Source organism: Spermophilus citellus (genome assembly GCF_964194105.1).
Source record: "Spermophilus citellus genome assembly, chromosome: 5".
Classification (NCBI taxonomy): Eukaryota; Metazoa; Chordata; class Mammalia; order Rodentia; family Sciuridae; genus Spermophilus; species Spermophilus citellus.
The window spans coordinates 971,356-1,115,534 of NC_138186.1; the positions used below are offsets into that span (position 1 = coordinate 971,356).

At 44.7% G+C, this 144,179-nt stretch overlaps 7 protein-coding genes and 1 pseudogene across 8 annotated transcripts; 5 read left to right on the forward strand and 3 right to left on the reverse strand.

The window, feature by feature from the left end:
- Positions 1-55,234: 55,234 nt before the first annotated feature.
- On the reverse strand, positions 55,235-55,622 carry LOC308650517 (histone H2A type 1-J; the record flags this gene model as incomplete). Its single annotated transcript, XM_081296530.1, has 1 exon — positions 55,235-55,622. Exon 1 carries the CDS (start codon positions 55,619-55,621, stop codon positions 55,235-55,237), a length of 387 nt encoding a protein of 128 aa, XP_081152656.1. The 5' UTR covers position 55,622.
- A 297-nt stretch (positions 55,623-55,919) lies between these two features.
- LOC308649116 (histone H2B type 1-K) lies at positions 55,920-58,931 on the forward strand (the record flags this gene model as incomplete). Its single annotated transcript, XM_081294488.1, has 2 exons — positions 55,920-56,307; positions 57,156-58,931. The coding sequence occupies one exon, from the start codon at positions 55,920-55,922 to the stop codon at positions 56,298-56,300; it is 381 nt and encodes a 126-aa protein (XP_081150614.1). The 3' UTR covers positions 56,301-56,307; positions 57,156-58,931.
- A 1,239-nt stretch (positions 58,932-60,170) lies between these two features.
- Positions 60,171-60,527, reverse strand: LOC308649702 (histone H4). Its single transcript, XM_081295451.1, has one exon. It carries the CDS (start codon positions 60,523-60,525, stop codon positions 60,214-60,216), a length of 312 nt encoding a protein of 103 aa, XP_081151577.1. The 5' UTR covers positions 60,526-60,527; the 3' UTR covers positions 60,171-60,213.
- Positions 60,528-64,825: 4,298 nt separating this feature from the next.
- LOC308650315 (histone H2A type 1) lies at positions 64,826-65,359 on the reverse strand. Its single transcript, XM_081296382.1, has one exon. It carries the CDS (start codon positions 65,309-65,311, stop codon positions 64,919-64,921), a length of 393 nt encoding a protein of 130 aa, XP_081152508.1. The 5' UTR covers positions 65,312-65,359; the 3' UTR covers positions 64,826-64,918.
- Positions 65,360-65,612: 253 nt separating this feature from the next.
- Positions 65,613-68,955, forward strand: LOC308648705 (histone H2B type 1-K). The gene is made up of 2 exons (XM_081293671.1): positions 65,613-66,101; positions 68,670-68,955. The coding sequence occupies exon 1, from the start codon at positions 65,616-65,618 to the stop codon at positions 65,994-65,996; it is 381 nt and encodes a 126-aa protein (XP_081149797.1). The 5' UTR covers positions 65,613-65,615; the 3' UTR covers positions 65,997-66,101; positions 68,670-68,955.
- Positions 68,956-80,837: 11,882 nt separating this feature from the next.
- LOC308650443 (vomeronasal type-1 receptor 3-like) lies at positions 80,838-81,567 on the forward strand (annotated as a pseudogene). The gene has a single exon. The product of its transcript is annotated as a vomeronasal type-1 receptor 3-like (transcript).
- Positions 81,568-109,197: 27,630 nt separating this feature from the next.
- LOC308650444 (putative vomeronasal receptor-like protein 4) lies at positions 109,198-117,612 on the forward strand (the record flags this gene model as incomplete). The annotated part of the gene is made up of 2 exons (XM_081296450.1): positions 109,198-109,652; positions 117,111-117,612. The coding sequence occupies 2 exons, from the start codon at positions 109,198-109,200 to the stop codon at positions 117,610-117,612; spliced, it is 957 nt and encodes a 318-aa protein (XP_081152576.1).
- Positions 117,613-128,851: 11,239 nt separating this feature from the next.
- On the forward strand, positions 128,852-129,763 carry LOC308650445 (vomeronasal type-1 receptor 4-like; the record flags this gene model as incomplete). The annotated part of the gene is made up of 1 exon (XM_081296451.1): positions 128,852-129,763. The coding sequence occupies one exon, from the start codon at positions 128,852-128,854 to the stop codon at positions 129,761-129,763; it is 912 nt and encodes a 303-aa protein (XP_081152577.1).
- Between the last annotated feature and the right edge of the window lie 14,416 nt (positions 129,764-144,179).

The window sequence follows — 144,179 nt, forward strand, 5'->3', positions numbered from 1 at the left end:
ATAATCTCACCCTATCTACTCCCATCTCTCGAACCCCAGTCCCAGCTCCCTGACTTGGAACACACCAGGCTCGCTCCTGCCTTGATTCTCACCTTTGTTCAGCTCTGTGCATTTTGCTGTTTCCATAAACCCATGTGGCTTTTTCCCTTGCCTCAATCAGATCTCAGTGTCATCTGTTCTGAAAGTCTTCCTGCGGCTCTCCTGACCCTAACCCCTTCCCGGCTTTACTCTTCATTCCTTTTCACAGTGCTTATCTCTATGAGAAATATTATATGTATTTTTAAATTTATGTGGCTTAGTTACGCACGATGGTACACACCTGTAATCTCAGCGCCTCAGGAGGCAGTTTGGTAAGACTTGTCTCAAAATAAAAAATAAAAAGGACTGGTGTTGTAGCTCAGTGGTAAAGTGACCCTGGGATCTAGTCCCAATACCAAAACACAAAGCAAAATAAGATAATGTGGCTCATTTTCTGTCTCTCTGACTAGAAAGTAAGCTCTCTAGGGAAGAGGTTTTAGCTCTTGTGTCCGTTGCTAATCACTTTGTTCCTAGAAGTGTGCATGGTGAGCAGTCAATAAATGTTGAGTGAATGAATAATCCATCACACACTACAGCTGATTCTACTTTAAATATATAATTGGATCTGACGTCGACTTTCTATATCCAGGGTCATCAATTCTGAGTTACTGTCCCTCTGACTTAGAACATCACAGAAGCTTCTCAAATGGTCTCCTGTTTCTGCCACGTGATATTCTCCATTCCACAGACAGATTCTAATAAATATGAATCTAATCATTCTCTCTTATCTTACTTGAAGTAAAAACTCAGGCTCCTCCCGCCAGGTACCTTTTCCCCATGTCTTTACCAGCATTCATTAGTATTTGTTTTCTTGATGATTGCCATTCTGATTGGAGTGACATGAATCTCAACGGAGTTTTGATTTGCATTTCCCTGATTGCTAGGGATGTTGAACATTTTATCTGTTGAACATTTGTATTTCCTGTTTTGAGAAATGTCTGTTTATGTTCTTTTTGCTCATAGAAGAATGCAATTATGGCATTTGCTGGTAAATGGATGGAGCTGGAGAACATCATGCTAAGTGAAATAAGTCAGATTCAGAAAGTCCAGGGTCAAGTGTTTTCTCCCATATGCAGAAGCTAGAGCAAAGTAAGAAAGAAAGGGGAGAGGATGCCACAAAAATGGAGGGGAGGTCAGTGAAGTAGAGGAGGGCACTTCAGGGGGAGGGAGGAGGGACAGGAAAAGAAATGAAATTTGGAATGAAATTGACAAATTGTGCTTCATACATATATGAATATGTCATAGTGAATTTCTCCTTTATGCATATCTATAAAACACCAATTAAAAAAGTAACAAATAGAATGAAGACCAGTAAAGTAGAAGAAGGGGACTGGGAGAGACAGTGTGGGGGGGTAAAGAGGAAGCCCTGGGGACTGAAGTGGAGCAGATTGTGTGCCAAGCATGTAGGAATATGTCAAAAGAACCTCACTGTCGTGTATGACCATAATACACTAATAAAAATAAAACATTAAAAACTGTTAAGTTTTAAAAAGTTATAGAATGAGTCTTGGTTTTCAGTTTAAGTTTCATACATTGCCATAGAAGGCCCCTTAAAAGATTAATGCATTAAGTCAAGCCTGGTGGCAAGCCCCTGTAGTCCCAGGACTTGGAGGGTGAGGTGGGAGGATCACTTGAGCCCAGGAGATCATATGAAGACCCTGTCTCTAAACAGATAAATAATTTAACTACTAGATTGGTATATCTATTAATTTGTTTTTTGTGGAGCATCAACTTACTAAATTGTTTTAATTGCTACCCTGGAAAGACAGAGCTCTTCACCCCAACTTAATAAGAAGAAGACAAATAGTCCAATTAAAAAGGGACAAGGGATTTAAACAGACATTTCACCAAAGATGTGCCAATGGCCAATGAGCACATGAAAAAAAAAATATCTTTCATCATTGGTCATTACTAAAATACAGGAAAAATAAACAACAACAACAACAACAACAAAATAAAAAACCCATGAGGTACTTTTTTATTTTCAAGGTCTTTGGTAAGCACTCTATCACTGAGTCACACTCCCAGCCCAAAATACCTCCTTTATACAGGGATGGCTGTAATGAAGACTGACAGTACAAGTACCACAATGTAAAATGAAACAGCTACTTTAGGAAATTCTTGAACTCATTAAAAACAAACAACAAACAGTAAAAACAAAACAAAATCAAAACAAGAACCCACAATGGCTAGCCTGGTGCACACCTGTAATCCCAGCAGCTCAGGAGGCTGAGGCAGAATGATTGCAAGTTCAAAGCCAGCCTCAGCAATTTGGTGAGACCCTGTGTCAAAATTAATAATAAAATGGGCTGGGGATGTGGCTCAGTGGTAAAGCACCCCTGGGTTCAATTCCAGGTTCCAAAAACAAGATAAAACAACAACAAAAACAATGTCTATAATTAGTTATGATTTATATACCATAAAATTCACTTTTTTTTTTTTTTAAGGGACAAGGTTTTCCTATGTTGACTCTTGGGCACCAGAGATACTCCTTGGGAAGGTGAGACTTTCCAAGTATTGGGTTCATCTTTTTTTAAGTGTACAATTCAGTGTTTTTAATAAGTATACAGTTTGGTATAACTGATACCACAATCCAGTTGGGAACATTTCCAGGCACCCTGGAGACTCTGTGTTCCCACCCTCATCTCCAGCCGCAGCCACCTGTTTATTTCTCTGTGGAGTTGCCTGTTTTGGACATTTCACATGAGCAAGATATTACAATATGTGCTCTTTTGTGTTGGGCCTTTTCACTTTGCATTTTTTTGAGGTTCATCCATGTTGTAACTGGTATATTACTTCTTTCTTTTTATGGCTAAATAATATTGTACTGTATGGACATAAGATATTTAATTTATATATTAATCAGTTGATGGACATTTGGGTTATTTCTGCTTTTTTGCTCTTTTGAATGATTTTACTACAAACACTTATATACAGGTTTTTGTGTAGCTATATATTTTCATTCTCTTGTATAGATACCTATATGTGGAGTTGCTGGGTCATGTTTAAAATTACATATAATGTTTTAAACAACTGCTAAACTCTTTTCCAAAATGGCTCTACCACTTGAGTAACATCTGAGTCTTGTGGGAAGGCTCCAACTCCAAACCTGGAGATTCTGGAAAGTGAGAACTGAGAGATGCCCAGACCCCCCCCCCCACCAAAAAAAGAAAAAAAAATTGAGGCAGCGTTGCAGCAGCGAAGATGCCCTTTGAGTGAGAAATCAGATCTTTTCAGCCTGGTGGTGCCTGGACTTGTAGTTCAGTGGATTGGATAGAACACAGGCACCGACAAAATGTGAAGGCTTGAAAGATTATATGACTGCTTTCAAGTCCGTGCATAAGGCTTTTAAAACCAGTTTGTATTGACATTTGTCCTAGATGTTTTTAAGGCAAGGGCGGGAAACCGAAGGAGATGTCTTCTCCAGTCTGAGACCATCCATGAGAAGATGGATGGAGTGATGAGTAGTTCAGTTGGAATTATGGAGAGAGGGACAGTTCAGTTGGGCTGTGGAGACAAGGGTGACTCAGTGGAGCTGAGGAGAGAGGGCTGGTGCAGCAGAGCTGAGGGGAGAGGGGGGCTGGTCCAGCAGAAGCTAGCTCTCCATCTCTGCAGGGAATAAGTTAACATGCTCTCGGTTTGTTAAATGCATTGCCAATGACTCCTGACCTTCCAAGGGTGGTATGCACAGTGGGTTCATTACATTAAGTTCCCAGTGTCTCATCCAGCACTCACTGGACAACTTCAACTAACTTGAAAACAACCAGTAGACAACTTGATCTATTTTCATTTATTTGGGTGCTAAAATACATTTTCTCAGTAGTTATAAATTAGGCATAAAGTTAATGCTGAAACTTATGGCAATGTGCATCTTTACTGATGATTATATGAACTAATTACATTTAGATAAATATGCAATTATTTACCTTTAAATTTATGAATTAGTTTGCAAATTGATAATATTTTGTTGTTATGGTTAATTGTATACAAGTAATAATTTTAATGATAACTCAATGCCTAGGAATTATAATAAAAACTAGAGGTTTATGCCATCTCCAAAGTTAATTGTAGAGTGCATGTATGTTTTTATGGTGGGAAAGTAGGATATAGAAAGCTTCAAATGGTTATTTTATATTTGATACACATCGATGTGTGAGGTTCAAGAAGAAAACAATGACATAAAATTAAAGGCTGTTAAAGAAGTGTTTATGCATTTATTTTTCACAATAATTAAATTATTCAAAATTCATAATCTATTTAGTAAATTTAAAAATGGTGTAAAAGTTTTATTGGTGAAGTCGCTCCCCCTCCCACTGTCTTGACAAGGTCGCAGTGAGGATGAATGCTGGCAAATCCGCACTGGTGGGAAACCAAAACCATGAGACCTCTTTTTATGTAATTGGGACTTTTTATTTTCATGCTCATATTCCTGACAGGAAGCATGAGGATGCTAAACCGAATTAAATTTCAGATGCCTAGAACATAACAGGTAGTCCATGCCTTGAAGGCTGTTCTACTACTTCTCAGCATATGGAGGACAAAATAGAAGGCTGTTCTTCTATCTCAGTACATCGAGGACAAAACTGATAATGAACAAAAATCATTCTCCGAAAAGTCATGAGAACTTTAGGCACCACATTGATTATATCAACTAAGAACCCAAGCCCATATCTCCAGCCTCTTAGAAAGCCTGATTATTATGCTTACTGCACAAAGCCCACCATATGTAGTTTTATTTAATTAAGGGAAAATTATGTTATACACTTAGGAAAGTTAAGGCAAATAAAGATCCATTCCCTCCCCCTTTTCTATAAATCCTCTTTTACCTCATAGGGACTTATGATGAGCATAGTTAATACTGGTGGTAAGTGGACTGATGCTCAGAACTTGCCTTTTTTCGGTGGGAGAGATACAAAGATATAAGAACCTTGTACCTTGACTAAGAAACAAAGAAACTCTTTTAGAAAGCTGCTCAAACCAGTTTTAAGAGAATAAACATTGGAATTAAAGTAGCTTTACAAGACACATTTTTAGAATAATGCTAGAAATATAATTTTATTTAGATTCTTAAGTTTAGAATTCTTAAGTTTCTAGCTGTATGGGTCCTTAAGATGATTTAAGAATAGTTTATAGACTTTAGGACATTTTAAGTATAAGATTTAAGGGGACTTCTTTAGATGGGGAGCTTAGATTAGAAATAAAGTGCAGGTGTACTTTAAACTTAAAGGTTCATAATAGGTTGGGAGACTTAGGGTCTGGTTATGTAGTTTGGCATCTGATAATAAGAAAATAGTTACATCTTGGGAAAATCAGAAAATGCAAATTAGTGACGCATTTTATTAATGATTTTGTATCCATAATGATTGATAAGGAAATGTCACATCCTGGGAAAATGTAAATTGATGACGCATTTTTCTATACCCATAACAATTGTTAAGGAAATGTCACACCTTGGGAAAATCTGGAAATTGTAAAATCAATGACGTATTCTATTAATGATTCTGAATCCATAATGATGAGAAAAATTGTAATGAAAGATGGCCCAGAGAAAGCTGAATTAGCGCCCTCTCTCTGGAGATTGCTCCGAAGAAACACTCCGACTCCCATTCCTGGCACCACTCACCTTTCAGGACCCCCTGGACCCCGCTGGGGCAGAACCCCGCATTTTATTTTTAAAAAATGTCAATAGTTTTAATACAAAGACAAGCTTAATCTAAGTTTGAAACAAATTGGTGTGTGAGGAGGTGCATAGTTTTAAAAAATGGGGAGCGAAGGCGGTGCCTGTCTTGAAGCCTGCGGGCGCAGCTAGGCGAGGGTAGACGGATCAGGCTGGTAGCTCCTCAGCGTCGTTCATTTCTAGTTTCTGCAGGACACAGTCTCCGAGACCAAGGGACCCACTCAGACCAGATGCCCCGACGCGGCTCTTCAAAGTTCTTCGGGGTTTGAGTGGCTGCCAAGAATGCCCCGCAGCAGGGACACCGGATCATCCGCGTGGTCTTTTTGCGGAAGAATGGAAATTTGAGAAACTTGCAAGTGGCCCGAACATCTGCAGGCGCCTTGTCGTTGCTGAAATGGTCGGAGTCCTTTGTATTTGGAATGTTTTTGGCCTGAGTCGCCACCAAGCTGGAACTGAGCCGGACGCCGCTGTCCCAGGACATTGGGCGGAGCTGCGGGCCGGGGCTGGTGTCCCCCCAGATGCTCAGCCGGGTGTGCGTGGTCGTCGCGCGTGCTCCGCGTCCGAAAGGAGGTGGGAGCAGACGTGCCCGAACTTAACAACCGACGTGCCTGAACTTAACAACCGCACCAGGAGCCAGAGGGTGAGCGGCAACTGCAGGGCTGGGAAGGAAGCCCCCGGGTCATCCCCAAGCTGACGCGGCGGGAAAGCGACAGTCGTGACACTTCCAGTTCCGGAGGATAGAGCTCTCGAAACTGTCTTTGACGGCCACCCGTCCGCCCTCCTCCACCACCAACAATCCGATGAGTTCATTTTCGTTGAAAATAGTTTTCTGAAAACAAGAAAAAATCAGAAATCCTGATGACATTTGCAGGACACCGAATGACCTTGGCGCTCCACTTCGGAGACCCGAAGACCAGGTGAGTTGCAGAAATGATTTCCGCACACCTTTCTCCGTTTATTAAGTTGAATTATTTGAGCCACACATCGTGTGTGCGGGCACCTGGGGCACCTGAGAAACGAACTGGACGGTCAGCCCCAGCCCGGGGGCAGAGGAAGAGGAACGCGAGCCTCTGGGCTCGGTGACACCAAGTGGAGCAGCAGACGCTCGTGCAGGGCCAGGGCTTCCCCGTCGCTGGCCGCAGGGAGGGTCAACCGTGAGTCCAGCCCTTCGGGACCGAGAGGTGGCGGTCAGGGTCCGCAGGGACCTGGGTGGGCGTTGGCTCCAGGAACCCGCCTGTCCCAGATCCCTCCCTGGGGTCGCGAGAAGGACGCGGGCCTCGGGAGCGTTTTTTCCGCGTTTCCGGAGGAACGGGCGAGCTGGCGAGGCGCGGTTCTGCTTAGGCGGCGCCCTCCCCTGCTCGGGGAGCGACGGCGAAGCGGAAAGCAGAGGCGGCTCAACAGGGGTTCGACGGGGTCGCGGCTGAGACAGGGAGAACAGCTCTCGCCAGGGAAGTGCAGGGCTGCGAGCAAGCGAGTCGGCCGGCTCCCCCGGAGGCCGGTTAGCTCAGTTGGTTAGAGCGTGGTGCTAATAACGCCAAGGTCGCGGGTTCGATCCCCGTACGGGCCACTCCTTTTCCTGCTGGGGACAACGGGGACCCACTCCTCAATCCTCAGCCGCCACCCTGCTCTTTTCGTCCCTGTCTCCTCCAGAGGCATGAACGCGGCACCAGGGCACCGAACTCGACGGGGAGACGGGAGCGCGTCGCGGGGAGCGGAGGCCCCGCCTCGGGCGGGTCCCCCAGGCCGCCTTCTCCTGTCCCTTCGCTGGGCGAGGCCTCACCCCGTGGCCGCCCTGACCGCGGACACCCGCCTGCGGCCCCGTTCCTTTTCCACTGCGGTCGGCTCCCGCCAGGACCTCGGTCCGCGGGAGAGACCCCCAGCGCCCGTCTCCTGGGGCGGAGCAGCTCCACGCAGGGGACCCTCGGCGACAACCGCGGGTGACCGGGCGGCTTACCTCTCCGCCTTGGCTCCGGGCGCACCTGGACGTAGAAATCACCGGGGCCGCATCGCCGGGGACCGCGCCCAGACGGTCGCCGACCTGCGGCGGAGGGGGGCAGCTGGCCCCGCCCCGTCCGGGTCTCGGCGCGGCTCGGCTCGGCCCCCCGCAGCCATCCGTTCCTCCGGCTCCGACGGGCTTCACCGGGAAGGTCACGTGTAGGTCAGGCTCAGGGCCTGCCAGAGCTGGAGGAGTGTTGCCAAAGCTGGGTCCTTGTCCCCGTGCCACCCAGTAACGAGGCCACGGTTTTAAGAGAGAAAGAAAGAAAAAAAGAAAAAAGAAAAGAAAAAGTAGGGTTATTGCTTTGCTAGCAGAGGAAGACCAGGGGACTCCTGTCCCCGAGGGTGATCTGCCCATGGGGGAACTCAAGGTTTTCAGAGAAGCGGCTCAGAGGCTACATTCCAGGAGTTACCTGAGGGGAATTAGGCTTCGCTTGTTGATTTGGAAATGAGGGAAGGAAAACAAGTCTTTTTAAAATAAGTCTCAGGGGCAGAGCAGCCAGGGCTTCTTTCAAACGTGAAGTGGACCGCAGTTACAGGAGGCGTCGACAAGTCCTGAACAGGCCCCTGGTGGACACTTAGTCAGGCTCTCTTTTGCAAACAACTTGCGTTTGGTGGGAGAGCTGGTTGGAGGAACCGGGGCTCTCCCCGACGTGTCTCCGCGTGAAGACGCACCGTCCGTGTGTTTTCAGACACCTAATGACTTACACAAAGGAAGGAAACCTGCAAAGTCACTATTTAAGGCCACAAACGTAGTCATGTCTGTTCACAGAACACACAGAATCGCGGATATGGAAAATACATGACAAATAGAACCTCAGCGGAGAAGGAAATGTGGATGTGTAGGATTGGACCAAGGGGCATTTTCAAATGATGACGAAACCGCTGCTGCCTACTTGTGAAGCACCACTCGCTGAAGAACCCTAAGCTTTGTGGGAGGAGGGTTTAGGGAAGGGGAATTTTCAGAGGCTCGTTGAGTTGGCAGAACTCGAAAGAGCATTGCTTGGTTGTCACGAAGGGTTTTTAAAAACCGAAGGTTGACCCTGGTCGGTGTGCAAAAGCATGCTCCCCAAGTGATTACCACGCAGACTGAGTGGTTTAAAATGGTGTCTGCGGGCTACCTGGTTCCTTTATGTTTACTTTGCTTTCGGCCTGAGGGATGTAACTCAGTGGTATAGCACTTGCCTGGCAGGTTCAAGTCCCCAACATTTCTTCAGTCTAAAATCAAAATCGTTTCTTCCACTTGTATTATTCTTCCCTTACCCCTCACTTCCTCTTGTATGTAATTTTGTATAACCCTGAGGATCACCTTCCATTTCCATGCAATTTCCCTTCTCTCTCCCTTTCCCTCCCACCTCTCATCCCTGTTTAATGTTAATCTTCTTCTCATGCTCTTCGTCCCTACTCTGTCCTTTTTGAACGACCAACAATAAAAAAAGAAAAGAAAGAAAATAAATAGATAAAATCAAAATCGCATTAAACATGTGTTTTTAATGTCCAAATAATTTTATCTCTGAGTTTCCCAATACACTTTATTTTTTGATATGGAGAATTGACCCCAGGGGCACTTTACCACTGAGCTACATTCCCAGACCTTTTTATTTTTTATTTTGAGACAGGGTACTCTCTAAATTGCTTAGGGCCTCTGTTAAGATACCAAGGCTGGTCTTGAATTTACAAATCTCCTGCAATCACAGGCATGCACCACTTCACCTGGCTTTCCCAATGCATTTTAGACACTTTAATTAACTTTCAGTTCAGTGATGAGCAGAGATAATGTTAAGGAAAGGGTAAGGACACGACTGGCTCAGGGATGTGGCCACAAAGTGGCTTGTGTGATGGACTTGGGGTAAAAACTGAAAAATCTGTTGAACACACAACCAAGTAGAAAAAAATATTCCCATCTTGACCTTTCTGCATCAAATTAACTAGAAATAACCAGCTACATTCTGGTGGTTTTCATGGACCTAATGACTTAATGAAGAGAATCATCCCTTCCCATTTGTGTTGCTTTTGATCTGACTTATGCTGACCTTCTGCTCTTTCTCTTAACTGAGCACTGTGAGTGGCCAACGGGAAATTAGCAAACATGACAAAGTTCTTGAAAAAGATTATTTGCTTTTCCTGCTTGTTTTTAAAAATTTAAATAGATTTAATTTTATAAAGCAATTTTAGGTTCACAGTGAAATTTGGTGTAAGGTACAGTGAGTTCTCCTACATCCCCTGCATCATCCCCTTCCTCCCAACCTCCTCCACCATCAACAAGGTGTACCAGAGTGGTGCATTTGTTATGACTGAGGAACCTATACCAACACATCATTGTGACCAAAGTCCATGCCTCACGTTGGGCTCAGTCTTGGTATTGTGCATCCTCTGGGTTTGAGCAAATGATTCACTATCCACCATTATTGTGTCATACAGAGTAGTTTCACTGCTCCAAAATTCCTCTGTGCTCTGCCTATCTATCCCGCTCTCCTAATGTCTGACAATCCTAACGTCTGACAACCAATAATCTTTGTGTCTCCATGATTCTGTGCTTTTTCAGATATCCTAGTTAGTCAGACAGTATGTAGCCTTTTCAGATGGCTTTCTTTCATTTGGTAATGTGCAGCAAAGTCCCTTTATGTCTTTTCATGGCTTATTAGCTTGTCACATTTCAGCCCTAAGTAATACCCCACTGTCTAGATGCTCCAGAGTTTATGCATCAACACAACTACTGAAGGACAATGTGACTGAGTTGCTTAGCGCCTCACCATTGCTGAGGCTGGCTTTGAACTCAGGATCCTCCTGCCTCAGCCTCCCAAGCCAGGAGGATCCTGAGTTCACAGCCAGCCTCAGCAATGGTGAGGTGCTAAGCAACTTAGTGAGACCCTGTCTCTAAATAAAATACAAAATAGGGCTGGGAATGTGGCTCAGTGGTTGAGTTCAATCCCTGGTATTCCCCCACCAAAATAAATAAAATTAAATAAATAAATAATGCTAGGGATGTGGCTCAGTGATTAAGCATCCCTGGGTTCAGTCCCCAGTACCAAAACAAAACAACAACAAAACAAAACAACAACAACAACAACAAACCCACTAAATTGACTACCATTTTGCATCCCACCAGCAATTAATGACAGTTCCTGTTGTCATACATGCTTGTCAACATTAGGTGGTATTATGGTTTTGGAGTTTGCCATTCTGATAAGTGTGGGTACTACTTCAGTGTCATTCTAATTTGTAACTCCCTGATGACACACGAAATTGAACGCTTCCTGAGCCCATTTGTGTCTGCATTTCTTCTTTGGTGAGGTATTTGGTCAGCTCTCTTGACCAGTTTTAAGTTAGGTCATTCATTTTCTTTTTTGCAATTTATTAGTTATTAATAGACATTTATTTATTTATTTGTTTGTTTGTTTATATGAAGTGCTGAGAATCGAACCCAGTGTCTCACACATGCTAGGCAAGCGCTCTACCACTGAGCTGCAACCCCAGCCCCCGTTTTCTTATTGTTGAGTATTAAGTTTTCTTGGTATATTTTGGATAACAGGCATTTATCAGATATGAGTTTTTAAATGTTTTCTTCTAGTCTGCAACTTCTCAGTGTCTTGATAGCACCTTTTGCAGAGCAGAAGTTTCTGACTTTAATGAAGTCCAGATCATCCATATGAAATATGTATGCTTTTTCACTGATCAGACCTTTAGCATTGTATTTACAAAGTCACCCTTAGACCAAGTTCTATTAAGTCATCCTCTAGGAATTTCAAAGTTTTTGCCTTTTGCATTTAGGTCTATGGCACATTTTGAGTTAATTATTGTGAAGATGTAAAGTCTGTGTCTAGATTTTTTTTTTCATGTGGGCGGTGGTGTTCTAGCATTATTTGTTGAAAAGAGTATCTTTTGTCTGTTACATTGACAATATTTGTGTCCATCTATTTCTGGGTTCTACATTATGTTCCATTGATCTATTTGTCTACTTTTTCATTAATACCACCATAACAAGGTAGCCATCACCCAGGAGTGTGTGAGCAGGGAAGGAAAATGGAGGGCGACTGAAGACCCCAGGGAAACATTTTCTCAGATGATTGTGTGTGTGTGTGTGTGTGTGTGTGACACACAAGTCTGTAAAGACTTATCCGGATTTACTGTCTGCACTTTATCCACTTCTATTTTTCCTTAAAACCTTCTTTTTGGCACCATTACTTCTTGGCAACTTCTCAATGACCCCTACCCACCTAGGATTACTGGTCACTCCCAAGTCCTTCTCTTTCTTGACTTCTCAGAGAGAAGAGAGGAGCTGTGCTTCTTGAAGCGTTCCTTGGTCTAACCCCCAGCAGGTCTCCGGAGTGCCTGTCCACCGCTGGCCCCTCTGGGCAGCCCTGGTCTCCACCCTTCTCAGCGGCCTCCTCAGGAGGGATCTCTGGGCCTTCTTCTTACACTCTCTGCCTGGGGCTTTGTCCACCTCGCGGCTCCAGTAATGTCCAGTGCAGTCCTCAGCCTCCAGGTTTGGGTACTCAACACGATACCTCAGGACGCTTGGGTTTTTAAAGCGACTTCTGGTGTCCGAAGTGGAATTCCCAGTTTGTCCCCAGACAGTCCTGCTGCACCCAGTCTCCCCTAGTTCATTAAATGACAACGCACTCCAGGTTTTCTGGAAAAACCCTCCCAGTCATCGCTGATTTTATTCTTTCTCTCCCTCTTCACATCCATTCCTCTTGGCTTTGTCCTTGAAATGTCCCCCTCCACTGTCACCACCATCAGCTCCGAGGAGGGGACGTGCATCTCCTTGCCTTCCTTCTGTCCGTGCAAAATCTTCTCCCCAGAGGTGGAAGAAAGACCTTCAAATCACTCGGATAGAATCGTTTCGCGGCTTAAAATCCGAAGTCTCCTCATTTTACCAGGGAACCAGGCAAACTCCTTTGAAGTGGCCCGGTTCTCCTCCCCCGGCTCTCCTCTCCAACGCGCTCGCTGCGGACGCCTTGAGAGCGCCCAGGCTGCGCAGCCAAGCTGTGCACTGCGGCGGTGCACCGCGCAGACCTCAAATTCCTGCAGAGACCAAACCAGCTTTCAGGGAGCGCAAGGAAGTAAGTCTCAGCGTTACTATGATATCATTCTTTTGATTGAAAATTCTGAGTTGCAAACGAAGGTGAAGGTTTGGGATTTGGTTTAAATCAGAACAGGGTCAACTTACAAAAGTAATCGCGCTCCTGTTTCCGCCCGGTTTCGAACCGGGGACCTTTCGCGTGTTAGGCGAACGTGATAACCACTACACTACGGAAACGCCGCTGGGCGTCTCCTTTTCATATCTCAATTAGTTAAAACCCAGCTAACCACGTCCTTTCAGGGCTCGAAGGGTCCAGAGCGGCTCCCGGGAGGGCCTGCTCCGGGCCGGGCTGCTGCAAGTTGCTTGGCACGTTCTCCTCTCGGCTTAGGCGCGCCCGCTTTCAAATCTCCACGCCTGGAAACCAGGACCTGATGGGCTCTTTGTGCTTCACGCCACAGCCTGTCCGTCACCTGCGGCGGCGAGGCTCCTTCAAACTCCAGGACCACCTAGATGACACGCTTTGGGGACTGAGACCCAAATCAGGCGACTCAGCAAAGGCAGGGAACAGGAGAGAAACAGCCGGGTGTGTTTGGGAGGTTTAAAACCAAGACAGGACCAAAGAGTCTTTTAAAAAAGTGTGTATACGCATGCACACACACGCATGCACACACACGCACACACACGCATACACACACACGCACACACACGCATGCACACACACGCATGCACACCACGCATGCACACACGCACACACACGCATGCACACACACGCATGCACACCACGCATGCACACACGCACACACGCGCACACACACGCATGCACACACACTTCGTTTTACTCTTTTACGTGTTTATTGGCGGCTTCTTCGTGCTTATCCATAGGGGCAACCCGGGACTCCCGGAACAGAAGACAGCCTCCCAGTGTCTCCCCGGGGAGCTCCTGGGACCGCGCCTCACATTCCAAAAGCTGCCAGGGAAGGAGCTAGCAAGCAGCCTGCAAACGGTTCTGATTACGTCCTGGATGTTATATTTGGTCCTCAGCTTAGCCTCCCATCACAGGTCAGTGGTAAAATAACAGGGAAATTTGACCCCCCCCCAAAAAAAATAATGACGTTCTTTAGTATTTTGACCTCAAATTAATGGTCATTCTTTGTCACTATCAGTATTTTGCTAACCCTTGGGGTTCCATGGAGATGAGAAATCATAGCTGGCACAGACCTAACTGTAATGATGGAAAATTAAGAAAAGCGTTTGCTTTCTTTCCATTCTAAACTACCCTACACAGAACATTAGGGGATTGTAAAGGAGGGAATGCACAGGACCAAGATCAGAAAGTAGAGGGAGGAAGTAGGATTTGGAGGCCAGAGAGCAGCACAGTTAGTGTTAATGGGGTGAGGGGCAGAGGGAACTCCTGGTGTTCAGTTTTTTAAACAAAAAAACTTCCTTTTTAAAGTCCACATGTACTGGTACATTTTAAAGGCCACAGTATTGGTACATGCATACCTACTCTATTGCTTCCCATAATAGTCAATATTTGCATTTACCACTCGGGTGGTGGCATCACTGTTGAATATGATTCTGAAAGACTAATTCTGCAATTACCCTTTATATGTGACACAATCTGTGCCTTTGCACTTTGGGTTTGAGGGTCTCGTACAACTAGGAGAAGGCCCACACAGCCAGGTGTAAATCATCTTAACTCCAGGTGGCTGCATCAAGGTAACAGCCTCCAGCAGGAGCTGATAGCCATTGTATTCTCCTTCCTGCTGTAATGGACACATCCATCTTTCTAGTTCTTCTGGTCCAACAGAGGTAGAGCAGCATCTCAATTTCTCTGCATTTTATAAATTACTAATAATATTCAATGTTTAAAATCTTTTAAGTTTAATCTTTTTAAACCTTTCTTATCTCTCTTGGGGTTGATGAGCTTTCAGTCCCTATTCTTTATCCATTTCCTACTGAGCGTGCTGTTTCTGATCTTGCTGATTGTTATGTCTCACTACTAAATAATATAGATTAAAATCTTGTCATTTTAAGTATTTTAAATATCTTCTCTTTTATCATACCTTTCTGAATAGTTCCCACTATGACCTTCCTTGAACATATCTTTGAGTTAGATGAAGCAGTTCATACCAGCATTTTGCTGTGAGATGTTTGTGCTTTCAAAACTCTTTTTTAAAAAGTTCTCTTTGCCCTAGATTTTTTTTTTCACTAAGGACTGAACCCACGGGTGCTTAGCTACTGAGAAACATCCCCCTTTTTATATTTTATTTAGAGACAGGGTCTTCCTGAGTTGCTCAATGCCTCGCTAATTTGCTGAGGCTAGCTTTGAACTCGCGATTCTCCTGTCTCAGCCTCCTGGGCGCGGGAATCACAGGCCGGCGCTACCGCGCCGGGAATCTTTGCCCTAAATCTTTAAGACATTTTTTTTTTTAATATACATTTTTTTCTGCATATATTTCTACGGAAGGTTGTATATGTCCCTCCGCTAATTGTTGGCTCTCAGCATATTTCTATTAATTTTTGTCATATATAGGTGTTAAACTTTCTAGACAAGTACATTTTATAAACTTCATAGATAATTCTATGATAATAAAGAGAATAAAAGACGTCTTGTGTATATCAATGTAGGGGGACTCCTCTTTTTGATGTCTTTTTCTGAATGCACGACTTGATCCTCCCAACTTGACTCTGACCCCAGCCCGGACAGGCCTGGATTCCCCTCCACAGGCAAAGGCAAGACTCTCCAGACCACATGCTCACTGGGACAGCACATCTAGAAGGTCAGGGGCAGAACCGTGAGCTGAATGGACCCATGGGCTAAGGGTACATTCATATTTTCATGGCTTGATCAGGCACTGGGGGAAGGCACCTTTGTGAGCCTCCAAAGCTCTGTGAATTCCCCAAAACAAGACTCTTTCTGCCTCCTGGTCGTCGGTGGAGAGTTATTCATCTTTGCTTGTGTTCCGCAGATACAAACCTCTTGTATTCCAGTTCTTTCGCCTGGTATCCAAAAATAACAGGGGGTGGGGGGTGTGGAGTGTGCTCATTTCTGTGGCTCTTAATGTTGTTTGTGAATTAATTCTATTCCAAACTGCATGATTCAACAGGATTCAATTTCTAGTTGCAGAGGTCCGCACAGACTTTCATCAGCATCCAGTTACCTAGCTGGACCTGCTTTTGCGCTCATCCACCATTCCTCCCCGGGGTGTCTGCCGGGTCCTGCTGACTTGGTAGGTGGTGTGCACTTGCCTCGGTGCCCTGGGCGCAGGGGCGGGGTCTGGAACGGCGGTACTCCCCTAGAGTCTGTGCCTTTTAAAACCCCGGATGTTCGTCCAGCGATTGGATGCTTCTCCCTTCACTAGCGCCCCGTGCAAGGCGTGGCACGAGCCAGTGGTTAAATAGTATTTGTAGAAGATCAGCTTTCCCCCGTGTCTTTCCGGGAGGCTTTGCACAGGGTGCGTTTATTTTACACACCCCTTAAAGCCTAGTTTCAGATTCATTTCAGGAATATAAAATTCTTAAGCCCTTTAGAAGATGGAAATTCTAGTCCAGTAAAACTTAACAGCTAGACTCCCCGGGTCACCACCGGGATGGCCGAGTGGTTAAGGCGTTGGACTTAAGATCCAATAGACGTGCGTCTGCGTGGGTTCGAGCCCCACTCCCGGTAAGGACTGACGGAGGTGTTGCTTTTCCTTAGCAGGAGCTTGAGAATTTATTATGCAAAAATGTCATTTAGCGTCCCACTCTCACCGGGAATCTAGGTGCTTCTGCAGACGGGGCAGATTTGTGCCCAACTCCACAGCACACGGCCTCAGCCAGAACGAGTGGTGTGCTTTTCAACACGCGGGGGACGGTCGGTGGAGTCCAGAGGGAAACGGGGTGGTCACGGTTTCATAGAAGGAAGAGCCGTGCGACCGGGTACCTCTTTGTTTGGATGATGGCTGCAGCCAGTTAACATTTGACCCTAGCTGTTTTCAGGCCAAATCTGCTCCTGTCCGCGGTGATACTGGTCCCCAAGGCAGTGAGCATCACTTTTGCACAAACTCCAATATTGTTTTGCAAAGCATGTGTGCCATTTTAAACTCCTGCCAGCAATGTATTAGAATTTAGGTTCCACCGTTTACCCTCATCAATACTTGGTGCTATCAATTATCTTTAAAAATTTTAGCTATTCTAGAGGATATGTATTAGTATCTTACTATGGGTTTTAATCTGAATTTCTCTAAAGATTAAAAAATCTTTCTCATGTATTTATAGTCATATATATTCTTTGAGAAAATGTGCTCAAATATGCCCATTTTGTGGCATTGTTTTCTTATAAATGAATTTTGAGAATTGTTTATATTTCTGGGACACATCACAAAGATCAGGTATGCGTTTTACAAATATTTCCCATTCTATAACATGTCTTTTGATTTTCTCAACAATGACTTATGCAGATGCTGAGGGCCATTGCCAAGTAGGAATGACACATCGAAATTTCCTTGCCAGCGTACCCCATGTTATATGGACTTGCCTTAGAATTTCGCTGTTGACATTGCATGTAAGGTGACCTTGCTCAAGGACCAGGGCGGATCCGGGTTTAGAGCTGATCAGGTTTGAGGAAGTATCCCGGTCCTTGGGTTTAGGGCGTTCCCGGTTTAAGACAATAGGGGTTTTAGGGAAGTTGGAGGTTGAAGATTATTGCTGCTGGAAATAGGGCGTTCCTGCTGCCTTAGCTCCCGTTGAGTTCTCTTGAGATTCAGAAAGTATTTTGGAAAAAAGCCTCGTGGAGTAGGTGATTTAGGCTGCGGCAGAACTGGGATTTCCCCAGAACGTGTGTGGAGGCCGGTGTGAGTTTGGGAATAAAGAACTGCTGTTTGAATCTACAAAGCTGTGAGTGGCTCGTGGTCTTGTGCCCAGCCAAGACTGTGGCATGCAGAGAAGAAATCTTCCATTTGTATAAGATCTAACATTAACCAACTTTTATTACAGAGGAGAGTAGAGCAAATCCAATGCCAAAAAAGATTTTTTCTCCTATATTTTCTTTATGAATGTGCAAACTCCTTGTGAGAGTTGGTCTGAGAGGTTCTATTGGATCTTAAGTCCAGTGCCTTAACCACTCGGCCATCCCGGTGGTGACCTAAGGTGTCTAGCTGACCCATGCTTAGATTTTAGCAATTCATTATAAGTACGAATATTGGCTGAATTCCTATCTTTCTGCGTGAAGGACCTGTCTTCATCCCACTGCAGTGGGTGACCAGAATTCATGTCCTGCTTCTGGGTGGATCCACCAGCTATTCCTTAGGTTTCAGATTGCTTTGGTTCCTCTGAAACCCCAGCTCTCTTATGGGTTGAAGGAAAGTTATGCAAGTCTGGACCTTGTCTTAAGCAACAATCTTTCTGGCTTTTTACATCCTAGCTGGAAGGTAGAGTTCTTCTGAGATTATAATCTGAACATGAATAATGGCATCCATTCTGTGGTCTACTGTATATTTTCCTAGTCTTCTGAGTATCCAGCATTTTGATAAATCAGAGCAAATCGGGAGTAGAACAACTTAAAAGAATGTCATACTAAAGACAAGCATCTGATGTCTGTTTTCCCAAAAGTCTGCTAGGAGGGAAGGAAGGGAGGGAAGGGAGAGACAGGGCAAGAGTGTGTGCGGGTGCGGTGGGGGGGAAGGTGTTCAAATACATAAAAGGACAATAATCTAAAGCTAGGAGTAGCAGCAAAATTTTGGGATTCACATAGCAGATGGGAAAGTGTTATATACAGGAAGCTTTTTTTGAGACACACTTGGGAAAAACTGAATATCTTGTGGAAACCCACCAAGTGTAAGGAATTGGTGGTGCAGGTGTATACATATGTAAGTGAGAATGAGGCTGGTTGGAATGTTACTTTGAAGGAATTTCAATTCACATGACCTGTCCCTCAATTTCAGGGTTTGGGGATACTGGTGGAGTATCTGGAGGATGAGGCCCTACTGGAACTAACATACCCCAAAGACACCTGCCATTCTACAAACCAACTGAATCCCACCACATCACTCTAATCTTACACCCCAGGGCTATAATCTCCTGCAGTTGGCTGGAAGGTCCCTTTCTGGGAATCTGCCCAACCCAAATGCTGATCCCTACAGTGGAGATTTTCCTCAGTCAAAATGGCCCTGCGATGGCAACCACAGTCAACTTCTCTCCCAAGTGCTCTGAGCTTCCACTGAGGCCAGGGGTGTGGGGTGAGGCTGGTCTTGACATGCCAAGTAAAGGCCAAGATCTTGGCCTCACGCTGTCCTTCTCTGAGGCCACTCAGCTGCCGATCAAAGTGGGCTAAATCCCCAATGGACCTTCCAAAGGGAATGAAGGACCATCACCAGGCACACAGCATCTTCTGCAGCATGATGGATCAGAGGTTTTTAAAATTTAAAAAAAGATTTTTTTTTTTTACCCTAATGGTGCCTGTCTGGCTAGGCCAGCCTTTCTTGAGGATTTTTGTCCATGTTAGTTGACACTCAGGATTGCTGGTTTCTCTAGCACACTGTTCAGGACATATGAAGCAAAAGGGAAACGCAGATCTTCCTACCACTTCTTTCCTCAGATCCCAAGGCGCCTAGCTGTTGTGTGAACTGATAAATACAATCAAAAAGAGTGTAAGTTATAGGTTATAGATTAGTTTAAATATATAAGATTTTGATAAGTGACACAAGACAATTTATAAAGCAAGAACTGTCACAGGCAGGCCTAAGACTCCATTTTGCTGCCTTCTATGAAAAACTGTTCCAAGACCTGTTTCTGAGAAACTGAAATGAAAGCTGTTTTCTTATAAAAATTGTCTTTCTGTACTTTGTACCCGACAAATTGTACCCTACTCAGGTTGCAGCAGTGGTTGTGGGGAGCTACATCCTGGGTGTCAATGCCCCTGTGGGTATACATGACTTTGAAATAGATTCTCGCCCAGCTGTGACCCCTGCCCAAATTCAGGATAAGACTGTTTAGCTCCTGCTTGAACCCAGGACTGTGGTCAACTGAACTGCAAAGCTAATGCTCTTTTCTTAGCTTCTGTTTACCAATTGCTTGCTGACTGGAAAATTCCAGTCCTTCCTAGAGCCCACAGGCCCAACTTATTAATGTTTTAATCTCTGTGACTGGCTAGCTTATATGATGATAAGCAAGTCACCGAGTTGGGGTTTTGTGTGTATATTCTCCTTGGATGGGCCAGGAAGCTGCTGTCCTCCCAAAGAGCTTGAGTCTCTGCGGTGGGTGACAGTCCCTGGCCAGGTAAAGAAAGCTCTCTTTTGATTTGAAGTTCGGACTTATAGGGCTTTCTGGAGGGGCTCCCCATGACATAGCTGGTGTGCTGCCTCTCTCTGCTTCTCAGAGCTGTCCTATGCCCGTTTAATGAACAGCATCCAGGGGTTTTACCAGTACTAAGTGTGAGGGATAGGAAAACATCTGCTCCATCTTCTCAATCCACACTTTAGTCCCTATTCTCAGATAAGTGTACTAAAGACTAAATTATTGGTCCACCTCATTCATAGGTTGACGTTCTAACCACCCTGGGCTGAGAAAGTGACTGTTTTTGGAGACAGAGCTTTGAAAAGGCAGTTAAGGTAAATGAGGTCATTACAGTGGGTCTTAGATTGGGCCTAATCCAATAGACTGGTGTCCCTGTAAGAAGAGTTGCTTAGGACACAGACACAGAAGAGAGTCCATGGGAAGATTCAGGCAGGAGTGGCTATTGCTCCTGCAGACCCAGGAGGGAAGCTTCAGAAGAAACCAACTCGGGCTGGGCAGGGCAAGCATGATGGTGCCTGTGATCTCAGCACTTTGCAGGTGAAGGCAGGAGGGTGGGCTGGGCCACAGTGAGACTTGTCTAAAAAAAAAAAAGAAAGAAAGAAAAGAAAAGGAAAGAAAGAAAAAAGGAAACCAACCCCCTGTTCCCCTGTTGACACTTTTCTTCCAGACTCTAGTCTCCAGAAATGTGAGAAAATAAATCTTTATTGTCTAAATCACTCAGTCGGTGGTACTTTGTTTTGGCAGTGCTAGCAAATGCACAGCAAGGATCATCAGATAGATGGATAGATACAAAGGAAAAGAGATTTTTTTTTTAAAAGCAATTGTAAGAAACGAAAACTCCAGAAAAAAAAAACTTTGTCATGTCATATGGTATATCATGTATGACTAATATCCTCAGACCTCACAATGAAAAGCAAAAATAATTTATCCAATAGCTTATGTTAGAATTCATTGATGAAAACTTTTCATGAAACAAAAAGAGAGGCTTTGGAAATAAAATCTATGTTAGCAGGAATTAATTTATGAAGCACATAAATGTATTTGATAATAAAATGTAGGAAAACTGAACATGGCAATTTTGAAGGAGTTGCAGGTGGCCGGCCCAGCCTGAAGATAAAGGACTTGGGAGAGACGATGAGCCAGTCACCCTGGAATATCCATCGTGCAACACTCACAATGCACAAAGCCCATCGGCGATGGGGTCTCCTTGGCAGTCTTCAGTGTGTCCTAGGTTGGACATGAAGCTACAGGGAGTGGCTCTGGGCACCTGGTCATTGTGTGGCCACCTGTACCAGTTATTGGTTTATGACTTCTCAGCTTCCAATTCATCTGCTTAGACTGCTCTTTTAAAAGGGATGTGAGCCCTTTATCTTTTTTATTGAGCCCAGTTGATGGTGGAATTTTATAAGCTGAAGGAGCCACAGAAAGTTTTCTTTCAGGTTTTAGCAGCTCTGCAGCCTCTCAGCCTCTCAACTCTCCCACTCCATTGTATAGACCTCCATAAAATTGGAAAAAAGAAATTGGATGTTCCTCCACCCATTCATGACTATTTATTGGCCATCATGCATGATGAATATTGAAAGTCGCAGAAAGAACTAAGACGAGTTCCAAGGATCTTATGAAATAGAAAATAGTGATTTCTGGCAACTGTTGGAGTTATCATTGTGGGTTCTCAAAAGGTAAAGTCATGAATGAAAGACATAATAATGATTGCAAAGGAAATCACTGACGATCTCATTGTGTAGGGGAGGGTTATTTTCATCAGATGGAAAATTCTGAATTTTTTGATGGCTGAGAAATAATTTATGGAGCTATAGTCATGCTACTTGGGAAGTGGTTCTCATGCAAAGTGATTTTCACTTATTCTATTCTTTCCTTTTCTTCCTGAAAGACACCTTTTGAAATCACATCTATAAAGTAGCAAGAGGTTCTTATTTTCTAGGACATATAACAACTTAATAATACAGGTGTCACCTAGAATAAAATTCCTCAAACAATATTCCACAAAACTATGGTCAACACTTTTCAAAATCACAGAGTCTACAGACTGCGCCCCCTAAATTGCAATCCAGGATGTCTGTGTGCTACAGCCTGGTTCCAGCCATCCAACCCAGGGGGTCCTCCTGGATGGAAGAAGAGCAGGGAAAGAAATAAATTAATGGGGCGGGGAGGGGGGGGGGACTGCGGTTGTAGCCCAGCGGTGGAGCAGTCGCCTACCACATGCAAGGCCCTGGGTTCAATCCTCAGCACACATATAAGTAAATAAAATAAAGGTGTTGTGTTCAACTACAACTAAAAAATAAATATTAAAAACAAACAAACAAACAACAAAAAGAAACAAATTATGCGGAATTAACCATTCCGAACACCAAAAATTCATTTTGGAGGAGAACATACACACTGAAGTAAAAAACAAAAATCCATGTTCTTTGGAATACGACAACGCCGTAGAGTTAGCTCCTAGGAGCTGCATCTTTGGCAGATTGATAGGACTTGATGGATGTTACACGTCAGTAATCCCAGGAAGATGTGAGTTAACGCACACTTATCATAGATAATTAAATAATTTCCAGCACCACATCCGGAGAGTAGAAATGGGGGCTTTGGTGCGATGGCTGTCTGCGCCCGGTCTCTCCCTGCGCCTCCCGGGCGTGCGCTCCCTCCTGCCGTCGGACGCCGTCGGAGGGCAGGGTTAGTGGGGGGAGCCCCCTCGGGGAGCCCACGCCCCTTCCGTCCGTCCTTACAGATTCCGTCTGTAGGTTTGGTTTTGTCTGGACCTTTCCTGGGTCCTGGTCCTTGGCCTGGAAGTCCCCACACTGACGGCAGCGGAACCCCGGCTCCAAGACGAGGCCTAACGGGACACGGCCCTGGCCCACAGCTGCGCTTCCCAGATTCAGGATCTGTCCAGGCAGCGCCCTGCGCCTTTTTCCTGGGTGGACGCTCGGGACAGACGCTGTGCAGGAGAGGCGGAGTGGGAGTCCAGCCCCTCGGGAGAAGTTGGTGAAGAAAATCTCGATCCATTTTTATTGCTTTTTCTTTGACGCTTCCTTGATTTTTAAAAATCATACCATGCAATCCATAAACACATACCATAAAATCGACACTGTAATTCATGGATTTTCTTTCGTCCATCCTCTGAGTTGTGCAACCGTCATCATTATCTAATTTCTCAACATTTCATCATGCACTAAGCAAATTCTGTTCCCATTCCCTTCTTTCTCTAGCCATGACCACCTCTAATGCTGTGTCTCTAGATTTGCTTATCCTGGACATTTCGTATAAATAGAGTTATATACAGTGTGAAAATTATTTTATTTAAAATTATTTTATTTTACCTTTTTTAAAACAATTTTTAGTTGTCAACGGACCTTTAGCTTATTTATTTTTTTAATGTGGTGCTAAGAATCGAACGCCAGGGCCTCATACATGCTAGGCAAGTGTTCTACCACTGAGCCACAACCCCAGCCCCATTAACTTATTATTATTATTTTTTAAATGTGGTCTTTTCTGCCTGGCTTCACTTTTTTAGAACGATGCTTTCAGGGTTCATAGATATTGTATGATGCCTCAGAACTTCATTCCTTTTAAAATACTTGCATTTGAGTTTACATCCCAAAGATTCTTTCAGTCAATCCACTTCCTCAGTATCATTAAAAAGAGGAAGACATTGAGGTTGGGGTTGTGGCTCAGTAGCAGATTGCTTGCCTTGCAAATGTGAGGAGGCACTGAGTTTGATCCTCAGCACCACATAAAAATAAATAGACAAAACAAAGATATTGTGTCCATCTATAAGTAAAAAAATTTAAAAAAGAGGAAGATATAAATACAAAATTTCATAGTGATATTTTCTCGGTGAATGGATGGAAATAGAGAACATCATGCTAAATGAAATAAGACTCAGTAAACACACAGAAAGTACCAACCAAAAATAAATAAAGGAAGCCTGTAATCCCAGCAGCTCAGGAGGCTGAGAAGGGAGGATCGCCAGTTTAAAGCCAGCCTCAGTAATTAGCAAGGTGCTAATCAACTGAGTGGGACCCTGTCTCTAAGTAAAATATAGAAAAAGGGTGGGGATGTGGGTCAGTGGTTAAGTGCCCCTGAGTTCAATCCCTGTACCAACCAACCAAACAAATAAAATAAATAAATAAATAAAGGAGTAAAAGAAAGATTAGTAGAGCAGAGGAAGGAGAATAGGAGGGAGGAGTGGATGGAAAAGGGGAATTTCAAATTAAATTCCTTGCATATATGTGATTTTGTAAAAATGAACCCAACTACTATGTATAACCTAATACTGAAATTAAAAGAACTAGGAGGAGGGGGAGGGGGAGGGGGAAGAGGAGGAGGAGGAGGAGGAAGAGATTATGATCCCCTACTTTTACCTCTACTCCAGGAAAAATAATGAAATCGCAGAAAAGAAGTACTTGGAGCATCCATGCAGAGTTACCAGAAAGTCAAGATGGCACTGTTGTGCAGGTCATGCAAAATAAAATCTGCCAAGAACCAGAACAGGTGAATTCCTCTCTGAAGAACTTCAAGAAGTCGTTTCTGTTATCAATTTTAACAATGTAAAAAGATCTGATTTTTTTTAAAGGGGTAAGCACAAAAAAGACAGAGCCAGCAGGACTTAATCTAAAATCTTCTGTTCGGTGGTCGGATGCATTATCCATTGAACCACTGGTCCTCAGCGAGTATGACCGAAAGCAATTATACGTTCTTCCTAAAGAAAGTAAGAACAGTTGCATCCGGATGAAAACAGAAACGAGTTGAAAAAAAAAAAAAATCGTTTCAAGGGCTGGAGTTGTAGCTCAGTGGTAGAGCACTTACCTAGTCCGTGTGAGGCACTGGGTTTGATCCTCAGCACCACCTAGAAATAAATCAAGGTATTGTGAAGATCTGCAATTAAGAATATTTTTAAAAAATCATTTCAATTTGCAGAAGTTACATTCTTTCAACAAAGTTTCAGTTTGCACGTTACATCCCCTTAAAAAATTTATATTTATGAAGGAATTTTCCGCTTTTGAATATCACTTATCTGATTGAGTGGTTGTCCTTTGCATTTTCATTGATTTGGTTTCTTCTGGTTTCTGTCGTTTATACTTGTGAAAATTTCATTAATTTAGAGAGTCAGTTCCTCTGTCCATTCATTAAGCAATTTTATTTTTCTTGTATATTTATGTTGGATTGATACTGGGAATAGATCAAAAATTAGTGATCCATACTTTAAACTTTTAAAGAAAGTGAAATAAAATACAATCAAGGTATCAATCATGTTTTCCATCTCACTCTCGAAAGGATCATAACTTTCGAGAAAATAATTTCAGTCTCTAGGCAGCAGAAAAGGCCTTCCGAAACACCTCCCCACATCCAAATCAGGCAAACGGGCAAGAATTCAAAAAAGGTGAATATCTTAAGAACCGAATTCGGTCAGCAATTTAGAAGCTCGAAATGGAGACAGTCATGCAGTTAAAGAATGCCAGACGTCATCAGAAAACCAGGCTAAGCCTTACTTAAGGGCTCCAGACAGGCAGAGAAATAAAGCAGCGTGGTCCGCGGCGTCCTGGGGCGGGGCGCTGGTCCCGCACCCCGCCCGCACCCCGCCCGCACCCCGCCCGCACCCCGCCCCGCACCCCGCCCGCACCCCGCCCGCACCCCGCCCCGCCAGGTCGCGTGTCCCGCCTTGGCGGCGTTTCCAGCGAGGTTTCCTCGGAGCGCTGGCAACCCGCACCTACACACCGTAACCCTGACGGTTTGGGCTCCCGGCAGCCGGCTTTGTGTTTGTACTCAGGAGCTCCTCGAGGAAGCGTCCAGCTCTTCCATCAGCAGCGCGCGGAGTTTCGTGCTGGATATTTTATTTAAAAATAAATCCGAGGGCTCTGCTGCTGCTCCGCATTTAGCAGTTGCACACACGCCCCCCAAAGCGGGGTCCAGACTGCGAGCCCCACGCCCTTCCTTAGTTACCAGGGGCGCGTCCTCAGGATCCTGTCCACAGTAGGATCCTGTCCACAGTAGGATCCTGTCCACAGTAGGATCCTGTCCACAGTACGGATCCTGTCCACAGTAGGATCCTGTCCACAGTACGGATCCTGTCCACAGTAGGATCCTGTCCACAGTATGGATCCTGTCCACAGTAGGATCCTGTCCACAGTACGGATTCTGGTCCATAGTACGGATCCGGTCCACAGTACGGATCGTGTCCACAGTATGGTCCACAGTACGGATCCTGGTCCACAGTACCGATACTGTCCACAGTACGGATCGTGTCCACAGTATGGATCCTGGTCCACAGTATGGTCCACAGTATGGATCCTGTCCACAGTACAGATCCTGGTCCACAGTACGGATCCTGTCCACAGTACGGATCCTGTCCACAGTGGAGGAAGAGCGACACCGAGGAGTGCGGTGGCAGGATATGGGCCTGCGCGGGAAGCCTTAACCACTCGGCCACCACAGCCTAGGGTTAGGGTTAGCACCTACACATTAAAAACACGGATTGCAGAAGGCCCTGGCTGGACTTTGTCAATCAATGTTTGGCATGTTTAATTTCAGCAATTCACAAAAAGTACTCCTCAAACCCCTTCATCAGACCCGTCCACTCAACCCCTTCCCAGCCTTATGCTTGACCTCCCCCTCTCCAGGCTCTTTGCGGCTAAATCTTACCTTTTTGACAAAGACAGCAATAGTCCGGTATTACAAGAATCTCTGATCCATGTGCTACCCCTGCCCCGCCCATCCACCCACCATGGTTTTCTGAATTGCCTGTATTCATCTCATAGTTGTAGCAGGGAATGAAGCATGGAGTTGTGTGACCAGTGTTCTATTCAATTGTGCTCTTCACAGATAATGCATCGTGCATTGCTGCTATGGAGAACAAGTTTTCAAATGCGCATGCCCTTTGAAGCAGCTTTTCCACCAATGTGCAACGTATACTTGCACACATGAGAGATTTTGTAGTGTTGAAGCTTATTCTCTGTACCATCATTTAAAATTGTGAGATTGGGAGAAACTCAAGTAATTCGGGTTTTATTAAATAAGTGCTTTTAAACTTATGATTTAACTGAATAGATCAGAATGATATGATTAGATAAATTATGGCACAACCACATAGTGAAGTACTGTGCATATTTAAAAGGGAACAAGAAAGAGCATTATGTGTGCAGACGTTTGAAAAAAAAAAGTTTGGAGTAATGTGCACCAATGGGAAACAGATTTGTGTTAGATTGCATATGTATTTTACAAACTATCTCTTCAAGAATATGTGATTGATGAACACAGACACTTAGAAGATGGCTTCTTGGAGGCTTTGGCAATCTTTCAGACTCCAGTGATAACCAAGACTGCACTGTGGGGCTGCACCTCCCAACCCAAATTTCAGTTCAGAACCATTCCTTTTTAAAGCACTTTAATAGTTTGCTTCACTACCACTGACTGCTGTGAAAAGTGTAGGAAGAAAGCTGTTTTTCTGAAGAAAAAAAGGAAGTAAAGATGAAAGAAAAGAGAGAAGGAAAGGAGGGGGGAAAAAGAAAACAAAACCAAATGAGACAGTCAGGTTCACTGTAATATACCACCAAAGATCTCTGAACCAAAGTATTCTGATTAGTGCTTTTGTTTATTTTGTTAAACAGGCTAGCATTAGCCAATGTGCACTGCCTAACAGGATACCCTCTTAATTAGGATGCCTAATGGGCTACTTAACAACAGTTCTGGGGGGGGTTCCATGATGGAGGATGCAGTTAATTTCTGGGGACCTCCTTTTCTGGCTTGTGAACAGCTGCTTTCTCACTTGTGTCTTCCTGTGATCTTACCTCTGTGTATACGGAGAGAATGATCTCTGTATTAGATTCCTCTTCCTATAAGGACACCAGCCCTACTGGACTAGAGCCCCATTGTGTGGCTTCCTTTAACTTTAATTATTGCCCATCTCACATCAGAATTAACCAGGGCTTTAACATCGTGAATTAGGGAAGAGAGGGTTCAGTCCACGATGACATGCAACTAGTCTTTGATGATTTGCTGCTAACACTTGGCTCCTGTTGTCTGGGTTCCAGTCATCACCCTTGTGCTTAGTGATTCCAGTTCAATGGTAATTTGTAGCATATGGGGAGGGTCCACCATTGAGCACTGTAAGGCTGCTGGGAATCTTCTCATGAATTTATTTCTCTTGACTTTGGTAAAAAGGCTTTCTGGAAAAGCCCAGAGTGCATGAGGTCTTAGGTATTGCTCCATAACCCCATTCAGCATTTCAATCTTCCTTAACCTTTAGATAACTGGCTCTAAAGTACACCAAGGAAGTACTGATATTTCAATCTCATTTATTTGGTCTCACCCTGGCTTTGGGTGCATAACATCAAACCACTAGCCAGAAAAACCTAGAGCTGTTTTCAGCTGCATGAGCTATAACCCTGAGTAAGGTAACTCTGCCTAGAAGCCCAATATCAACACATCAAATCTGACGCAATATTTAAAATCCTTTCATCTTGATCCCATACCCTTAAGATCCATTCCTATTAAGATCTCTGTCAGGGTTCTGTCAATATAAACTGGGTACAGTTTGTGTCTGACCCTATGGGGCCTCAGGTTCAAGAAGAGGTGTTAGCTAGAGATGCTGCAGGACACCAGCAGAGCCTCACAAGACCAGAGCCTCAGAGGCCATTGCAGATTAGTCAGACAAGAGGTCTAAATTCTTGGATTATGGAGAAGTGATGATCCCACCAGTTAGCACAAAGGCATGTAAAATAAATTTTGTAAATATGATTGAGGAAGATAACAGTTCTCACCTTCCCTTCTGTTTTCATTCCAGAAAAAAAGAAAAAGTCTTCATGCTCCTATTTCAAGAAAATCTCAACATAGTCTCTTGTCACTAAAGTGTCATGCAGTTTTCCTCCTTTCCTTGATTACTAGACCACTCTTGTCCATCCCCAGCATCGGAAGAAGTATCTTTCCTCATCCATTGCTGGGTTGGTGGCTGAGGCCTCTAAAGCAAGACAGACCAGCAAGAGAAAAAAACGCCAATTTATTAAGATTATGTGCCACGGTGCCTTCCTAAGGACAGGAATACTTGAAGAAACAGGTAACCCTGTGTATTTATGCTAGGTTTGAAGAAGAGGTAAATAAATATGGAGAACAACTATGAAGAAATCTGGATAATATGACCTAGTGGCAATAAATGGGGGCAGGGTGCTTAGCAGGATCTGAGTGTTCACTGTCTCCCCTGTTCCTCACCTTAGGGTGCAGGGAAGGCACCCTTGGAGTAAGGGTCTTGAGACCTGGTTAGGGAGAATGGGTGGGGGAGGTGGGAATGACCTTCCTACTTTTATGGTTTTCCCAAATGTCAAAGTGCCATCCTTTGGGGTGGCATGCCCTAAACCACATCACCCTGCAGTGGGAATTAATACTCTATATAGGTCGTTCACTTTATAGCAGTAAGTTCAGAAAACTCTATTCTGAGTCTAAGCCTCATCAAGAGTGACTGTGGCCAGTTACATCTAAAAAGCAGATATTGTCAATTAGGTTGGCAAATAATAATTATTATTATTACTATTTTATTATTTGCTTTAACGTCATATTTAGTGTACATCTGGGCTCGTGCTAGAAAGTTCTTGAGATCAGGAGTGAAGTTACTTATAATCCTTTTAAAACATTGTTGTCTGCACCAGCCATAAGTTAGGGCAATAACGCAACAGGATGATGTTACCGTGACTTTATAAGGAAGCCTCACTGCTAGACACTGGGTCTTGAGCGCAGAGGCGGCGTCTTTTGTATTTGGCTCTGCTGCGGGATCTGCGCCTTGCGCTTCCCCACGTCTGCGGAAAGCTGGTCTCTCCATGGAGCCAGGTGGCTACTGCTGGCCAATCAACTGTACAGGGAACACCGAGGGCAGCTGCGGCAGTTTTCATGACCTCTGGCCCTCTCCCGGGCTCAGAAGTCTGCTTTATTGTTTTCGGAGTCATTTTCTGCCACCAAGAGGCGAGCATCACAGCGCTGTGCCCACGGTCACCTGTGCAGACAGCACGGGGGATCTGGAAATCAATCCACAGACCGTCACTCTTTCCGCATTTGGGACCCAGGGCGGTGGCTCTGCTCGGTCCGGAGTTATTATTATTGATAAATAGAAAAGAAGGAGGGAAGCCACCAGAGTGACCCTAGGGGCAGACCCCCGCTGAATGCTCTGGAGCCCCAGGGAGAGCTTGTCAATTAGACATGGGAGGAAGGGCCGCCAGCAGCCGTTTCCGTAGTGTAGTGGTTATCACGTTCGCCTCACACGCGAAAGGTCCCCGGTTCGAAACCGGGCGGAAACAGGATGCCTGCGGGTTAGTTTTTAGTTAGAGGGATCTTATCCAAGTGTGCGCTTCTCTCAAACGAGAATGGAACCGGTTAGACGCGTCAAAAGTAATCAATATTAGGACTAACTAAACAATAGTATGTGAACATAGAGGAGAGGTGTTTTATACTGTTTCTGTGCTCCAATATGGAAACCTTGAGACTATGGAATGCGGATACTTGTTTTGTACCTATATTATTTTGTGTTTATTCTTAAGATATTTAACCTAAAGTTTAAAAAAAAAAAAGAATAACAATAGGAAGATTGATCGGATTACCTGTATTTAATAAGCAGTAACAATGGCATGTGTCTTGTCTCATGGTACACTACAATTTTTTCTTTTTTTAAGTTGTTTTCTCTTCCCATCATATTTCTGAATTGCTTGCAGAATTTAGGAACTTCTTTCTTTTTTAAAAATTTCTTTTGTAGAATCACACAACTCCTCCCACCTCCCTCTGGTTAGGGAAGCACCCGCCCTAAGCTACATCCAGCCTTCTCTTCAAGGTACTGCAAGTACTGTCAGGCAAGACTTTCCCTGACATGTAGCTGTGCTTGATCACATTTCACTTGATCCACATTTCACTCCTTTTGGGTGTCCACTTATGTGATGACATCAAACTATATATTTTTTTAATAAAAGATGCACATCTCTGAGTGTTCCAACCTTGTCTAGAAACAAGTTTGGATGGTTAATTTACATGTGAGTTAGACTCAGTCATGGTGCCGAGACACTGTGTGTGGGTGAACATTATTCTGGATGTTTCTGTGAGAGTGCCTTTGGATGAAATTTATATTTACACTGAATGAAGCTGATTACCTGTCATAAAGTGTGAGATTCCTGTAATCAGCTAGGTAGAAGAAAAGGCAGACCTCCTCCAGCAAGAGGGAACTCTGCCAGCAGGTTGTATTTGGATTAGAGCTCAACCCTTTCCTGAGTCTCCAGCCTGCTGGGCTTTCTTGTCAGATTCTGGATTTGCCAAAGCTCACTTAAAAAAAAATAGGATTCAGGGACACCTGCTACACCCTGGCATGGGAGACTATTTGGAACGGTTGCAGCAGCTAAGGCACCCCTGCAATGGAGTATTCCTGTGTGGCAGACACTGGGCTCAACTCTGGACACAACATTGGCAAGTGGGAACTCACAGCCAGTGTGGTGTGGTGACTAGTGAACAGAAGACCACCAAGAGGAGCATCAGGGATGAGATGGTCCAGGTGATGGACACCACCTGGGGTTGGTGCAGCATGCAGAACCTGATGAGCTACTGGGTTATCAGATACTGAGGGTGGAGGCTTTCTGCTCACTAGACTTGGCAGGTTCATTACTAAAACTGGAATTTATGAGTAAGTGCACAGATAGGCCCAGGAGAAGCTGCAGGAGCTTCCCTAGAGTTTGGACAAGCAAACAGTCTTCATCACCCTCCTCAACTGTGTGAGCCAGTTCCTTAAAGTCCTTCTGTATTTGCACACATGCTTGCACACATGGTTGTGTTTCTGGGGAGCCCTGACCAGTGCAACTCTTGTTACTTTACACTGTTTGACTCTGTAAGACATAGCAAACAACACCTACTGAAATTTCAGCAGCACCATTGCAATGCAGGTGGTTTTCAAAGAAATCTTTGTCTTTGGGTCTTTGAGAATGAGGAGCATTGTGGTGTCACAGGACAGTTGACAATGACAGGGCAGTGGTGTCTCTGGGGCTGGTGGGTGGCACCCTGTCCTTCTCTGTCTTCAACTTGGCAGCCTTTGTGGAAAGCAGCTCAGAAAAAGTCCTGCCAGTGGGATCTAGGACCAGACCTGTGGGTCTAAGACCAGACGTGAAGATCACTTTCAGTCCATGAAGTCATACCTAGGAGAGGCTTTCTGTTTTTCCTTCCCTTCAGCTGGCTCGAATTTCCCAGAGTGGTTCAAAATAAAACATCCCAATTATTGGCTTTCCACATGTACTGACAGCTTTCCTTGGCACACTGGTGGTCCCACAGGGGCGAGCTTCAAGGTCATGGCTTTTTTTTTTTTTTGAAGAAAAATTGTTATGAAAGAAGCACTAAAAGGAAAGCACAATGTCCCTGGTGAACAATGAGAGTGATCAACAAGGATCTTGGTTTCTTCTTACCTCAGGAGAAAATCTAGAGCACCTCGATGGTGTTGTGCAGTGTCTGGAAGGGTAACTGAAGGCCTGGACATAATTAAGGAAATAATGAGCCTTTGTTGATGAGGACTTTGACTACATCATGCTATTGGAATAAATCAGAGTGATTTTTAGTGATTTTAGATCAGTTGGTGACCTCACCTGATGGGTCGCCAGAACCTGCAGAGGAGCAACCAGGTAGTTGCTGAAGAGAAGCAGATGGAGAAATCTTTGAATATTTCAAAGGAAGATTATCTGAAGAAATAGAAAAAATAAAGGCACAAAAGAGGCCAAAACCATTGGAAGTGATGAAAGACCTACTTGAGGCAGATAAGAAATGTCTAAAAACCATGCTGCTTAGTGTAAATTGAATCCAGCGATCATAGATGAGGATGGGAGATGAGATTCTCAGCATTTGAACCGATGAGGAGTTGTGAACTCATCTGAGACCCAAGGATGGGAGAAGCCTTCTGCTAGGTCTGCACTGGGAGAAACTCTTTGACATGGACAATGTACTTGGATGATAGAAGAATGCATGTCAGTTTCAGTCATCCCATTGCCAAAGTTATGGGGGAAAGGAACAGGTGGGAAACACAGCAAGATCGATTTCAGTGTGTGAGAAGAAATAGGGTGAACTGGTTCTGGAAGTCAAAGTCCAAACAAAGTTACAGTCATTAAAGTAACAGTCATCTAAAGTTATTAGATGAGCAGACAGAAGATTCAAAATCAAGTCACTCACATGCAAATTAAAACACAAGAAGCAATCCATTGCTGCTGTGAAAACCAAAACAAAACCAAGGATGATGATTTGAAGACTAACTGCCAATCAAAAACACTAACTGGGCTGTCCACCAGGAGAAGGGTTTTGAGCTCTGTGAAGAAAGCTGCTGGAGTGGGGGTGGAGCAGAGGGGGGGGGGTGTGGGAGAGAGAGAGAGAGGGAGAGAACACATGGTTTTCAAAGCCTGAGTGGAAGCTGATTCCTCAAGGGATGACCATCAGAAAGCCAGTCCCCATTGTTAAAAGATAAACTGGGCGTGGTAGTGCATGCCTGTGATCCCAGTGGCTTGGGAGGCTGAGGCAGGAGAATCACATGTTTAAGGCCAGCCTCAGCCACTCAGTGAGGCCCTAAGCACTTTAGGAAGATCTGGTCTCAAAGTAAAAACTTAAAAGGGCTGGAGATGTGGCTCAGTGGTTTAAAAGGTCTTGGGTTCAATCCCTAGTAAAACAGCAAAAATAACAACAAACAACTTAGGCACTCTAAAGATTTAATCTGAGCAGACCACTGTGGCATCTGGCAACACCAGATGAGGGGGCCATAGGAGGAACTATAGGTGTTCAGGAAGCAAGACACAGAAAAGGCATTTGACTGATACTAGTTTAATACCCCTAGTTAGAGGTCAGTTGGTGGTTTCTGATTGGTGAGTCTTAATTTTAGTAAACTTAATTTACTGTTTATAATGAACTTCAGTTTGTGTAGGAACCCAAGGTATGGGAAAGTCTCAGCCTACTAACCACCCAATTAACAAGGCAACGACCAACACTACAAATACCAAGATATTTGCTCTTATGTAAGAATACAAAAACAAAAAAATAGTAGAGGTTTCTGAGTTTTATAGAAATGGTATAATGTTAATGTTAACAAATTGAATCAAAGGCAATTGAATATGTTTATTGCTCTTAGTAATAATAACTGATTTCACTGGTGATACACAAATAAATATAACTAAACATAGGATATGAATAAATATAATATGCTTACAAGTAAACACTAATACATTACCTTGTAATACAAATCATACCTAAGTTTTATAGGTGCAATCAGTCTACTAGTAAAAACATTCAGATAAAATGATAAATATAGGTATGAAAACATGTCAAGGTTTCTGGGAAGATGATATCGATGTCCCTGTCCTTATCCTCCTTATTGGAATAAACCCCCTGGATGTCATATGTAGGATGAAATGCGCCCGGTTGCTTTGGACGTGTAGCACCCCATGGCCCAAGTGGACCGCAGAGCAAACCCGGAAGTGATCAGGCAGCGGAAGGGGCGGGGTTTCCGCTGTTCCTGCGGAGGGCACGTCTGACCTAAAGGCCTGGCTGACTCCTAGTAGCTGCGAGCGTGCTGGGGACCCAGCCTTGAACACAAGGACCTGGGGGACATTTAAAATCCAAACTGGAGCAGCAGGGAAACTAAGAGAAGTCAACCTGGGGCAGTTTGTGTTTGCACTGTCGGGTGGAGAGCCACGAGGAACCCCAGCCAGGATTCCGGACGAGAGATCTAGACAAAAACAGACTGAACCAGGAGCGCAGAGGCCGCCCAGCGCCCAAACAGTGGGCCCCCGGCTGAGAGGCAGAAAGGGTCTGGAGCTGAGAGCTGGAGGAGGGGCAGGCGCACGCAGAGAGAAGAGGAAGGGCTAGGAGCACTACGGAGAGGGAGAACCGGAGGGAAGGAGTAAAATGGTGCTCAAATAAAAAGCAGGAGCTCACCCCTTTTTAAAAAATAACAATTTACAAATTTCTTGGCGGAAAGGATGACCTGGCTTATCAAAAGATACAGGACTCCTTTCTCAAAAAGAAGAAAAAGCGGAGGAGGAGAAGGAGTCTTTCCAGCATTTATGGGATCTCAACTTCAGATGAAACAGGAGAAAGGTGGACACTGCACGGCGGCCGTAGATGCACAGGACCGGGGGGCGCGGAGGGTGCTGCCCGCCGCTCCTGGGTGGGCTCCGCCAGCGGGTGGGTCCGGCTGGCGCGGGGCTCGCCCGGGCGCAGGTTCGCGCCGCTTCCTGCCCGCAAGCTTCCGGACCGGCCGGCGACCCGCGTCTTCCGACCCCTGCGACTGTCCGGGTGCTGGACGCCACGGCCTCCAGCCTCCACCGGCCTCGTCGCTGGCGCGACTCTCGCGTTGTCCTGCGCGGGAAGAGAGCTGCGGCTCTTCAGGGTGCGTCCTCGAGGCCCCCGGCCGCGGCGTTCGGTACTCCCCGGCGTCTCCGTGCGTCGCCACCCGGCGACAGCGCCAGGCTGACCCCGCGCCGAGCTGCCTACGGAAAATGCAGAGCGGAGGGGTCGCCGCGCACCGGGCCCAGCCTCCCAGAGCGAGCAGTTCTCTCTGGTTGGTGCGGAGTCCTTCTCTCTTCCTTTTTAAATAATAAATAATAAGCAGCGGAACTCATTCTTCATAGAAGAAAAACGTCCCGGACATTAGAGATAGTTCAAAACAGGAAAGAAAGCGCGGCACCGCACGGCCGGCCGGTTAGCTCAGTTGGTTAGAGCGTGGTGCTAATAACGCCAAGGTCGCGGGTTCGATCCCCGTACGGGCCAGTTGCTCCTTTTTAATTTTCCCAACTTTAACCGGTTCCCCGAGGTAGAGCCGCTGCCGCCCTCGCATCTCCGGACCGTACCCGGCGACTCCTGGGCGCCGCTGCGCACGTTCTTAGCAGTTAGAAAGGAAATCGCCAGGATTTCGCCCCCGTCAGCAAGCCGTGCGCGGTGGGACGGTGCGTTCAGGGACCGGGAAGCAGGAGGAGTTTAGCAGCTTCCCGCATTGTTTTGGGAACTACCCGCGGCGCTGCCTGCGGAGAAAACGCCGGCCACTCCGGCCGCGCTTCCGAGGCGCCCGCAATCTCCCGCGCGCGGCGGCACCGGGCGCGCCCAGGGGTCCACCTGCTTTCCGTGCGGAGCCCCGGATCGCGGAGCCTGACTGGACCCGGAGGTGGGCGCGCCGGGGCGGAGCGCGGGGTCTTCCTCGCCCTCGCTGGTCCTCCCGCGTCCTCGCCGGTCCTCACCCATCCTCACCCGTCCCCGCTGCTCCTCCCGCGTACCCCGAGTCCTCCGCGTCCTCCCGCGCTGTCGTCGTCCTCCCCTCGGAGGCCAGTCCTGGGTCTCCGCGCCCGCCGGGCGACTCCCTCCGGTCCCGCTTCTCTGCACACTTGGCCTCGCGGCCTAGGGTGGTCTCTCCGGTTTGAAGGGGTGCGGTGGACACGGATTCCCGAGCCTAAGTGGCCGGGTGAGGGACGGCCCCAGAACCGGCCGGGGCGTGGCGGGTGCCGGCTGAGCCCGGACGCCGGGCCTTCCTCTGCCCTGGTCCAGAACTAAGGTCACAGTTCTGTGCTGGGTCTTCTACTTGCAGGGTTAAAGCACAAGGAAGGCTGTCGCTGACCTCGGAGGGGAAGGAGCCGCCAGGGGATGCCCACGTCTAGGAGTGGACCCGCCCAGGACCGACCCAGCGGAGGGGAGCGGAGAGCCCTACTCCTGGGGCGCGTCTGCTCCGCACTCCACACCGCGGGTGCCCCCAGCTGAGCGTGCAACGCGGAGCCCTGCAGGCAGTGGGTGCTGCTCGGAGCCCTACCTCTGTGCGATGGTCACCGCAGCCGCAGTGAAAGGAGCCAGCAAGACCCTCAACCCCGCGCTGCGCACTGCGAGTCCTGCGCCGGGTGTCTCCTTCTCCTCGGGGCAGTGCACGAGGAATAGATCTTAAGACGGAGGAAGCACGACGGTCAACGTCACGGAGGAAGAGTGGACAGAGATAGCGAGCCAACAGCCCCGGAGCGGGAGCGAGCCTTTAAGGATAATTTGAAGACCATTGGAAGTTAAGGAAATACACATTTTTTCCCCTTGGATAAGAAAATGCATTCAAATGATCAGGAACTAAACAGTTACACAGCGAAGAGTTTGCTTTATCCCTCATCCCCCGTCTGCCCACTTCTCAGCACTACTCCAGTATATCACTGTCATTCAGAGTTCATAGCATCCTCCTTGATTTTCTTCGTGCAGATAGATGGATGTAAATATGAATATGCATTTTATTTTTCCCTTCTAGTTTCCTATCTTCTGTCCTACTTCATACATGCTGCAACATACACATGTAACGTCTTCCTTTTTTCACTTCATGTACCTTGGAGATCTCTAATTTAACAACACTCATTCAGTCCTTCAAACAGGACAATAAATAGTATAGCCATACAGAAAGAGAACTTATTTTCAATTGAATTGGTTCAGCCAGCTAGGAGTTGAATCTTGACCTTTTAAATTCCTCCCACAGCTGGGGCAGGAGATATATATATAAGCAAGATTGGAGGGAAGGAGACAAAATAGCCCCTTTTATTTCGTTTTAATTGAATAAGGCCCTTTCTGTGTGAAACTATGTGGCATTTCAGAGACCTGAAGTAGGGGCTCCAGAACACTTTGTTGATCAAAGGAAACTACATAGTCCTTTGGCAAAAGATAATTTAAAAAGATAAAACCATTACTCTCACAGATGTAAAATGAACACATGATAAAAAAATACTGAAAAATGAATTTAATCAACAAGATGTGAGAATTGTACACCAGAAGCTGCAAACCATTGCTGAGAGAAGTTAATGGAGACCTATGAAAAAAGGAAAGACTTCTGTACTAGTGAGGGCTCTCCAGAGAAATAGAACCAATAGTGTGTGTGTGTGTGTGTGTGTGTGTGTGTGTATGTGTGTGTGTGTGTGTGTGAGAGAGAGAGTGTGTGTGTATATATATGTGTGTGTGTGAGTGTGTGTGTGTGTGTGTGAGTGTGTGTGTGTATATATGTGTGTGTGTGTGTGAGAGAGAGAGAGAGTGTGTGTGTATGTGTGTGTGTGCATGAGAGTGTGTGTGTGTGTGAGTGTATATATGTGTGTGTGTGTGAGAGAGAGTCTGTGTGTGTATGTGTGTGTGCGTATGAGAGTGTGTGTGTGTGTGTATGTGTGTGTGTGTGTGTGTGTGTGTGTGTAGAGAGAGGTGTTAGGAAGTGGCTCACATGCTTGTGCAGCCTGTGAGTTGGAGGTCTGCAGGGCTGAACAGCAGGCTGGAGTCTAGGGAAGAGCTGATATTGCAAGCCAGAGCCTGAAAGTATTTTGTTACAGAATTTTCCCTTCTTCAAGGGATGTTAATCTTTACTCTCTTGTGGACTGCAGCTGATGAAGCCCACTCACACTTAGGGAGGACAGTTCTACTTGAAGTGCATAAGAGAGAAAAGACACTAATTCCATCCAAAAAAAGATGTTTCTTCACAGAAACATCTAGAATAGCTAAGTACTGTGGTTTAGTCAAGCTGATACATAAAATTAATAATAACAATATCCCATGTTCATGGATTACAAGAGTTAATATTGTGATGATGGTAGTTCCACCCAATTCTGTCTACATATTGAATGCAATCCCAATGATATTTTTGGAGAAATGAAAAATCTGAATTTTAATTGATATGAAAATGCAAGGCACTCCAAATGAAGAGGAAACCAAAGTTGGAGGATTCCTATTTCCTGATTTCAGAAGTTACTACAAAACTATCATAATAAGTGCACTGTCAGACTGGGGTTGTGGCTCAGCGGTAGAGTGCTCACCTAGCACGTGCGAGGCTCTGGGTTCGATCCTCAGCACCACATAAAAATAAAGATATTGTGTCCATCTACAATTAAAAAAAATAAAATATTAAAAAATGTAGTGCACTGTGGTTTTGGCATAAGGATAAGCATATACATTGACAGAGTTGCACTGAAAGTCCAGAAATACGCCCATTCCCTCATGGCCAGTTGAAGTTTGGCAAGGGCTAAAAAGACCATTCAATAGAAAAAGAACAACTCTTCAACAAATGGCGGTAGTATCCACATGTGAAAGAGTGAAGTGGATTTCCACTTTATACAAAGTCTAACTCAGAATGGGTTAGAAACCTAAAGGTAAGAGCTAAACATAAGACTGTAAGAAGAAAGTGGATGAGTTTTCATTACCTTAAACTTGGCAAAGGCTCCTTAGGTCACGAATAATACATGCAACAAAATAAAAACATATACATTGGATTTCATTGAAGTTAATAAGTTTTGTGCATGAAAAGACAACCTAAAGAATGAGAAAATATTTTAAAATAAGGTGTCTGGTAAGGATTTTGTGTCCAGAATATATATAGAACCCTTAGAATTCAATGAAGAAAAACAAACCTATTAAAAATTGAGCAAAGAATTATACCCCATTTGATTCAAATTTATGAATTGTCAAGATCATTGTACTGTCATGTGTAGCTAATTTAAAAAAAATGAGCAAAGGACTTGAATAGATAGTTCTTGAAAGAAAATATCAAAATGACTAACAAGTACATGAAAAGATGCTCAACATTATTGTTAGGGAAATAAGAACAAAACCCACAATAGGATGTGATTTCCTACCCACTAAGCTCAAAGAAAACACTCAAGGGTCAAGTACTGGTGAGAATGTGGAGAAATTGGAGCCCTTGTAGATGCTAATGATTTGAAACATGCTGCAGCCACCCAGCAAAAGCTTGGTGGCTCCTGGGAAAGTTAAATGTACAGTTATCTGATGATTCCACAGTTTCATCCCTAGGATATACCCAAAGAATTAAAAGCAGGTGTTCAAACAAATACTATCAATGTTTATACCAGCACTATTTACAAGAGCCCAGGGGTGGAGGCAACACCAGTGCCCATCACCTGGTAAGTGGATAAATATGTGGAATATCCACTTGGTGGAACCTGGCTTGAAATAAAAAATTAGGAGATGCTGACTACCACTACAACCTAGAACCTCAAACGTGTAAGGGAAGGAAGTCAGTCGCAAAGATCAAACAATGTATGACTCCATTCAGCAAAGGGTCCAGAACAGGTCAATGCAGAGATACAGAACTAGCTCAGTGGTTACTCAAAGCTGGCGGGACACCCCCAAGGACCACTGCTGAGTGAGTGGTCTCTGGTTGGTGGTGAGGAAAGGTTTTAGAACTAGACAGGAGTGATGGCTGCACAACATTGTAGACATAGTGCCACCGGACTGTTCAATTTCAAATGGTAGACTTTTTGTTGTTTGAATTTTGCCTCAATAAAAAAATGAAGACTGATTAAAGATCTTATTTATTCAATGCTATAACTAGTGTGGAGGGAAAGTCAAAAGGTACCAATTTATATGCAGCAAAGGAATTGAGCTGGAAATGTAGGCATGACTGTCCACAGGACAAGGCAGAAGTTTCATGTCTATTGTTTGTCAGCTTTCTGTTACTGCAACCTGAGATAACCAACTTAAAAAGGAGAGGTATTCTGGGGTCATGGCTTTGGTGTCTGTTGCTTCTGAGCCTGTGCCAGAGGCAGGACACCATGGCAGTAGAGTGGTGGGGCCAAAAGCCAGTCCTCTCCTTGCAGTTAGGGGCAGGGAGACTGGAGACCAGGGCCCTACAACCCCTGTCAAGGGCAGCCCCTAGTTACCTGGAACCTCCCACCAGACCTACCACCTAAGCTCCCACCACCTTGCAGGAGCACATGGTCTGGGAACCAACCCTTCCACATATGGGCCTTTGGGGAACTTACCCAAATAATGGTGCCTATCTATTTACAAAGAATTATAAAATTGCTCAAAGGCAACAATAGGTTAAAATGTGATGAGTTAGAAAGATGTTCTTACAGACTGGGCCTGCCAGGAAGTGTCTTTCCATAGTCGCTTTCAGGCTGGGCAGTAGACTAGCTTCCCAAGATGGCTCTGTAAGTCTCCATGAGGCCAGCTTCAGTCTATTAAACATGTCAGGTCATATCTGATCAGATGAGCATCCTTTTCAAATATGACATTAAAGGCAAAGCTTTGACTCCAATTAGGTTCTATAGAAAAGGAGGACAGGGTCTTATTGATCTACATAATTACTTATGATACTCAATACCAGTTTCCTATTTGGGAGGGGTCAGGAAGGATAACAGACATTCACGAATGTTTCAGTTTACAGAAGAATAGTCTACTAAACTGTTCTAAGTAGATGGCTCCTAATAACTTAGGAGGAAATAAAAAGGAATTCTTTCTATGTCCAGAAAGCAGACCACTAAAACACCACACAATCCTGATTCTTTGTTTTTCTTTTTAGTCCTGAGGATAGCACCCAGGGCCCTGGGCATGCTGGGCAAGTGCTCTACTGCTGAGATACACAGGGCCCTGGATCATGCCGTCCTGTCCAGTTGATTCTTGTTCCGCTACTTTTGAGTTAGCCACTGAAGGGTCAAAGAAAGTGATTTTCTTCATTTATGTGGGGCAGAGTGTCCATCTCCCCAGGCTTCCCACAGTCTTTCCTTGCAGCCTCAGTGAGTCTAAGTTCTGCTCTAACCTTGGAGTAGAGATAAATGGTTTTAGGATTAAACCCAGCCTCCAGGGGCTGGGGTTGTGGCTCAGTGGTAGAGCGCTGGCCTAGCATGCATGAGGCACTGGGTTTGATCCTCAGCACCACATAAATGTAAAATAAAGATATTGTGTCCACCCAAAACTAAAAAATAAATATTAAAAAAAACTTAAAAAAAAAACAGCCTCCAGTTTTTGTAAAGTAGGCTATTTCCAAGATCATGGACCCAATTAATGTTAGATCCGTGAAAATGTGCTCCTGGAATGTGCTCAGGGGCTCTCAGGTGTGTGGGAGACTGACATGAGCTGCACTTCTTGGCTTCTCAAGGGGTTAAGAGAAATTACTACCCTCTTGAGTTTGCAGCATAAAATGAATGAGACATAGTTCTCATTTTGCCGTTACTTTCTTTCGTGCACCTTCATGTGTGTGTAGCTCTGTCAATGCTAAATCAATAAAACATGCTCTGCTTCTTCAGTTGACAGGAAGTGTCTTTCTGTTGGTAGGGCTGTTTGTTTCCCCAGCACAGTCTCAGGAGCCCATTCGAATCTTGAAGTTCTGTACATGCTGACTGAGTAGAACCCTGTGGTCCTGAAGTTGGGGAGGCGATGTCAGCAGGAGTCTGTGCCCAAAGGCACCTGCATAGGCTGTCCCATGAAGCTTGGAGCTGGTCCTTTTTCTGAGTTCTCAGTTCTGTAGCTGGTTGCAGGGGCTTTTGGGAAGCATCAAAATAAAACAAAATAACTACATGCAGGCAAACAAGATTTAAAATGGTTGTAGTTGATTTATTGTTTGTAACTTTTTCAAAAGTGAAAGATCTGATGAGATTTCATAACAAGAATAATGACACAAATAAGGAATTTTGGTTGTTCTGTGGCATTTTGCAAAACAAGATTATAAAACCAATCCAAAATAAGTTTTAGACGTAATGGTCATAAATATGACCATCAACCACATTCTCTTTTTTTAAAATTTTTTTTAAAATTTTTTTTCATCAACCACATTTTCAAAGAAGACAGCATTTAATTTAATAAAACATTCAATCTATAAAAGTAGACAAACATAATCTTTACAGAGAAAAAAAAACTTGAGATGTAAGATAATAATTCTGAGACATAATAAACCACTAACATATAAACCTGATTGAAAAATACATCTGCAATATTGAGAGAAGGATTTGATAAGTCTGCAGTAGGTTCTACTCATTTGTATATTAATGGAACTCCATAGGCAACTCAGGTAAGTTCCCAGTGGTAGACCTCTGGACTAGTTAACAAGGAAAAAAGTGACTAAAATGATGGCTGATTAGACCTGATTACTGTTGCTTCTTTCTGGCCAAAGGACACTATGCCGCTGTGGCCAGGGCCCACACCTAGGGCCTTAACCTTCATCATTCCACAGAGGTCCCTCCAACTTCCACAGTAGGATTAAGTTTCCACCACTTGACTCCCCACAGTGGGAATTAAATATCAAGCTGGCTGGGTGGAGACACTCAAACCATAGTATTGAGAGTTTGCATGGCTAGGCCCTTCATGTTTTCAACAGCAGCAAGACAATTCCTTTAAATATGGGTCTTCTGACCAGCAGATCCAGGGGCCCAGTAGAAGATAAAGCCAGGGAAGAAGGCTCTTGAGATGAATGATTTGTTTGAAGAATGTTCTGCCTGTTTCAGAGTGTACAAAAAAAAAAAAAGATTGAAAGTTATTAATTAAAAAATAATTTTCACCATCCGACTACTAAGCCAATGGCTAGTAAAAATTCGGTTGTTCTATTTTCAAATGTTTTCCTCTTTCTTGAAGTCTTCTTGTTTGTTTGATTTATTGAATTGTCTCAATGTGATCTTTTAAACAACATTTCATGCCACACTTCTGCAAAAAAATTTCACAGAATCTCTTGATGTCTTACAAAGCCTTAAACAATGGTGGCGTGATTATTCTGCTGCAACTTCTTCCCTGAAGTGACTTCTCTGGGCTTTTCTAAGTACAGGAGAGGAGAAGGCCAGGATTCCACTTTCCTGCCTCAGCAGAGCTGTGTGCAGGCTGCACGCCTTAATCGTGGGCAGACTTCGAGGAACTGGCAGGTTTTAACTACCAACCGGAGTTTGCACTTGATATTTCAGTCAGAGACTGTTTGGGGCCACTTAACCAGAGTGTACCTACTTTGGGTAACTGTAGGATAGGAATAACCCTTCCACCTACAAGCCTTTTCGCCTTCACTGAACTTGATTTTTAAGGGGATCACATAAAGCCATGTGACAGTTACCTGGGGCCCTCATTTTGCTCAGTTCCCTGGGAAGTAGACTAGGGAGCACTGAGTTTAAGTTCAGGGGAGGGGTGACCAGCCTTTCAGGCCTAGGGTGGAGTACTTCCCCTGAAGAGGGCTGGGGTTGCTGCCTTCAACCTCTCTGGATGGAACCCAGAGCCTAATGAGCAGGCCCGAGTCCCAAAGGACACGCTCCTAGTTTATGGATGACAGTGCCACTGAAGTTTCAAGAGAATGACTCAATTTGTGACTTATTTTCTCAAAACACCACTGAGCTACATTTTTATCCCCATTCTCAGGAGGATCCTGTGATGCATAAATGTAGCAATTTGCAGGGTCCTTCAAGACCAGAAGGGCCCGAGTCTAAATTTTAGCAGGGCTGTTTTCCTTGGTCTCAAAAAATGAATCTGATTCCAAATCAAATACCATGGCTTATCAATGCTTTGCCTCCTATTGACAAGCAAAATCCATCATTTAGCTGAAGATTTTGGTTATTACAGGCTGAGACTGAAAATGAATTTCCAAGACAGTTTGAAATGGTTGTCTCTATCACCCACTGCAAGATGATTTGTTCACAACCTTTATGTGTCAGTCTCAACAATCAAGAGCAAGCCTTTTGCTTTTCACTAGCTTTAGAAATCTTAGTCATTTTCTCCTTTATCCCAAATTACCCATCATCATGCAAATTGGAACAATTCAATACAGATCTTAGCCACTCATAAATTCTTCAAGGCATTCTTGACACACTCAGTGACCACCCACTGTGGAAAATACAAAAACCTAACCACGTAGGCCCCGCTGGGATTCGAACCCAGGATCTCCTGTTTACTAGACAGGCGCTTTGACCAGCTAAGCCACAGGGCCCCTCTTAGACTTCTGCTCACTTATATCATATATATAACTTTTATATGAAATATAGCAATTTGCCAACTTATTTGTTTAGTGACAGAGAAAATTCATCAATATGTCCAAATTCGTATCAAAACAAAAAACTCCGTTATTTAAGAAATATTTTCTTCAATACAGGGTTTAAAATTGATTAAAAAAAAAAAAAAAAAAGGTGAATTCTCTATTTCATGGTGACTATCGCCCCCTCGAGTAAGTATTGGAAATTGCAGCGTATTTTAAATTTATTTCTCCTTTTATTCATTTTGTACCTGAAAGTAGAGTTCATGCTTTTATTCATTTTGTACCTGAAAGTAGAGTTCATGCTAGGTTTCAGAGACTTTTCTGGGCCCTGGAGATAGAACCGTGAAGAAAACATCCACAGATCAGTATTACATAATTTGTATCTAGAGGGACATGGAAAAGCAAGTGAAAAAAAATTGCCGCCCTCGCCCCAACAAACCTGGAAGCCTAATGACAAACAAAGGGAACAAGAACCCGTCTCCCACGCGGGGTGCTGGGGCTGGTGAAGCCACACTCGCCGTTCCCCGAGCAAACCCAGCCCGGAAAAGCAGGTCCAGGGCAGCAGGAGGGGAGAGAAGGCTTTTCTGTCTCCTGTGGTCCCGGGCATACTCCAGAGCTGGCGGGGACCTCTGGCAGGGTCACCAGGCGCGTGGATGGAGGTTTCTGCAAGGGCCTGGCCTCCCTCTGTTTGTGCCACGACCACTGAAGCCGTTGGTTTCTCAGTCGAGTGCAATTTTGTTCTCAGAAGCAACGAGAAACTCTTGGGCATCGTAGAAGAAGGGTTATGCGGATCACTCCCAGGCTCTGAGGGCCGGTGGCCCTTGCTGCTGACTTTAAAAAGGCCAGAGACTCTTTGCCAAGGCTCTGGAGAGCAGCACCCAGGAGGAGTTTGAAGGAGATTTGTCAGGACAGCACTGGGTCACAAGCAGGAAGAGGGGTGGGGGTGGGAGAAGGGGGAGGGGTAGAAGAGAAGAGAATGAATGGGGGAGAAAAGAATGAATGTACTTGCCTCCAGACTTATGGCAGCTCAGATATCCTAAACTTCATTGGTCAGCTCTGACCAAGACAAAAAGAAGACCTGTGGTCGTTGTAATTTCAGTTATAATTTCCTTGAGATCAAGGCATATTTATTCAGCTCCTATTAGCACTAGGAACCACGATATGAGGTCCATGCACACAGGGGTTTTAACTGTTTAACTTGACCCATTCCTGGAGGGGCATCTGACTCGAAATAAACTTTTTTTTTGTTTGTTTGTGTGTTTTTTTCATGGGTAGATAATTATAGATGAGTCTAGAGGTACTTGAAGGAGGCCAAGTCAAGAATGCAATTGAAATAATGAGACCAATATTGTGAATATAAAAAAAAAAACTTGAATGCAGAGATATATTATGTAACTGAAACCAAAAATATACTAAAGTACAAAGCATTAAATCAATCACTCAATCTATGTATCTACATATATTGCTCACAATTCTAACAGATTCCCAGAATCTTAAAGAACAAAAGAATTTTAGCATTTTCAATCACTTTTTTTTTAAAAAGATGATAATGGAGTTGCTTAGATGTATTATGAAAGTAATTCATATGCATCATGTTTTTCTAGAGATAAAGAAATCATGCAACAGAATTAATAGTGTAATATAGGCCAAACTGAGTGTGACCATCCCTTGAAATATAAAGGAATTGGTTCTAGGACCCCAAGGACACCCAGACCTGGGATGCTGAAGGCCCTGATGCAAAAGGGCCTAGTCCTGCACCTGACCTCAGTCCAGGCTCCCATAGGTCCTATATCACCTCCAGATAACTAATGGCACCTAACACTGTGTGAATCTGGGCAGATATTTGTTGTACTTTGTTCTTTAGGGATAATGACAAGCCTCAGCAAATTGGTGAGACTTTGAGCAACTTAGTGATACCCTGTTTCAAAATAAAAATGACTGGAGGGGCTGGGGTTGTGGCTCAGCAGTAGAATGCTTTCCTAGCATGTGTGAGGCCCTGGGTTCCATCCTTAGCACCACATAAAAATAAAGAGATAACATATAAAAAAATGTTTGGAGTTGTGATTAATTGCCCTTGGGTTCAATACCTGGCACCTCCTCCCCCCCAAAAAAATTAGTTACAGTTGGATTACAGGCTCATTTGTGCAAAACAAATCATTCAGACATTTTAGCTGGAAGCAGTGGAAGACAGTTGCTGAAAGCGGCCTTTGTCTTCTCACTGAGGTCACTTTTACTAGTCAACTCTGACTGGAGTTTGCTATTGCATATGACCATGGAAATCTCTTCTCCCTGATGGGGGAGAAGTACAGCAGAGATCATATGGCAATGACATGCCTTTGGAGGATCTTGAGGTTTTGTTTTTTTTTTTTTTTGTGCTGGGGAGGAAGCCCAGGGCTTTGTGCATGGTAGGCAAGTGCTCTACCATGGAGCTACAACCCTGTGCTGAGGATGAACCTTGAATAGGGTTACTCTGGATCCATCTCATTGTGGGCCTGAGCTTCTACTTCCGGCCTAGCTCATCCCATGGCCAGGAGCTATACATTTCTCAGCTCTCTTAGCTGAGGTTTTTGTGAAGTTTTGTAAGTGCTTTATAAACCTTGCTAAGGCCTAAGGTCTGTGGAAGAGCTCTTTGCTTCTCCTCCTAGAAAGTCTTCCAAGACAGGAACCAACATTTCACATAAAGTAGGTGAGGAGTAGCTGCACACTGGAGGGAAATGAGCCCTCCCACACCTGCCTGGAGGGCTCCGGCTTTGTTTCTGCTACTATTAGAAGAAAGGCTTGTTTTTCTGATTCCTCAACTGAGGGAAAATGCCATTCTTTCTAGGATTCCCCTTTATGCATGACTTCTGTGACTTCCCCAAATTTATGGCCTATTGAAGCCAACATTTTGGCATCATCGATCTTATTAAAAAGCCTAGTTGAAATCTTCAAATAAACCTTAATCCCAAGAACAGATAAAATCCTGCCTGTTGTGGTTGGAATTTAGCTTATTAGTATACAGAACAAAACAAAAGAGGATGCCCTCTATTTAAATAGGCAGTGAGTCTCCTAACAGTGTTCAAAGTATCAATGTTGTACAAAGTCCTTCCTTCAGCTAAGCAGTAATGCTATTCAACAATAACAAAAATGACTTGTTTCACCACATTTTTGTTTGCTTGTTTATCCCCCCCCCCCACCACCATATTTTTGATTTGGAGCTCACTGAGCTATTGCACATAATATCCTTAGGTCTTTACAAAATCATAGGAGGTGGTGGTTTAAAAATCAACTTAAGATTTTGAGTACCACAGGCAAAATTTATTATTCTGCAGATGTAATTGGTAATGTGTGTCAGATGTTCCCAGACCAACATTAGTACATTCATAAAGATAAACTATTTTGCAATTCCTCTGATCAGTTTATACCAGATTTATAGTGGTAATCAATCAAAGCTACAATACATTATTGTAAACAGGGTCATCTGATACATCTCACATAAACAGATAAACAAAAAGATAGTGCATCATGATCAAGTAGGGTTCATCCCAGAAATGCAAAATTGGTTTGACATACAGAAATCAATAAATATAATCCATCACATCAATAGACACAAAGATAAAAATCATATGATCATCTCAATAGATGCTGAGAAAGCATTTGATAAAATACAGGACCCCTTCATGTTCAAAACACTTGAAAAACTAGGGATATCAGGAACATACCTCAACATTGTAAAGGCTATCTGTGCTAAGTCCCAGGCCAACATCATTCTAAATGGAGAAAAATTGAAAGCATTCCCTCTAAAAACTGGAACAAGATAGGTATACCCTCTTTCACCACTTCTATTTAACCTATTTCTTCAAACTCTAGCCAGAGCAATCAGACAGATGAAAGAAATTAAAGGGATACGTATAGGAAAAGAAGAATTCAAATTATCACTATTTGCAGATGTTATGATTCCATACCTAGAAGACCCAAAAAAATTCCACCAGAAATCTCCTAGAACTAATAAATGAATTCAGCAAAGTAGCTAGATATAAAATCAACACCCAAAAATCAAAGGCATTTCTGTACATCAGTGACAAATCCTCTGAAAGAGAAACTAGGAAAACCACCCCATTTACAATAGCCTCAAAAAAAATAAAATACTTGGGAATAAATTTAATGAAAGAGGTGAAAGACCTCTACAATGAAAACTACAACATGCTAAAGAAAGAAATTAAAGAAGACCTTAGAAGATGGAAAGATCTCCCTTGTTCTTGGATAGGCAGAATTAATATTGTCAAAATTACCATACTACCAAAAGCACTATACAGATGTAATGCAATCCCAATCAAAATACCAATGACATTCCTCATAGAAACAGAAAAAGCAGTCATGAAATTCATCTGGAAAAATAAGAGACCCAGAATAGCTAAAGCAATTCTTAGCAGGAAGAGTGAAGCAGGTGGCATTACTATTCCAGACCTAAAACTATAGAGCGATAGTAACAAAAACAGCATGGTATTGGCACCAAAATAGACTTGTAGGCCAATGATACAGAACAGAGGACCCAGAGACAAACCCACATAACTTTAGTTATCTTATATTAGACAAAGGTGCCAAAAACGTACATTGGAGAAAAGATAGCCTCTTCAACAAATGGTGGTGGGAAAACTGGAAATCCACATGTAACAAAATGAAATTCAACCTCTATCTCTCACCATGCAGAAAACTTAACTCAAAATGGATCAAGTTCCTAGAGACCTTGTACCTAGTGGAAGAAAAAGTAGGCCCAAATCTCCATTATGTCAGATTAGGCCCCAACTTTCTTAATAAAACTCCTGTAGTGCAAGAATTAAATCACGAACCAATAAATGGGATGGATTCAAACTAAAGAGCTTCTTCTCAGCAAAAGAAACAATTAGTGAGGTGAGTAGAGAACATACAGAATAGGAGCAAATCTTGACCACATGCACATCAGATAGAGCACTAATCTCTAGGATATATAAAGCACCCCAAAACCTTAACACCAAAAAACCAAACAACCCAATCAATAAATGGACCAAGGAACTGAACAGACACTTCTCAGAAGAGGATATAGAATCAATCAATAAACATATGAAAAAATGTTCAAAACCACTCTTAAGATTTCATCTCACTGCAGTCAGAATGGCAGCCATTATGCATACAGACAACAATAAGTGTTGGAGAGGATGTTGGGGAAAAGGCCACTCATACTTTGCTGGTGGGACTGCAAATTGGAGCAGCCAATATGGAAAGCAGTATGGAGATTCCTTGGAAAACTGGGAATGGAACCACCATTTGATCCAGCTGTCCCTCTCCTCGGTCTATACCCAAAGGACTTAAGAACAGCATACTACAGTAGGGACACAGCCACACCCATGTGTATAGCAGCACAGTTCACAACAGCTAAACTGTGGAGCAACCTAGATGCCCTTCCCAAGATGAATGGAGAGGGAAACTGTGCCATATACACACCATGGAACATCACTCAGCATGAGGAGAATGAAATCATGGCATTTGCAGGTAAATGATGGAGTTGGGGAATATCATGCTGAGTGAAGTTAGCCAATCCCCCCAACCAAAGGCCGAAAGTCTTCCTTGATATGAGGGTTCACACGCATCATGGGATTGAGGGGAGCCGGGAGGAATGGGGGCTGTACACGGGCAGGGGGAGGGAAAGAGGGTGGAATGTACATCCGAGAAGGCAGGAATGGTGGGAAATACTTGTGCACAGGGACTTGGGATGAGCTGCGTTCTGCCCTCGTGCACACAGATGGGGACGAATGACAGCAGAGGGTCCTCGCACCAGTGTCACAGGGCGCCACCGAGCAAACTCTCCTTCCAGCACTCACCGGGCACAGGTCTTTTACCCGCTGCCCACCTGGCACTAGGCATTGCCTCTTGCGCTGGGCGGAGGACGAGCCATCTCCACAGGAGGCCGCCCCTGGGCCGGTCAGTGTGACCCCGGTTCAGCCGGGCAAACCGACCTGCTTCTAACCGGCCTTTCTTCTCCTCCCTGCAGGTGAGAGAGCCTTTTACTCCCTCAATTTCCTGTTACCGCGGTTTCTTTTGCAACACGCCCAGTTGGGCCTGGGTAGGGCGAAAAAGGACGGCCTCGCGCACTGCGGGGCGGGGGCCACTGTGCCCACGAGCTCCTTTTCGGAGGTGCGCGGAGGAAAACAGCGACCCCTGGTGACCTTCACTTACTGCCGTGACTCGGATTCGAACCGAGGTTGCTGCGGCCACAACGCAGAGTACTAACCACTATACGATCACGGCGCGCCACGGGGCCCTCCGTCCCGCCGCCTGAGCTCTGCGCCCTTCACAGGGACCGGCGTCTTCTCCGCCCGAGGGCGGCGCCAGGAGGTGCGGTCCGCGGCAGTCCCCGCCCGCCTCCCGCCGGCTCTCCGCCTTCCCGCGGCTCACTGCTCGGCTCGCAGCCAGCGGGACAGGGACGCTCCGGGTTTCCCGGGCCGAGTGCCCCGCGCTGGCTCCGCCGGCCGCACCTGCCTCCCCGCCGCGCGGGTCGGGTTGGGGCCTGGCAGCGGGTCCCGGGTGGCGGGCGGCCCGCGCCCGCGGCTCTGCCCGAAGCGGGGGGCGGTGCGCGCTCGGGGGCGCGGGCCTGGCAGCTGCCCGTGGTGCAGAACGCCTCCGCTGCGCGCTGCGGCTGCGGGGTTCCTGCCCCCGCGTCGGCCACCGGGGAAGCTTGACCTTGCTCCCCTTGTCTAGGTCACGGATTAGCCCCCCGCCCTTTTAATCTTTCCCGCGTGCTCCGAGGTGGGTTTGCTGGGTTAATGATCTCCCCGTCCTCCAGCGGGCTCTGAGGGGACCGCTCTTTACTCAGCAGTCCGACCCAGGGCTTTAAAGGTCGAAGGTCACTGTCGCACCTGCGGAGCGGGTGGGCGGACCAACGAAGGCGCCCCCGGTGCTTCCAGCTGGCAGCCCCCGTCGGGCACCGGCCAGGAGGTTCACAATCCGCAGCTTAACTTTCTGCGATTTTCTCTGTCTCCTTTCCTTGTGTGAACAAGACCGTCCCGATTACTGCCAGGCTGGCTGGATGGATTACCCGCTCCCCAACAGTTATCATTTTTGATAAGGAAAGATCTGGTGGCATTCTTAGTCTCAAAGAAATCTTCAAACCTCAAAGAAATGAAATGCTGCCAGTAAGCAGGGGGGATACAGGCTTCCCCTGGTCCCAGGCCGATTGGAATTGGACTTCTTTCCTTTGCAGAAGGGCTCGCTCCATCCCCTTTATCGAGCCACGGCAGGCCTGGGCAGTGGCTTCTCCAGCATGTGTCAGGCCCTGGGTCCAGTTCCCAGCCCCTTCAGCTGGTGTAAGGCTGGGAGGTAAGCTGCTGTGGTGGGCTGGGGAGGCGAGGCCAGAAGCTTCTATGGGTGGAGTCGCAGCTGCGGGGTGGGTTTCCTGCTGGGGTTGATCTGTGTGAGCTCCTTTGTGGAAATAGGACACAGGGTGTCACAGGCCCTTTCTAGTGCTGACTTGTGAAGGCCTGAGGATTTTGTCTGTCATTACAAGATTCTGAGGAAGGATGAGAGGTTGCAGGCACATCCTACCAGCTCCACATCGCCAGTGCCCACACTCTTCCACGTTGGAATTCTCTCCCACTCCAGGGCATAGCTTAGCAATTCTTTCCTCTGTCTCCTCTTCACATCTATAGATGTATGTATGGGGAAACTATTTGATCTCTGTAGGATCTTTCCTACTGGCATTCCAAGTTGTTTCTTTTATCAGGAATAATTCTGCCTCCTTTCAGCTACCGATGAAGCCAGAATTAGACAGGCAGTCGGTATAGATAGGTAATTCCAGTCGGTCAGATCAAGGAGGCCAGTTTGAATTAGAGACTGCCCCCCACCCCCCACCCCTCAGGGATTGAAAGGCCTTCAGAGCCCTTCCTCCACCATATCCAGATAACTTGCCCCTGCTCCCCTCTGTTGTCCCAGGAGTTGCCCTTCCCTACAGGGAGCTATCCGCCCTTCCCCCTCACCCACCTGTTTCCCACCTTTTGGCCATTCCACACCCAAAGAGCATTTCCTAGGCCTAGTCAGGGGCCTAGTCGAATACAGAGGAAGGAGAGAGATGGGGGAAGGGAGCAGAACAAAGGAAACCCAGGACACATTAAAAAGGACAGAATATCTTGCTTTTGGGGATACCAGGCTACCGGCTATGGCCCCCTTCTCCCTTCTGGGAGAAGTCTGTGTTTCCCCTTTTAAAATAAACGCTGCTTTATAATGCTTACCTTGGTGTGCTCGCTAATGATCAAACTTCAACATGTGAGGGAGCAGAGCTTGTCATCGACAACCGGAGGTATCACCAGCACTATTGTCAACCAGCTTTCAGCCATATTCTCCCAGTGTCATGGAGCGCCCCTCTTGTTTCATCTCACTCCTTCATTTAATCTCCTTCCACTTGCATTCCCCAAGCCTCCCCTGGAGCTGGTCTTGTTCCACTAATTGAAATGGTGTTTCCAGTACTTGTTGATGGGTTCTCATCTTGTCAGCTTTGGTACCGGGGATCCCCAGACCTATTGTCATTATTTGGCACAGGTTCTCACTAAATTGCTAGTACCTTACCAAGTTGCCCAGGCTGGCCTGGAATGTTCCTGTCTCTGCTTTGGGAGCAACTAGGATTTACAGTCCTGGGCTATTGCAAGTGGGCCCGGCTTCTGGATAGCAGTAGATAGAGCAGCTGGATCCCTGTCTTGGAAACTGACCTGGTCTGAATGTGTCCCTGGAATCCAGATGTTGAAAATTACTCACCAATATTGATACTGCTGGCTATTGGTGATGAGTTCTGCTCCCTCAGCCACTGAAGTATAATATTAGGAAAACACGCTGGGGCCAGCATATAAAGCAGGGTTTATTTAAAAAGGGGTAACAGACTTCTCCTGGGAGGCAGAAAGGGGCCATAGCTGGTGTCCGGGTACCCCATGAAGCGAGGGTGTTTTGCCTTTTTATATGTTCCAGGCTTCCTTTGTTCTGCTCTCTTTACTTTCTCCTTCCTGTGTTTGTGACTAGGCCCAGGAAATGCTTGGTGGGATGGCGAAAAGCTGGGAAACAGGTGGGCTGAAGGGGAAAGGGCAAGATGGAGCAATTAGCTCCCTGTAGGGAGGGGCAATTCCTGGGACAGATGACCTTAGCAACAGGTTGGAGCAGGGGCAGGTTCTTAATAAGGGTGGAGGAAGAACTCTGAAGGAATTAACATCTCAATCCCTCAAGGGGCAGTCTCTAATTTCTTGGAGTCAGTCAACTGGCCTCCTTGATCGACCTGACTGGATTTACCTATCTCTGCTAACTTCCTAATTCTGGCTTCAATATGTTAGTATTAAGAGGTGGGCCTTTAGGAAGTGAGAGCCATCATGGAATAATTACGTCTAGTTTTATAGTTTCACGTGAAGTGAAAGCAAGCCGTATCAAGTTGGGGTAGGAACAGGGGGAGAGGACCCAAAATACAGGGCTGTGTAGAGCATGTAAATGTGGATGAGCAGTCAAGCAACAGCAGTCTGAGGCTTAAAATTTTGATAACACAAAATAGAAAAAGTATGGAATCCAAGCTACATAAGAGACTCCATAAAAATAGTATTTATCATGTGGTTCACAAGCTGAAAGATTTACTAGGACAGTTTATAATTAAATATACAGCCAGATTTATCTGCTATTCCCATCTTTACTTGCAGAAGACTGTTGAATAAAATGACAATTACAAGAAAAAAAAATATGGTAATGGAGTGACACATCTGGGGCTCGATGTAAAAACCTGCTGAGATTCCCACCCAAAAAAACATTGTCTCAAGGCCCTTGCATTCAGTTCCCTCTTCCTGAAATACTCAAGTCCCAATAAGCCTCCTGCCTTTGTGTCAATTCAAGGTCATTTTGGTAACCTTATCTAGAATGGTAGTCCCTGTAGCTTTGTAGCTGGTTATAATTGATGTGCATCACCTGGCATAGTACACCTTGACAAGCTTATCATTCCCACCCAGAAGAAATTCCTAGGGAGGCAGACTTTCCAGGTTGCTTTATCCTTAGCTACTGGGCAACAAGTACACACCTGTTGCAAACAAATGGGATCAATGGGTCAACAGGGTTCTTAGGAAATTTGTTTATTAGCACATCAACTCCTCGTTTCCAGAATCTAAGCGACTAATGAAATGTCAATTCCATCCTCTGCAAAGTTACTTCTTGTCACTTAAGCAGGTGACCCCCATTTACAAGACCGCCTTGCTCAACTTACTTTTTTAGTCAGTACATACTGGAGTTTAATATTGCCACTCGTGTTTTAACCAGTTGTAGATTTGACTACCCCCACTTACTGCTACTGGACTACTACATCCCTGTGCTTCAACTCAACGTAAGAAAATTGCCTCCCACAAATGTTATGCAACAAGAGTGCAAACTGTGCCAACAGCTTCTTCAAGGACAGTTTAGGGTGGCTCTGAAAAGAGCCTTTGTTTTCCAACCTCGCTCCTTATTTGGTCTTGTGGTGGCTTTCCGTCTTCTTGGGCAGCAGCACGGCCTGGATGTTGGGCAGGACACCGCCCTGTGCGATGGTCACTTTGCCCAGCAACTTGTTGAGCTCCTCATCGTTGCGGATGGCCAGCTGCAGGTGGCGCGGGATAATACGTGTCTTCTTGTTGTCGCGGGCCGCGTTGCCAGCCAGCTCCAGGATCTCAGCTGTCAGATACTCAAGCACCGCTGCCAAATAGACCGGCGCACCGGCCCCGACCCGCTCGGCATAGTTGCCCTTGCGCAGAAGGCGGTGGACTCGCCCTACCGGGAACTGCAGGCCGGCGCGGGAGGAGCGCGTCTTAGCCTTGGCGCGGGCTTTACCGCCTTGCTTACCACGTCCAGACATAACTCGCCAAACTTGCAGCAAAAGGTCCTAAGACCAAACGCCAAAGCGGCACCTTTTATAACCACTATTGGGCGCGAAAAAGTAGACTTGTCATTGGTTGAAATTGTAACTTCGTTCCAACCAATAGAAAAGCGACTTTGGAATTTACGCATTCTGATTGGGCAAAACTAACTTCTGACGTTCATCAGAACAACCACCAATGAGAAACAGGCTTTAACTCCACCTTATTTGCGTATAAGGTTCTATATAAAGCCGCACCGTGCCTCTAGCTTTGCTTTGTAGCTTCTTCTCTTCCACGATGCCTGAGCCAGCGAAGTCCGCTCCTGCCCCGAAGAAGGGCTCCAAGAAGGCGGTGACCAAGGCGCAGAAGAAGGATGGCAAGAAGCGCAAGCGCAGCCGCAAGGAGAGTTACTCGGTCTACGTGTACAAGGTGCTCAAGCAGGTGCACCCCGACACCGGCATCTCGTCCAAGGCCATGGGCATCATGAACTCGTTCGTGAACGACATCTTCGAACGCATCGCGGGCGAGGCCTCGCGCCTGGCGCACTACAACAAGCGCTCGACCATCACGTCCCGGGAGATCCAGACGGCGGTGCGCCTGCTGCTGCCCGGGGAGCTGGCCAAGCACGCCGTGTCCGAGGGCACCAAGGCTGTCACCAAGTACACCAGCGCCAAGTAAATGCCATGTAAGCGTCTTTGCACCTAACCCCAAAGGCTCTTTTAAGAGCCACCTACATTTTCAATATCAGAACTGCAAATGCGTTTTCTGATCTTTGTTAGGCCGAGTCTAAAAGTGTCGGAAGTTTTCCATTATGCGGTAGTCAGGAATGGCGTTTGTCTCCTGTCTCTTGGTAACTCAGGACTAGGTTTTTGCAGGGGAGCTTCACAATCATCTTGAGTTAAAATTTGCTTTGGCGTTTTGCTTGACTCTTAATAAAAAGGCGGTGGTTACGTTACCTGGACAGAAATTTTGCTTACTAATTAAAAATTTTCTTCCCAATTTCGGATCCTCATTAGTCCACTTCGGTCGGGAAGACACGAGAGCACCTGGTAGCTGCTGTCTACAGGGGCTTGAATAGAGGCAGGGAACGCCAGGGTCACGAAAGGTCTGGCGACCACTTTAGAACAAATAACATTCACTGCTTGAATCGATAACTTCATTTGAAAAACATGCGGAGGTTTATAGAACTTTGACGGGAAATTCTGGATTTCAGAGTAGCCACTGGCAGGGCAAGAGAGGAAGTTCAGGGGGGTGATGAGCCAGGCCAGGGTCTGAGCAGTTTTAGTGAACAGCCCAGGGCCAAAGGAAAGGAGGCTGTGACCTGGCCAGGTGTGTAGTTCAGAAGCGGGGTGGGTTTTCCCTATTTTTAGTCGGGTATACTGAGTGAACATAATGTAATGAGTTGTCTGCTCTTTTGGAAGTGTGTTAGGGATTAACAGGGTAGATAAGTTCACTGTTTATCCAGGTCTTATTCTGTCAGTGATTTATGGGTTTCATTTAATCTTGATTTTTAAAAAGATATTTATTTTTTAGTTACAGGTGGGCAACACAATCTTTAGTGCTGAGGATTGAACCCAGTACCTCACTCGTGCTAGGTGAGCCCTTTACCTCTGAGCCATAACCCCAGCCCTCAAATAATTTCAACACTGAGTTTTTATCAACATTCCAAGCACTGTTCTGTATATGTGCCTGTGATGTATTATCATCTGATGTAGAGGCTATTACTTACATTTTCAAATGTGGAAAGTCACCTACAAAGACTTGGAAGAAATGTCTTTTTTGAAGAGCAAGGGCATAAGCAACGGAAGGGCAGAGTGCCTCATAGTGAGGAGAGGTGTGAGTGTAATTTGAACTCTCTACAGACTGGTTTCCCTGCCAGGACATCTTTGGATAGCAAGAGCTGTTTGACCCCTAGGCCGATGGGAGAAAACTACCAGGGTAATAGCACTGCCTGGTTAGATTTCAAGGGGAAGAATGGGATACTAAAGGAAATGCTTGCATTACATTACCTTACTTTCTTCAATGAGTATTGCAGGCCCTAGCTATGTAGGATTTTGGTAGTTTGACTAAAATACACCAATGGTGGTGATGAATTCCACCTACAAGGTATATTTTGCTATTTTTTAGATTTTTGGTTTTGGCATGGAACTGTAAAACTGGTGTGCCGCTGTCATTAATAACAGGCTTATAACCATTTTTGCAAAAGCTGTATCTTGGCTTTACAAAGTTTACTTTCAGACTTTTTTGCTCCTGTTCCAGAATTCTGAAAGTGCATTTTATTTTAATAGAAAACATGAATAGAAGTTTAGCCATAACTTTCACCAGTACCTCTTTTCTCATTATTTTCACCTGGATCTCCTTTTGTTTCTCTGGCTAGTTCAGAATAAAACAGCTAGAAAGAATCACAAAGTTAAGGTCAATGTTCTGTCACAATTAACAAAGCTGATGCACAGGGCTTAAATAATTTGCTCAAATTAGAAGAGGTAGAACAAGGATCTGCTATGCCCTTGTTTCCCCCTATTGTACCGTCATGTACGTCAGTCTTTTCCTCTTTGGACAAGTATTAATAACTTGATTTCATTTAGAACAAAAATAAGACTGCTTGTATCTTTATAATCTCTTAAATTATCAAAAAGTTAAGTGTGCTTACTATCTCCTAAAATTATTTTGTCATAAGTAGTTCATGCTTTAGAACAGTTGTGATTGCGCCATAGCAATTCAGTCTGGAAATTGTTATAGTGTCCTGAATTACATCAACAGTTATAGCTCCAGGTTCTGCCAGACTGGGAAACCAGGAGAAGCTTACAATGGAGATATGGAGGTTTATTTAACTCTGGTTCATAACTTGGCAATCACATATTTAGTGTATAGACCAAGAAAATGGCATGGCTTTATTCACTGAATAGCAGGGAAAACCTTAGGCATATTTACTGAGTACATAAGACAGGACAAATTCCACAGCTCTGTGCCCATGAGTAGTGTAATATGTTACCGTGCTTTATTTATCACCTTAGGTCTGAGTAGAACTGGAAGACTTCATTTTCAGGAATAATTAGTGGAGGAAAAAGAAATTCAATCTTCATTTTATTGTTCCAGTTTCTCTCCTGAACTTGGACTTTTTTTTTTTTTTTTTTTTAAGTCTCTGAACTATTCATATATTTGTGTCTGAAAGCTTAAAGCCAATTTGTTACTCTAATAGGCACTGTTATAGAAATGTAATGTAATACACACAATTTTTATTTTTCTAGCACCCATATTTTTAAATAAGTAAAAAAAAATTTTTTTTAATGTTCTGTTTGACCCAGCATGTTATTTCAGCATATACAGAATTTATTAAATGGATCTTTCTTGCACTCATTGCATTGCTTTGTTTTTTTAATTTCAAGATTTCAAAATATGGTGTGAATTTTACACTTTTACAGTACATCAAAATTATAAAATGTTCATGGAATTCTTGGTCTGTATTTAGTTGTATATAAGTTGAATTATTCAGATTTATGAATCTAAGTTCTCAAGTATAAATATTATCCAAAACCAAACCAGCACCCATTTAAATGAAATATAAACATTGATTTTTTTTTTTTTTTTTTTTTTTTTTTTTGTGTCAAGTACCACTCTTCATGGCTGGTGCTATAGACAACTTTCAAACCCATGGGGCCCTCCTGACTGGATGAACGGATCTTCTGAAATCAGAAGGGCACTGGAGGGCTTGGACCATGAGAGCTGTGGGGTAGGGGATAGATACTGACTGCGCTGATGGAAAAATTACTTTCTTCGGCTCACAACCTGAAAAGTATAAAATCACCCATTCCAACTGGGATAGTGATTGACGGGTTTCTCTAGGTCCTCCCTTACAGGACTAGGCCCAAGACTGTTCATGATGGCTTTTCTACATACTGAGCATGGTTAATAAATGATATGGTTATAAGTGGTAATGAATCACAAGAATATTGCCTATAATAACCTATGTGAAGCACTTGACACACATTTTAACATATCCTAAGCATTCTCTCAATTTCACTATTTTCATTTGCCTCAACACCTAGATGTTATCAGGTTTTCCTCAGTTATGTCTAAGTCAAATCACAACGCTAAGCCTTTTACCCCCTAATTGATGCCTGCAGTTTTGTATTCCCAAATGAAGTTCAAAGTGTACACTTGAAAACCAAACAGATGAATGTGCTGGCCACATGCCGACAAAGGCCAAAAGCCAGACTACAATCAAATCCAAAAATTAAGCAGCCTAAGAAATGCAAGGAATTGAATCAAAACCAGTGCCTCACGTGCTGGGCTGTGTTCTGCAAGTGAGCCACAAATCCAGCCCCCCAAACCGTTTAGTGGCCTAGACGCACGTGCCAGCGTTGAGGATGCCCAGCGGCTTCGGAAACCCGCTGCAGTAATTACTTCGCCCACCCGATGCCAGGTACCGGGGATGCCCACACCCGGGAAACCGCCCTCTAGACGGAGCAGCTACTCCTTCCCCAAGACCCCCAAACGCGAGCGTGTCAGCCTGCAACTCTTTCATTGAAGGCGTGCGGCCCTGAAAAGGGCCTTTAGTTGGGGAAAGCAGGTGATGGCGGCACCAGGACGCTCAGCCCCCGAAGCCGTAGAGGGTGCGGCCCTGGCGCTTGAGCGCGTAGACCACGTCCATGGCCGTGACCGTCTTGCGCTTGGCGTGCTCCGTGTAGGTGACGGCGTCGCGGATCACGTTCTCCAGGAACACCTTGAGCACGCCGCGGGTCTCCTCGTAGATGAGCCCGGAGATGCGCTTGACGCCGCCACGGCGGGCCAGGCGGCGGATGGCGGGCTTGGTGATGCCCTGGATGTTGTCGCGCAGCACCTTGCGGTGGCGCTTGGCGCCGCCTTTGCCCAGACCTTTGCCTCCTTTGCCACGACCAGACATCTTGAGCAGAGAGAAGAAGACGGAAGACTGTCCGGTTTGGTCGGAGGCAGTTTTTTATAGGTCAGCTCTGCGGACCGGAGTGAAAACTGAAAGCGCGGTGGCGGGAAGGCCCTCCGGGTAGGGGGAGGGGCCTTGAGGCGCCCCAGCCCACAATGCTGCAATTTACTTTCGGTTCGTTTTGATCTTAAAGATTTAATCTATTAACTTTTTTCAGTTAATGTAATTCTTGTCCTATCCGCAAACAACAAAACTCTAAAGTTGTCGAATATACGTGAAAAGCGAAAATATTCTGTTCTTTCCTCTGCCTGTTGCACAGGTCTTAAGCAGCGTGTGCAAAGACTGGGGTGTTTGTAGTTTTTCTCCTTTCTGTGCCGTGTGAATGGACTCCATAGGCCAACTTTTAGAAACAGAATAGGTGGACTAATAAAAGACTTCTAAGCTCCCTTAGGTTGTATTGCCAAAGTATCTTCCCGCAAAGGTAGACTGTTTTTGAAGGATTCCAACGGTGATTACTAATCCATTATAATTTGGATTTTATTTCTTGTAAAGAAGTTTTTAGACAGTTAACCAACTGGCCAAGCAGTGCAATATTAACTATTTTCCTTCCAGATTTGAAGAATCATTTTACAGTGTGTTGAATATTTCAATTAAAATTATGAAATTTCTGCTTAATTGATTAATCTATGTGTAGTGCTGGAGTAATTATGATTATTTGTACCATTGAAGACTATCCTAGTGTTTGACAGTGTAATTCCCACTTACATAATTATTCAAAAAAATTTTATACTATTGTCACCATTTATACGTTTTGAAATTATAAATAGTTCACTTACAATAATGAAATCTGTTAGGATTTTGTTTGAAGTTGTTAAATCTTTATATTTATTTGGGTAAATTTGCTGCCTTTGAAATATTGTGAACTCCCAACCTGAAAAATACTGAATCTATCAATGAATGTGTTTCACAGTAGGGTTTTTTTTTTTTTTTTTAAATAATATGTATTAAATTTAAAAATATCTTGTATAATTACAAGAGCTATTGTCTTCATTAATGAAAAAGTAAAAAATTCAAATGCAAGGAAGAGTGAGAATGCTTTTATCTTTCTAAGACAGTTTTTATTCAAGTACTTATTATTTAACATGCTTTTGGCTGCATATACTTGATTAAAATAATGTCATTTTACTTTGCTGATGTCTGGCTGTCACAGGGCTGGAACGTTCTGGGAAACAGATAATTCTTGGGATCAAATCAGATTTCAGTTATCTTGCTCTGTAACAGTTTCTTAGAAGGGCTGCGAAAGGTGGAAAGGTGATACTTTCAAGGGAGATAGTGGATTCTCTGAGAGGACCTCTCCTCCTCTCCTGCCCTCCAGTTTTTTGGGGGGTGGGGTGGGTCCTAGGGAAGTTTCCAGAGAGTCCTTCCCAGATCACTTTTTGTTTTTTGACTTCAGGATGACATCAGACTTTTAAGTCCCCACTGCATTGATGACTCTTGGTCACTTTGGCCCTTGCTGACCAGTTCTTACTGATTTTATGGCTAGTTGGAATTATCCTTATTTTCCTGAGTTCTGGGATCTGGATTTTGAAAGGGTCACAAAATCTCCCTCTTTAGAGTGACTCGATGTTATTTCAGGCCTGCATTTTCCCTGCAGATAATAGGCAGTTTGCTGAGGAATGTAACATACCTGTCCACTTAAGACAGGCAGGACTGCAGGTAAATTGCTTTCTAAAAAGAAAGCACATGGGGGTCAGTACAAAAGGCCCAGTTCAAATTATTCCCTTAATCTCATGTTTTCAGCACTTCTAGATTGGGTCTCTCTGTCCCTTACCATTGAGACATTTTAATCACTTCTTCCATCAGTAACTTGTGATTCCTTGTTATCCCGTGACTTTTCTACCTTTTAATGAGAGATCCCATAGAGCAAAGTTGCATTACAGTATTTTCTTTCTTTTTTTTCTTCTCCTTTTTTGGTGCCAGGGATGGGAACTCAGTGGCACTTAGTTATTGAGCCAATCTCCAGCCGCCCCCACCACCCCGCCCTTTTTTTCTTTTGAGACAGGGTTTTGCTAAATTGCTTAGGGCTCACAAATTGCTGAGATGACTTTGAATTTGTAATCCTACTGCCTCAGTCTCCTGAGCCAGTGAGATTATTGGTGTGCACTATATAGTATATCCATAGTATTACACTTAAATTTCATAAAATAAATAAAAATGTAAGTAAATGAAAATAAACTTCTCAATGAAAAATTTGAGATTTTCTGTATCTTATGTTTCAATAAAAAGGAAAATTGCTGAACACTTTTGGAAAAACAAAAACGATTCAACAATAAATGTAGCCAAATTCCACCTAAATTATAGAGAAGGTAGATCACATAGGCAAACTAACAAGTTAGTTTAAGGGCAAAGACATGTTAAAAATAAAAGGCTTAATTTTCTCTTGCAAATTAGAGGCTTTCTTCCACTTAGAGTTTTTCTAGCATTTTCAAATGTATGGAATTTATTCAGCTTCAATAAATTTATTCAGCTTCATAATAAATGCAGGAATATTTTTTCAAGGACTGGAGAGTCATCTCTTTGAAATGTAGTAGTTAACAAGGAATATAATTAGATTTCCTCAGTTTCCAGATGGAGATGGTCTAACTTCAGCTGTCACCTGACCCCTAATTTTGAGATCAATTTAATGTAGCTACATAAAAGACAAATTTCTTTGCCTTTGCAAGCTGTTTATAAGATTGCCTGCGATTAGTGTTTAATGCTGGCTCAATGTTTATTCAAAAATAAAGTTCTTTCTCTTCATTGGGGGAGTTTTTTTTTTTTTTTATTACATTTCTCCAATATTAACTGGAACATATTTTAAAGACATAAAACATCAGTACAATTTCCATCAACAGGAAGCCTCTATCCTTACTTGATTTCATAGGTGTTTTGCACAGCAAGTCATAAGGACAGCAATAGATGGTGAAGGTGGGAGAATCTGCCACAACAAAGTATACCACTTGGCATAGGGATTGTTTTGAGAGGAAGGCAATTAAAGCCACAGGTGCAAGAAGTGCTCTCTGGTGACTCCTTTCTATCCTGGAAGGAGTCAGGCCAGCATGGACAGGAAGTTGAGGCCAGAGAGAACTCTTGAAGATCTTGTTAAGGCAATTCCTAATTATTTTAAAAATGTGATGCTTTAGTCTTCTTCCACAGTTTTGTTGCTTTTCCAAGATTAACCTTGTTACTTTCAATTCCTTATGACTGCGCTCTTGTCACATAAAACTTACATTAAAGAAACTTGTATGCTTTTCTCCTGTTTCTTCTGTGTTTCTCAGACCTAGCTACTAAGCCCTTCCCTGGGTAGAAGCAAAATTTTACCACCCTTGCAATGGATGTTTGATAAGCTTGTTATCTTCTTTATTTCTAAGCTTTATAGCCAGAAGTGTTTGATTTTTCTACAAATACCTAGAATTATTTTAAAAAAGTGATGCTTTTCAGGCTTTTTTCTAACATGGCAATTACCCAAATGAACTTAGTTTAAATCAAGGTATTTCCCTTGAATTCTCACATTCTTCACCCTTCCCTCAACAAATTCTATTTATTTATTATACTTTCCTTTGGCCAAAGTGATTCCAATCACATTCGTTCATGTTACAAATCTGGCAGCAAACTTCTTTACACGTACAGAATACATCTTGCACCTCTCACTACTGCATGTTTACTTATTAATTTAATTAAACTAGTAAAGTGGAAAGCAAAATAAGGCAGAACTGAATACTGAATAAAGTCGATAGTTAACACAGCTTCTAAGAATTCTAACAAAAGCCAAGTATATATTTTAGTTTTGAGGGGCCATTTCAGTGCCTATCATTGCTGGGTATCATTAACACTTCTATTTCATAAATCATATTTATACTAGATTGAAAAGTGGGTTAAACACATGGAATAGAAAAGAATGTGAATATTTATGCAATGTCCAAATGTCTAACATCCAGATTTAGACATTTACGACTGTGCATAAAACTACATTAAATAAACATGTTTTTCTCCTATTAATGCCGTCCCAGATAGTTTTCAGTAAAAAAATTAAAGCTGAACAATGGGGTAGACAAACCAAACTTTAGTTTTAACCGTAGATCCAGATACACTTTAAACTCTTTGCTGACCACTAAGTTGAGCTGAAACGTGTTGTGTGCGATGGTGACCTGCAAAAGGACGGCAGAAGTTGGTGTCCTAGTAAGGGCTAGGTAGCCTGCAGAGGCCTTAGCTGTATAGCTTCAATTGTGCAGCGCAACACCGCGCCAAACCTTAACTTTCTCCTTCAGCCAGTGTTCAGTTCCTTCTGAGAAGCAGTGAGTGGCTCTGAGAAGAGCCTTTGGTTTGGATTCGGTTTGTAGCAAGCCAATACAGGGCGTTACTTGCCCTTGGCCTTGTGGTGACTCTCGGTCTTCTTGGGCAACAGCACCGCCTGGATGTTGGGCAAGACACCGCCCTGCGCGATGGTGACTTTGCCCAGCAGCTTGTTGAGCTCCTCGTCGTTGCGGATGGCCAGCTGCAGGTGGCGCGGGATGATGCGCGTCTTCTTGTTGTCGCGGGCCGCGTTGCCAGCCAGCTCCAGGATCTCGGCCGTCAGGTACTCGAGCACCGCCGCCAGGTAGACGGGCGCGCCGGCCCCGACCCGCTCGGCATAGTTGCCCTTGCGCAGAAGGCGGTGGACTCTGCCCACGGGGAACTGCAGGCCGGCGCGGGAGGAGCGCGTCTTGGCCTTGGCGCGAGCCTTGCCACCCTGCTTGCCGCGTCCAGACATAGCGTTAGTTCGTCGCTCTCACCAGAAACTACCGTAAACGAAAGTGCACTTGCTTCATCTTTTATAGTTATTAACAGGCAAGAAGAACTAGACTTGTCATTGGCCGAAATTGTAACTTCGTTCCAACCAATAGAAAAGCGACTTTGGAATTTACGCATTCTGATTGGATAAAGCTACCTTCTGACAGTCATCTGAACAACCACCAATGAGAAACAGGCTTTAACTCCACCTTATTTGCGTATAAGGTTCTATATAAAGCCGCACCGTGCCTCTAGCTTTGCTTTGCAGCTTCTGCTCTTCCACGATGCCTGAGCCAGCGAAGTCCGCTCCTGCCCCGAAGAAGGGCTCCAAGAAGGCGGTGACCAAGGCGCAGAAGAAGGATGGCAAGAAGCGCAAGCGCAGCCGCAAGGAGAGCTACTCGGTCTACGTGTACAAGGTGCTCAAGCAGGTGCACCCCGACACCGGCATCTCGTCCAAGGCCATGGGCATCATGAACTCGTTCGTGAACGACATCTTCGAGCGCATCGCGGGCGAGGCCTCGCGCCTGGCGCACTACAACAAGCGCTCGACCATCACGTCCCGGGAGATCCAGACGGCCGTGCGCCTGCTGCTGCCCGGGGAGCTGGCCAAGCACGCCGTGTCGGAGGGCACCAAGGCTGTCACCAAGTACACCAGCGCCAAGTAACCTGGGAATTAGTTGAAAGTTCAAACCTAACGGCTCTTTTAAGAGCCACCCACATTTCTTAGAGAGCTGCTGCTTGGTCTACTACCGGGTCTGGCTAATCATGAGGTAAGTTGCGGTTTAGTGTCCACGTTCTAATTGGACGTAAGTGCCATCGCTCTACGGCACAATGGCGCCGCCTAGGTGGGATGGGTCACGGCTGGCTTGCAGATACTGCGCGGGATTTTTAAAACTTCCCGCGCTAGCGGCGCTTTTGCCTTTACATTCTGATTGGTTGCCGAGATATGGGACCCGCGCGCACGCGCGCGCAGCTCGCAGACTGGGTTAGTCTTGCTTTTTAGTTTGCAAGTTCCCTTAGGGCAGTCAGGAAAGCTGCAGAGGGAAAAAGAGGAAAAGGGTTTGCAGGTCTCACTTGACCCAGTCACCCCCCAAATATTTTAAACCACGGTGTATATAAGCCTTGGGGAGCTTTCCTTGTGACTAGTTTTGTTTTAAAAGTAGTAGCCAGTTTCAAGTTACTGTTTTATCTAAGCGAATAAATTTTGAATGATGATGCACAAAATAGTTTTGAAAACTACTCAATGATTAGGATGTCTTATTCTAAGCTGATTTTAGAGGACTTTTCCTGATAATTACTGGATGATAAGCAAACCTATTTAGGTTACATTTCTTTCTGCACATTAGGCTACTCTTTCTGCACGTGAGAGTGGAGTGGAAATTTTGAATTTTAATTTTAAAATGAGGATTCCTGTGGAACTTGTTTCATGTGTTATTGATGGTTTCCTTGGTTGTTGGCAAGAGCCTACTTATTGTGGAAACTACTGTACACGTGCCACTGGGAAACCAGAGGGCATGTCTGTGCATCCCTGTGTTACCTGCACATTATCAGGTCTACGTAACTGATCCCCACCATACACCTTAATCACTGAGGAGAGCCCACAAAGCTGCATTCCTGCCCCACAGTTTCCTATTCTAACAATCTCCCTTTCCATTCTTCTCTTTCCCTGTTTCCTAATTCAGAATAGTGAACTGTCAGGTGCCTTTAGTATTTTGCCTATTAATACAGGAAATAAATTATTTTTTTAAAATTTACAGACATTAAGAATACTTTTAACTTTAATCTGAATAAATGTGAATTTACAGGATTCTATTTTTTTTTCCTTTTTAGAAAACACCTACCCCCCCCACCCACACACCCCAAGCATTTGTCATAGAACAATCTAAAAGCAATGATAGAAACAATCTAAAAGCAATGATCTATGATCAGTGAGAATTCCCACCACCCATATCAATCTTCCATTATGGTTTGGTATGAGGTGTCCTCCGCCCCCCCCTTCCCAAAAACTCATTAGTGCAGGGATGTTCAGAGGTGAGGTGAGTGGGTGGTGAGCTGTAACCCAATCAGACCACCCTAGCTTGCATGGACTGGGTGGTAACTAGGAGGGCAGGTATGGCTGGAAGGAGATGGGTCACTAGGGGCATGTCCTGCCTCTTCCTTGTGACCAGGATATGCTGCCTCCTCTTGGGCCCAGAGCAACGGAGTGAGCCATCCATGGACAGAGACCTCTGAAACCATGAGCCCAAATAAACTTTTCCTTTTCTAAGTTATTCTTGTTGGTTATTTTGGTCACAGTAATGAAAAGCTAATTAATACAAGCTCTCAATTCCTTTTCTAAAGAGCAAAGATGGCTGCTTGGAGGTTTGGGTAGGTGTTATGGATTAGAGATACTTAAGAAGAGGAACTGCTGAGGGCCATTGCCAAGTAGGAATGACGCATCGAAATTTCCTTGCCAGCGTACTCCATGTTAAATGGACTTGCCTTGGAATTTCGCTGTTGACATTGCATGTAAGGTGACCTTGCTCAAGGACCAGGGCCAATCCGGGTTTAGAGCTGATCAGGTTTGAGGAAGTATCCCGGTCCTTAGGTTTAGGGCGTTCCCGGTTTAAGACAATATGGGTTTTAGGGAAGTTGGAGGTTGAAGATTATTGCTGCTGGAAATAGGGCGTTCCTGCTACCTGAGCTCCCGTTGAGTTCTCATGAGATTCAGAAAGAAAGTATTTGGAAAAAAGCCTCCTGGAGTAGGTGAATTGGGCGGCAGAACTGGGATTTCCCCAGAACTTGTTTGTTGAAGGCCGGTGTGAGTTCGGGAATAAAGAATTGCTGTTTGAATCGACAAAGCTGTGTGGTGGCTCGTGATCTTGTGCCCAGCCAAGACTGCGGCAAGGAACCAGATACCATGTGTGGACCTTGGGGGGATCCACATTCAGACAAAATCATTTAAAAAAAATATTTGAGGCAAATAGAGATTTTTTTTTTTTAAGGACTAGGTATTGGGTAATGTTACAAGTAATTTTTAAGTTTTCTTAAGTGAGATCATATTTTTTCTTTACATTCATGTCTATGAGGTTGTTTATGAAAATATTCATGATTGAAATGGCATTTGGGATTTCTTTACCCTGCCTCCCAGCCTGTGTGGGTTGGATAATGAAAGAACAAGGACAACAGGTTGGCAATTGAGGTGTATGTGTTCTGCACTTGGAAGTACAGTATTCTCTCTGCTTTTGCATAACTTGTACTTCAGTTTTTCCATAGCTCCCCCCATGCTGAACCCCCTAAAAGTAATAAAAAAAATGTTGCCCAATCAATGAATATATTTCTGTTTTGGTTTACAATAGAGCCACACTGAAAGGAACCAAGCATGGGTGCAGAGAAATTCCAGCCAATGAACTAAGGGAACCACAGGAAGAGAACTGGAATCAGTTGTCAGCATGGGGAGGAGCTGGCCCACTGACCCTCGTCCATCCTGAAGTCATTAAGGAACATGTCGCCATCTTGTGGCCCTTTAGGGTAATGCAGCTGAATGTTTTTATGGCTTCGATCCGTCGTTTCATTAGCTGCGGGTAATAATGGCATATATGAAGAGCACAGTTAATTCCATTCCCAACCGTCTGCAAATGCTCACTTCCCCATCTACCTGACAAAGATGCCCTCCTTGGTCCCACTCTGGTCAGGCTCTTCTCAGCCCTTCTGACGAGCTCCCCCACCGGCCTTGGCTCCTGAAGACCTGAGCAGACACTCCTGTGATTCCTGCCGGCTAGGGCTGCGTCCGAGGAGCAGCCCCTGTCTGAGAAGTCTCAGCCCAGGCTGCCTTTCCTCTGTCCCCATCAGCTTCTGAATTCAGGGCTCCTGGCCCTGGCTCTGTGGTGGGAGCCTAGGAAGTGCGAGGGCCAGTTAGCAAACAGATGGGCTTCCCTGACTCACTGCCCGTGCTGGCCATTCCTTTCCTCCTGTTAAAGGCCCCCAGGGCCTCTGCACACGCCAGAAGGGCCCGGCTCCTGCCCTGGGGTAGTCAGAGTCACACCAGTTCTGTTTGTCTTTGATATTCTACCTTTACTCGTTTATTATTAGTTATTTATTAGTTTCCTGTGCTCCCATCTGAAACATCCTTGTACAGAGACAAACGCAAATGTGGACTCTGTCCACCCTTTGATTCAGTTGGCCGGTGGCCTCGTGTTCCTCGCACCATTCTGCACGTTGCTTTCCTCACCCCTCGCTTGGAGCCCCTCCTGTGAGCTGGAGCCCCTCCTGTGAGCTGGCGCTTGGCCTGGAGCCCCTCCTGTGAGCTGGCGCTTGGCCTGGAGCCCTCCTGTGAGCTGGAGCCCCTCCTGTGAGCTGGAGCCCCTCCTGTGAGCTGGAGCCCCTCCTGTGAGCTGGCGCTTGGCCTGGAGCCCTCCTGTGAGCTGGCGCTTGGCCTGGAGCCCTCCTGTGAGCTGGCGCTTGGCCTGGAGCCCCTCCTGTGAGCTGGAGCCCCTCCTGTGAGCTGGCGCTTGGCCTGGAGCCCTCCTGTGAGCTGGCGCTTGGCCTGGAGCCCCTCCTGTGAGCTGGCGCGGTGGCCTGGAGCCCTCCTGTGAGCTGGCGCCGTGGCCGAAGGTCTCCTTGGCCTCCACTTGTGACCTGAGGAGGGAACCCCGCCTGACATCCCTGGCGGCTCATATTTGAGGGGAAGGGCCTGGGTGGACTTCCCCTGGACGCTGCCAAGGGACGCAGCAGAGCCACTGTGGGGTTGTTGGGCTGGTCTTTACTTCTTGGGATGAGACCTCTTCTCTTTAAGGAAGGCCGGGTCCTGACACCAGGAGCCCGTGCTGCCAGCTGACCTTCTTTGCCTGCTGTACTGCGCTGCCCTCTCTGTATTTCCTGACCCTACTCATTGCTCTTTTTTTGTCATAAAAATGTGTCAAGATCTGACATTCCGTGTTCCTTACCAATCCGTTGGCTTATCAGCTTCACCTTCCCACCTCCACACCAGCACGGATTCCTGGAGACTCGGGATTGGCGGAGGGTGTGCTGATCCCCTTGTGTGGAACAGAGCCTTGGAACAGACCAATGGAGTAACAGTCCTTCCCTCTGCTGCTGCCAGCTGAGAAAACGGAAAGAACTTCCTTCAGGGGATGAGTCAGAAGATCAAGGAGAATGCTCATTCCTATGGCCCTTCTGTGAGTGTTTCTGGTGGAATTCAGAGTTTTCATTTCTGGAAAACAAACAAAACAAACTTGTTTTGTGGCGGCTCAGATGTCTTCTTCTTTCTAAATGTTTCTGATTAACGATCATTGATAACATAGTATCTACTTTCTTTTATATGCCCAATAAGGCAGTGGCACATCATATCTCTTGAAGGTAGGCCTGCCCTGTCCTCTCTGAAGCCTGAACTTTGGATTAGGAAAGAGTCACAGGTTGGTCAGCTCTGGGCTCTAGGTGGCAGGATGTTGTTTGCGGTTTCCCTTCTCAGCCATCTGGATCTCTGTTTCTCCTGGAAAAGAAACACTTGCTTCTAAGGGCTTCTCCTCATGAGTCAACAAGGCCTCGGCTCAGAAGGATGCCACTCTGGTGGCCATGCTGTGACGCCACTCCCTGCTTTCCCAGGGTGGGAACACTGTGTCTTCTGGGCAAGGACAGCTGTGCTTATCTTTGGCCTAGACTTTATTTTCTCTTCTGATTGGTTTATGATCATTCTTCGCTGTCCAAAGTCTCCCCTCTGGCTATGCACAGCTGGCTGCCTGACTCCTCACTTTAACCCTGCACTTGCAGCCAGGTGGCCTCAGACACTTCTCTTCAGCGTGCTCATTGGGAACCTTGCAGTGCTGACTGCCACTGCCTGGGCAGGGCTTTCAGGGTGCTAACCTGAGTCCCTCATGTTGTTTTGTTAAACCCAATGTACTGTTTTTGCATGAATCTTGTCATCTTCACTTTAGAGATAAAGCTGAGAATCAAAGAACAATAACTTCTGGTTTTTTTATGTTTCTTTTCTCAATTTAAAAGTTTTTGATTGAGTTTTTTATTGGTGCGTTATAATCAGGCATGCTAGTAGGATTCATTGTTACATATCCTTAAACGCACACGACATGAATTGGTCAGTGTCATTCCCCAGTACCTCCCCTTTCCCTCCCCCACCATCTACTTCCTTTTCATACAGTCTCCACCTTTTCCATTCTGAGTTTGACTTATTTTGCTTAACATAATGGTCTCCAATTCCATCCATTTTCCTGCAAATGACAAAATTTATTTCTCTTTATGGCTGAAAAAAACGCCATATTGTGTATATATACACCACTTTTTTTTTTTTTTTTGATCTATTCATCTGTTGATGGACACCTAAGCTGGTTCCATAGTTTGGATATTGTGAATTGTGCTGCTATAAACATGGATATGCATGTATCACTGCAGTATGATGATTTAAAATTTTCAAAATTTTCAGTTTAAGTACTGAGGAGTGGTACAGCTGGGTGGATATCCACACTGATATCCACTCTGATTTCCTTAGTGGTTGTACTGACGGACAGTCCCACCAGCAGTGTCAGGGTACTTCTTCTCCATTTCCTTTCCAGCATTTATTATCACTTTTTTTTTCTTTTCATGGTGCTGGGGATTGAACCCAGGGCTTTGTGCATTCGAGGCAGGGACTCTACCGACTGAGCTATACCTCCAGCTATTATTTGTTTTTCTGATGACTGCCTTTCTGAGTAATGTGAGATGAAGTCCCTGTGTAATTTTAATTTGCATTTTGATTGCTAATGATGTTGAACGTTTTTTTCACGTATTTGTTGTCCACTTATGTTTCTTTTTTGGAGAAGTGTCTGTTTAATTCATTGCCCATTTAGTAATTGAATTATTTGATATTTTGCTGTGAAGTTTTTTGAGTTCTCTATATATTCCAGATATTCATCTGTCAGAGAGTAGCTAGCAAGACTCTCCCACTCTATAGGTTCCCTCTTCACATTCTCAATCATTCCTCGCTGTGCAGAAAGTTTTTAATTTGATGCTGACCCATTTGTTACCTCTTGGCATTCTTTCCTGAGCTTTAGGGTCCTACTGAGAAAGTCCTTGCCTGGGCCTACTTGCTGGAGTGCTGACCCTACATTTTCCTCTCGTAGCTGCATAGTTTCTGGCCTAATTGTCAGGTCTTTGGCTCATCTTGAGTCGCTGTTTGTTCACAGTGAGATGAGGGTGACCGGACGTTTTCTATCCATGCGTGCACTGATGACCCCTGGACTTGGTTCCCTCGTTGGCTATTTCTACTGCAATGAAGGTAGGATTTCAGAGCCTCCTCGGGAAGCTGATTTAAGATCGTTGGGATTCATGCCCACTGGTGGGATGCCTGGATTCAAGGTAGTCCTACGGCCAGTGTTATGGAAACGGCACAGTGTTTTCCTAAGAGCTCTGTTTACTTTCCCTCTCACCTGCAGTCTGTAAGGCCCTTTCTCTCCACCTTGACCAACATTGGTTGTCTCTTGTCTTTTTGAGAACACCCACTCTACCTGGGGTGAGACGAGATCTTATTGCTTACCCTAGTGATTAGTGACCTTGAACAATCGTGTTCTTCTGAGAAATTCATACATAAGTCTGGTGCCCATTTTTAAATCAGGGCATTTGTTTATCTTGGCTTGTTGTTTTGTTTTGTTTTTACAATTGAAGTTTTAGTTTATTTTCCTATTGAATTTTGTCTTACATTTTTCTTTTGTTTGATTGTATATGTTTTTGTTCTTCAGTGTTTGGGATAGAAAACAGAGTTTTGCAAATGCTAGGAAATTACTCCATCAGCAAGGTATACCCATAGCCCTTGCTATTGAATTTTTATGTTTTTTACGTACAATCTGAATATTAAATTTTTGTGAAGCATATCTATTGCAAATGTTTTCAACTATTCTGTAGGTTTTCTCTTTTCCTTGTACAACAATTCATGTCCATTCCAGTGGCCTAGGGCTTTCCTGTTTACATCTACCAGTTTTACCGTTTTGGGTCCTTTACGTCTTTAATCCATTTGGAATTGGTTTTAACTGGTGAGAGGCTCTAACTTCATTGTTCTTCAGTGGGTAAGCAAGTTTTCCAGCACTGCTTTATTGAAAAGGCTGTTTTTCTCGGGCCTCTTCTAGCACCTTTGTTGAAGATCATGTGGCTACAGACATGTGGGTTCTTCCAAGCTCCCTACACTGTCGATCATGTATGAATCTTTCTTATGCTAACACCACGATGTCTTCCTTACCACAGTTTTGTAATATGCTTTGGTTCTATAATACTATAATGCCACCCAATTGTTCTTTTTGCTTAAGATTGTCTTGTTGACATTTTTTAATTCTTTGTAGAATTTCCATATACTTTTTCATAAGGGTCATGGCAAATGACATTCCTATCAACAGCATAAAAAGATAACCAAAATGCCATATTTTTATATCAAAAATCATTTTTTTTTCTCCACACCCACCTGCACTAATACTTTTTATGCATTGTCCATTAGAGAGCAGACAACCTCACAGGCATGAGGAGGCATCTTCTGGTGGTTTTGACTTACATTTCCCAGATGATCAGAGATGTTGGGCACCTGCTCACATACCTGCTGGACATTTTATGTTCTTCTTAGAAAATTGTCTTTTCAGACCCCTCGCCCATTCTTCAGTGGGGTGTTTGTGGTGTGAGTTTACAGGGAGAGAAGATCCACACCCTCGGGGAGAGGCGCCCTCGGAGTCATCTAATCGGCTTTGAGAAGAGCATCGAATGCTTTGGGAAAGCGCTTCCAAATGAGGTTTTGGAGGTGGTGACCTCTGTCTTGCCCCTCTCCTGGCTCTTCTGGCGGGCTTGCTGTGTGGACCAAGCCACTCTGCTGAGACTGTCCTGCAGAGTGTGGAGGAAAGGATGGAGAGTGGCCCCCAAATGGCAGGCGCTCCCACCCAGGGCCTCTCACATCCCGAGGAGGTCAGGGACTACTCTGACCGTGGTGTTGCTGGACCCACGCTTGGTTAAAGTGTCCTGAGGGACACTGAGCAGAAGACCTGGTTAAGTCTCAGAAATGAGAAGATGATAAACGTGTTAAGCTCCAGGGCGGCTTCCTCCATGGAGAGATAATGAAGACAAGTGATGAATCGGTCGCAGAGTATTCACTCTGTAGCATTCCACACAAAATCACAATAGAGGAGTGACATCGACACAGAAAAATGAAAATTATGGAATATTAGCAAAAAGTAGAAAATATATATGATTTCATTTATATAATGCTCAGGTATAAGTAAGGATTAGCATTTAAGAATAAATTGGTGCTAAAATAATAAGAAAATGCAAAGTAGTAATGGAAGCCAAAGTCCATCAGTGGTTGCTGTTGTGGGGAAGGGAAAATGACTGTACTGGAGTCCTCTTAGCCAGGGACAGACACCACTGCATGGCCTTTGCCAGGGCTGCTCAGGTGCTTGCTATGTGATTAAGTTGGCACAACGTTTATGGACTTGTGCATGCAGGGTAAGGGTCCAAGAGAAAAAGTTTAAAGATTTAAAAAATGCTATTTTGTAAATAGAAATTTCAAAACAGAAAAGATGAAGTTCTGAGATAATTTCATGGATATTTTATAGTAATATAAACTTCAGTGTATTTTTAAAGTTTCTATGATTGAATTATTTAAAAAAGTATTTGAGAACAGGAAAAATATTTGCAGTCAGTCTGATAGGCTTATAGCAAACAAAAATACTTAGAAAATGGAATTTGAAAGATTCTACCCATGCTACCCATGAAGTGGGCTTGAGATATATTTGAATATGCTGTGTCTGTTGCCGCAGCCCGGCTGGCTGCAGCAAAATAATGGGGGGGGGGGGGGTGAGGAACAACTTGTGTACATTGATACAGCAGGAGTGGGAGCCGTTTATTGCAGGACAGGAGGGGTATTTATACATTCCACACAGCTTATCTAATTAGCATAAACTAGATACAGCAGTCAACCAATAAGGAATCTCCACACTTAATGGTTTGCTGGCCTTACTTCACAAACCACTCCCTCTGGCATTTTGCCAGGCGCCATCCAGACTTGTTTACAGACCCTAACAGTCTGTTTCACTTTATCTGGGTATGAAGTGTATAAATCACCACTGTTCCAGTCTGGCCAGGGTCTCTGGGGGAACTGGGTCCCTTCTGTCCAGACGGAGGTACTGAGAAGAGGAAGGACAGAACCTGGCTTCTCATCAGCCACAGCCAGAGATGTACAGGGCCTTTGATCTACTTCTACAACAATCCCTTAAACCATCAATCCTCCTAAGAGACTAGACATTTCAAAAACAGGAGTGTGGTAAACTGGATTGTAGCACATCAGCTCCTTTGGCTATAATGCAAATAAAAACAAGAGTTTAAAAGGAAGTGTTTACTTGTACATTGCTGGTGGGACTGCAAATTGGTGCGGCCAATTTGGAAAGCAGTTTGGAGATTCCTGGGAAAGCTGGGAATGGAACCACCATTTGACCCAGCTATTGCCCTTCTCGGACTATTCCCTGAAGACCTTAAAAAAGCATGCTACAGGGATACTGCCACATCGATGTTCATAGCAGCACAATTCACAATAGCTAGACTGTGGAACCAACCCAGATGCCCTTCAATAGATGAATGGATAAAAAAAATGTGGCATCTATACACAATGGAGTACTATGCAGCAATAAAAAATGACAAAATCATAGAATTTTCTGGGAAATGGATGGCACTAGAGCAGATTATGCTTAGTGAAGCTAGCCAATCCCTAAAAAACAAATACCAAATGTCTTCTTTGATATAATGAGAGCAACTATGAACAGAGTAGGGAGGGAGAGCAGGAAGAAAAGATTAACTTTAAACAGAGACATGAGATGGGAGGGAAAGGGAGAGAAAAGGGAAATTGCATGGAAATGGAGGGAGACCCTCATTGCTATACAAAATTACATATAAGAGGTTGTGAGGGGAATGGGAAAATAAACAAGGAGAGAAATGAACTACAGTAGATGGGGTAGAGAGAGAAGTTGGGAGGGAAGGGGAGGGGGGATAGTAGGGGATAGGAAAGGTAGCAGAATACAACAATTACTAATAGGGCATTATGTAAAATTGTGGATGTGTAACCGACGTGATTCTGCAATCTGCATTTGGGGTAAAATTGGGGGTTCATAACCCACTTCAATCTAATGTATGAAATATGATATGTCAAGAGCTTTGTGATGTTGTGAACAACCAATTAAAAAAAAAATAAAAAAAAAATAAAAGGAAGTGTTTAGGACAGACCCTCACTCAAGTGAATTTCTATCTCTGCACAGTTATCAAGGCAGGTGAAGAACCTGGAGGGTTTGTAAGAGTAAATTTTTTGGATTTATGCACGGTCCATGAAAACCCTGGCCATCTCTTCTGGGCCACACTTCAATGTCGATTTATCTTGAGAATCTAATTGGATTTCTGCCTTGGCGTCTGCTGACTTTGTCTTTCTGCTGAATTTTACTGCTCACATTAGCAATTTGTAAAACTAGTGGGAATGAGCTTCTCTCCAGCTGAAGGTGGTGATGTGTTAAACCAGGAGAACTTCGGGAGTCCTGATACATTTGGCCAGAGCTGAGTTCCAATCCCACGTTCTAAAGTTCCGACGAGGGTGGGATTCGAACCCACGCGTGCAGAGCACAATGGATTAGCAGTCCATCGCCTTAACCACTCGGCCACCTCGTCACGGGGCCGTGACGCTGCTTTCTCCCACACAAGCTCAGGCAGGTGCTTGACGGACTGGACGGAGGACCCGGCCAGTGTCCGCACCACCCGCCACAGCCCCGCGGGAAGCGCGACGCCTCCGCGCGGCCAAGGCGCCCGCTGTGCTGGGAGACACCTGTGCGCGCAGGCAGCCAGGCCCAGCCCGGGTCGCCCTCTGCGCCTGGGAGCCCAGGTCTCAGCAGGGCGGTTGGTCACTCAGTGCAGCTGAGGCTGGGCTGCGACAGGGAGGAAGCTCGGGGCACAACCTCCACTCCTGGCTCCGCGTCACCTTCGTTATTTGTGGTCCGTCCCCCTACTTGGGCGGGTTTTCCATTCTGTGCTAAATGTGAGCCTAGTGAGATCCAGAGACAGTGAGTCAGACTGAAAGGGGGACCGGTCGGAGTGCGCAGGTGGACCAGCAGCAGAGGCCACCCTGTGTGAGGTGGGGCTCTGCTCTTGGGTTCAAATCTTGATGCTGCTATCTGTTGTCTGTGTCCTGAGCCAGGATGATCCAAACCCAGTCTCCAGCCAACCCCCCAAACCGCTTCTAAAGGGAGAGAAAGTGATTTTATTCCCGAAGAGATGCAGAACCGAGTGGGACACAGGAACTGCTCTGGAGGCCGCCAGCGCAGGGCCAGCAGGCACAGGCGGCAAGGACAGGCCTAAGACCCATCTCTTCCTCAGTTAGCACAATTGTCACCCCAGGCTCATCTCAGGGTGAGGTGGTGATCGGAGTAACTGGATACATTAACTGTCTTTATTCAAGAGCTACGACCTCTCACATAGATGCTATTCCTGAGCGTAAAGAAGGACTTGAAGGAAGGGAAGAGACTCATCCTGCGTGTCTCAGGGCTGTCCTCTCTCCCACCCCGGGAGCTGCACCTTGTTCAAGGACCGGTGCGGAGCTCAAGGAGAGTGGGCGTGAGTCCTGCTTTCCGCACGGTGCCGGGTGACATTTCCTAAGAAGCACAGGTTTCATTCTATTTCAGTGAATACAAAATAGTTGCTGAGAGGGTCTGAGCCTTAGGACTTCACTCTTCTGGCACCTGTAGGCACCTGGGCCAGCAAGACGCAGGGGCCCTTCACAGCAGATGTCCCTGTAGATGTGCTGGAGCGTTTGCCCTGGGTTCAGGATCTGGATTCATCAGAGAGCTCTGTGGTGTGCTCTGAAGTTCAGAGACAGAGGACTGCCTGCCTCTGGGAGACACTCAGCTCTCCTCAGGCTCCGTGCTGTCCTGCATTATGACTGCCAGCATCTTTAGCTTCCCAAGGTCTCTGCCCCTAAGTTTTGGTGTGTTACTGTGCTGCAAGGGGCAGCCTTTGCACTTGTATTATATTACCAGGGCCCCAAGTGCAGAGTGCTTAATTCAGAGGTATTCTTTCTGCATCCATTCGTCAGCTCTCTGTTCTTACACCTAACATTGTGCCATGCATGTCAGTCAACTTCGTTCTTTGTAGGTCTGCCATTTGGTGGACTTTCTGCAATGATTTTTATTTAAAAACAGTTTCTCTCTTGAGAATTAATCATTACTGGTGCTTTTCAGCCTGATATATTATTTGAGGTAACACTCTTTAAATTTAGTTGGTATTATGCAGCAAGCAACACTAATCTCACATTTGACTGTAGACAACGGGGCCTGGAATGGAGGGGCTTACCTGCTTCAGCTGCAGGGTGTTAGCCCGGAAGGGACACTGCACATCTCTCCGAATGCAAAGCCTGTCTTTTATAATAGTTCACGACACTGTTCCTAATGCAACTTGGGATAATATTCCTCCTCTGTCATTCTTCCTTCTGTCTGAGAGGCGTGTCAGGCTATGAAAGTCTGGGAAAGTGAGAGAATCCTGGGAAAATAAGAGTCACTAAAAAGATGTGAAAGAACAACAGGTTTGGTAAGTGCTCGGGGTACTGAGGCGTATTGACTGTAGTCACCTTTATGGCACCCCGTCTCAGAATAAGCAGTCCATCCACTTATTCCCCAGAGTTATTACAACTGCTATGCCTGTCACTAAAGCCTGTAGCCAAAGGCATCATGCATTTGACATTTAGGACTGTGTGCTGCCTTCTCTCCTGCATTGGCACAGTCTTCAGCCTCCCCTCAGTCAGAAGAGGAAACAGAGGTTGAAAGGCAGTAACTGATATTCCTAACCTCAGGGGCTGCCTGGTACCAAACCTGGGCACAGCCTGAATTCCTGCACTTCATGCTGCCAGAGACCTTCATCAGAGAGAAGCGAAAAGCAACCCTTTAATGATTTGCAGGAAGAAGAGTACGGGTAGGGTTGCAGAACGACACTTGAAGCACACAGAACTTATGTAAATCTTGGGTTTACTTCTAACAGCCTGGTTCCTTTGTTCTGCAGAAACCAAATCTTGGGTGAGATTGAGATGGGAAAAGGTAAAGTGTGAAAAGGTAACATCCTGTCCAAGCTTGCATGAGATCCACTGGGATGATAAAGATCAAAGCATTTTCCTATTGTTGACTACGTTAGAAAAAAAGACACAGCTCGGGCTTCCCCCAGTGTTCTGCAGCAGCCATAAAATGCCCTCTTGATCCTCTTGACTCTTCTCGAGTGACTTCGTTCATCATGCCCAATGTCTCTCAACTTACTTTTCTATAGAGAGGTTTTTCTGGGATTCCTAATTCATACACTGCCTTCCTCTCCTGACAGCATGTAGCAGGTGCGCATTCCTCACATCCTAACCCTTTGATACACACCACTGCATGCAGAACTGACCCAGCCTTCCTTTAGAGGCCCTTGAGGTCATCAGGGGAACTCAGATCCCTGCTAATGACCTTTAAGGAGGAGCTTTTGCTGGATTCTCTGGGGCACCCTCCCTGACTGCTTCCTGTTGTTTACTGGTTTTCTCAGGGAAGAGACTTTTTCCTATATGTCTTTGGCTGACTCAGCTTCAACTATTGGATCCAACCTGGAAAAACTATGTAGTTTGGCTTCATGTTGAGAAGTGTTAAAAAAACAAAATGAAAAAAAAAACACTGAATATTTGTAAGCAGTGAAATCACAGAATAATTTTGGGGTTAAGAAGTACAGAAATATGAAGGTATTTTCATTAAAGACAATACTTGAAGCAAAAAGCAAACTGAGAGATTGTCATGCTAACCAAAATGATGGATAGAAAGGAACATGCAATGAAATGGCAGACACTGAGGAAATTTAAACATGGATAAATTTACAAGATGTTAAATATGTTGACAGTAGAATTTTGTGTTTGGGTCGGGGCAGGGAAGGTAGACAGGTCAAGCATGAGTTTTTCAAATAGATTAATGAGAATATGATGGAAGGAAATAAAAAAGGCAGGAAGAAATTCTGGCTGGGGAACTGTGTGTTTAATGAACTATGCAGAGGCTTAACATAGGTGGGATATTACGGATTTCAACAGGTAGATGGGATTTCTTTTATGAGGCTTTGAAGAAATTTGGGGTGAAAAACTTGATTGAATACTAGTCCTCAAGATGGTGCTGGCTGTTACATAGAATGACAAATAAAGAGTGCCACAGGAAAAGGACTAATAACTTGGACAAAAATCTGCACTGTTATGTATATCCTGGCTGTTCTTATACTCTAGAAATTGCTGATATAAAATTGTTTTAGCAGATGCATCTTACAATTGCTGTGGCTTTCTTTACAAAGGTGTCTGCTGAATCCAAGCTTCCTGTCTGGAGATGGTTCTGAACCTAGTCAAGGGAACAACCTTCATGTTTCTAAGAGGACTAGGCATTGCTGGGAACACCTTTGTTCTTGTGAGCTACATTTACGTTTTCAGAGGCAGTGAGAAGAAACCTATCCACCTTATTCTCATCCACTTGTTTTTTGCAAATATCCTAATGCTTTTTAGCGAAGGAACACCAAGGACAATAGCCAGCTTTGGTTTGAGAAACCTCCTAGGTGACGTAGGCTGTAAGGTTGTGGTTTCCCTGGAGAGGGTGGCCCGGGGCCTGTCCATCTGCACCACCAGTCTCCTCACAGTGGTCCAGGCCATCACCATCAGTCCCAGAGCCTCCAGGTGGGGGAGGCTGCAGCCCAGGTCAGCATGGCACCTGCTTCCCTTGTTGCTCTTCTGTTGGATACTCAAATCCTTGATAAGCATGAACTTAACCATTTTACATCAAAAACATCAGCAGCCTAATCAGAAGTTAGCAAGAGGTACAACTACTGTTATTTTGTACCAAAAAACTTGATAATCAGGTGGATTTTTCTTGCTTTCACTGTCCTTCGAGATGCTGTGTTCCAGGGTGTCATGGGTGTGGCCAATGGCTACATGGTCTTCCTCCTCCACAAGCACCACCAACAGGTGCTCTACCTTCAGACCTCCAACTCCTCTACAGAACCCCCCCTGAAGTGGGGGCTGCTCAAAGTATTCTCCTTCTGGTGCTTTGTTTTCTCTTCTTCTATTGGACAGATTATTTTATGTCTTTATATTCAACTGTCTCCCTAGAGAATTATCCCATGGCATTAGATGTTCAAAATTTTCTGACCCTTGGTTTTGCAATTCTCAGCCCATTTGTGCTGATTCACAGAGACAGACATGTGGCTACATGCTTTCATGCTCACTAACAGAAAGAGACTTGGAGGAAATGTCCAATTCATCTATTCTTTCAATAAGTTTGAAATCACTTTTAGTTTTGTGTTGCTGTCTGTGATGCAAGACCCAGTAATTGTACATGAGACACACAGAGGTGCATTCTCAGACCTCAAAGTTGGTGACAGTGGACAAAGGCCATCAGGAACTAGAGGGACACAGCTATCTTCCCTTAGTCCTTCCTGCCACTCTTCAGGAAGCAGCTGATGTTCTCCTGCATGTTAGGTGGCTCTTTCATACCACCACTTCTGCTAGTGACAAGCAGAAGAACAATTTAGAAAATCACATCAAGATTATTTATATATTCATCTCCAGACCCAAGAAGCCCAATTCTAGGACCCAATCTTCAAAGTATCCATATAGGACAAACAGCATGAAGCCTATTTTAGATTGCAGTGTTATTTTTTAAAAAACTTCAATATCCAAAAAAGGGACTATTTTGCTTGTTATTTGAAGATATTCATAAATATCCATCCATCCAAGGGATTTTACAGAACTTGTGGAAAAATGAGTTCGAACTGTGATATGCAATAATATGTGGGGTGTAATTATAATTAGCAATTTCATTTTAATTAAATTATAAAGCTATGAAGGGTAATAGCATTTAAGTATAATATATATAATTGAATGTTATCTATATATGAACATTGCAAGAACACAAGAGAAACTAAAGATTAGTTACTTCTTTTGAGAGAAGGGAGGTTAATGGAAGCATAGTAGAATTTTTCTTTCTGCATTTTCTGATTTGCTAACCACTTGGATGCATTTTTTAACAAATGAGTGAAAAATCAATATTGAAAACAATTCATGGCTTATTTCAAAACAGCAGCTGTTAGAATCTTAATGCTGTCTGATCTGGTCAGTCTTCCTGTCTTTAGACATCTACAATGTGCTCTTTCTTCTTTAGGGAAATAACTATCTTCCTATTGCACATATTCATGGTGCAAAATATTAGAGGGAACACAGAGGGCTTTGCCCTCTATTGGGAAGGATGTTTCTTCTATGTCTCTCTCGTGGCCCTGGATATATTTGGGTGTTTAACTTCTCAAGAAAACGACAGTGAATGCACATTTGTTTTTGGTTTGCTCATACATGTCCACATAGACTTTAAGTATCTTAGTAACTCTATTATGTCATACTCTAATATGCTTATCAATTTATTTTCTTCGTATAACTGTGACTTGATGGAAGACCAGAAGTGTACCATCTAGCTCAGTTCCACAGTTCTCCTCTGACAGTCTCCTCTTAACATCTAGCATAAAGAACAAGACAAGGGCTGGGGATGTGGCTCAAGCAGTAACATCCTCGCCTGGCCTACGCGGGGCACTGGGTTCGATCCTCAGCACCACATAAAAATAAAAATAAAAAAAAGATGTTGTGTCCACCGAAAAAATAAATATTAAAAAAAAATTCTCTCTTTAAAAAAAAAAAAAAACACAACAAAGTGGCTCAAAGTGGCTCATTCCTGAATAGGTCACTGGTTATAGTTCAAGGGGAAGGAGTGCAGATCCTGGAAGGGAACGTAGGAATGGTGTGTAAGAGTGGAGTCATGAAGAACAGATGACAAAGTATCCAGTGAATAAAGGATATTTTGTGATTATTGGCAAAGGCAGCCAAGACATGCCTGGAGCTTGCTTTCCCTAAATAAGTGTTATTCTGTCTCCCTCCAAAAAGTCAGAATGGAGTTGAGAAAATTTAAATCCATCTCATGTCATCAGCAGAAAATAGAGAGAGAAGCACATGATTAAAATTGCAAAATATAAAATTGGATTTTTATTTTTTTAAAAAATATTTTATTTTAGTTGTAGTCGCACATGTTACCTTTATTTTATTTTTATGTGGTGCTGAGGATCGAACCCAGGGCCTCGAACATGCTAGACGAGCACTCTACCTCTGAGCCACAACTCCAGCCCCAAATTGGATTTTTATTTACACCATGCACAGAACTCATCTTAAAGTCTAATAAAAATGTAGGCTGATACTGAAATCAGAAAGCACCCAGTCAGGGTACATGGGAAACATTACTCGACTTTGGACCTGCCAGTGAGTTTTTTAATATGATGCTGAAAGTTGAGGAACTATAGAAAAATTACAAGTGAAACTTCATCAAACTAACTATTGCACAGAATGAAATCACTTATCACAGTGAGAAGGCCACCCATGGAATAAGAAAAATATTTGCAAACCCTATGACTGGTGAAAGTTTAATGTTCAAACTATTTAAGGATAACCTGGTTAAAATGGGCAGGGGCAGCTGGGTGTGGTGGTGCACACCTGTAATCCTAGCTGCTTGGGAGGCTGAGGCAATACAAAATAGGGTTGGGGATGTGGCTCAGTGGTCCAGAGCCCCCAAGTTCCATCCCTGGTACCAAAAAAAAAAAAAAAAAAAAAAAGGCAGAGGCTGGGATTATGGCTCAATGGCAGAGCATTTGCCTTGCATCTATGAGGCACTGGGTTCAATTCTCAGCACCACATAAAAATAAATAAATACTGATCAAGGATACTAAAAAAAAAAATGGATACTAAAAAAAAAAAAAAGAAATTTAAAAAAATGGGCAAGGGGCCTGAAAAAATGTTTTTCCAGAGAAAATATACAAATGTCTAACATATATGTGAGCAGGCCCACACATCAGTAGTGCAAATCACAACCAAAATGACACCACCTCACACCTGTTAGATTGACTGTTATTCAGGAGAAAAGAGATGGTAAGTGTTGTCAGGGGAACAGGGGAAAAATGACCTGTGGATATGGAAAAGTGACTTTGGGTGTCTTTTGTACTCTGTCAATGGGAATACCAGTTATTATAAAAGCAGCATGGAGATTCCACAAAAAATTTAAAATGCAGCCAAATCAATTTGGAACAAAAATAAGAAAGCAGGAAGCATCACACGATTATAGGATGCAACACACTGCAAGACTGTTAATCAAAACATCACGGTATTGGCATAAAACACACACATTGATGGGACCCAGCAGAGAGCCTAGAAGACATCCATACATCTGCTGCCACCTCATTTTCAACAAAGGTTCTAAGAACATGCATTTGAGAAAGGAAAGGCTTTTCCATAATGGTGCTGAGAAGTTGCAAGTCCACAAGGAGGAGAATGTCACTATTCTCTGTGTCTCTCCAGCCAAAAACTTTTTCAAAATGGGTTAAAGACTTCAGTGTAAGACCTGAAACTATGATAATCTAGCAGAAAACCTAGGGCATGAGAATGGGAACGAATTTTTGGTCTAGACGTCAAAAAGAGAAGCAAAACTAGACAAAAGCATTCATCAAACTAAAATACTCCTGACAGAAAAAGAAAAAAGGAACAGACTGAAGAGACAACGTAGGTCATGGTTGGAAATACCAATCGTCTGCGCCTCACCAGGGGCTCACAGGACACATATAAGAAACAGAGCTCAATAGCAGAGGCCCAGAAGGGAGCTCAGTGGGAGGCAGCCTCCCTCACCACAGGCAGGGCTCTGGCTGCATCCTAAGCAATGCAAACAAATGAACAAGAAACAACAAACAGATGGAACAAAATAAAAGCGTCCATAATGAAACACACAGATGAAAACTTCAATAGCAATAACAAAATTCCCTGAGTTAAAAATGGGCAATAGACTTACATATACATTTCTCAGAAATACCAATGTTCACCAGCACCAATTCTCAGGGCAGTGAAAGTCAAAACCACAATGAAATATCACCTCTCTCCAACTAGAAAGGCTGTTACCAAAAATAAAAATAAAAAAGGTCACACCTGCTGGTGTGCGTGTGGACTGGGTGGGGATGCACACGAGTGCTGCCGTTATGAAATCAGGAGTAGGGCCTCCTAGGGAACAGCAGCATGAGCCCAGACAAACACCTGCGTGCCTCAGGACGGGCCCTAGAGAAGAAGTGGCCTCCTTCCAAGCCCAAGCCTGTGGTGCAAAAATCAACCAACCAACGAACCATTCAGTCAAAGAAAGAAACCCTAGTGGGAACATGAATACCGCAGGAGGAGGAGCAAATGTTCCGGCTGCCGTTGGACTGTTTTGGTTCGCGGGTTTCTTTGGTGGAATGAATGAAACGCACAATGGAATGAGCGTGAGTAGGGTTACTTCTGACTAATCAGAGGGACTCCTGGGCGCCCGGGAAGGACGACACCGTGCCAGTCAGTCGCGCAGGATCAGCGGGTGCAGGGACTACAGGGTCCACGTCTGGCGGGGACAGTAGGTGTCCAGAGCTGTTCAGGGCGGCTCTGAGCAGGGGGCAGGAAGCCCGAGACAGCGTCTGCGATGGGCCTGGTCAGCGGCGGAGGGAGGAGCAGCGGTCGTACCAGCTGGTCGGTCACCCAGATGCCCCCGCAGCGAGGCGGCTCAGTCACCAGGTGAACGGGGCACAGGGGTCAGCGCAGCCCAGCTGCTGCGCTCTGGCCTCAGTGTCAGGACATTCCAAACCTCCCTTCTCCTGTTGGGCCAACTGTCACAAAGAGCCACCGGCTCCTCCTTGGAGAGCCCTGGTTTGCAGCAGGCGCGGCCCCCACCTGCCTGATGTTTGCCCCACCCCTTCCTCCACCGCTTTGGGTGCTCAGCCCAGGTGGGTTTTTATCTAGAAGGACCTCCCTGCCTCCCTTCCAACAATCCAGCCCATTCTCCGTTTAGCCTGGCTGAATGTATCCGTGCTCTGGTTATTAATGTAAAGGTTACTTTTTAAACGTACTTTTGATCAGAGTTAATTAATCACACTTCTTTTTTTATTGGTTGTTCAAAACATTACAAAGCTCTTGACATATCATATTTCATACATTAGATTCAAGTGGGTTATGAACTCCCATCTTTACCCCAAATAGATTGCAGAATCACATCGGTTACACATCCACATTTTTACATAATGCCACATTAGTAACTGTTGTATTCTGCTGCCTTTCCTATCCTCTACTATCCCCCCAATCACACTTCTTAAAGACTCAATTACTTGAGAAAGACGCGCAGCAAACCCGCCCCCTTCCTCTGTCTGGCTCCCCTGGCACAGGCAAGGGTTCTCAGCCACTGGCTTTTGATCTGCTGCTCCGTGTTCAGGAGCGCCTCTCCAGATGCCAGGCCATAGCGGGAACAGCTAGCTGTCCCTGACATTAATTTCTTCTTCCAAGAAACAAACATTTGAGGCCTTAGCCACCCATGCAGATGACAAGGTACAACTTTCTTTGACAGTAAGGGTGGCCTCTGACGGAATTCTAAATAAAGGCATGAGGAAGTGTATACCAGGAACGAAATATCCTTCTCTCTTCCTCCTGGATCTGCTCTGGGAAAAGGCCAAGTCACAGGAATGAAGGAGGTGACAGGGAAGGAGGCTGGGCCCAGCCACACTGCAGGTATGAGGGAGCCGGGACCTGGGAGGGAAGATGATGACCAGCACCCTGAGCCAGAGGTGACTGTGGTACTCACACCTCAGATTCTCTGCTTTCTTGAAGCTACGGTTCTTTCTGGTCTTTGCTACAAAGGCAAAATCATATTTTAACTAATACATACACTTTTATTGACACCTATGTAAAAAAAAAAAAAGCTTCTCTCCCCTCACCTTAAACACCTCCACATAAGGCACTCTTCCTATCAATTTTCTTCCTACTTGTATAATAACTTGGCAGAACTGTGATTCACCACTTCGTAATTATGGGCAAACATCTTTCACCTGTATTGTTCTGAACATAGTAGTTGTTTTTTAAAATCACCACCCACAGATAACCACAAAACATTTTCCTGAATTGAGACTTCTATACTCCCTAAGCAGTGCTCATTGGGATGTCTCCTACCATCTCTGATGTGTTCCCTTGCCTGCCACTGCCACTGCTGGGGACAGTGGCTTCCCAAGCATTTCTCGATATGCCTTTTCATTGTGGTGGCACACATTGTAGTTTCCTGAGAATTTCTTGGAAATGTGACTTTAAATACTTGTGTGCTGGGAATATTTTCTTTCAGGACTTTGAAATTTGTTCCAGGATTAAGAATTCTTCCTCTATTACTTTCTTATTGCAGTACATGTTACAGCTGACAAAACAATATCGGCACATTAATATTAACTAAAAGTTGTAGTTTACATTCACTCTTTGTTGTACCTTCTATGGGTTTTCCCAAAGGTTTAATGTCACACGTACTGTGTGTAGCCTGTTGGACTGGCTTCTTGCACTTAGCAGCTTTGAAGTCCCTCCACATCTCATTGCGCTTTGTTGGTGAATAATATCCCATGGTACCAGTTTGTTTATTCACTCATCTTTTGAGGTATATCTTGGTTGTTTCTGAGCTTCTGCAATTGTGAATAAAGGTGCACAGGCTTTTGTGTGAACACGTTTTCAGCTTATTCTGGTAATCGCCAAGGAGTGCGGTGGCTTAAGTCTCCCCTTAAACTTTTACTCCACTTTATGGATGATGTCCTCCACATTTTTTCCAGTTATTCTATCACGTTGTTCATTTCTACTCTTACAATTTCAAGTAACTTCTCTACTGAATTACCTTTCTGTGTAGCAATCACCTCATAAATTTCTTCCCTCTACCTAATATTTTTCTCATTCACTTTTATCTGTCACTCACATTCACTTTAGGTGTATAGTGATCTTTTTTCTTTAAATTTTTAAATCTAATTTGTTATACCTGACAGCAGAAGGCATTATGTATAGTGATCTTTGATTGCTGGTGCATAGTGATAAATTTGGCCCTAAAAATAAATTGAAACTGAATCTGTGGACCTAGTTTCCTGACTCAGGGCTTCATTGGAGGATGATCTATCCAGACACTCAGAGCAAAATATTTAACTTGTGCAGGGAATGGTGGTGTACACCTGTAATCCCAATGGTTGAGGAGGCCGAGGGAGGAAGATTGCAAGTGTAGAGCCAGCTTCAGCAATTTAGTGAGGCCCTAAACAACTTAGTGAGACCCTGTAACAAAATAATAAATTAAAGCTCTGGGGATGTGGCACTGTAGTTAAGTGCCCCTGGATTCAATCCCTGGTGCAAAACAAAAACAAAACAACCCAAAACAACACCCCCGCCCCCAACTACAAAACAAAACAAACAAAAAAACTCGTGGGATAGAAAATTTCCTTGAAGAAGGCTCACTCCCTCTCCAGCCTAGATGGCATAAACTCACTTTCTGAATTCTGAGAAAGATCTTAAAGGGCAGAAGTTAGAAGCTCCTTTGGAGTGACGCCACCTATTACAAACTACAGGATTAAACTAAAATGCATGTTACAAAGAGTCAAAGTAGTCCACCTCCGCTCTGCACCGAGTACCTGCCTCTTCCTACTCAGGGGACCCTGGGGACTGGGCAGAACAAGGGAAGGCAGACACATCCGCTCTCACAACAGCAGGGCGCAGCCGGCTGAGAATGGGGCCAGGCAGCAGGGACTGGCCACCAGAGCCAACACCAGGTCATCTGGAGGAAAAGCCTCGCTGCAGCCAGCAGTAGCCAGACCCCCGGCTGCTGTCCTCCTCCTCTGTCTGTTCCTTCAAGTCCCAGTGAAAATTCACCTGCGCCTTCTCACGGATTCAGAAGGTTCCCTCAAACCTCAGGACCCGGGTGAGGACACCCGGGGTCCCTGTTCATCCTAAGGCGTGGTGTGGCTTGGTGGACAACACACACAGGATCTGGCTCCAGCCCGGTAGGTGGCGGTGACAGGGTGACACCGCAGCTTTCTTCCGGAGGTCTCTGAGCGCCACACTCCCAGTCCAGTGCGTCCTTGGAACTGCGATCAGTGACTGGAGTTGAGTGACTTGCCATTAAGTCCTGGGGAGCAAGGCGCTTTCCTTGGGCATCCTGTCCGGTGCAGCGCCCACGGCATAACAGTGCTACCGTTTGCGGAATGAGTAAGTCACGTCCACCTGGCGCGACAGAGGAAGGACCGAGGCTGGGGCCCCTGGACCACCGCGCGGGCTTCCAGGTCTCCGACGCCGCCAGCAGAGCCGGCGCTGAGAGGGTGGCGGCGACGCCGGGTACTGAGACTCAGGCTGCGGGAAGAGCGCCTGCGAAGGCACCGCGGCACATCTCACCTGGCGCGCGCTCGCGGAGGCGCGTAGGTGCGCACACGTCACACGGCGCTCGCTCACGGAGGTGCGCGCACGTCACACAGCGCTCGCTCACGGAGGTGCGCGCACGTCACACAGCGCGCGCTCACGGAGGTGCGCGCACGTCACCCAGCCCGCAGCGCGTGTGCTCCAATCCAGTGTTCTGGGTTCGCCGCTCGCCGTGCCGGCCGCAGCCCGGTACCTGCAGCTAAGGACCGTCCCCAGGAGCGCTGCTCGGTGCCCGAGGCGCGCCTTACTTGCCCCGACGTGAGAAGCTGCTGTTTAGGATTCCTTAGGAAAAGCAAAGGGCTGTCCGGGCCTGGAACCTGGCCCTGAAGTGGGAATCGCACTGCCGGACCGACGCGCCGTCTCCGGCCACGTCCGTGGTCCTGTAATGACAGCGCCCAGCGTCGTCTTTGTCGTCTCTCTGTTCCGGAGCAGCAGTTGCCGCTGGAGAGTCACCGCTCTAAAGGGACCGGTCGGAAGGGCTGGTTCTGGCACCGGCCCTTGGTGGCTTAGCGCTAGCGCTGTCCGCCAGCCCCTCCTGTTTCACTTTGCGAGACCAGAGCAGCTTCACTCTTTTCACTTAATGACATTGTTCGGAAATTCACGTTCTGAACGTTTGTCTGGCTCTTCTTTGAAAGTCGGCTTCTGACAAGGATTGCATTTGGAAACAAGCAGCTGGGATCGAATCCACTGTGAGAGCGCAGTTTCTGGACATTTTTCTTCAGGGGCATCAAGAAGTTAATATTTGGTTCATCAGCTTCTTCTACATAAAAAAAAAAAAATCAAAGTTATTTCTAGTTAAAATTTCTAGTTAAAGTCTTCACAAGCCATTAAGTGATAATCTATGCCACATTTTGAATCATGTCAAGATGGATGTATTGAATTAATACATTCAATATCACCAAATTTGATGTATCCCTCATTGTTCCTTTTCCAGTTTTCGTCTTTGATTCATGTAACTTATTTTCTCAGAACTGCCTTTTATTTTGATAACATGTTTATTTTTTGTTGCCAGGACTGGAACCCAGGGTTGCTTAACCACTAAGTGACATTCCTAGCTCTTTTTATTTCTTATTTTGTGATAGGATCTTACCAAGTTGTTTTGCCCCTCGATAATTTGCTGAGGCTGTCCTTGAACCTGTGATCCTCTTGACCTCCCAAGCTATTGGGATTTGGCATGTGTCATGTGCCTGGTACTCAGGATTGTCTTTTAAAACCCAAACTCATCCTGTGATTTCACTTCTTGTGAATTTTCTAGACCTGAACATCAAATAAACTGCAAAACACGTGCTCTTACCCTCAGCTGTCAAAGGTTAATCAGACAAAGGCCTCCAGGAAGAAGCCTGCAGCATGAGTTAGAATATGGATTGCAGGCAGCCAGGAACCAGGAGATGCTACCTAGCAGTGACCCCAGAAAGGCCCGACTCCCCACTGAGTGAATGCAAGGGCCTCCTAGGGAAGCCTGGACCACGTCTGGCTTATCAAGGGGGCTCAGGAGAGGAGCATTCCCTAGGTGGTATGGTGCTGTGCACGGTGAGATGAGAGCGGATTATGGAGTAGGAATCTCCAGTGAAGACGGGTATAGCAAGGGACTGGGGCCCCAGGGGTGGGGGAAATGTGTCTTCACTCAAATGGGGCCATGCTGGCATTACAGCTTCTGCACAACCCAGTCTGCAGTTATTCTGGTAGCCAGATTCACCTGTGTCCTCTCTACTTACAGCAGGGCTGCTTCTGCCGCAGTCTGCCTGGGCACAAATAGCTGGGAGGTCACGAGCCACTTGTAGATTCAAGCAGGAAGGAACTCAGGTGAACGCCACCCACAGGAACCTCCAGGAACTCCGCGCCGGAGCAACCCAAACTCAACTCAATGGGAACTCAACCATCCTAATGGCTCCTGGAGCCACCTCTCAACCACTCCCCCTGGCAAAACGCCAGGCGCCATCCCTACTCGGCTGCGGCTCTCAACATGCTTTGAAGTCCATGTGTATTGAGTTCCTCCCTCTTGTCTTTCCTTCCACTCATTTTCATTGAGTTATGAAAGTTCTTTTAAAACATTATTTATTAAAAGCCAGGGAGATTACTATGATAGAAGAAAATTGAAATGCACCAGTCATGTTACCAGGTTTGTGTTTGGCCCTCTACAAATATATTATTCAGATTTGAAAATAAACTTATCAAATGCTTAAAAAAACATTATTTATTGACATGTAACAGTTGCATTTATTTGTGGATTGCAGTGTGAAACTCCTGTTAAAGCTTTGTCTCAGGGTTTCATAAACTGACTTCCAGACCACTCACGGATATCGAATCAAGCCTTTATTGAAGCACACTACTGGCAACTGACCAGAACATAAAGTGTTCCCCTGATCATCCGCAACAATTGCAAGGGCACTCCTTATAAGCCTGAAAACCGCAAAAGGGATGTTTAGGGGGTCTAGCCAACGCAAGCCAGCCAGGTTACAGAAGCAGGACAGTGCAGTCAAGCGGAGGGAAGCCTAACCAATCACAGCCCTGTCACCCTAGTTACAGAAACAATGCCCCATTAAAGGTTTCTATAGAAAAGGCAAAGAACATCTTGCCCCATCATGACCCTTCTCCTTGGCATGGTTGTTTTACAGGATGAACTCACAAAACAAAATGGAGTCACATTTGCTCCTATTATCACAGTCCTACCCATGTATACAGCGTGTACTGGTCAAGTCAATTAGCTTCACGCCCCTCTCCTTATTTCCTTCTGTTTAGAGATGTCACTCTCCCCTCTTTAGTTCTTCAAAGAATATGTGGTAGGTCAGCAGCACCATCTCCTCCCTGCTGTTGTAGAGCATGGAATGAGTCCTTCCCTTCAGCTGCTCTTGGGGCCCTGCTGTCCATCCTCCTTCTGCCTTCCCCACCCTCCCAGCCTTTGGTGAGCAAGGTTCTACATTCAGATTGCCCTTTGCACTTTTAGACCTGGATAGGCTTTCATTGTTTTAAATGAACCTCTCCAACCTCACTTCTGTGTCCTTGGGATGCCTTTCTTCAAGCGCCTCCCACCCCCCCACACCTGCTGCCTTTCAGGGCTGCCTTACATGTGTACCTGTCTTGAAGGTCTCTGGCAGCACCATCTGCATGAACCTAGGCTTACAGGCAGGTTTGGTGCGAGGGAGCCCAGGGAGACCAGGCATGGCCTTACAGCCCCTGTGTCCTTCTCCCCTGAGAAGTATCAGTAATTTTCTGAAGAGCAGCTCTAGTTTTATACACACCCTTTGCTACCAGGTTCCTCCATCAAACTGGCAGGAAGTGAACGGGCTTTACTCACACTGTGATATGTTATATGTTAGGACAGGAGAGACCGGAAGGATGGGTGCAGAGAAGCCCTCCAGGTAGGCGCACACAGAGCCATGCTCACCTGCACGTCGCTGGAATAAAGACTGAATGGTGAATGTTGAGAGCCACAGCCGAGTCGGGATGACGCATGGCATTTTGCCAGTACTTTTGAGTTCTCTCGGAGTTCCCATTGAGTTCCGGTTGAGCTCTCATGGGGATTCCTGGAGAGTTCGCGTTGGTGGGTGAAGTTCTGGTGGAGGGAGTTCTGGTTGGTGTGTGGTGTGTCCCAGAGAAAGCCGCGTGGGTGGCATTCGCGGGAGTTTGGAAATAAAGTTTGTTCCTGCTTGAGTGGCTCGTGATTTGTGCCCAGCCAGATTGCGGCATTTGGTGGCCCGTGCGGAGAATGCCTGAAGCTTGGGGTAAGTAAAATTGCTTGCCCCTGAGGAAAGGCGAGAGAATGGGTGACCATTTCAAAAAACAATGTGTTCTTGTTTTGATTTGTTTTGTTTTTGTTTCAAGCTGCCTGTCCCTAGAACTTTCTCAGGCAAACTGGGAAAAATGGTTGGCTCAAGGTTTGAAGTGGTTGGCCCCTGAGAAGACATATAGACTGACCACGAATATACATTTCAAGAAAATAGGAAAATTGATACAACGATTTTTTGTTCCATTTTTGTTTCACTATGCTTCAGTTTTGTCTTGTGTTATCTTATTGGGTTGCGTTATCCTTGCAGCACAAATATGGGATTAGAAATTAGTAAAAAACAAACCGAAAGAGTGTTAAGTAAAATGCTAGAGGAAGGAGGCACCCCAGTAAAACCAAGAGCAGTTAGGGCATATGTTGATACAATACAAAAAATGTAGCCCATGGCTTTTTAAGGAGGAGTTGTTGAATATATCACAATGGGACCATCATGGTGAAGATTTAAGGGATAGGGAAAACAAAACCCAGGAACTCTGCCAGTTGGCACATTGCCATTGTGGATGATGATACAATTTTGTTTGCCTAGTCCAAAGCTTTCAGTTCAGACTATGGTAGAAGACATATTAGATCAGTAAAAAGAGGAGGCCTCTCAAGATAGTCAGAAAGGGGAAGAAAGTTTAGGGCAGAAAAAGCCATCAGGGGAAAAGTTACAACAGGAGGCTGCTACTAACACCTTTCTATCACCAGAGGGCGTAAGTGTCCAACCAACAGCTCCGCCTATGGAGACAACATATGCTGAGTGGCCCTCAACCCCCGTAGTTGATAGATGGGATCCTGAGACAGGACCTCAAAGATTAGCATGTCCTGTATTTGAGGCTGCAGGAGGGCAGCGAATTTATCATACTTTAGATTTCAAAACAGTAAAGCAGCTAAAAGAGGCTGTAAAAACCTATGGTCCTCAAGCACCCTTCACTGTAAGCATGGTTGAATCCATTACCAACTTGAACATGATGCCAGCAGATTGGGCTAGTATGTGTAAAGCTGAGCTAAATGGAGGACAATACCTGTTATGGAAGGTTGCCAATGAGGAATTTTGCACGGAGACAGCTAGGTGAAATGCAGCAGCCGGTTATCCTCAGAGAAATCTAGATATGTTGTTAGGAAAGGGACCTTATGAGGGTCAGCAACAACAAATTGGATATGATCCTGCCATATACTCACAGATTGCTGCAGATGCGGTAAGGGCATGGAAGACTTTACAAGGACATGGAGATTTACAAGGTCAATTATCTAAGGTAATACAAGGAGCTAATGAACCTTACACTGAATTTGTAGATAGGCTTATTCAAACAGCTACTAGAGTTTTTGGGGATACAGAGCAAGCAATGCCATTAATTAAACAGCTAGCCTTTGAGCAAGCAAATCAATGGTGCAAGGAGGCCATTAAACCATGGAAACATGAAGATTTAAACACATATATTAAATTATGTAGACACATTAATGAACAAGGGCAAGTCTTGGCAGCTGCAGTACAACAGGCTTTAGATGCCAGGCCGAAAACATCCTACAATTGTGAACAAACAGGACATTTTAAAAGGAATTGCCCCATAGGAGGAGGGTTTAACAAAACTAGGTATCAAAGGGGTAGAATACTGGGTATTTGCCCACAATGCCAAGGAGGGAGAAATTGGGCTAATGAATGCTGTTCTCAAACCACCATAGAGGGTACTCCATTACCAAAAAACGGACAAAGACCAGGTGTTTACCCACAATATTGTGGAGAAAGGCATCGGGCTCCATTGCCAAAAAATGGACAGGGGGGCCCAATGCTCCGGGGCCCACGACCACAAATATACAGGGCACTTGAGGAGCCCAGAAACACCATGGAGGAACCCAGCAACACCATCAGGGTAGTGCTCAGGATACATTATCCATCTAATCTCTCATCAGATGAATCAGAGGAAGTGCAGGGTTGGACATCTGCGCCTCCGCCAGAACAGTACTAACTCCAGAGATGGGAGTTCAAATCATTCCCACAGGAGTAAAAGAACCTCTTCCCCAAGGTACAGTAGGCTTATTGTTAGGACGCAGTTCTTCTACTCTAAAAGGACTTATGATAAGTCCTGGGGTAATTGATCCAGATTATGAAAGTGAAATAAAAATTATAGCTAGTTCTCCAAGAGGTATATCAGTAATCTCACCAGGAGATAGAATAGCACAGTTATTAATAACACCCAGCCTGCATGATAAATTTTCCAGTCATACTATAGAAAGAGGTTCCAGGGGATTAGGCTCCACAGGTGTAGATTGGGCTATGCTGTCTTTAAATTTAGATTCTCGCCCAATGCTAAAATTAAATATTCAAGGACATGAATTTAATGGGCTACTGGATACAGGTGCAGACCTTACCATCATATCTCATCAAGAATGGCCAAAACATTGGCCATTACAACAAGCCACTCAAACACATCAAGGCCTAGGAGTGGCGACTAATCCTCATAGAAGTGCAATGGTATTAGATTGGAAGGATCCTGAAGGATGTGAAGGAACTATACAGCTATATGTATTGGATCATCTTCTTATAAATTTATGGGGACAAGATGTCCTAGATCAATTAGGACTAACATTAACAAATAACATCAATCCAAATGCACCCACTATTAGGGCTAGACAAGGTTTTAGGAAAGAAAAAAGATTAGGAGAACAAGAACAAGGTATAGAAGCACCAATTCAAATAGATCAAGGAATAAATAGACATAAATTGGCTTTTCAGAAGGGGTCACTGAGACAATAAAAATTACTTGGAAATCAGAAAGACCAGTATGGGTTCCTCGGTGGCCCCTGACTAAAGAAAAGATACAAGCAGCCCATGACCTGGTCAAACAACAATTAGTGGAGGGACATGTACAATCTTCCATATCTCCCAATAATACTCCCATTTTTGTCATCAAAAAGAAATCTGGTAAAAGGAGATTATTGTAAGATTTAAGAGCCATTAATAATGAGATGGTTATTATGGGACCTGCTCAATCGAGGATTCCTCAATTGTCTGCTTTGCCAAAAACCTGGTATGTTTTAGCTATAGATATTAAAGATTGTTTTTTTCAATTCCAATTCATCCTGAGGATAGTCCACGTTTTGCATTTACTATCCCTGCGCTGAATCATGAAGGTCCCGATCAGAGATATGAATGGAAAGTACTCCCTCAAGGGATGGCTAACAGCCCAACTATGTGTCAAATTTATGTTAACAAAGCAATCCAGCCAATTCGAAATCAAAATCCTGAACTACAGATATTTCACTATATGGATGATGTATTGTTAGCACACAAGGATAAAAATATATTGCTAGAATGTTATGCCACACTTACAAATTTATTAAAAAATTATAATCTACAGACAGCAATAGATAAATTACAATTAAATTTTCCAATAAATTATTTAGGAGTTCTATTATCCTCAATCATGGTCTGTCCACCAAAAATTCAAATACGAGTAGATCAACTCAAGTCACTTAATGACTTTCAAAAGTTATTAGGAGACATAAATTGGATAAGTCCTTATCTAGGCATACCAACAGGAGAGTTAGGACCTTTATTTGATATCCTAAAAGGTCCATCAGATCCAAATTCACCCCGCATGTTAACGCCTGAAGCAAGAAAGGCATTAAAAATTATTGAAACATATATGGAAAATATGCATTTGGATAGAATTGATATAAATTTGCCTTTATTATGTATTGTATTACCAACAAAAAATATTCCTACAGGAGTATTTTGGCAAGAAGGTCCATTATTGTGGATACATTTATCTTATTCTCCTAACACTATTCTTACTAGGTATCCTGAGGCTGTAGGACAATTAATACTCAAAGGGATAAAAGCAGCAAATGGAGTGTTTGGAATTTCTCCCAATAAAATTATTACTCCATATACTATGGATCAAATTGATGAGTTAGCTAATGAGTTAAATACTTGGGCAATAATCATGTGTAAATCTAAGGTTTCATTTGATAATCATTTACCATCTAGTCCTTTGTTGTCTTTTGGTCTTCACATTCTGTAGTTTTTCCAAAAATGACAAGAAAAACCCCTATCATAAATGCTCCAAATATATTCACTGATGGGTCAAACAATGGTACAGCAGCAATAGTTACCCCTGATCAAACTTTTACATTTTTAGTACCCAAACAATCAGCTCAAAAGGTAGAGCTTAATGCAGTATTACAAGCTTTTGTGATGTTTAAAGATTCTGTATTTAATTTATTTTCCGATAGTCAGTATATAGTTAATGCTATAGTATCCCTTGAAGATGCTGGTAGGATTTCCCCTTCCTCTACTGTTTTCTCTTTGTTTTCCAGTATACAAAGTCTAATCTGGGACAGAAAAGATCCATTCTTTATAGGACATATCAGGGCACATACATGATTGCCTGGAGCCCTTAATTTGGGCAATGATTTAGCAGATAAAACTCCACATGACATACATATTTTTTCTACACTAGAAGAAGCTACAAATTTTCATAAAAGGTTCCATGTCAATGCTAATACTTTACAAAAGCATTTTAAAATAACTAAGGAACAAGCTAGACAAATAATAAAACAATGTCAAAATTGTGTGACCTTTTTACCACAAGTTAATCTTGGAGTCAATCCTAGAGGACTGATACCTAACCATATTTGGCAGGTGGACGTCACACACTTGTCACAATTTGGAAAATTAAAATATTTGCATGTTACAGTGGATACTTCTTCTGGATTTTTGATGGGCTCCCTTCATGCCGGAGAAAAAACTAAAGATATTATAACTCATTGCTTACAAAATTTTGCCACTGTGGGCATTCCAAAACAGTTAAAAACAGATAATGCCCCTGGCTATACTTCTACCTCTTTTAAACAATTTTGCTCATCATTTGGCATTACTCATATAACAGGAATCCCATACAATCCACAGGGACAAGGCATAGTTGAAAGAGCTCATCAAACTATTAAAATGTACTTGTTAAAGCAAAAAGAGGGAATTGGAAAGGGGTATATATCCCCCAAAGATAAACTTAAAATAACCCTTTTTACTCTAAACTTTTAAAATTTGGATTCATCGGGGCTTAGTGCTGCGGAAAGGCATATGTGTCCAAAAAATGTATGTAAGTCCAAGGTACTTTGGAAGGATATTCTAACAGGACAATGGAAAGGTCCTGACCCAGTGATTGTCTGGAGTCGGGGGTCTGTTTGTGTGTTTCCACAGGGAGAACAGCAGCCGATTTGGATTCCAGAGAGATTAACTAAAGCGATTTCTACAGACCAAAAAGAAGATGACTGGGCTCAAATCTATAACAGCTGATATCCTTACATCTGCAACAGTGGTTCTCCCACACCTGGAGGCTATGAATAATGAACACCATTAAGACCTATTTCAAATGCAATAAAAACCTTGGGGCTTGCTTTTGGGAATACCTTCAGACCCATATGCAAGTTACAGGAAAAAGGATGGGATATCCAACCAAGAGTCAAACCCAGGTGGTAACCAGGATGCTTTTTTCAATATGTATTTTATTATTGCCTTTTCCCACATCATGAAGTTCTATTTTATTTTTTGAGCTCATACAGACCTACGTTAATGTTTTTCTCATCAGTTCTATTTTTTGACTGTGGAGTTTTAAACATTGCAATGGAGATTTCACCTGTAAAAAGCTACAAGGCCTTTACTATTGTCTTATGTGTTGTATGTTTGTGTGCACACTTGTGTTTTGTGTTGTATGTCTGTATGTGTGTATGTCCATATATCATATATGAGGAGCACTCATGAAAAAATGGATCCAAATATTTTTTTATTCACATGATTTAAATGGTTTAATTTAAATTGGGTAAACAGCTGTTGAGGATTGTTTTAATATGTGAACAAAAAAGGAGGTTAACAGATCTGTTTGTTTACTTTCACCTTTCCTTTTTATTATATTTAATAATTCTGTTCAGGATAATGTAAATTGTTCAGAAAATTGTTTTCTTAGTGCCTGTTGGAATGTTACATAATTTTTTTTTTAGCCATCATTGCCAGAATTCCCATCTCCATCCCAGTGCCGGTGAAGACAAAGATAAAACCAAACGATAGCTATCACAGTAAACTGTATAAACTGATGCATCAATGAATAATAACTCAACAAGTAATGCTCAATCAAGGAGTCGATTTACTTTGGGAGGAAATGGACATATTGATGGATTCGTCTGCTTTGAATTGCTTGCAGAACTTGCCTGGACTATGTATCACTTGTATGCATTGTGCTCTATCTGTTGGTGCTGAGAATTGTGGTAGTGCTGGGTATCTTTGCTGATGGTGTCATCGGTGGTACAATTTTTCCAAAAGGAACCATCATTTGGCTTGGTGTCATGGCATTTTGCATCCTCCTCCCTTCTGCTTGTGATGGTCTAAAATTTGGGGGCCAACAGAGGTGAGGCAAAGAACCTCACCCCGCCACTGGTGCAAAGGCCTATCCACAAGTATGGCTGTATGCTGGACTGGTAGTCAGTGACGGGTAAGATCCAATTGCAGTGGTACCAAACTAAGACAGGAGGCTGACACCTTGAGGTCAGTTCATCCGATGAAGCGTAAGAACCATATGTACTATTGGACAACCTAAGACAGGCACAGTCCCTAAGCCACATTGCTTATTGTTTAATTAAACAGAAGGGGGGAGATGCTGAGAGCCACAGCGTAGGGATGACGCCTGGCATTTTGCCAGTACTTTTGAGTTCTCGAGGAGTTCCCGTTGAGTTCCGGTTGAGCTCTCGTGGGGATTCCTGGGGAGTTCCGGTTGGTTGGTGAAGTTCCGGTGGAGGGAGTTCCCGTTGGTGTGTGGTGGCGTTTGCGGGAGTTCGAAATAAAGTTTGTTCCTGCTTGAGTGGCTCATGATTTGTGCCCAGCCAGACTGCAGCAGGTGAAGACAACATTTGCTCATGTGTGAAACCCAGAAAGAGGTGAAGACATTTATGAAAGCTAATTAATGGTGGCAATCATGATGCAAGTGAAAATATGGGCTGAAATCACGTTTTTCTAAGGACCCAAAGAATTGCTGTTTCTCTCTGATTCCTGAGAGGAAGAACAGAGTTGACATATCCCAGAGCCCCAGCCTCTCAGAGCTCCCTGAGGACATCTGGCCCAGAGAAGGGAACTCAGATGTTCAGGGTTCCCAGAGCACCCTGTTGGAACTGCGCCTTCATCTCCCTAGCCCAGGGACATATTTTAAAACCAGAGAAGTGATTGTCCTGACTCTGGCAGACTCTCTCATTTAGTCAAAGAGAAAAAGCAAAATCCACACTTCTGAGGAAATGCCCACGGCACAGTGCAGTAGACAAAGGAAGGGAGACCCCTCACCTGGTGGCTGTGCTGCGGACAAGCTCTGTGTTGCCAGGACTCCAGTTGTCACAGGTGACCCCTGTCAGGGAGAAGCCAACTTTATGCATAACCTCAGTCCCTGAAGTCTCAATTTCCTTCTCCTTCCACAATTACTGCATTTTTTGGCTCAAAAGGCTTTTGAGTCTTATTTAGAGTTTAATTACTTAAATAGAAGAATGTCCAGTGAGAAAGTGAAAAACTAGCTAAGCTTTTGTATGAGATTTCCCACTTTCTGGCCTTCTCTTCAAATTCCTCAAGTTTCCAGGGTGAATCAGAACGAGGTCAGCTTCAGAAAAACAGAATAAGTCATCTCCCCTCTTTTCCAAGATGTTCTTCAAACACAGGGATAGGATGCATGATGACCAGCACGGGGCCTCTGCCTTCAGGGCATGTTCCTAGCATGCACCCCGTGGGGACAGAAGACATCTAGGTTCACACAGGAACTTAGACAGTCCAGGGTCTTTGCCATAACTGATTGCTTTCTCCCTTGACTATTAGAGAGCAAATGGGGCCCAAATGAGATGGACCCCCCCTTTTAAAGCCCAGCCCTGTCCTGTGATGGTTTGACCCTCATTGCCTGGAGGGCACCTGACACCTGACAGGGGCTAGGGCCACTCCTGTTCCCATGGAGAGCAGCCCTGGGGTATGAGAACTGTCTTCATCCTCCACGTCCAGGCACAGTTCTGCTGCGGAAGGTCCGGGGACACTTGTCAGCTTTGATAAACAAAGGAAATAGGGCATTTATCCACCCTTCCTTGTTTTAGAGCATTTTCTATATAAATCAGGTGATTCTAATTTTTCCTCTCCCCTTTGAAGTGTATGGACATCTTTTTCAAAGCCAAGTAATGCTCTTGCCAGTATTAGAACTCAGAATGTTTTTCTTCGAGGCCTGGAGTGCTCCTGGGGGACCAAGCTCCACATTGCAAAACCAACCTCTGCCTTTTTTTTAATATTTATTTTTTACTTATACGTGAACTCATATACCTTTATTTTATTTATTTTTTTATGTGGTGCTGAGGATTGAACCCAGGGCCTTGCGTGTGCTAGGTGAGCGCTCTACCTCTGAGCCTCAATCCCAGCCGCCCATCCTCTGTCTCCAAGGGAGCAGTGCACTCATCTTGTGATAGAGGCAAAGACAGCCCAGGATCCGCCTCAGGGCCAGGTGAATTTCAGATGAACCATGTTTGCCAAGTGGAGGAGTCAGTCCTCTTACTTGAAGCTCAGTTACACTTTATCTTGAGAACATATATTTTCTGGCTTGTATCCATTTGAGTGTAAAAGGTGAGTGTAAAAGGTGAGGTTTTTTTTTTTTCTTTTTTCTTTTTGGCACTGGGGATTGAACCCAGGGCCTTGTACATGTGAGGCAAGCACTCTACCAACTGAGATATGTCCCCAGCCCCAAAGGTGAGGTTTTAAAACTTGCCTCTGTCATGTCTGCCTTTCGGCCTTGGCTTCACTGGATAACTTTTGATGTGCATGACATTCTGGCTTAATATTTTTCAACAAGAAAATCGTTTTTCTTTTCCTCCTTTTTAGACAGGCTTTGTGGATTAGAAACAGATTTTGCTTTTGATTATCTTCTCCGCACACATAGGTGACACCAGATCAAGGTGAACCCAGCATGTACCCAAGGGACCAGGGCCTGCTGTCTGCTGGGACTGTTGGTGGGCAGGGTGGTTTGACGTGGGTGTGCTGCCTTGTGGCTGGGAGGTGGAGCAGTTCACGGCAGGGCCTCCACCTGTGAACTCACAGTGTCCCAGTGATCCCCAGCAGCTCTTGGAGAACCAGTGGTGGCAGTACCAGGGACAGCACCCGGTGCCCAGGACGGCTTCTCAGCCACAGTCACCACACAGCAGGTGTGGGCGGTCAGCAAGATCCACAGCAGCTCGTGTCCACTGCTGTGAGCCGCATCCAGCACCAAAACAGTGTGGACAGGCCCCGCAGAGCACTGGGGACCCCAGCAGCAGGAGGGGTGGGGCAGCAGTGGTGTCCACCGGGGAGCTCCAGAGAACAGCAGGAACGCAACGCGTGGGACATTCCGAATGTGCACAGAGAGCAGAGAGAGGTGACGGTGGCACCCCAGAGGAGAGAAAATAAACCAATAAAACTCGCCAAGATGGAGAAGAGGACAGGAAGAAGGGGAAGGGTAACAAGAGAAACAAAACCCCAAAGCAAACCAACGGGATGACTCCCACCGTCAAGGAGAGAACATGGCAAGTGGATGAAACCCATGAGAGAAGTGGGAGAAATGTGTGTACCAGCCACGGCCGCCCCACAGAGAGGGAGGGAGGTGAGGGGCACCCTGCTGAGGTACAGAGCTCTGCTGCCGGTGCCCACTGCCCTGCCTCCTCCTTCCTGGGCCGCCATCACTCAGAGAGCAGGGCTGGCTGTCATCCTGCCTTTCTGGCGTCTCCCTCCACTCTGCCAGCTGGGGGCCTGGAACTGACTCTGCTAGAGAGAGCGCTGGGCTTCCCTTCCCAGGAGTTAGGACAGCAGGGTCCACTGGGGCTCTGTCCAGAAGGTCGAGGTCTGTGAGCCCCAGCGCGGCCTGATGCCGAGGTCTGGAGGGGACGTGCTCGAGGCTGGGTGCAACTCTGATGGGGACTTGGGACTTTGTGCCTTGGCATCTGCTCTGGAGAATGAGCTCCACATGTCTCTGCTGGGCACCTGGATCTCAGGGGCCTCCAGAGAAGTCTGCTCTCAGGGCAGGTGGTCAGCCCACCACCTCCTGCCCACTTCACTGCCCAGGAAGGTGGACTTCCCAGCTCAGTCCTGAGTGCACTCACCCCATCCAGCTCTTCCCCCCTTCCCTTCCCTTCTCTTTCCTTCTTTCTCCTTTCTCTTTCTTGTTCTGGGGACTGATCCCAGTAGCACCTCGCCCCTGAGCTCTCTCCCCACTGTAGGGACAGGTCAGCAGTTAGTTGCTTAGGGCCTCACTAAGTGGCTGAGCTGGCCTGGAGCTTGTGATCCTCCTGGGATTCCAGGTGTGGGCCACCACTCCCAACTTCAATGTTTCTTTCTTAAAAACAAAATATCACCTCACATACCAGAGTGCAGTAACCAAAATCAGGAGATTACTCTTTAGAGCGTATGTAGATTTTACCAGCTGTACCAGTGAATCCGTGTCTGTCAAAGGATGATCCAAATCCTGTGCTACAGCACCAGATGTCAGTCTCTCGAGGCTCCTTGATTCTCTAAAATTCCTGAGTCTCCCTTTGCCTTTTATGACACTAATGATTTTGAAAGACATGGGACATTTTACAGTCTCCTTTCTGCCAGGGACTAGAAGGGAGTTCTCCTTCAAAGAATAGCCTGACAGTTACAAGAAACAGCCCCCTGGGAGACAACCTGCCTGGGAGACACCCTGCAGCCATCTATCTCCCTGAGACATCCTGCAGCCACCTGTCTTCCTGAAACATCCTGCGGTTATCTCACCTTGTGGAGACATCCAGCAACTGCCGATAAGAGAGCTCCTCCATCCCCAGCATACAAACACCCCTGTGTGAACAATAAAAGTTTGCAGCTTGATCAGACTCCTCTCTTGCTGTCACCTTTCGTGTCTCTTGTCCCTTCATTCCTCCCCATCTAGGTTCGCTGCCCACGTTGATGTGTCCTGCCGGTCGGGACACTTTCGATGGACTTCTACTTTTCCTGGAGCTTAGACTCGGAGAGCCCTGTGCAGGTGCAGTAGAGAAGGGCACTGAGTGCTGACCACAACTTTCCGGGCTGCGTGCTGCTGGAGGGTCCTCTCTGCACAGCGCTGCTACCCTCTGTGTCCACAGGTGTCTGTCTGGTGTCCAGCACCACGTGACTCTTTCATTCTTTGGCATGAGTAAGTCATGAGGGAGACACTTCCAGGCCATAGGCCATGTTGATTCCCGTGACACCTAAACCCTCACCCACTAGTCTGATCATCCACAGATGGTCTCTTCCTGGAGAAATTGCTGTTAGGATGTTGCAAAGGGCGATTTTCTAATTTCATTGCTCTCCTTTTGCATTTATCATTTGTGTGTTCCATGCAAGTTAGAGCTTTCCCTTCTCCCTGGTTCACTTACGTTCATTGTGCACCTTTGTGCTCTTGGTTCATGGGAAGGTGATGTCATCTTATGTCATTACTCAGTTTGACTCAGGTTTTCTCACATTGGCCAGCAGAGCCTTGCAAGGTGGCCCCCTAGTTGGCAGGCCTGTCCCTCTTGGATCCCTTCTTTATCCTGTGACATAATAGATGTTCGAGTCTCATCTTACCTTTCTCTGAATTAGCCCTGAAACCACCTCTGTGTTAAACGCTCTGCTTCCTTTGTATCAGAAAACGGTATTCAGAACCCAAACCTGGACAGAGGTGAATGGAGTAAACCATTTTATTTTCCTGCTTTCATACCTGAGACATCTTCTCATCCAAATGAACCCAAATAGTGCTCTCCTCAAAGGGCTCGTCTTCCACCAGAGGCACAAGTGTTTGGGGTCAGCTCTGTGCCAAGTGCACCCTGGGTATGGGAACAGGGTCACACAGGAGTGAGGGGACAGTGACCAGGGCCCTGGCTCCCACCAGCCCTGTGCAGTGCTCCCTGGTGGAGAAGCCACTCTCCTCTCACGTCAGCTCGGCCCTGGGATCAACATGTTGGTGTCCTTTGCACCAGGGACCAGGACGGCAGCAGAGTGAACATGTGCAAGGGTCATTCTTGTCTGTAGATGACCCTGGAGATGTCCTTGAGCTTCAGGACTGATTTCTAAAGGAGGGGTGGGAGGATCCCTCGGAGTGTCCAGGCTCACTTACTGTTTCACGTATGAGGAATACAGCAGCCAGTCAGGGCAGCAGTGTGAGCTCCGTACACAGATGTAGGACGGTGACTTTGGTCCTGCCCAGGTCCTGGTGGGGCTTTCTCTGAGAGCAGAGTCCCCAGTGCTGGTCATCAGGTGCCACATCCCTGTGGGTGGAGAAGGCCTTAAATATGAGTGGAGCTGACCCTCTGTGTCTCAGACCCTGGCCCCATTCTGATTCAGTCGTGGGCCTTTGGGAAGGGGAAGGGAAGGCCAAGAAATGGAACCTCAGGCGCAGAAACTTGGCTGGTTGTTCACTTTCTCTCTGCACAAACTTTTACTAAAATAATTAAGTCCCAATTAAGCCTGGGATTACTTCTGAGCCAAACAAAAGCAGTAATTGTGGAGGGAGAGAAAGCCATTCTCCAGGGACTGAGGTCTCAGAGCGGTTGATGCTCTCTGACAGGTGTCACCTGTGACAACTCGAGTCCTGGAGGTGGTTTATGTGGCAAGAGCCCCACAGACCCAGAAGGTACAACAGGACCTGGGCAGCTGCCCTTGTCAGAAGGACCAACGCAGAGCTTGTCTGCAGCCCAGCTACCAGGTGAGTGGCCTGAGGGTTCTGGTTTCCTCACAGGCACACGTGACATTTCCGCAGCAGCACGGAGCTGGCTCTCTGTGGCTGAGCAAGGGGGTTGCTGAGGGGGTCATGAGCCTTAGGGCCTCACTCTGCCTGTTTGTAGGAAGGACCTGAAGACAGAGGACACAGATGTCACCACAGAGACTCTTAGGCATCTCTGTCCTTATGTTCAGGATCTGGTACCACGAGAGAGCTCTGGGTCATATTTGCAGAAGGTTACCTCTTACTTTATTTAACAAATCAGAATGGTACAGATCTTTTCAAGAATCTATGAAAAGTTTTGAACCTTCAGCCTGCAATTTCACTTGAATTGTGACTGCATTAGCTTTCTTAAAATTTGACATTTCCTTTTAGATGCATTTCTCTTTTTCCAGGATGGAGCACTGGGTTTTTTTCTTTATGTTAACAATTCTTTAAGCAAGTTTCTGAGTAATTTGGAAGATTTGTTTCTGTGTTCATCTGTGAATCATCCTTATTACATTATATATTATGCCATACTTGGAAGTCAATTCCACTACTTACACACATGTTAGATGGAGAAACTATTAGAAACTATTAAGATTAGGTGCTGGGGTTGTCGCCCAGTGGTAGCCCACTTGCCTAGCATGTGCGTCGCCCTGGGTTCTATCCTCAGCACCACATAAAATAAATAAATGAAATAAAGGTATTGTGTTCAACTATAACTAAAAAACGAATATTTAAAACAAAAACAAAAACTATTACGATTAAATACTATAGTTGCTTTTTAAAGAGTACCCACTATGACTCTGCCAGGCTAGGGCTTTCTATAACATGAAATATCTCACTTTTGTTTTATCCTGTTATCTTTCAGCAAGAATCAGTCACTTCATGATTCATTTTGAAAACCATGTCTGATGCACGCACTCATGTTCATGAACTGTCAACTGTTGGTCCTGGTGGGGCTTATGCCTGTCTGAATGTGAAGCCTGCCTTGTAAAATAGTTCACCACTCCCCAAGGCAACCTGAGAGAGAAGGCAGATGTCTGATATCCCACTTTGGTCAGCAAGAAAGAGAAGTCATATATTAGAAGTCTCTGAATCTGCTCCCAAACCTGAGTCAGAGCTTTGAAATTTGGGAGAAGGAAGAATGAGCTAGAAAATATGTGAACACCTAGACAAAAAATGAAAATACACAGGAGAAGTTCTGATAAATCTGCGAGGACATGGGACATACCGACCACAGTAGTAATTTGTCACCCATCAAGAGGCTCCCTGGTACACACTAGGGCTTGCAGAAAAGTGTCCTCAGTATAAACAATATGCAATTCCCATGCATTGGACCAAACATCCTTGTTTCCTTCATTCTGGAGAAGTTGCCCACAGTTTGAAAGAAATCCCTTGGTGAGAAAAGGGATTGAGAACAGAGGTGTAAGGAGCAACCTTTTATCCATGCCTGAGTCTGAAAATCGGCTTGGCCTCTGAGGACCAAAGCAGCCTGTTGTTAACCAGGCTTGCAGGGAACCACACAGAGCAGGCTGCAGATCCTACAGAAACCATTCCCCTGCAGTTCTGCAGCAGCCGCACTGTGCCACTGTGACCCTGTGTGAGTGAGTTCTTCCCAATGTAATGATCCCCACCTGCTGTGCCACGTGTGGCCCTTAAGGGAGCCTAGTCCATGAACTGCCTCACCTCACCCCTGCACCAACCCTAATGAACCCCTTCTCCTCACCCAGCTCCATAAGCATCCACACATCCAGAAGGGATGCTGGCCCCCAGTGGTCCTTGAGGTCACTGAGGGGAGCTCAGACCTCTGCCAAGACCCTCCTAGAGGGTCACCCTGGCTCCTCTGGCACCAGCCATGGCTGCATCTGCTGAGGATCTGATCTTGTCAGACAGGACACTTGATGCTGATGTCTTTGTCTGATTCAGTTAACACCAGAATCCTCCCTGGAAAGGTCGTGCAGACTGACTTGACCTTGAGCATCACCAGGACCACCGCAGACTTGTAAGCAGGGGGTCCCAGAGTCGGTTGGGGCTTACAGTTTAGAAACACTAAATTCAGTTCTCAAAAATGAGACCTTTGTAAGCAAAAGGCAAACCCAGAAACCATTATACTCCCAAAATGTGACCCAGGAAGGAGTACTGAGCAGAAGGAGAGGCACTGTGGGTGGTGCGATGGGTCAGAGAAGGGAAAGACCTGAGCATCGGGGTTTTCTAAGGTGTGTGGGGGGTGTGGGGAGGGCTGGAAGCACACGCCTGAGCCCAGGATTTTAGAACTGATGATGAGGACAGACAGAATGATAACAGAGACATGGCAGAAGTTCAGGTTTGGCCAACGGTGGGTTGAAGGCAGCCTCACTGAGGTTGAGCACAGGGTGGGATTAGGGATGTGGAAGCAGAACTGGTTTTGCTTGTGTGCACCTTAAACAAAAGGTGGATTGAAAACTTAGAATTTTGAGTACTAGCCCCCAGAATAGTATTTTCCCCAAAATTTTTATTAGTTAAAGAGACACACAAAGAATGCCGTTGTGGTTTAGAAACGAGGGTCCCACCAAGCCCATGAGTGGAGCAATGCAGGAGTCAGAGAGGAAGTGATGGGTCACGAGAGCCTTGGCCTAGTCAGGGCCTGAGTCCCTGCTGGGGTCAACCGGGGTGACTGTAGGCAGTGGGCAACTGGGGGTGGCCCTTGGGCGGGCATTTTGTCCTTGTGTGGGGGTCTCTCTCTTGCTTCCTAGTGCCATGTTCTCAGCTACTTTTCTGCACCACATTCATCTGCCATGGTGCTCTGCCACACCTCTGGCCCTCGAGGATGGAGTTGGCCCTCTGTGGACTGGGGTCCCTAAAATCACGAGCCCACAAACAAGGCTTTCCTCCTCTAAAACCGTCAAGTCTTTTGGTTACAGCCAAGAAAAACAGGAGTAAAAAAATGAGTAGAATAGTTCTTTAGATAAAGCTAGCACTGTGGTGTGTGTACTGACTGCCATTACACTTTAGAGAACTGATGTAGGAAAGGCTCTCTGAAGATAAATATAGTCATTTCTGATGTTTTTCCCCTAAAACATGTCTGCAGCATCCACAGGCCTCTGCCTAAGAAGTAAGAAATGGTTCTGGACCTTGCGAAGGGAACGACCTTCATGTTCCTAACAGGAATGGGCATTGCTGGGAACACCTTTGTTCTTGTGAGCTACATTTACGTTTTCAGAGGCAGTGAGAAGAAACCTATCCACCTCATTCTCATCCACTTGGCTTCTGCAAATATCCTAATGCTTTTTACCAAAGGCACACCAAGGACAATAGCCAGCTTTGGTTTGAGAAACCTAGGTGACGTAGGCTGTAAGATTGTGGTTTATCTGGAGAGGGTGGCCCGGGGCCTGTCCATCTGCACCACCAGTCTCCTGACGGTGGTCCAGGCCATCACCATCAGCCCCAGAGCCTCCAGGTGGAGGAGGCTGCAGCCCAGGTCAGCCTGGCACCTGCTTCCCTTGTTGCTCTTCTGTTGGATACTCAATTCCTTGATAAGCACGAACTTACTATCTTACATCAAAAATACCAACAGCGGCAGAGGAGGAGAGATGGCGGCCAAGGGAGTCCAGCACACCAGTACGCTGCGCCACTGTGTGGGAGAAACACGAGGTGAAATGGCTGAAGGCTACCTTGGTGGGAATCCCCAGTGAAATTGAAGTGCTCCAGAATCTAGAGGTCAAAATTCCAGCGCGCGGGATTCGGCTGCAGGGGCTTGGTAGCGGGCGATTTCTCCGCATGGAGCGAAGCAGTACTTGGTCGGCTGACCGCCCCGTGGATGGAGTCTGGGACGCGCCCGAGTTAATTAGCCGCGAGTTACCAGAGAGGGATTACAGCGAAGCGGATTCTGCAGGCTCCTGCCAGTGGCACACTAGCCGCGCTGAGTGCTGAATTCCAGCTTTGAAATACAGGAGAGAATCGGTCCAGTTCGTTTCCCGACACCGGTCGGAACACGCAGGAGAACTGCAGCCGCCATCATGGGGAGCTGACGCAATCATCCCTGCTTTCTACTGATCTCAGCTCATTCAACTACAGAACAGGTGATTCCAGGCTGGTATTTGCCTGCGTCGCGCAGACAGATCGCTCAGGCTCGGGATTGGAAACTCTGAGGAGAATACTCTTCAGGCCTCACCCCTGGCAAGGCAAGGCGGGCGCCGGGCTTTGAGCGGCCAGATTCTAGTGCCCCGGGTTGCTTTGGCTCAGGGCGGGAGATCCTTCTTGGCCCGGGGCTACGGAACCCGCAGCGACTGTGTCTTTGACCCTGCCCCTGTCTGAGCACACACTGAGCTGGGAGAGGTTGGAGCTGCCAGGCCCGGGCGGGGGCCGCCTGGGCCTGAGGCTGGGGTACCTCTGTGGACCCTGCTCCGAGCAGAGTGTGGCAGGGATCGGAGAGGCTGGGTTCTGGCCCTCGTGGCTGCTTGAGCCCAGGGCCGCGGAGCCTGTGGGGACCGCGAGCTGAGGCCAGCCACAAGTGAAACTTGCGACGAGGGGCAGCGGGACTCTGTCTCCTGGAACAGTTTTGACCCGGAGCTGGAGAGCCCACGGGAAGTGCATCTTAGACTCTGCTCCAAGGGGAGCGTACACCGAGCAGGGAGAGTTTGGTGCGGCCAGGCTTGGGCACCTAGCAGGGAGAGTCTGGTGCGGCCAGGCTTGGGCTCCCGGGGCGGCTCTGGCCTGGGTTTGGGGAACCCGCGGCGGTTGCCCTGAGGAGCCTGCTCCTAGCAGAAAGTGGCAGGGATCGGAGAGACCGGCTCCTGGCTCCCGAAGCGGCTCTGGCTCAGGGTTGGGGATCCTACAGGGACTGCTTCTTGGTCTGGGTCCTGCTGGGTACTGCGGGGGCCTGGAGGGCAGAGTGGAGCTGCCTCCTGTGCCCAGAGCAGGCTAAGGGTCCCGCCGGTGTGGTATCGCGACACCCCAACTGCAGCTGGGGCCGAGGAGAGTAGCCGCCCACGCCTGGAACAGGACCAGCGACCCGACGGCAGGGTAGCCAAGTCAACCCACTTGGAGTAGAGGCCGTGAAGAGCTGCCGTCTGACCCTGCAAGGTAGGCAGTCCTGCGTCCCACTGGCAGGACAAGCTCGGCAGCCGGCCAGTGTAGTGGACGAGTAGCATCGAGGCAGTCACGTCACACTGGTTGGAGTGGGGGTTGAACAGAGCCGCCGCCAGCATCTGGAAGGAGCCCAGAGACCCGTTGGAGAGGCAGTTAGGTACCCCCACTGGGAGTGGGGGTTGAGCAGAACTGCAGCCCAGGCCCGCAGGGTGGGCAGATCTGAGACCCACCGGCGGAACAGGCTTGGAGGCCGACCAGCGTGGTAGACACGTCACATCAATTGGAGTAGGGGTGGAGAAGAGCTGCTGCCCACGTCCGGATCAGGACCAACGATCCGAGGACGTGGCAGGAACGTCACCGCAATTGGAGTGGGGGCAGAGTAGAGCAGCCACCCGTGCCCGCGGGGCGGGCAGACCTACGACCAACCAGCGTAGTATATAGATCACCCTGATTAGAGGAGGATCACAGCCACTACCCGCCCTACAAGAGAGATATCCTAAATATACAAGAGCAACAAAAATAAACAGGGGGAAAAATTTCAAAAACACAACAGTTTCACGAAGCAGAAAGAAACGCAAGCAACATGAAAAGACAAGGAAAGAAAGGACCACAAGCAATGCAGGTCAACTCAACGTTAGAAGAGGTAATAGCTGCAACAGACGGAATGTCAGATAAAGAGTTCAGGATATACATGCTTCAGATGATCTGGACTCTCAAGGAAGACATGAGACAGCAAAACCAGACAATGAAAGATCACATTGACAAGGAACTACAGAAACAAATCCAGGAAGTAAAAGATCAATTTCACAGGGAGCTAGAAGTAATAAAGAACAAACAAATAGAAATCCTAGAAATGCAGGAAGCAATAAACCAACTTAAAACCTCAATTGACAATACTACCAGCAGAATAGATCACTTAGAAGATAGAACATCAGACAATGAAGACAAAGTATTTCAACTTGAGAAGAACATAGACAGTTCAGCAAGACTGCTCAGAAACCATGAGCAGAACATCCAAGAGATATGGGATAACATTAAAAGGCCAAACTTAAGAGTCATTGGGATACAGGAGGGCACAGAGCTCCAAACCAGAGGAATGAACAATCTATTCAATGAAATAATACGAGAAAACTTCCCAGACTTGAAGAATGAAACAGAATCCCATATCCTAGAAGCCTACAGGACGCCAAAAGTGCAAAATCATAAGAGATCCACACCTAGACACATTATAATGAAGATGCCCAACATACAGAATAAGGAGAGAATTTTAAAAGCTACAAGAGAAAGAAAGCAGATTACATTTAGGGGCAAACCAATCAGAATAACAGCTGATCTCTCAACACAGACTCTGAAAGCTAGAAGATCCTGGAATAACATATTTCAAACACTGAAAGAAAATGGGCTCCAACCAAGAATTGTGTATCCGGCGAAATTAAGCTTCAGGATGGAAGATGAAATTAAAACCTTCCAGGATAAACAAAACTTAAAAGAATTCGCAGCTAGAAAACCATCTCTTCAAAAAATCCTTGGCAAAACATTACAGGAAGAGGAAACTGAAAATAACATTGAAAACCATCAGTGGGAGATAGGACAGTAAAGGGGGGAAAGTAACCAAAGAGGAAAACTAATCAGGTTTAGTAACATAAATAAACAAATATGACTGGAGGAACAAACCTAATCTCAATAATAACCCTAAATGTTAATGGCTTAAACTCACCAATTAAGAGACACAGGCTAGTCGAATGGATCACAAAACAAGATCCAACAATATGTTGCCTACAGGAGACGCATTTGATAGGAAAAGATATACATAGACTGAAGGTGAAAGGCTGGGAAAAATCATTCCACTCATATGGACTGCGGAAACAAGCAGGAGTGTCCATACTCATATCAAACAAAATAGATTTCAAGCCAAAATTAATCAAAAAGGATAAAGAGGGACACTGCATACTGCTCAAGGGAACCATACACCAACAAGACATAACAATCATAAATATATATGCCCCAAACAATGGTGCACCTACGTTCATCAAGCAAACTCTTCTCAAGTACAAGAGTCTAATAGACCACCATACAATAATCATGGGAGACTTCAACACACCTCTCTCACCACTGGACAGATCTTCCAAACAAAAGTTAAATAAGGAAACTATAGAACTCAACAACACAATTAACAACCTAGACTTAATTGACATATATAGAATATACCACCCAACATCAAGTAGTTACACATTTTTCTCAGCAGCACATGGATCCTTCACAAAAATAGATCATATATTATGTCACAGGGCAACTCTTAGACAATATAAAGGAGTAGAAATAATACCATGCATCCTATCTGATCATAATGGAATGAAACTGAAAATCAACGATAAAAGAAGGAAGGAAAAATCATGCACCACGTGGAGAATGAACAATAGGTTACTGAATGATCAATGGGTCATAGAAGACATCAAGGAGGAAATTAAAAAATTCTTAGAGATAAATGAAAACACTGACACAACATATCGGAATCTATGGGACACATTGAAAGCAGTTTTAAGAGGAAAATTCATTGCTTGGAGTTCATTCCTTAAAAAAAGAAAAAACCAACAAATAAATGATCTCATACTTCATCTCAAAATCCTAGAAAAAGAAGAGCAAAATAACAGCAAAAGAAGTAGAAGGCAAGAAATAATTAAAATCAGAGCTGAAATTAATGAAATTGAAACAAAAGAAACAATTGAAAAAATTGACAAAACCAAAAGTTGGTTCTTTGAAAAAATAAATAAAATTGACAGACCCTTAGCCATGCTAACGAAGAGAAGAAGAGAGAGAACCCAAATTACTAGCATATGGGATGAAAAAGGCAATATCACAACAGACACTTCAGAAATACAGAAGATAATCAGAAATTACTTTGAATCCTTATACTCCAATAAAATAGAAGATAGTGAAGGCATCGATAAATTTCTTAAGTCATATGATCTGCCCAGATTGAGTCAGGAAGATATAGACAACCTAAACAGACCAATAACAATAGAGGAAATAGAAGAAACCATCAAAAGACTACCAACTAAGAAAAGCCCAGGACCGGATGGGTATACAGCAGAATTTTACAAAACCTTTAAAGAGGAACTAACACCAATACTTTTCAAGTTATTTCAGGAAATAGAAAAAGAGGGAGAACTTCCAAATACATTCTACGAGGCCAACATCACCCTGATTCCTAAACCAGACAAAGACACTTCAAAGAAAGAAAACTACAGACCAATATCTCTAATGAACCTAGATGCAAAAATCCTCAATAAAATTCTGGCGAATCGGATTCAAAAACATATCAAAAAAATTATACACCATGATCAAGTAGGATTCATCCCTGGGATGCAAGGCTGGTTCAATATACGGAAATCAATAAATGTTATTCACCACATCAATAGACTTAAAAATAAGAACCATATGATCATCTCGATAGATGCAGAAAAGGCATTCGACAAAGTACAGCATCCCTTTATGTTCAAAACTCTAGAAAAATTAGGGATAACAGGATCATACCTCAACATTGTTAAAGCAATCTATGATAAGCCACAGGCCAGCATCATCCTGAATGGAGAAAAATTGAAGGCATTCCCTCTAAGATCTGGTACAAGACAGGGATGCCCTCTCTCACCACTTCTGTTCAACATAGTCCTCGAAACACTGGCCAGAGCAATTAGACAGACGAAAGAAATTAAAGGCATAAAAATAGGAAAAGAAGAACTTAAATTATCACTATTTGCAGACGATATGATTCTATACCTAACAGACCCAAAAGGGTCTACAAAGAAACTATTAGAGTTAATAAATGAATTCAGCAAAGTGGCGGGATATAAAATCAACACGCATAAATCAAATGCATTCCTGTATATCAGCGACAAATCCTCTGAAACAGAAATGAGGACAACTACTCCATTCACAATATCCCCCCAAAAAATAAAATACCTGGGAATCAATCTAACAAAAGAGGTGAAAGACCTATACAATGAAAACTACAGAACCCTAAAAAGAGACATAGAAGAAGACCTCAGAAGATGGAAAAATATACCCTGCTCATGGATAGGCAGAACTAACATCATCAAAATGGCGATATTACCAAAAGTTCTCTATAAGTTCAATGCTATCCCAATCAAAATCCCAACAGCATTTCTTGTAGAAATAGATAAAACAATCAGGAAATTCATATGGAATAATAAAAGACCCAGAATAGCAAAAACAATGCTAAGCAGGAAGTGTGAATCAGGCGGAATAGCGATACCAGACTTCAAACTATACTACAGAGCAATAGTAACAAAAACAGCATGGTACTGGTACCAAAACAGGCGAGCGGACCAATGGTACAGAATAGAAGACACAGTAACCAATCCGCAAAACTACAACTATCTTATATTTGATAAAGGGGCTAAAAGCATGCAATGGAGGAAGGATAGCATCTTCAACAAATGGTGCTGGGAAAACTGGAAATCCATTTGCATCAAAATGAAACTGAATCCCTTTCTCTCGCCATGCACAAAAGTTAACTCAAAATGGATCAAGGAGCTCGATATTAAATCAGAGACACGGCGTCTGATAGAAGAAAAAGTCGGCTATGATCTACATACTGTGGGGTCAGGCCCCAAATTCCTCAATAGGACACCCATAGCGCAAGAGTTAACAACCAGAATCAACAAATGGGACTTACTCAAACTAAGAAGTTTTCTCTCAACAAAAGAAACAATAAGAGAGATAAACAGGGAGCCTACATCCTGGGAACAAATCTTTACCCCACACACTTCAGATAGAGCCCTAATATCCAGAGTATACAAAGAACTCAAAAAATTAGATAATAAGATAACAAATAACCCAATCAACAAATGGGCCAACGACCTGAACAGACACTTCTCAGAGGAGGACATACAATCAATCAACAAGTACATGAAAAAATGCTCAACATCGCTAGCAGTCAGAGAAATGCAAATCAAAACCACCCTAAGATACCATCTCACTCCAGTAAGATTGGCAGCCATTAAAAAATCCAACAACAACAAGTGCTGGCGAGGATGTGGGGAAATGGGTACACTTGTTCATTGTTGGTGGGACTGCAAAATGGTGCAGCCAATTTGGAAAGCAGTATGGAGATTTCTTGGAAAGTTGGGAATGGAACCACCATTTGACCCAGCTATTCCCCTCCTCGGTCTATTCCCTAAAGACCTAAAAAGAGCATGCTACAGGGACACTGCTACATCGATGTTCATAGCAGCACAATTCACGATAGCAAGACTGTGGAACCAACCTAGAAGCCCTTCAATAGATGAATGGATTAAAAAATGTGGCATTTATACACAATGGAGTATTACTCTGCAATAAGAAATGACAAAATCATAGAATTTGGAGGGAAATGGATGGCATTAGAGCAGATTATGCTAAGTGAAGCTAGCCAATCCTTAAAAAATAAATGCCAAATGACTTCTTTGATATAAGGGGAGTAACCAAGGACAGGGTAGAGACGAAGAGCTTGAGGAAGATTAACATTAAACAGGGATGATAGGCGGGAGGGAAAGTGAGAGTTAAGGGAAATTGCATGGAACTGGAAGGTGAGCCTCAGGGTTATACACAATTACATATAAGAGGAAAGGAGGGGTAGGAGAAAAATTATATAAGTGGAAGAAACGATTTATAGTAGAGGGGATGGAGAGAGAGTAGGGGAGGGGAGGGGAGGGGAGGGGTGAGGGGACAGTGGAGAATGGGATAGACAGCAGAATACATCAGTCACTAGAAAGGCAATTTGTAAATCAATGGAAGTGTAACTGATGTGACACAGCAATCTGTATACGGGGTAAAAATGGGAGTTCATAACCCACTTGAATCAATCTGTGAAATATGGTATATTAAGAACTATGTAATATTATGAACAACCAACAATAAAATAATTTAAAAAAAATACCAACAGCTTGAACACATCAGAATTTAGTGAAAATGACAACTACTGCTATTTTCTACCAGAAAACTGGATAATTGGAAGAATTTTCACTGGTCTCATGGCCCTTCGAGATGCTGTGTTCCAGGGTGTCATGGGCGGGGCCAGTGGCCACATGGTCTTCCTCCTCCACAAGCACCACCAGCACGTGCTCCACCTTCAGACCTCCAAGCTCCTCCACAGAACGCCCCCTGAGGTGAAGGCTGCGAAGAGTGTCCTCCTTCTGATGCTCTGCTTTCTCTTCTTCTATTGGGCAGATTGTATTATTTTGTTACATTCACTTTCGTCCTTACTGGATAATTCTGCATCTGTAAGTGCTCATGAATTTCTGACTGTTGGTTATGCGATTGTTCACCCATTTCTGCTGATTCACAGAGATGGATATCTGGTTGAAAGTTGTCGTGCTCAAAGAAAGAAAAACTTTGAGAAATCACCCATCTCAGTGGTCCTTTTAGTATGTTTGAAATCCTGTTAGTTTTGTGTTGCTGTAAGTGATGCAAGACATTAAGAGGAGGGAAGTCACACAGAGGTGCATTCTCACAGCTCCAAGTCGGTGACAGGCTTGAATGCACAGAGGTCACTGGGAGCTGGAGGGATGCAGCTATCTCCTCTTTGTTCTTCTTGCCACCCTTCAGGAAGAATCTGATGTTCTCCTGCATGTTAGGTGGCTCTTTCATACCACCACTTCTGCTAGTGAGAAGCCGAAGAACAATTCAGAAAATCACATCAAGATTACTTATGTATTCATCTCCAGACCCAAGAAGCCCAATTCTAGGGCCTGGTCTTCCAGATGTGCTTCCTTACATAAGATACACAGAGTAAAAATATTTTATATTGCAGTTTTAATTGATAAACAAACTCGAGTATTCAATAAGTGGGCCATTGTTGTTATTTAAAGGTATTTATAATTTTTATTCAACAAAGTTGAATTTTATTGAACTTGTTAAAACAAGGGTGGGTTAAAAGTGGGTTGATATCTACTAGGATGTAGGGAATATTACAATTAAACAGCAGTGGAGACTAATAGTACTTTATAAAGGAATACCAAGCATTTAACTGGATTGTGTCTGCATATGAACAGCTGCAAAACCCAAAAGAACCTGGAAGAGTAGTTCCTCATTTGGGAGAAAGAAGCCTTATGGAGGTGCACCAAGAAATCATTTTTCTCTTTTCATATTTTCTAACCCTTTAAATGCATTTTTAAGTAAGTGTATAAATAAAATTGAAAACAATCTGAGGCTTCTCTAAAGACATTGATTTTCACGGCCTTTCCATTGCTCATGCTTTCGACCTTCCCTAGTTTTAATGACATGCAAACTGTTCTGGTTTTAATTAGGGGAAAAGTTGCTTTGCCCTTGTGCTACATTGGAGCCCAGAGCCCATGGGGGTGGAACGCACACTTCTGACACTGAGGGCCTCTAGCCAGCCCCTCTGCACTCCCTGGGATGCATTGTGCTCACTCCACTTGTTCGCTGAAGAAGGATCAGAGGGAGGAGACACAGAGGCGCTCCTGGGGACAGAGGCCCTTTGTGTCTCTTGGTGGCCCTGCTGATCAGTGGAGTAGACAAAGGGGAAGGAAAGGAGGGGGAGAGATGGGACAGGGAAGGACAGTGGGGTGAATGTGACCTCACTCCCATCACATTTGTGAGTACACCACAGTGAGTCAGGCAGACTTTCCATTCCAGAGCAGCCACATTCACACGCTAATATTTATGTGGAGCCCTCTCTTGTGCTTAGTTGTGAGTCTGTTTTCCACAAAGGTAGGAGGGAAATACAGATGTGAGACATACAGAGCCAACCAATATTTATGAAATGATAAGTTTGACAATACTCCTAAATTCCTATAATAAAGGTGTTTTGGTCAATAGGACCCAATGTGATCTACAGGTTCAATACCATCACTATCAAATGACAATGACATTTTTCACAGAACTAGGGACAATAGTCCAAAATTCATATGGATGAGGACAAGACCTAGAATAGCCAAAGCAATCCTGAGCAACAAGAGCAATGCTGGAGGAATCTAATGCCACATCTCAAATTGGACTGCAGAGCTATAGTAACAAAACAGCATGGCACAGAATGGACTAGAGGACACAGGGACAAAGCCACAAGGTACAGACATCTGACCTTGGATAAAGGTGCCAAAAATATATGTTGGAGGACAGACAGATTTTTAAACAAAGGATGCTGGGCACCCTGGATATCCATATGTAGAAGAAGGAAGCCAGATGCCTGTTTCTCACCCACAAACATCAACTCAAAAGGTACCAGAGACCTAGGAATGCACCTGAGTACTACAGCCACTGTCTGAGACACAGCAGAAGCACTCAACATACTGACCCAGGCACCAGCCTCCTTAATAAGTCTCCTAAAGCTCAAGAAAAAGAAAGTAAAACAACAACAATTAAAAAGCTAGCCAGGCATGGTGGCCCACACCTGCAATCCCAGCGGCTGGGAGGCTGAGGCAGGAGAATCTCAAGTTCAAAGCCTGCATCAGGCATTTGGTGAGGCCATAAGCAACTTAGTGAGACTGTGCCTCAAAATATAAAATGAAAAGGGCTGGCAATGTGGCTCAGTGGTTGAGTTCCCCTGGGGCAATTCCTGGTACCAAATATAAATAAATAACTAAAATAAAGTAAGAAAACCAAGAACCAATAAGTGTTGTGCATCAAATGAGAAACTTCTGCATAGCAAAGGAAATAAGATATTTGAAAGAGAGCTTGTGGTATGGGAGAAAACCTTTGCCATCTACTCTTGCTATGGAGAATTAATAGCCATTAATGTATAGAACTGGACAAAAAATCCAAATCCCCCCAAAACAACTACAATTGAACAAATTGAAAGACCCAACAAACACAAAACAAATAACCCACTCAATAAATGGCCAAAATATCTGAACAAACATTTCTCAAAGGTAGAAATACAAATATTTAACAAATGTATGTAAAACTCTTCAACATTCTTAACCAGTGAGGAAGTGAAAATCAACTACACTGTAATATTATCTCACTCAAGAGCACACAACATCAAGGACACAAATCATACTAATTGTTGGTAAAGATGTGGGGGAAGTACACTTATATATTGTTGGTGGGACTGCAAATTAATACAACCACTTTGGAGAGCAGTTTGGAAATTCCTCAAAGACTAGGGATGAAACCACCACATGATGTAGCTGCCCCACTCCTTGGAGTTATTCAAAAGAACTAAAATCAACTTAATACAGTGATACAGGCAAATCAACGTCTTTAGAACTGCAATCCATAATTGGGAAATTATTGAATGAGCCCAGGTGGCCACCAATAGACGAATGCATCAATAAAAAGTGGTCTATACACACAATTGAGCATTACTCTGCGATAATTTTGTTGTTTGGCAGTAAAAGGATGGAATTGAAAATATCAGGCTAAGTGAAATAAGCCTGACTCAGAAAGTCAAGGTTCAAACATTTTCTCTCATATGTGGGGGTGGGGTGGGGGGGAGAGAGGAGATGAGAAGGAATATAGAAGTGATCTCATGAAACTAGGAGAGTAACACATAGAACAGAGGAATGTGCTTGAGAGAAGGAGAGATCAAAGATCAACCAAATTGAGCTATGTCCCTTATGAGAATCCCACAGTAAATCACATGAATATATATGTCAATGTGCATATATCTATGACTTTGAAATAATAAAAATAGAAGGGAGATCAAAAGGGTAGAACCAGGAGATTAGCAGGAGGAGAAAGGGAAAGAATAGGAAAGGAAGGGAGAACAAAACTGATAAAATCATGTTGAGTTGACTAAGAACATGGCATTATTATCCCTCTAGTGAGCATTGTCATACTACAAGAATAAAGAAAGATGCGGGTCACAGTTATTGTGTATGGCACTATGATAAAAAGAAAGAGAATGACAAGAGTCGTGTCTTCTGGGTTTACGTGGTGGAGAGCTTCACTGTGGTGAGGTCCAGGGGCGAAGATGGGGTCCAGGGGTCAAGGAGGGGTCCAGGGGTCAAGGTGAGGTCCAGGGTTCAAGGAGGGGTACAGGGGTCAAGGTGGGGTCCAGGGGTCAAGGAGGGGTACAGGGGTCAAGGTGGGGTCCAGGGGTCAAGGAGGGGTACAGGGGTCAAGGTGGGGTCCAGGGTTCAAGGAGGGGTACAGGGGTCAAGGTGGGGTCCAGGGGTCAAGGAGGGGTACAGGGGTCAAGGTGGGGTCCAGGGGTCAAGGAGGGGTACAGGGGTTCAAGGAGGGGTCCAGGGTTCAAGGAGGGGTACAGGGGTCAAGGTGGGGTCCAGGGGTCAAGGAGGGGTACAGGGGTCAAGGTGGGTCCAGGGTTCAAGGAGGGGTACAGGGGTCAAGGTGGGGTCCAGGGGTCAAGGAGGGGTACAAGGGTCAAGGTGGGGTCCATGGTTCAAGGAGGGGTCCAGGGGTCAAGGAGGGGTACAGGGGTCAAGGTGGGGTCCAGGGGTCAAGGAGGGGTACAGGGGTTCAAGGAGGGGTCCAGGGTTCAAGGAGGGGTACAGGGGTCAAGGTGGGGTCCAGGGGTCAAGGAGGGGTACAGGGGTCAAGGTGGGTCCAGGGTTCAAGGAGGGGTACAGGGGTCAAGGTGGGGTCCAGGGGTCAAGGAGGGGTACAAGGGTCAAGGTGGGGTCCATGGTTCAAGGAGGGGTACAGGGGTCAAGGTGGGGTCCAGGGGTCAAGGAGGGGTACAGGGGTCAAGGAGGGGTCCAGGGTTCAAGGAGGGGTACAGGGGTCAAGGTGGGGTCCATGGTTCAAGGAGGGGTACAGGGGTCAAGGAGGGGTCCAGGGGTCAAGGAGGGGTACAGGGGTCAAGGAGGGGTCCAGGGGTCAAGGTGAGGTCCAGGGGTCAAGGAGGGGTCCAGGGGTCAAGGAGGGGTACAGGGGTCAAGGTGGGGTCCATGGTTCAAGGAGGGGTCCAGGGGTCAAGGCTCCATTCTCTGCCTGTGGGTTGAGGTTTCCCAGCACCACTGTCAGGAAGGCTGACTTATCTCCAGCTCATGTGTTTGTCCCCTTTGTCTAGGATCAGATAACTGTCTCCATGAGGGCTTATCTCTGTCCTCCATTCTACCCCCTTGGTCCTCATGACAGATTCGGGCTGGCACCAGGCTGCCTCCCTGGGGCTCTCAGGTACAAGGGGAGGTCAGGACTGTGAGGCCTGCAAGGTTGCTCCTGTTGCTCAGGGTGGCTTTCTCTCTTCTGGGTCTCCCATTCTTCCAAATGAACTTCAGAAGTGTTTTCCTCATCCTGTGGATAATGGCGTTGGTATTTTATGAGGATGCACGAGTCTCTGTGATGCTGCTGACTCATGGCCATTCTGATGATATCAACTCTGCCTGTCCAACACGAGTCTCTCCATCGTCTGAGTTTTCTTCAGCTTTCTTCACTCTTCTGTAATCCCCATTGTAGATGTCCTTCACACCCTTCATTAGATTGATTCCCAAATATATTTTTGGAGATATTGTGGATGGAGTATATCTCCTCATTTCTTACTTGGCAGATTTCATATTGGAGTTTAGAAAAGTTGTTAATCTATGTTTGTTGATCTCGTCTCCTGCTACTTATGAAATTTGTTCATGAGTTCTGAAATTTCTGGGGCAGTTTTCCTGGGTCTTCCAAATGAAGGGTCATGTCATCAGCAAAGAGATAAATTGAGTTCTTCTTTTTCTATTTGTATCCCTTTAATTTCTTTCTCTTGATTGATTGCTTGAGTTTCAAGGTCTAAAAGCACAGGAGTGGGGGAAGTGCCCATCCTTGTCTTGTCCTGTTTACAGAGTAAATATTTTCAGTTTTTCTCATTCAGTATAAGGTTGGCCTTGGGTTCTTTATACACAGCCTTTACAATGGTGAGGGAAGTTGTTTCTTCCCTAGTTTTCATAGTGTTTTAAACATGAGTGGGTGCTGTACTTTGTCAAGGGCTTTTTCTGCATCCATTGAGATGATCCTGCGAGTCTTGTCTGGAAGTCCATGTTTGTGCTGCATTACACTCTAGACTTGCATAGGTTGAAGCAACCTTGCATCTGTGGGATTAAACCTGCTTGAAAATAGTGTGCTGCTGTTTAATGTGTTTTTGTATGTGATTTGCCAGTATTTTATCAAGAATATTTGCATTTAAGTTCATCAAGGGTGATGGACTGAAGTTTTGTTTCGTTGATGTGTCTTTGTCTGGTTTTGGTTTCATGATGTGGGCTTCACAGAATGAGTTTAGCAATGTTTCTTTCATTTCTGTTTCATGGAATAATTTGAGGAGGGTTGGTGTTAGTTCTTCACTGAAGGTCTGGCACAACTGGGCTGAGAGTCCGTCCAGTCCTGGGGTTTCCTTTGTTGGAGGCTTTTGATAGCTGCTTCAGTTTCATCACTTGGTGTTGGTCTGTTTAAATGTTTGGTATCTTCATGTTCAGCTTGGGGAGGTCAGACGTTTCTCGAAATTTGTCAATATCCCAAGATTTTCTTTTTTGGAGTATGAATTTCCAAGATAGTTTCTGATGGTCCCCTGGATTTCAGTAGTGTCTTTGGTGATATTTTCTTTTTCATCTTGGATTTTGTTAGAGTCCCCCCCCTTTTTTGGTTAGTTAGGTGAAGGTTTTATCAATCTTGTTTATCATTTCAGAAATCCTATCTGTTTAATTCATCTGTTGCATTTTTTTCTTTAAATATTCTTGTTAGTTATTGAAGGAACTTTATTTATTTATTTGTTTACATGTGGTGCTGAGAATCGAACCCAGTGCCTCACACATGCCAGGCAAGTGCTCCACGACAGAGCCCCAGCCCCAGGCCCTGTTGCATTGTTTGTTATTCCCAATTTCACTAATATTTGGCTCTGATATTAATTATTTTCTGTTTTCTTCTGATTGTGGTGTGAGATGTCATGTTAATTTATTTGGTGTTTTTCTATTTTTTTTTGAGGTTGACCACAGTGCTGTGAATGTTCCTCTGAGACCCACCTTTATAGAAATAGGCCTGGATTCCAAACTACTGAGATCACGTCAAGGCTTTTACAATAATTTATGTACATCTTAAAATCAGGACAAAATTGCAAGTTCACACACAAAATCCCCTATCAAATGTCACAGGGTTAGTGCTGCTATTGTACCAGGGAACACTGCTCATGGCTCTGTTTCACTCTGTGTCTGAGCTCACAAGTGCCCTGAGTGGCCACTCCACCACGCAGGCCTGGGTCTCCCTTCCACACCAGGGACCGTAACTCAGGTGGCTTCCAGGTGTGGCCCAGGGTGCCAGTCCCTAATGTGTGCAGGGCGCATCCCCAGGTCATGAGTCCCTCAGGGCGCAGAGGAGGCCCAGGGGCCAGGAGCCTGCCTCCCAGGCCAGCCCGGGCTGCTCTCTCCTCTGCAGAAAGGAAGCTGCTCTCACTCCCCTCAGCCCTTGGCCACCTTGATTTACATTCCTTGCTCCAGGGACTGAAAAGCCCCCAGGCAGTAGGAACCTCAGTGACAGGGGAGCTTCCTGGTGTCGACGGGTCACACAAATGCCCCCAGGAACAGCGCAGACGTGGGGTTTGAAAGCATTTTATTAGTGCATCATGGTCACCCTCACAGGTCCCCTACCCAGCCACCTGCCTGGGTGCCTTTCCCCACGTGGCCTGCTGCTCCCTCCTCCCACCCCTCTTCCCTCTCTGTCCTCTGCTCACTTCCTCCTTCTTATTCATGTCCTACCACCTTGTGTCCCACAGAGACTCACAACATGAAACTCACTGCACATCCACAGGAGCACACGGCATGGTCAGCCAGCTCATCCCGCGGCGCCTGCCCTTCCCCACCCATCCCTCTTCCCCCAGTCCCTTCCTCTGCTCCACAGGCATGTTTTCTATTTTCATGGGTCTGCGCAGCCCATCCCCCCGGATTTTGCTCCAGTTTCCACATATAAAGTGCAGTGTTCACCCCCTGCCTTTCTGAGTCTGGCTTATGTCACGTAGCCTGGCATTCTGTAGTTCTGTCCATCTCCAGACAGTGCCCGGTTTCATTCCTCTTCATGGCTGAGTAGCACTCCATTGTGTCTGCGCACCTCATGGTCTTGGTGCATTCATCTGCTGGTGATCACAGGGTGTTTCCTTAACATGGTCATGTGCATCATGCTGCTGTGAATATTGATGCACTTGTATCACTATACTATTTCAATTTTAGTTTTTTGAATAAATACCAATGAGTATTGTAGCTGGATCATATGGTGGTTCATTTTTATATATTTTAACAATCTTCATACTGCTTACCAGCCTGGCCATACTAATTTTTAGTCCTATAAAAACATATTAATTTGCCTGTTTTTTAACATATTTGAAAGAATCTACTATGATTTGTATTCTTGAAAAATGCCATTTTAACTGGGGTGGAGTGAAATCTCCCTGTGATTTTGATTTGCATTTCTGTGATGGCAGGTTGGTTTTTTGAGAGGGAGACTGTGGGTGTATCTAACCACTGGGTTCACCTTGTGTTTTCAGAGTCCCTAAAACCTGACATCAGGTACCACATCCCTGTGCTGGACAAGGCCTTGAGAATGAGGAACCTTGATCCTCTGGGTCTGAGAAGCTGGCCCCTTTTGGACGCATCTGTGCACTTTTGGGAAGGGGAAGGGAAGGATAAATGGGACCTCAGATGTGGAAACTTGGCAGGTTGTTGACTTTCAAACTGCAGAAACTTTCATTAAGATAATTAAGCCTCAATTAAGACTGAGACAACTTCTGAGCCCAACATACAGAGTAATTGTGGAGGGACAGGGAAAGCCGTCCTTCAGGGACTGAGGTTCTGCAGAGGGTTGGCCTCTCCCTGACAGCTGTCACTGTGACAGCTGGGGTCCTGGTGGTGGCTTGTGCTAGGCAAGAGCCCCACAGATCCCGGAGGCACAAGTACAGCCTGGGAAGCTGCACCCTGTCAGAAGGGCCCACACAGAGTGGTCAGCAGCACAGCCACCCAGGTGAGAGGGCCCAGGGTCTGACTTGCTCCCAGGCACAGGTGACGTCTCCTCAGCAGCACACATCTTACTCTCTGAGACTGAGCCAGGGGGTTGCCGAGAGCCTGTGATCCTCGGACCTTCCCTCTCCATCTGGTATCTGAAGGTTTGCACCTGGGCGGAAACACGAAGGGCCTTTATATCAGAGGTCCCTCAGCGACACGGGAGCAGCTTGGACCCTGTGTTGGGGATCTGGATTCATCTGAGAGCCCCGTGGTGGGTCCTGAAGACTGAAGTTAGACTCTCTGTCTGCCTTTAGAAAAGCTGTGTCTTTAGCCTTGATGTCGACCTGTGAGATTCTGAACACATTCTTAACTTACGTGGGATTACTGCAGCTAGATTACGGTGTATTATTCAGTTTCCAAGATGCACTTGTTTCTCTTGTATCAAGTTTCTGTGTCTGTAAGTGCATTGTGTTTAAGGTGAAGGCATTTTGGGGGCATCTAACCGGAAACTGTCCTCAAACATAACATTAGCTCATACATGTGAGTCAAATTTATGCTTTAGATGTCTGTTAGTGTGCCTACTAAACACAATTAGTACTTAAAATCACAGTGTCTCTTATTGAATTTCAGTATGTTTTCATTAGTTTGCTTGATATTAAAATTCCAGAACTATTTCTTCAAGTTTAGTTCATATCATGCACCGAGGACCACCAATCACATGTTTATCTTGGGAAGTTACCCCTTGGGTGGATGCATGTACCCACCTAGCTCACTGGGTGTTACTGCCAGGTGGGGATGATATATTTCTCTGAATGCATGACCTACCTTTTAGAACCATTTAGTCTGTACCTGTGCAGTCAATCTGGAATAATGCAAAGCTCTCCTCTAACATTTTTCATTTCATTTTTTCACAGTGAAAGAGAAGGGAGTTGTATGTCTCAGAAGTGCCTCCCAAGTTTGATTCAGGGCTGTGTGGTTTGGAAAGATGGGAGTGGGCTGAAAATATGAGAAAAATTTGAAATGTACAAGCAATATGAAAATATTTGATATGTCCTCTGGGTCATGATGTACACTGAGCACAGTTATTTTCATCCTTGACTTACTAGTTGAAGCTGCTCTTCCTGGATCATTAAAGCTTGTGTCATAAGGCGTTGCACAGCACATATTCAGGATTCTGTGCTGTTTAAGTTAAGTCATGGGTGCAGGCTTTATTCTCCCCATTTGTTAGTGGAGGAAACAGAGTTGGAAAGGGAATCTTGAATCTCTCTGAATTCAAGGGCTCTGTGGTGTTAAAACTGGGCACAACCAGTATTCCTGCCCTTCAAGCTGCCAGGGAGGCTCAACAGAGGAATCTAAAGCAATCTTTTAATGAACAGCAGGAGCTGGGGATAGGATTTAGAACTGCATTCTATGTACACACAACACATGCAGATCCTAGGGATTTTTTTCGTTTTCTAGGTTCTTTTTTTTCTGGAGAAATTGACCATATTTAACATAAGTTCTTACATGAGACTTGAGATTGGAAATCTAACAGGAGAATGTAACATCCTTTCCAGGATTGCCCGGAAATCACAGCAGCCCAATTGTTGACTAGGTGGGGAAAAAACCCAATAAACAGAAACAAAACAAAACAAACCAAGACTAAAACCAAGCCCAGCTAGAGCAGGCTGCAGAATTGACTGAAGTCTTGTTCCCAGCAAGGTTCTGCAGGGGCTGGAAAATGCCCTCAGGACACTGCTTTAGTGATGTGTGCCCAGTGTCTCCCAACCCACTTCTCCACCAGGAGGCTTTCCTGGGGATTCCTAATTCAGACACTGACTCATCTCCTGGCAGCGTGCAGCAGGTGGTCCCACAGCTGACCATTTGATGAACACCGTCACATGCAGAACAGACCCAGGCTTTTCTTAGAGGTCCTTGAGGTCATCAGAGGAACTCAGCCCTTGGCTGCAGAGCCTGGCAGGGCAGTAATCCATGGCTCATGTGAGCACCCTTGCTAGCTGCATGCCGTCCATAATCTGATTTCATTCCTTCATGTCTTTAACAGGTTCGATTTTGGCTGTTGATTCCTTCTGTAAAGGTTTTGGACTTTGGATCCAACAGAGAACTACAGAGACTCTCTGAGAATTAGTAAGCAGGGAAACCACAGAGTCCTGTTGTGTGTAGGAGAACACAGAGGGAAGCTCTCCTCATCAAAGATGGAAAACCATGATGCAAAAGCAAACCTAGAGTTGTGGTGCTGATCCAAATAATAGATAGAAGGGAGGTTGAACAAAGCAGCAGACAGTGCAGAAATTGAAATGTGGCCATGTTTACATTTGTTAAACACGTTGAAGTAACTGGATTTTACAAATTCTTGTGCATATTGGGGGGATGAAAGACCAAGCATGATCTACAACTTTTGCATTGCAATATAAGAATATATAGAATGAAATTTATAAAGAACAGGGAGAACTCTGATTGGGGGAGTACAGGTTTAATGTATCCATGCTGAGGTTGAACATAGATGGGAAACCAAGGATACAACCAAGTTTGGTATTGATGATATGGATCTTATAAAAATTCAGGGTTAACAATTTATTGTTTTGAATAATAGTCCTCAAGATGGTGTTTTAAATGATGTAGAATGTTCCTCAAACTGTTACAGAAAATGAAATATTATTTTGGACAAAATCTGCACCATTACATTTAAACTGATTGTTTTTACACTCTGGGAATTTCAGCTGTGAAATATTTCTTTGCAGATTAATGTTTCTTTCTTCAAAATGTGTTCCTACGTCGAAGCATATCTGCCTGTAATTAAGAAATGGTGTTGAATGTTGTCAAGGGGACTATCTTTGTGTTTCTAATAGGACTTGGAGTTGTGGGGAACGTCCTTGTTCTTGGGAACTATATGGGCTTATTTAGAAGCACCATGAAATCTATCCACCTCATTCTCATCCACTTGGCTTTTACAAACATGATAACACTTCTTACTAGAGGCATGCCAAGGACAGTATCCAGTTTGGGGTTGAGAAGCCTCATAGGTGATATAGCCTGTAAGGTGGTGGTTTACCTCAGCAGGGTGGCCCGGGGCCTGTCCATCTGCACCACCAGTCTCCTCACAGTGGTCCAGGCCATCACCATCAGCCCCAGAGCCTCCAGGTGGAGGAGGCTGCAGCCCAGGTCAGCCTGGCACCTGCTTCCCTTGTTGCTCTTCTGTTGGATACTCAATTCCATAATAAGTATGAACTTACCATTTTATATCAAACACGTCAGAAGTATGAACACATCAGAAGTTACTAGAAGTGATAATTTCTGTTATTTTCAATCACAAAACTGGACAATTAGATGGATTTTTATTGTTCTCATGGTCCTTCGAGATGCTGGGTTTCAGAGTATTATGGGCTGGACCAGTGGCTACATGGTCTTCCTCCTCCACAAGCACCACCAGCACGTGCTCCACCTTCAGACCTGCAAGCTCCTCCACAGAACCCCCCCTGAGATGAAGGCTGCGAAGAGTGTCCTCCTTCTGATGCTCTGCTTTCTCTTCTTCTATTGGACAAGTTGCTTTATGTCTTTATATGTCACTTTCTCCGTAGAGAATAATTTCATAGAAGGAAGTGCTGTAGAATTTGTGGACCTGGGCTATGCAGTCCTCAGTCCACTTGTGCTGATTCACAGGGATGGACGCTTGGCTGAATGTCGGCACATGTCTGTTTCAATGATTTTTCAATAAGTAAGTTTGAAACCATTCTTAGTTTTGTGTTGTTGTATGTAATGGGAAAATCAAGTAAGGATAGCTGAACCACAGAGAGGCTCATTTACGTGCCCCAGATCTGGTGCCAGTCCCATGACATCTGTCATAGGAAGGTGGTGCCGTGTGTTTCTTCTCTCTCTCTGTGGAGTCCTGTGAGAGATGTCATCTGAATCTGGTTATGGATGATCTTCTATCTCTCCTAGGACCCTGTATGTTTGCTTGTTTTACTTCTTTTATAAATCTCAGACTCTGTTGATATAGATATTGATATGTAAGGTGTATATATAATCAGTAGAATATATCTACAGAATTATAATATTTACATATAAAATAGAATAACATACCTCATTGGATGTCAAAAGGGATTGAAAGTGTAGTTGTCTTGTTTGATAGAAATGTCAATGGAGGCACAATGAAAATAACTTAGTTTTTCTTTTCATGTTTTCTGATTGGTAAATCCCTATTTTAATGCATTTTATCTCCAATAAAAGATAAGTTGGTATTGATCGCAAATCATGACTTGTTTCCAGAGTGTTCGAAAAAGACTTTACGCTGCTTGATGTTCTCTCCCTATTTTTAGAAATACACATCATATTCTAATTCACAGTAAAATGAACTTACTTTTCCTTTTTCTTAAATGGACAAAACATATATTTGTGTAGAAAGCACAGATCTGGCATGAATGTGTTTGATTAAACATTTTGAAATATTATTGATACTGTCAACATATTGATTAAGGATATCAGATTTGACATAGAGGTCCTTCCCCTTCATTGCAAGATGTCCTCTACATTTTTCTTATGACCCTGTTTGTTTTTGGATGTTTTAATTCTCGAGGAAGAAATGGTGAAGGCCTTTCCATTGATAATATGTTAACATATTTAAAGAAATGTTTTACTGTTATCATGTCAGACTCAAAAATCAACAGTTTATCTGCTTGATAACACGGTGGCGTCCTTGAAGATAAAGTGTGTCATTGTGTCTCAGTCCACGTTTCTCCTGTGACAGCTGTGTCCTGAAGTCTAGCAAGAGAACGAGACAAGGTGAGCCACCCCTGAACAGGTCGTCACTTATGGACTCAAGGGCAAGGGGTGCGAATCCCATAAGTGCAGTTAGGAATGAGGGACAGTAAAGTGGAGTCAGGGGGTTAGTCGACTGAGCATTTGCAACAGACAGACACCTAGAAGGTGGCCCATGACCGTTGGAAACAAGTTGTCAAGGGTTGCCTGGATTTTAGTTTCCCCACATAAGTATGATTATTTTTTACTCTAAAATGTGGGGATTGAGTTGAGAAAATAAAAGTACATCTGAAATCATAATTAGTAAATAATTGAAAAGAATGGGGCTTGTGGTTAAGAGTGTTTCAACATGTGGAGTGGAGAGAGGAGAGAGGATGGGAAACACTGGCCTGGAGCGCTCTGACATGACTGGCAGGACAGCAGTCTCTTTGATTTCTCAAATGTCCGGAGGTTTTTGAAGCAGTGAAATATAAACAGGGAGATGAACTCTGCATCAGTTGTGCCTTAGAAGGCTAACATGATGTTTATAGTAGAGATGACAGAATATTCCCCCAATTTTGTGAGTCAGACCTCCACATTCAGAAACCCTGAAGATCTTGTTATATGGAATTGAAACAGCGATGTTTATACATAGACCTGAAGTTGCTAAAAAGGAAAACAAAGAAATATCTTGAAAGCAACAATGAATACATCAGGTAAAAGCCATCAAGGATTCCTAATTGATAGTGGATTTCATACACAGGATCTTGGGCCCCAGAAAACTGCATTGATCACAAACTTATAAAATCCCTCCTTTAGCCATTATCGTCAGTTCATACCTAGTGTCAGTTAATCGCTGAAATGTCTGTTGGTTCCCTCGTTCCCATGACCATCATTCTATTAGGTGAACGTCCGTCTCACTGGGGAAGAGTAGGAGGAAGGGGTCAGTGTGCTCTGGCAGTGCAGCAAGGTCCCTCATGGGCAGCTCCCTCCCCCTCCACACAGCAGCTCTGTGTCTGCAGACTGGCTCCAGGATGGGAGTTAATGGAGGAGCTATGAAACCTGTTCTAGAGATTTGAGTCAGGTGTCCACTCACAGAAGTTGGGGTTTCACTCCTTCTACAGACCCAGAAGGAACTGGCAGAACTCCCATATGTTTCCTTCCTACAGACCCCATGATCAGTTGATCAATGACAAAGATCTCTAGGTCTCCCAGTTCTGATTCCTTCCATGGTGGTAAATATGACTATTGTCCCTTAGTTCTTCAATGCCACCATATGGCATATGTGACCTTGGGAACTGATGGTCCCCTTTGTGTTTCACTATTCTAGTTCTACGCTAGTACCTCCCATTTCGATGTTAGATTCATGGCAAAGAACCAAGAGAATCCATCTAAGATGCTGAGCTATCCTCATGAATTTCTTCAGCAAATGGTGTTGGTAAAATTAGACACCCAAATGTAAAATAAGATATTGGGTCTTAATTTTAAAACACACACAAAACTCTAATCAAAGTTGAGCAAAGATTTAAATACATAAGTGAAATTTTAGAACTCCTCAAATACAAAATAGAAAAATACTTCTCAATTTTGTCTCCTCAGTGAGTTTTTGGATATGAATTTCAAAACAGAAAAAAATAGAAGAAATTACCATGTGGGATTATCACACTAAATACATTGTGCATATAAAGGAGACACTCAACACATTGAAAACTCAGCAATGGGAGGAGACCCACATTTGAAAACTATGTGACTAGTACAGTTTTACTGTCCAAATTATGTGAGTCACTCATATATGTGCATAGCCAAAAACCCAAGACTAAGCATGTTATAAGTGGACAAGGGACTAGAAAAAGAAGACATACAAATGTTCCAAAAATATATGAAGAGTTACTCAACATCACTAACTCTCAGAAAACTGCAACTCAAATTCAGAAGACATAACCTCACACCTGGTAGATTGGTTTTTATCTAGGAGAGAAGAAATAATAAGTGTTAGCCAGGACCTGGAGAGAAAACAATTTTGGAAATGCAAAAGTGACTCTTGGTATTATGTGTGCACTGTTGTTGAGAACTATGTTCCTTTTCCATTATGAGAATAAAAATGGATATTCCTCAGAGAATTAATAGCACAGACTTTTCCATCTTAAGCAAAAAGAATGAAGTAGGAGGCATTACACTACTTCAGAACTCAAAATATACTACCAATCTCTAGGAGTATAGAAAGCATGGTTTTGGCATAAAGACAGACACTTTCACCAGTGGAAATAACCAGGGGCCTAGAAGTAGCTCATGCATCTACAGCTAATTGAGTGTCCACAAAGGTGCTCTGAAGGTTCGTTAGAGAAAGTACAGATTCTCAATGAAGTGGTCTTGGAAAAGTTGCATGTCCACATGGGAAGAATGTCACTAGACTCTTGTCTCTTACAACCTAGAAAATCTATTCAAAATGAACAAATTCAATAACCACCACAACAAAAGGCCCTGATTAAAAAGGGGCAATAGTATTCCTTTGGTTTGAATCTCTGTGCCTTCCTCTATTCTGATAAATCTTAGATTTAATCTTTTGATGTTATTCCTAATCCTTGGAGGCTCTGTTCATGGTTCTTACCATTTTCACTGTGTGGTCAACATTATTTTCAAGATTGTGTATTTTTTCTTTATTGCGTAAGGTTCTGTCTTCCAAGTGATCCAGTCTGTGAACTATGCTTTCTACTGAATTTTTTAATTTGGTTATATATAAAGAATTAAAATAACTTAATACCAAAACAAAACACCCAATCAATAAATAGGCTAAGGAACTGAACAGACACTTCTCAGAAGAAGATATACCATTGATCAACAAATGCATGAAAAAATGTTCAACTTCTCAAGTAATTAGAGAATCGCAAATAATAACTACTCTAAGATTTCATCTCACTCCAGTCAGAATGGCAATTATCAAGAATATAAGCAATAATATGTGTTGGCGAGAATGTGAGGAAAAAGACACACTCATACATTGCTGGTGGCACTGCAAATTGGTGAAATCCTTCTGGAAATGAATATGGAGATTCCTAAAAATCTTCGAATGGAACCACCATTTGACCCAGCTATCCCATGCCCTGGTCTTTACCCAAAGGACTTAAAATGAGCATATTACAGTGATGCAGCCACATCAATGTTTATAGCAGCTCAATTTTTAATAGCTGAACTGTGGAAGTAACCAAAACGCTCATCAATAAGATACAGAAACTGTGGTATATACAATGGGGTATTACTCAGCATTAAAAGAGAACAAAATTATGGCATTTGCAGGTAAATGGATGGAGTTGGAGAATATCATGCTAAGTGAAGTAAGCCAATCTTCAAAACCAAAGACCAAATACTTTCTCTGATAAGTGGATGCTGATCTGTAACAGGGATGGGGGAGGCATGAGCAAAATGGAGGAAATTTGGGCAAAAGGGAGGAAGGGATGAGAGGGTGCATGGGGGCAGGAGAGATGGTGGAATGAGATGGACATCATTACCATAGGTACATGTGGGACTATGGTGTGATGCTACATTGTGTGCAACCATAGAAATGTAAAGTTGTGCTTCAATTGTGTGCAATGAATCAAGATGCTTTCTGCTGTCATATATAACTAATTAAGACAAATAAATTAATTTAAAAATCAGATTCCATTCCAACATCATAATCAAATAAATATTGTTAGAAGGAAAAAAAACCTGGAGTGTGGTAACCTTGATTACAGCACATCAGGTGCTTTGGCTACAATCAACTATTAAAATTAAAACAAAAGAAGAGTTTAAAAGATAGTGTTTAGGACAGTCCCTAAATCAGGTGAATCTTTATGTCTGCACAGTTGTTACCAAGGCCCTCGAGCGTCTGCAAGGATAAACTTTTTGAATTTATGCACAGTCCATGAAAACCCCGGCCATCTCTTCTGTGCCACACATTCTTCATGCCAATTTGTCTGGAGAATCTAATTGGATTTCTGCCTTGGTGTCTGCTGACTGTGTCTTTCTGGTGAATTTTACTGCTCATATTAGCAATTTCTAAAATTAGCCTGGAATGGGCTTCTCTCCAGCTGCAGTGGCCACAATGGTGAGGTGAAAACCCCCTTCCTTGGCCAGGAGGTGGGGGTCCCGGGGAAATTAAGGGAGGTCAGCTAAACCTTGGGTAGAACTGGTTTGAATCCCACCTTCTTAATAAGAGTCTCTTATGAAGAGGGTGGGACTCAATCCCACAGTCCAGAGCACAATGGATTAGCAGTCCCTGGCCCTAACCACTCGGCCACCTGGTCTCAGAGCCCTGCTGCTGCCACACTGGCTTAGGCAGGTGTTTGATAGGTTTGCCAAGTGGTGGAGCAGGCCAGTCTCCACAGATGAGCAGCAGCCCTGCCAGAAGTTGTGGGGAATCGGGGTGGTGGGGTCAGCGTGGCCAAGGTACCTGCTGTGCTGGACGCTAGCTGGACGCCCGTGCAGAGGCATCTGTGCATGGCAGGGGAGCCAAAGTTGATACATGGCACAAAGTTTCCAGGTTTGTAGGAGCGAGGAGTTCTAGTGAGCTATGATTCAGCTGCATTGGCTGATCATGGTGCCAGTGCATATGTCAGAAAGCTGGAGGAAGAGTTTCCTTGTTTTTTATTTTTTAAATTTTAGCTTAGTTTAGTTTTGTTTTAATTAGTTACACATGACAGTAGAATGCATCTATGCACTTTGATATACATAGATGGGATATAATTTCTCATTTTCTGAGAGTACATGTTGCAGAATCGTATTGGTCATGCACAGTCACATAGATACATACAGTAATAATGTCTGTTTCATTCTACTATCTTTCCTATCCCCACATTCCCTCCCCTCCCCTCTCATAACTTCCCTCTACCTAATGTAAGGTAATGTTATTCTTCCCTAGTGCCTCCCACCTTGTTGTGAATTAGCATCCACATATTTGAGAAAACATTCAGCCTTTGGTTTTGTGGGATTGGCTTATTTTGCTCAGCATGGTATTCTCCAATTCCAATCATTTACTAGCAAATGTCATAACTTTTACTCTTGTTTAAAGCTGAGTAATATTCCATTGAGTATATATACCACATTTTCTTTAACCACTCATTTATTGAGGGATACCTAAGTTGGTTCCATAATCTAGCTATTGTGAATTGAGCTGCTCTAAACGTTCATGTGTTGATTTTAAATCCTTTGGGTATAAACCAAGGAATGAGCTAGCTGGGTCAAATGGTGATTCCATTCCTGATTTTCTAAAGAATCCCACATTGCTTTCCATAGCAATTGCACCAATTTGCAGTCCCACCAGCAATGTATGAGTGTACCTTTTCCCCACATCCTCACCAACATGTATTGTTGCCTGTGTTCTTGATGATTGCCATTCTGACAGAAGTGAGATGAAATCTTAGAGTAGTTTTGATTTGCATTTCTCTAATTGCTAGAGATGTTGAGCACTTTTCCATATATTTGTTGATCAATTGTATTTCTTCTTCTGTGAAGCATCTGTTCAGTTCCTTAGCCCATTTATTGATTGGGTTATTTGTTTTTTTGGTGTTAAGGTTTTTGAGTTCTTTATATATCCTAGAGATTAATGCTTTGTTGGAGATGCATGTGGTAAAGGATTTCTCCCAATCTGTAGACTCTCTCCTCATGTTATTAATTGTTTCCTTTGCTGAGAAGAAGCTTTAAATAATACAGAGTTATATAACAAAAATGACATGACATTGGCACCAAAATAGATATGGAGACAGACCTATGGTACAGAATAGAGGACACAGAGACAAACCCACACAAATACAGTTATCTCATACTAGACAAGGGTGCCAAAAACATTCACTGGAGAAAAGGTAGCCTGTTCAACAAATGGTGCTGGCAAAATTGGAAATTCATATGTAGCAAAATAAAATCAAACCTCTATGTCTCAACCTGCACAAAAAAAATCGAGTCAAAGTGGATCAAGACTTAGGCACTAGAACAGAGACCCTGTGCCAAATAGAAGAAAAAATAGGCCCAAATCTTCACCGTGGCCTAGCATCTGACATCCTTAACAAGATCCCTAAAATGCAAGAAGTAAAATCAGTTTCCTTGATTTCAGCATTAAAAAAATCATACATTAGAGGCTGTATGTGTATGCATGTTTGCCCCGATTTGAATATTATTAAGTGCATATATGTGCAGAAACATCAATGGTGCCCAACAATCATGTGTGAATTAGTGTCAATTAAATAAGCAAAGACCTCTGAAAGAAAGAGGTCAGAAGTGACCAATACAAATCATATCACAAGTTGTATCAACTGTTGAATCATGAGATGCTGGTATGTACTTCTTTATTTGAAACCAGTTAAAAGTCCTGTGGCCAGAGCACCCTGCACATGCCCCGTCTCATCTGAAAAGGATCGAAGCTGAAGGTGACTAGAGGCACCCTTTATCTGGTCCACTGAGGGGCATGAGGGTCTATAGATAGAGTCACGAGCAGTGGCCACACATCTGACTGAGAGGAAGAGGGATGGGAAGTCAGCACCTTAATGTGAAAACCATCATCAGGTCTCAGAGTGTATGATTTCTGTCACGCAAATGCACTCATCTTGATGATGCCCAAAACTCTCTGCCCTGCTTTGATCAGTGAAGACACAAGGTTCCTTCTGACCCACATTTTCTTTGTGCCACTTTTGCTTGTTGGACAGCAGAACTGTTCTCACCACCAGGTGCTCTGGATTTCTGACTTGGGGCTAAAAAGACTTGGCATTTGTCCTTCTGAGTTTTGGTCTTTTGTTGGGGCCGGCCCTTCTTTCCATGCCCTGATTCTTCCCGTTTGGAATGGGAACATTCGCTCCATGCCTTTGTCTGTAGGATGCAGGTAACTGGCTTGATTTCTACCAGGTGAATTGGTCATGGTTCTCTAGAGGAACAGAATCAGGAGGAAGTTTAATTGTACAAGGAGGACTTGTGAGGTTGGCTTATGTGACCGGCAGCTGGGTACTCCACAGTGGCCATCTGCAGGCTGGACAGCTGGAAGAATCAGTAGCTGTGTGGTCCAAGAGGCTGAGGCCACAGAACAGGAGGGATCAATGGTGCGGCCCTAGTGCAAGACCAAAGGTTTCTCGAGAATCCCTGCCAGGGTTCACTCTGGAGGAGTGTAGAGTCCATATCCTCAGAGGAAGGTGGCAGCCATCAAGACCTACACCTTCATTCCCGGAGGGTCTGGGACGTTTGTCGTTTTGCTGGGATTGAGTTGTTGCAGTTTTCCGTTGACTGTAATCATGGGACAGGGTGATACCAAGGGATCTCCTGCACTCCAGGAGTCTGATTCCTTACCTCCATTGTGGAATAACAGTCCAGTGTTCCCTTGGTCATCTGGATCAATCACAGGACAGCACCATAGCTCCCTTCCTAGCCTGTTGACTCAGAGGCATGAGGAGCCTAAAGTAACCAGGGGGAAGTCTTCACTTCTAGTTGAATGAAATCATGGCTGCATCTCCAGACAGAAGCATTCCTCCTCCTGGAACTAAGACTCCAGGCCTTCAGAGCAGAAGGTTGCAGAGACAGGAAGAAAAAACCTTCCTACTGGGTTACTAGGGTGATGGTGAGTGGTAGCATTCCTTTTTCCACCCTTGACTCCTGGACCCATGAATTCCAGCAATAGGAGGGACAGTGCCCTATAGTGGCTGCTGACTCAGAGAATACAGACACCTTCTGAAGAACCTTGTCCAGCCCTGCAATGTACCGCCCCCTAGCTGGTGCTGTAACTGCATCTTCCAGAGCCATTCCATCGTTCCATCAAGCCAGCTGCTTCAGGGTGGTGGGGACCAAGGTAGGACCAATGAATCCCATGAGCACAAGCCCATTGCCTCACTTCTTTGGCCATGAAGTGAGTTCCTTGGTATGAAGCAATGCAGTGCGGAATACCATGATGATGGATAAGGAATTCTCTAAGTCCACTGATGGTGGTTTTGGCTGAAGCACTACAGACAGGGAAGGAAAATCTTCACCCACAATAAGCGTCTGTTCCACTAGGGACAAACTGCTTCCATGATGGAAGAGGTCCAAGGTAATCAACCTCCACCAGGCTGCTGGCTGACCTCCTTGGGGAATGATGCCATAGGGGGCTTAGTGTTGGTCTCTGCTGCTGGCAATCTGGGCACTCAGCAGTGGCTGTGGCCAAACCATCCTTGGTGAGTGAAAGTCCATGCTGCTGAGTCCATGCATAAACACCATCTCTGCCACCATGACCACTCTGTCCATGAGTCCATTGGGCAGTGACAGGCATGGCAGGGGAAAGAGGTTAACTGCTATCCACAGATTGGGTCATTCTTTCTATCTGATTATTAAAATCCTCACCTGCTGAGGTCACCTTTTGGTGGGCATTTACATGAGACAGAAATATCTTCACATCCTTTGCCCATTAAGAGTGGTTTATTCATACATCTCTTCCCCAAATGTCCTTGTTGCCAATTCAACAATTATGTTCTTTCAAATTCCTTCACCTGCCAGCCAACCATTCGCTATGGTGCATGGATTGATGAATAGTCACACATCTGGACAATTTCCTTCCAGGAAAAATGCACAATCAAATGCACTTCTCAAAGTTCTGTCCATTGTTGAGATTTCCCTTCACCACTGTCCTTCACGTCTGTTCCAGAAAGAGGGGACAGCTCCACAGCTGTGAAGATTGCCCTTCACCACTGTCTTCAGGTTTGTTCCAGAAAGGGGGAACGGTTCCACATCTGTGAAGATTGCCCTCCACCACTGTCCTTCAGGTTTCTTCCAGAACCGGGGAACACTTACACAGCTGTGAATATTGCCCTGCACCACTATTTTTCAGGTTACTTCCAGAAATGGGAAAGGGTTCCACAGCTGTGATGATTGCTCTTCACCACTGTCTTCAGGTTTGTTCCAGAAAGGGGGAACAGTTCCACAGCTGTGAAGATTGTCTTTCACACAGTCCTTCAGGTTTGTTACAAAAAGGCAGATCACCTACACAGCTGTGAAGATTGACCTTCACCACTGTCCTTCGGGTTTTTTCAAGAATAAGGGGAATAGTTCCACATCTGTGAAGATTGCCCTTCACCACTGTCCTTCAAGTTTGTTCTAAAAGGGGGAATAGTTCCACAGCTGTCCATTTCTGGGTGGTACCATGGTGCAGAATCCCCCTTGAACCAGGCATCAGTCTTCTCTTCCTCTTTAAATTGATCATAAATTCCACCCCATGAAGTCATCGATTCATCCTGAGGGACAGAAAGTACTGCAGCAGGACCAGGAGATATGGGCCATTTGGCCACTTCTTCATGCAGCCAACTTGTGCCTTTGGGTCCATCCCATGCGTGATCATGTACATACCACTTACACTTAATGACAGAGTGCTGATGCACATGTCCATCCTTATGGCTTGGGGGGTCTGATAACGCCCAGTTCATGATGGGCAGCTCAGGTCACATAGTAACCTGGTGGCCCATGGTCAAGCATTCAGTTCCCACTAAGGCCCACTAGCAGGCCAAGAGCTGCTTCTCAAAGAAAGAGTAGCTGTGTGCAGATGATGGCAGGGCCTTGCTCCAAAATCCCAATGGCGTCCTCTGTGATTTACCTATGGTGCCTGCCCATGGCTCTGGACATTGTCCCTATCTACCACTGACACTTCAAAGACCACTGGGTCTGCCAGGGCATATGGCCCGAAAGACAGAGCTACCTGCACACCAGCCTGGACCTGCTGCATTGCCTTCTTCTGTTCTGGAAACCACACTAAAACAGGAAGCTTTTCTAATCATTAGATCAGTGGGCTGAAGGAACACACCCAAGTGAGAAATGTGCTGTCTCCAAATCCAAATAGGACCATAGTTTTGTGCTTATTTCCTACCTGTAGGAGGGGCCAGATACAACAACTTATCCTTCAGCTTACAAGGAATGGCTATCTCGCAGCCCCCCACCACTGGACTCCCAGAAACTTTAATGAAGTTGAAGGCCCTTGAATTTTAGTGGGATATACTTCCCACCCTATGATACACAAATGCTCCACTAGCAAGTTCAAAGTGGTGGCTATTCCTGTTCAGCTGGCCCAATCAACATAATGTCATTGATATAATGGTCCAGTGTAATATCTTGTGGGAGAGAAAGATGATCAAGGTCCCTGGGAACTAAGTTGTGTCACAGTGCTGGAGAGTTGACATTCCCTGAGGAAGGACACTGAAGGTATATTTCTAGCTTTGCCAGCTGAACACAAATTGTTTCTGGTGGTTCTTTTGCACTGGGTTGGAGACAGAAACATTTTCCCAATCAATAGCCACATGCCAGCTACCAGGAGATGTATTGATCTGCTCAAGTGAAGAAACCACATCTGCAATTGGTGCAATTGGAGTCACCACCTGATTAAGCTTACGATAATCAACTGTCATTCTCCAAGACCCAGCTGTCTTCAGCACAGGCCAAATAGGAGAGGCAAGTTGTGATGCTGTGGGATTCACCATCCCTGCATCCTTCATGTTCTTGATGGTGGCATTAATCACTGCAATCCCTCTGGGGATGTGGAATTGCTTTTGATTCACTATTTTCCCAGGTCCAGGCAACGCCAGAGGCTTTCATGTACACTCTCCACAAATAATAGCCCTTGTTTCACAGGTTAGAGTGCCAATGTGGGAGTTCTGCCAAGTGCTAAGTATATCTATCCCAGTTATACATCCCAGGGCTGGGGAAACAACCACAGGATGAGTTTGGGGACCCACTGGACGCACTGAGTTGGATGTTGGTCCAAACTCCATTGATTACCTGACTTCCATAAGCTCCTACTTTTATTGGAGGGCCACATGACGTTTTGGGTCTCCCAGAATCAATGTCAATTTGGAGCCTGTGTCTAGTAGTCCCCCAGAGATTGATTATTGCCTCTTCCCCAGTGCACAGTTATCTTGTAAAAGGCCTTGGCTCCCTTTGGAGAAGGATGGGAGAAAGATTAACAGTGAAGATATTGGTGCTGTACCAGGGTCCTTCCTCAAGGAGACCTGGCCTCCCCTTGATTCAGGGATTCTGGACCTGTAAATTGACCAAATCCAGGAAGTGGTTGAGGGACTCTGATTCTCTGCTGTTATGATCTGAGGCAGACTTTCGTGCATTTGCCCTGGATTTTTCTACTTTGTATAAGTCACGTAAGAGTTTTGTGGGTTTCCCATCTATTTGGCTTCTAGAAACACCATGATTAATTAGCCAATGCCAGAGATCTACATGAGTCAGAACATGGTGTCCACTGCCTCCCCTTTGTTGTCCATGACTGTAACTATGACCTCCCCGTCTATGGTGATTGAGGGCTGCCGCTTGGCCTCTTCCTCCCTGAGACCCAATCATGCCCATGGCAGTGAAGTCTTCCAGTTGACTGATGGCAGCTCCCACAGTAAGGTCGGGCAGGCAGAGAAGAACAACCACAGAGCTCTTCAGGGACGCTGGTGCTCCTCTCACACATTGTTTCCTTTAGTTCTGGTGAGGTGCACGTCTTCTGGACCCCCCAGAGTATGCAGGAGAGAGTCACACATGGCAGATCCACTCCTGCATTCCAAACTCCCTGAGCCTCTGAATTCCCTCATCAACAATAAATCAAGGGTTGTCTGGCATTTCAGCTCATTTATAGTGGGCCATCTTTGGGCCCATACTTCAACTAAAACTTTTTAACACTGTGAGCTATTACATTAAATCTAGAATCTCTGCATATGGGTCAGTATCAATAAATCCTGCATGATATAAGTTTATGTTCCTTCCACCCTTATCCCACACCCTTAAAATCCATTCCCACGTGTTTCCCAGGCCTCTGCTTGTATGAATGAGAAAACTCAAGAACTTCCTTCTAAATGTAGAGTACCACCCTGTGGGTCACACTCTGTACCTCACCTCTACGGGCTGCTTAGATTTGGATCTAATTATAGATCAAGGGTAGGTGGTGAGGGTGGGTTCTGAGGAGTATCACACCTTCATGCTGAGCACCTGAAACACGGAAGAGTTTTACTGTGTCCACATAGAGTGGAGAGTAGTGATGCTCTTGGAAGTTCTGCTCAGGGTTTCTGACTTTCTCCACTGTGTGACCAACTTTATTTTCCAGGTTGTACTTTGTCTTCATTGTCTGACGTTCTTTCTTCCAAGTGATCTAGTCTGCTGGTTGTGCTTTCTATTGAGTTTTTTATTTGATTTATTGTCATCCTTCGTTTCAAGGATTTCTGACTTGTTTTTTTTTTCAGGGTCTCTATCTGTCTCTTGAAGTAAGCTTTTGCTACCTGGGTTTACTCTCTTATCTCATTTTTGGAGTGATCAATTTTTGCCTGTATTTGCTCATTTAGGTCATTCTTTAATTCACAGAGCATTTTAATTATGAACCTTCTGACCTCCTCCTCTGACATTTCATCAAGTGCGCTGTCCATGGGTTCTGTTATTATAGGGTCCTGGTTGGTTTGGGGCACTTTCCTCCCTTGTGTTTTCATGTTCTCTCTGTGTCTTCCTTCCTTGCAGTGTGGATCTGGGATATTATAGTGTCCTCCCTCTAGTCTTGTAGTACGTCTGCAGATTGTCTGTACCTCACCTTGATTTTGGGCCTCCAGACCTGCTGGTGTCCCTCAGTGGATGCTACTGCATCCTGGGTCTCGGACCTGTGTAAGTTGGATTGGGTGGATCTGGGCCACAGGGCTTGACCTCCCACAGTAGTCTGCTGGTAGGAAGGGGTGGTCCTGCACCAGAGGCTAGGCTCTGGCAGTGTCTGCCTTGCTGGGGGAGGGGTGAACCAGGCCTACTGAGATCCCCCATCCTGTGTGGGCTGGTGTGAGCCCTCTGGGCTGGATGTTGGCTCCCATGGTAGTCCACTAGTCAGAAGGGGTGGTCCTGCACCAGAGGCTAGGCTCTGGCCAGTCACAACACATTTTCTTAATCCATTCATCTGTTGGTGATCACCAGGGCTGGTTTCCTAACTTGGCCATTGCGAATTGTGCTGCTATAGATATTGATGCAGTTGGGTCACTATATTATGCTAGTTATAGTGGTTGTTTTGGAAAAAAAAATCAAAGAGTGTTGTAGCTGCATCATATGATAGTTCATTTTTATATTTTTAAGGAATTTATGTATTGATTACCAACATGGTTGTATTAATTTCTAGTCTACAAAAATGCATGAATTTACCTGTTTTTGTCAGAGTTTTGAGAGAATCTACTCCTATTTTTATTCTTGATGAATGCCATTCTAACTGAGGTGAAAGAAATCTCACTGTAATTTTGATTTGCATTTTCTTGGTGGTAGGTTTGGGCTTTTGAGAGGGAGAACGTGGGTGCATCTAGCCATCGGGTTCTAGAAACACCATGTTTTTGTTGCTATGACCTTGAACTGCCAAAGTGCACAGGTGGAGAAAGGTGGCTCCTCTCCTTCCCAGGTGCCTGGCTGGGGCCTGCTCTGAA

Bases quoted from the DNA above. Each gene is read 5' to 3' on its own strand.
- LOC308649702 (XM_081295451.1), bottom strand. From the start codon at position 60,525: ATGTCTGGTCGTGGCAAAGGAGGCAAAGGTCTGGGCAAAGGCGGCGCC.
- LOC308650315 (XM_081296382.1), bottom strand. From the start codon at position 65,311: ATGTCTGGACGCGGCAAGCAGGGTGGCAAGGCTCGCGCCAAGGCCAAG.
- LOC308648705 (XM_081293671.1), top strand. From the start codon at position 65,616: ATGCCTGAGCCAGCGAAGTCCGCTCCTGCCCCGAAGAAGGGCTCCAAG.